Raw genomic sequence first — 113,224 nt, forward strand, 5'->3', positions numbered from 1 at the left:
AACAGATTCCAATTGTAAACTTGACTTCTTAAACAAGCAATTGGGCTTGGTTAACCTTATAACAAGTACTCCAAAAAGTAATGCTAATTAAAATATCGAAATTCAACTGTAAATATGTTTACTAATTGAATAAAATGAAAGTACAAATGTTTGAATAAAGAATGCAGAATTTTAATCGTAAAGTTCTTTACTGATTGAAGAAAATTAGATTGCAAAGTTGTTTGAGTATTTTTTTGCCAGCAATAGCTCAAAAAAAAGGAGGGGGGGAATTGAGACTTAAAAACTTTTACAAAATATGTCAAGCTAATGAGATAGCTTCAGCCTGAGAGATATAAAATCTTCACAGGCTAATCAAATATGGATCTATTTGAGAGCGATATGAGATGGACTTGTGAAAACCTTTTTAACTGAATATAAAAACTGAGTGATTTAAAAGTTAAGTTTGCTTTTACTGAAAAACTCTTTCTGAAATTAGTTTTATTTAAAGCTAATAAAGCAGAAACTAAAGCATAAATCAGAACACCAGATTTTTATAGTGTTCGGCAACCCTGCCTACATTCACTCCTTAAGGATCCCCATCCTTAAGAATTCCACTCTTAGATCTCTATTACGGGCTAGAGATAAAGCCAATAAGAATACAACTCTAGTTCTACCCAGAAGCTAGTCTGTAACTTACAAGCTGATTTGATAGCTTCAGCAAACTAATACCCTTTAGAGAATAAATTTGATTCTGCCCAGAACCTACTCTATTCCTCACAAGCTGATTACAGAAAGGTGGTATGAACTAACACTCAAACTATTCCTAGTTATTTTGAGATGAATCACCGAGATTTGAAAGCTCTTGAAATTGTCGAAATTTGATCTTTTTCACTTGATTTCCCATACCCTTACAAATGGAGAAGATTGCCTTTTATAGACTCGAAGAATCTTCAAGAGAGTAGGGCTGAGTCATATCTGAATATTCCTTCAATTCTTATCCTCTATGCAAGGTGTACAAGGTGACAAGAGGAGGAGTCTATTCTAGGCTGATCTGGCCAATCAGGTTGAGCTCAGGTTTGTTTGATAGTGATGGCAGCCTGATTTGCAGTACAAGGTACAGTGCCTGTTGGTGCTGAGCTGGTACTCTCCAAACTAATTCCAAAAATACCCTCCATCTTTGTTGCTAGAAGAAAGATCAAGATGCTTCTAAAAATTGGGCCTTGCAATATTTAAATCAGCATTAGTAGACTTTAGTTATCATCAAAACAAGTGATAAAAAATAAGGGCCTATAGCCAACAGGTTGGTTTTTTGGATGATTGATCGGGGGTTTTCTCTTCCTGCTCCTCTCTTATTTATAACCTTTAGCATTTGGTAATTATTTGTCATCTTCAACTGCACACGTTCTGAAAGCCCATTCCCCACCTCCAAAAAACTGCAAATCGTGGTCTCTGAATGGTTGCTTCTCAAAAGCACGTGCTTTTTAGCTTACTCTTCTGACAATATTATTCTTGGACTTTTGGGCCATTTAAAACACAATTTAATGACCATCTTAAATATTGGCTTATTCTTTTGAAAATGGATCTGGACCTTCTGAATTTTCTAAGAAATTACTGGTCAACCTCTGGAGTCAATCTCTGAAGTCAACCTTTAGAGTCAACCTCTGACATCAACTTCTGGTGTCAACTTCTGACATAAACTTCCGGATTCAATCTCCAGAGTCAAACCAACTTCTAAACTTAAGTGGAGTCAACCTCTGGAGTCAACTTTTGAAATTAAGTGGAGTCTACCTCTGGAGTCAACTTCTGAAATTAGCTTATGGAGTCAACCTCTGGCCAATTAATCACACTAGCTTTTTCTATCTTTTGAGAAGAACATAGATTTTATGGCCTTTTGGCCATATTTTTAATTTTGGTGCAAACGCTAAGTTATATTTTTTTTTTGGCTTATATTTTGTGTTTTCTGATACTTTAGTCCTTTTTAAAAGAAATCATCAATTTTATTCCTTATTTTCTTTATTATAAATATTAACTAAATTTTCATTCAAAAAGCACTCTAATTGCTTTTGGAATTTTAATTTAAAGACCATATCATTTAATTGTGAATTAAAATATGTAAATAAAAATTATTATAAATATCAGAAATGTCAGAAATAATTTACTCGAAAATAAATAGATAGAAACAAAATTCTGAATAAAGACGATATAAAGATTTTTGTTACGACTTAAAAAAGTTATAATAGAACCATATAATTCTAATGAAGAGCAAAATGGATAACATTTAGGACTTGGAAAGAACCCCATATTTATAATTATTGGAAATTATAATGTATATATTATATACAACAAAAAAATGAATCATAAAATAAAAAGAGCCAAAAAAAATTCAAAACTATGATAACAAAAAGAAAAAGAATTGAGACATTATTATGTGTGCTAAAAACAACTACAACACTCATCTTCCATTAATCTTCAATCCTTGCAACAGATAATTTTCCAGAGGCAAGGAAAAGAAATGGCATTTTTCTCTAACAAAACTTTTAACTTGAATCCATGTCCCTGTCACCAGCTGCAACTTTACGGTGCCGCCTAGAGCCTGATTTTCTTCCCCGCCTTGTTTTCCGAACTGGAACATTCACACCCTTTTCAGCTGCAGATTCAAGCGCTGGTTTAGTCGGTGGTTCATACACCAAAGCGGGTGGGGGAGGAGGATGCGCCATGTGCTCTAAAACATCTCTATGATATTTCTGCAGATTGCAACAGAATGTTAGTGATTCCAACAAACACATCAATCATACGGAAAAATACAGCATCAATCGACTAGTGATTTGAAAACTTTCACGCAAAATTAACAAAGGTGCTAAGTCGGGAGGAAAACAAGCTGCACTACGTACGCAAAAAAAAAATTCCAATACAAGAGAGCTAAGTAGCATGAACACTTCATTCAATTAATGGTTTCCATTTTGGAAACCTGTTGGAATCTTGGTATTTCGGACACAAAACTTCATTTAACATAGGAACCTAAACATATCAGCATTTCTCCGTAACCAAATGTCCAGGTCCAGTTTCCCTGTATTCATATCCGTATCCGTGCTACATAGTAAGAGAGCAAGTAATGAATTATTTGGAATACTTCATCAGAAAATTTGATCCAACAGGATTGATTTTTATCGTTCTTTTAAATAACGATTGCAATTGCTACATGCCGAAACAACCTTGTTGCATGAAACTGTAGTATAAAAAAACACGACAAATCATTATATGATTACCTGAACAACAAAATTGCGCCTTTCGCAGTCCAAAAACATGTTGACCGTCCAATTTGTCTTTGCATGAACCTTATCTCTCACAGTGGAGAAACTGATTTGGTCCCTTGAAGTAAAGAGGTCAACTTCGTTGAACCAAAGACAAGTAAAAAGGTTGGTAATTGGAACATGCTCCCTTATTATTACACATCCTTCAGGTACATCTGCAAATCATCAACACAAATTTTAAGAATTGAAGAGTAACGGACCCGAAAAAGATTTTCAAAAAAAAGGCAAACAAGAAAGCAAGAATTTTCCACCCACCACTTGTAATAGGAAGCTTGGCCTCAGAGTATGGGGTCAAACCCTCCTTTCTATAGAAATCAATCTGAAAGTCGATGGACTCATTATCATACTTCCCAGCTACTTTATTAGCCTCGGCTTCCACAAACACATCAAAACGTTTGTAATGTCTAGAAATCGCAAAACTTGCATTTTTTCTCCATAAATGCCTGTGATTAGCACCAAACATAAATAAATGGAAAATTGTCAATTGTAATTAAGGAGCTCAAAGCTGACTTTAGTTTAGCCAGTCCAAAATAAAAAGGAAAAAAGTTAAAATAAACCACCGATAGAGGTTGCTTGACAATTAACATTTTCCATTATTGCTCATGACAGTTATTTTGAGCACAATTTGCATTGAGAATATAGGCAAACTTATAACTCTGAAAAAGTTCATTAAATAATTCACTTCTAGTGACTAATTATTCACAGCTGCTGGGCAGAAAAAATTATCTATGAAATGTCATACAGGAGTCTCAAAGGCGTAAAAAAAGGCTAATAACCGTACTATTACTATTAATAGGCAATTGATTAGTTAAGTTATTTCATCTCAACTCAACTAAGCCCTATTCCAAGTTAACTGAAATCGGCTATATGGATCCTATTTCTCCACTCTGAGGAATGAAATAAGCAATGAGGAATTTTAACAGCTTCAAAATCTAGCAATTCCATTAAATGTTTTTAAAGTATGCTACTTACAAACAAAAAAGTAATTTCCATACACTGACTTGTCGTAATACACTAGCCAAGGTAAAGTGACTTGGAAGCAATCACGAGACCATACAATATTCCACTTGGAGATAATAAAGCTACAGCTGATATGGACTGAAGCGAAATGAATATTATTCGACAAACTACCAAAGAGGATAATGTTAGAAATGGGACAAGAAATATTTCATAGCAAGTGACTGGGTGGCAGGATAAGTATTTGTCAATGAATAATTTGTTATTGAGGTCTCTTGAGTGTCCATGTAGCAATTTGAATAAATAAGAAAAGACACAACCTTGATATGATATATGTTCCATTTAAAAGAACATATACAGACTGCCATCACAGAAAAAAAAATGCAATTAAAATTCATCAAAAAACACTAAAAGGCAAACAACAAATATTCAGATTATGAGGACGCATAACTAAGAACATTCAATAGCCAAATAATAAAACCTGACTGATCAAATTAAAGAGCTAGTTAATTGTATTAGTAGAACGTCATAGGCTCATAGCAAATGTAAAATGAAAATCATTGGACAAGGGTCACAGGTGGATCCAGAATAAGAAAAAGAAAGGAAATAACAGACACCACACATTTAGCAGAAACTAAATTTACCTTTCCAAAATTTGATACGGATCTACCACAAGTTCAAGTTTCCCATCGATCCATAAAGAATAGCGGGCATTTGGAAACATCCTATGTGATAATAGCTTTGGAACCTGCCATGGGTATTTTGTGGGTCAAAGTCATATCAATGTAAAATCTTGAATCACTATTCTTTTCATGTTTCAAACATAAGAAATTGAATGCCACTTTATCCATGCAAACATACAAATTATAAGAAACGTAACAAAACATGCATGAATCTTCCTATCGTTTAAGGTGATAGAAAATTGATCCAAAAAGTAAAAGCTACTGCAGCACATAAAGAAACATAAGCTAAAGCTTGATCAGAACTTAAAAACAAAATCACTGACTACAGTTTTGAATGTTTACCTTTCCATTGCGTCTCCCATCCATGTAAGGAAGATTATGAACAACAATAATTCTCCAAATTCCAATCTTCCTACTGCTGTCAAGACCACCATGCTGCTTCAAATATGCTTCTGTTTCTTCATCCACAAACATGAAGAAGCAGACAGTCTGTTTGGAGTATTCACTGATATTACTCGGCTGTTGGACGTCATCAAAGGCTCCTGGGAGAAAAAAGAGATTTCAATAAGCTACCAGATGAAGCAAAGGAAATGATCAGTTGAACTTTCGTTATGCAGATACGATACCAAATATTGCAGAAGCAACAACCACCCCATCACACTGTTCCATCGCAGCCAAATCAGTTTCATCCATGTCAAATCCTGTATTGCGGCCAGGTTTTTCTCCTCTGACAAATCTATTAAATTCATATATGCGAAAAAATAATCAAGATGAATATCCAATAAAAGATAACTGTATTATTTGGTGATATACAAAAATATGTAAATTTGTAAACTAGATCATTTAATATTAGAAAGAAGACAACCTCCCCTAGTCATAGATATGTAAACGAGGAAATACGCATAGAAAGGGAGCATACCCACAATGCATACTAATTGAGTCTTTAATATCATAAGAGTCGTTTCTCTGCTTTAAAGTAGGATACCCACCAAAGTCTGAACCTCCAAATTCTCCATTTCTAATTGGTGGATCCTCATGAATATACGTAAGATTCTGAATTACTGGTGAAAATGATGGAAACTTTGGCATCAAGGCGATAGCTTCTTCCACTGGGAGGTAACACACGGGACATGCTGAAATGTAGAACATGACAGGATCTCAGCAAAATCAGTGATATCATATTATTTGTTTGCTAAATAATAACTATAGACTAAGTCAATATTCCTTCTCTCAAAAACATCAATTAATAGAAGTATTGCATTCAAACCAAGAAGAGAGAAATAAGCAAATAGTGAGGGAGAGCTTACGCCGCGGGCCAGTTCTTTTCTTATCGGATGGTGGAGGAGGCAAAGTAAAGCTATTACATGGATGTCCTTGAGGAAGAGTATAGCCCAGAAAATACGGAGGAGAAGGAGGAGGAGGAGGAGGAGCCGGCGGCAGTGGTTGTGGGGGTGGCTTCAATGATAAGTTCTGAAATGAAGATATCTCATTGTCTGTATTGCTAAAGGGTGATGTACTATTAAAGCTAATGTTTTGGACATGGTCGCTGTCCTGCGAATCCTCACCTGGAAACAACATATTAGCAAACATCACATCTCTTCTAACAGACACCAGACAAGTGAACATAAACCAATATTCAGAAAACTGAATGTTCCATGACTGCATATATATTTAACTCAATTAGACAAACTGAAAAAGTTATCTCCTCAAAAGTAGATTCCTAATTGCTCAATGTCCAAATTAAACAGCCAACCAAAAGCAACTTTAAAACTATGCAAGAGCTATATCACAAGCTTAAAAATCCGAAAATAATTAAACAAAAACAGCAGCAATCCAGTTCAATTCAAGAAACAAAACTGAGCATATAAAAAAAACACATAGAATCAGAATTCAAACCTTTTCCAACATACAAGACCCAAACAAAAACCGCAGCCGAGATGATACAAAGGAACAACATTCCAACCTTTTTACGTCCAACAAACTTAAAGATCCAAGGGACCATCCTCTCTTTCTCCTTAAGCATTTTACCTTGTTTCGGACGGCTCGCCGATTGAATAGGCAAAATAACCCCTCCACCACCACCACCACCACCAATACTACCAACAACACCAACACCGTTATGTTGTTGAAAATGCTTCTCCAATGATCCATAACTACTAGACCGAATCCCTAAACCCAATGACCCTCCAGTCATTATCTCTCCTTAAACTTCAGAACAACACTACATAACAACACTCTCATATCTCCTAATTATCATCAAACTAAACTAAACAAAAACAAACCCAATTTTTTCACATCAATTCACAAAATTATCTTCTTTATCTACCAATATCATACAATGTAATCAAAACTAGAGAAAAAAATTCAATACCCGGTTCTCCAAATTGGAGACAACCCAGTTGCTTTTGCCTTCAAATAGAACTACCCAAATAATAAATACTCAAAATTGACCTAAAATACTTCAGACCCACTTCATAGAACTGTCCCCAAAATCCTGGGGCTGATTGCCCTAATTTAAAAGCAGAAAGAAAAATGTCAATTTAGTGCAATAAAGAGTAAATAATGTGAATCTAATCTGAAATTAAACTCACAGATCACTTTACTAATTTGTTTTTTTTAAGAGAATAAATCTAGGGTTTCTGATTGGCGGACAGGGTTTTAAATCTTTGATTTTAGTCTATCAAATCTGGAATTTCCGTTTTGATGCAAGAAAAAATTAATTTTCCTCCGAATTTGAGGGTATTGCAAAAGGAAAATATAAAGTTAAAAAGGGAATTTAGAATCTTAATTTTAAATTTGAATAAAAAGATGTGAATATGAATGAAATATCTGATTCGACAGGCTAAGCTGTGCCATCTGGGCGATTTAAAAATAATCGGACGGTTGATGTGGAGGTCTGAGGAGTCCTAAACATGATTTTGATTTTTTGACATTTGTCAAATCCTAAAATAATATTTTTAACCATATCTAACTCAGCTAGTCAAATATAATTATTTGTAAATTGTGATAATCTTATTATAATATAATACTTAGAATAGATTTTTATATCATTTAAGAGATTATTTTCAAAATACCTCCTTTCCAAACATATCTATCTATCTATATCTTCTATAATATATATAAAAGCACGGAGAGGAGGAGGGGGGACAGGCAAATTTACCAAATAATCATTTTCAGTTTACTACTAAATAAATATTTTATAGCATTAACTAATTATTTATTTAATTAATCACTATTATAATTAAAGTTCTAATTAGAATAGGTAGTTAAATTATCTCCAATTTAGTTTTTAGTATGTAAAAAATAACTAAATTGTCTCCAAATTAGTAGGAATACTTATCTTTTAGTTTGATTGAACTACAAAATTAAAATACTGTATTTGGTCAATATAATATTATTTAAATTTATATCTGATTATTTTTAAAAATATTATTAATAAAATTAAGTCAATTATTTAATTATGGTTATTATAAAACCAAAAGAAGAATAAATTTAGTATGGAAAAAATTTAATAACCGAATAAGTTATATTTACTTTTACAAAAATTCTTAACTAATTTAATATTAATTATAAATAAAAAATTGATATAATTATAATAAATTTACTAATATGTTCATTGACGAGTTACGTTACGAGTCACGTGCATAGCACGTAATGCGAAACTAGTTACAATAAATTTGGCCATTTTTTTATAATTTCTATTGCTACACTTTTTGTTAACTTATTTACAAAAATTACACAACTAACGGACACGAAAAATGGTGTTAAATGACGTTTGATAAAACTGAAAATTAAGTGCTGAACTTTAAGTGTTGAAAATAATAATTGCTGATGTTATTAAATGATCATGAATTAAATAAATCTTTTTAATAATTGCAAGTATACAATTACTGAATATTATTAAAATTATTATATTTACATATGAAACCTTTAAAGATCAACTATTTTAAAAATAAATTACTAAATACAAATAATATTTAAAAATATTATGAATATTACACATATTATAAATAAAAATCATACATTTTATTTACATATGTTGATAATTAATCCTTAAAGATATAACTATTATCCCTTTAAATTTAAAAATTAGTGCTTAACACTACTAGAAAACAACGTTTTAGAGACAGATTTAATTTTCGTCACTAGTTTTTTGGTTAGCAACAGATTTAGCGACTGATCTAAAATTCGTCCCTAAACACCCATTTTAATTGGCGGGAGTGATCAATTAGCTTACAATATCAGAAAAATATATTTAGCTCAAACCAAAAGTGAGCAAAGGAAGGTAGAGTATCACAGTAGTTATTTTCACTGTATGAAAATCTAATGTGTAAACCTTAAAACAACACAATGTAAATCACTTTTTATTTTTATTATAGAATGAAACAGATTTCATCATTGACGATGAGATTACAATTGTGCTATCATTGACATACATTTGCTCCAGCTTCAATTAGCTCTTCAAACATCTAATTTTTCCAATCATTGCAGCCAAAAAAATAGAATCTAAACAATTCAAATTCAAACAAATCAAGATTATAATCAAGAAAACCACAAAACAAAATCTACCCAAAAACTAAAAAAATTAACCGTTTATGCCTTCTAACAACATAATCGTTCCAACAGAACAGAAATAATTTAAAAAACCAAAACAAAAAATCCATCTTTAGCATTCTTCAGAACCATTACATAAAAAATTCAATTAAACCCCCCATGAAAAAACTGTTCGTGAAAATCGTAAAACCGCAACTTCAGATCTGGCCATTGACAACAACAATATGAAGTGGAGACTGACGATCATAAGCAGTAGTTTGATGAACAATGGACGGGTCTCTCTTAATCACAATCTTTAAAATGGTAGAAGAAGTAAAAGATTATAACGATTATAAGCTGACACTAACCTTTGAGTGAGGGTAAAATAGTACTAAAATCATATTGAGGTATGCCATGAAAACAGATTTTAAAAAATGAGAGATTTTTGCAAAAAAAAAAATTCTTCAGTCACTAACGTAAAGTTTTTAAATTTTAGGTGATTTGGTGTAATTTTCTCAAAATTTTAAGTACCACAAGATGGGATACACCGCCTCCATATGATCTTCACTTAAATAGTTGCTAAACTAATTAATACTTTTTTTATAATTAGTTACAATTGAGATAATAAATTCATTTTCCATTAAAAATGAACGAAAAAAAATCATTGTTCAAATAAAACATTTACATTAAAAGTTAAGATACAATAGCACTTATATCTAGTCAAAATCTAAAACGTTGGCAAGATAATAACAGTACTTGCTGCAGAAACCAATTTAAAGATAAGTAGAATATGGAACAAGTTGATCCTGATGAACACATAGCTACAGCTCCATGTCTCATCTTCTTTGGTCCACAAACCAGTTCTCCCACACTTGATTCTTTACACTTAAATAGCATTCTTACACCCAAAATAAAATAGAGAGCACTAAATCCATGAGTGAACAGGGCAATAAATTAGTAGACCTCTTGATCCGTGGTTTATGAAATCTACAATAGCACGGAAACTGTATCACTAAAAAGAAATTAACCAGGTAGTTCATAAATGATGAACACGGTGCTTGACAATGATAAAGAAAGAACCTAACAGAGGTTGAATCTTGGTTGTCAAGGTGATGTCTCATGTATAGTATACACCTGTTTCGCAATCTCTTCGTCTAATTCTTGCACTTTCGCAGCTCAAGATTCTTTTACCGCAGTTTGTTTTTGAATAACGGCGTCACCTTTTTAAATCGAGCATAATCAGATTAAATGTTAAGCAACTTCAGGACTGTATGGATCAATTAAATGTCAATCTGGTACTACAGCTTTAACCTTCCTTTGCCTTGCTTCCAGATCATAAACTATTGTTGGAAGCATTATGGATTACAAAGATTTGGCAAAAACATTGCATAGAGCAAATCAAAAGCGAGATCAACATAAAGATCTATATGAATAATTACTTATGTTCACGTATAATGGAAACCTGAAACAACGCTAAAAAGGATAAGAAACATCATACCGCGCGATGGAATTTTACCTGCAAAAACTTCCCCAACACTGAAAGTTCCATAAGCTTCAGATAACAGAAAGAGTGAGCGTAAAAATGTTGTCGATATATGGCAGTAAACATCATAGAAAATGATCCAGTAACTTGTATAGAACCATTAACAAAAGAAATAGCAGCATATTATGACTAAAATACTAAAGAAAATGCTAATCTATAGACGTCAAGGAAACAATTAAGCATGATTCAACACCACTACTCCATTTGATAATCATAATTTGATTCCACCTAATCATAATAGTCCCTTCATTCAGCGTATAGCTCATCTTGGATCCTCAACAATTACAATGTAACATTTCAAAAACAAAATGAAAAATAGTAACTAATGATTGCATAAATAATGAAATCTGCTATGCAAAATCAAATTAAGAAAAGTAAATTAGCCAATCCATGATTCACTAGGAGACTTTAGGGAATTTTCATCATCTGCGGTGGAAAATGACTGGTCAATTAAGATTTGACTGAATTTGTAATTACAAATGACTGACATTAATATCAGAAAACAGCATTTAATATAACAGAGATGAATACAGAGCCAATTGTCTATTAAGTAAATGTTGCCGAAGGTTCTTTTTGACAGACATTCTTTCTTAATATCCCGATCTGCAAATACATGAGTTGAACACATCAGATTGAAAAAATTAAGAATGAATACATTGCTCATACTTAATCAACATCAAACAAGGCTTCTTAAACATATAAATGAATAATCCCACCGGATTTTGATATCACCCATCTCAATTTTCCGAACGCGTTTGTCGGGATAATAGGGATTTTGCTGAGATGTTTGATCCTCCTCCTCTTCCTTCTCCTCCTCCTTTCGTAGGTCACACTCCCATAACCGTGCTTGATGAACGTCCATTAAGAGCTTATCGCCAGTTTTTGAAAACCCTATTGGCTTAACGCATGCTCTAAGATAATCCCGCAAACGTAGGCTCGGTTTGCATGTGGAGAATATTCGAATCCATGATTCACTAATTCCGTATTCCTTCATCACCCAAATCTCAACTAAATGCTCATATTCGTCGTCCGTGCACATACTGAGACATCCTCCTACTTCCCCTAATTTTACAAGCAAATATCGCTCATGCTTTAATACGTCAGGAATCGGCACTGCACGACATCTTTCGTCTTCCAGATTGAAAGCAACGATATTCTGCGGATCTCCAGAAACAATCCAGTGCAAACAAGAACCGACAAGAGCAGCCAAATTTTCTACACGACTACAAATATAAGGATATCTCGAGAAATCGTCATAATAAGTATGAGAAAGAGGATGGTCAAATTCCACTGGCTGATCATCCGGAGAATCTAGATTCATCATATAGCTTTTTGTGTTCCACTTTTCCCGGAATTTAAACGAATCAAAATCAGTTTGAGCAATGATGAGGCTACGGTTGGTGTTTGTATTTTTGGATTGAGAGAGATGAAGGTCTACGAAATCGCGGCTGTCAATTAAAGAACAATGTGCTTTCGATAAGCATCTGAAGCGAAGAAGAGATTTAACAGGTAAGTGCTTTAGTATGTCAGCCGTGATATCAAATGGTAAGTCTGACATTGAATGTCAACGCAGTTAGGTTTAGGGTTTTATTTGGTGAGATATATATATAGTTCTCACCATAGTATAGTGGTCTTTGTTTGGAGATAAAGATTGTTTCTTTTCGTGCACTCCATTCAAATAATTTTACTAATTTGATTTTGTTTTATTTTTCTGCCAATTGTCTAGTTTGTTAGCGATTGAAATTCTTTTTAGGAAGCCATTGAGTGATAAGGAATCTGAGTTAAAAGTTTTTATCAGGAAGTTTCGGAGAAATTATTAGGTTGATTTATTTTGCCCAAACATCTTAAAAAGGCCAAATTTTTTATAAAAGTTTCACAAATGTCCTGACCTTTCAATTTTGTCGATTTTGGCCAAAAACAAATTATTTGGTTTCAGTTGTGGCCAACTCTCGGATTGATTTCAATTTGCCTATGTGGCGCCTATGTGACGCCTATGTGGCATGCTAAATATTGAAAGGTCAGAACTTTTGTGAAATCAAATAATCCATTTTTGGCCAAAATCGACAAAATTAAAAAGTCAGAACTTTTGTGAAACCAAATAATCAATTTTTGGCCAAAATCGACAAAATTAAAAGGTCAGGACTTTTGTGAAACTTTTGTGAAAGGTTTGGCCTTTTTACAACATTTGGCCATTTATTTTACCACTTTATTTATGAACTGAGTTAATCACATTATAATATATCATTACAGTAATGACTTTTGGTAATACCATTATTAAAAAGTATAAACAAATAATAAACAAAATTACAATAATATCATTTTAATAACGTGTCATAATGTTATTTGTTCACTCCATATATGATGTGATAAATTCAGTATATGTAATAATTTTTTTTTTCCGCATTACGTGCTACGTACGTAACTCGCTTAGTGGTGGATCCCTCATTATTCTGTCGGTAATTTAGCGACAAAGTAGTGAGATAAAAATGCACGGAGCCAAAGCTTAAGATATTTGCTTAGACCTAAGAATGTGTTATTTCCCTAATTTCAGGGGTTTACCGTTTAGGGTATAGAATTTCGATAAAGCCTTAATTTTAGGATTTATGGTTCTAAGTTTTAGGGTTATTATGCTATTGAAATTCTATATAGAAACCTTTAAATGATTGAGTGATCAAAAATATGAATTAAATTTAAATTAGGAGAAATATTTTGCTTTTTAAAATTTTGAAATAAAATCTCCTAATAAAAATTCTTTAGTATTTATTATTATGTAACTAGTCGTATGCCGGTACAATTGTACATGGTCAATATAATGTTAATTTTTTAAAAAAAATTAATAATTTCTCATAAGGATAATTATAAAATAAATAACCCCACTAATATTTTAAGCGATGCACATCATCCAATCTACCATATTTACAACCCATTGAACTAGCCGCGATTTCCGGCCGACCTGGTTGAAGAGGCTGATCTAGTGCATTTTTCATTTTCTTTATCATATTACAACTGAAAACATAAATTTTTCGCGCTTTTAAAATAATTTAATCTCAAAATCATAAAACGGTCTATGGCTAGCGCATATAGGAATGACAATTCTTATTTTCATGTAATAAACGTATTGTATATTCATTTAAATATGGATAAAAAATTTCAGTACGAACATGACTTTTTTAACTAGATGTGTCAAAATTTCAAATTCAAACACTACACGTTTATTAAACGGGTTAATATAAATGTCCAACTATCTAACCTATTTACTTTTTTTTTTGAAATCATTAAATCTCATTAAATCGAATATGAAACAGTTACATTTATAATAAATTCGGAATAATTCGAAAACTAAATCCGATGACCTGATATGGAACAGACAACATGCTGCCTGATTCGCTGATCTTACTTATACGAAAATAAAAATAAATTATTAACTATTTCGCTGAGTAAGTGCAGTCTTCGATAACTTTTCGATCAAACTTTTCCAATCACCCACAAACTCACAACATTCCATTCTCACCACTCGATAACTTCTTCATAAAATAAAGACAACAAACTCCTTCATAACAAAGAGACAGCAAATCTTTGACAGAGAAAGGACAAACAAACCTTTCATAAAGAAAGGACAACATAAAACATTCAGAATAAAGACAAACAATGAAAAACAAATAAAACTAATATAACTTATAAATAATTGCATTTGTTGTTGAAAGATTTTCAATCTATCTTCACTTTTTGGTAAATGAATTATGTTTATTTGATAGATTTTAATACATCAAGAAAAAATAAAAAAGAGTCGTCATTTATTATATTCTATGAAAATTAAATAACATAAGTAAATGGAGGGCTACCGTCAACAAAGAAAATCAAATCATTGACGACAGTCGGAGAAAAAATAAGAAGAAATTTCCTGACGGCTAGGGTTTGTTTAAAGAAAAAAGAGAGATTTTTGTCATATCCTTATTTAATATATGATCTACGGATTGGGATTCCCTCAAGTTCAAATAAACTTGAGGGGATCATGTTCACGATCTACACCGTTCATTATAAAATGAACGGTATAGACAAAAAAGCACAATTTAATCAAATTAATCTACACCGTTCATTTATAATAAACGGTATAGATCGTGAACATGACCCTCTCAAATTCAAAATGAACTTGAGGGAATCCCAATCCATGATCTACTTGTAATTTACTTTCAATTTTAACCTATTTACTTAAACAGCCATAATAAATCATATATATGTTTAACCTCCTTAACATGTTCAAAATAATAGTATACTCAATCCCTTTATGTGGGATAAATTGTCATAACAAGTTTGCAAATATACTAACTTACACCATTTTTATGAAAGATTTGTCCGTTGATGGAAAGAATTAATCAATGATTGCACATTATTAGCAAAATAATCAATGATTTGTTTTTTATTTTCAAAGATATATATATATATATATATATATGTGTGTGTGTGTGTGAATTAGATGGTGTATCTTAACTTTAATTACTCTAAAAATCAGAACTCTTAACAGCACAAAACGAAAATAATTCATATCTCGAATTTAATTTAAATTTTTATATATATTTTATAAATGTAACTGTTTTATATTTGATTCAATAAAATTTGATAAATATTAAAATGATTTATATAAAATTAATTAGATACGATTTTTTTTTTTTTTTTTTTGATAAAGAAAGACATCTGACTTTAGGATTTTTCGTAGGTGTGGATTAACAATTGACTTTAGGTTTTTTTTTTGTAGGTTTGGATTAACAACTGACAATGAACGAAATCCGTACAAAGGGATAAAATCTTGGCACTTACTGTAGCTTCGTTTACTTTTTCTACAAAACAATTTAGAGTCATTATTTATTTCTTAAATAATTATATTGGTATATATTTATTCTGAATTTTCCTTCAGTAGCCGGCAATCTCTAACTTTTCTTTCTGGCATTTTTGTCCTCTTCATTTAGATTTTGTTTTTGACATTTCTAATCAATTTCGTGTTGAATTTTTAAATCTTCATGCATCATATGAACCTTCTTTGACATTTCTAAACTTTAATTCAATTCATATTTGGGTAATATAATTCATTTTAAAAAGTCAAATTGCAAATTCTTTAAATTATACTACTAACACTTTTCTTAATTTTATTAAAACTAACTTATCTTTTTGATGTGATGACATTTCCTTTTCCATACAGCTTGACAAAACAGCTATATAAATGTTAAAATATTACTTTTTCTTTTTAGTGGGTTGGAGAAAAATGATTTTTCTATAATGTTACGTTTTTCTTAATTCTCAAGTTTAATAATTATAGCCATGATGATTATATAATTCATTTGTTAATTTGATGGATATGAAAAGTTAACATATAAAAATAAATGATCATGGCATAACATGTGTAAAACACAAGTGATGATGATGAATGATATAGATTTGTTGGATTTAAATTACAATTAACTAATGAAACATACAAATGAACAAATGAGTGTTATAAGAATCAAACCGGATTGGTCGGACCAATTAGTTACAAAAAAAAATTATTGAAAGTAAATTCAATTTGATTCTTTTAAAAATTAAAAATATGTTCAATCTCTTTAAATAAGAAAATATCTGCATGAACAAAAAATTATTCAACTTAACAAACAGTAAGATTATTCATTCTTTATTTATCAAATATATTGTGATCTATTTATTAATTTATAATTCCTTAACCATTTAATAATTTATAATTCTTTTATTAGATAAAAAAATTGACAAATGTGCTTAAAATTCTTTTTTTATTGTTAAAGAGATGTTTTTAAATTTTTAAATATATCAAACTAGAGTTTTTATCCGGTATTCAGTCGTTAATATTGCTAAAAAACTAAACTAAATTTTATTTTATTTACATGTTTGCATCATATCAACAAAATAATAACTGATATTCAAAAAAGTCGATTATCATCTTTGACAAAAAAAACAAAAAAATAATGACTGGATATGCAATAATACATGTGTGTATATGAAATTAAAATGGCAAATCAAACCAGCATTTTAATTTTTCAAAAAGCCTAATTAATAGTATGCTGATCAAAAATAAACTTTTTTTGAATCAAAAGATTTCACTAAGCCAAAAGAAAATAAGTATTAGAATGAATTTATGCTATAGAACGAGATGTCTGAGTAAGAAATACACATCGTTGTTTATAGATCTAGGGTGAGCATTGGGTCGGTTGGTTAAAACCGAACCGACACTTTTTTAACCGTTTGACCGAATAGTCAAAATCAAACCGACACCTATTAACCATTCGATCGGATAACAAATTTTAACCGAAAATCAAACCGATCGAATACGATAGGAAAAAAATTCAAAACCGAACCGAACGAATAGATGGGTTAGTTCGGTTGGTTCGGTTAAAGCCGACAAAATTATGAGGAAACATTTAAAAAAATCAAAATTTTAGTTAATTCGGTCGATTCGGTTAATTTGAATAGTTTAAAATTCAAACCAAACTGATAATGGAATAACCAAAAACAATTATTCAAAAATCAAATAGATGAATTAACCATTTTAGCTAAATTAAACCGACCAAAATTTATTGGTTCGATCAGTTGATTTTGGTAGGGCGGGTTCTCACCTAGATCACCTAAAAGTTGAGACACTAATTTGAAAGAAATAAAAGTCTAGAAACTAAAATAGCACATTATAAAAAAAATTCTACATCGTTATTGTAACTTTCCCAAGCTTTAATCAGACTACGTACGGCGAAACAAACAATTGGCCAGTAAAACAACTGTACCATGTCATAGTAACATTCAAAGTATCTAATCCATTCTTTTCCAAATTTCAAAACCACAAATTGTTTGACTACTCTAAAGCAACATGTCGGCTAGCTAACATAATCTTTTTCTAATTACCTATCAAATAAATCCCCTGAATTTTCTTGTTCTTGCTCTGTTTCATCATCTTCCTCAACCAGACATGAAAAATCTCAAGAACCCATATTTTTTCGTAGTTTTTATTGTAATTTCTTGTTTTCAAGAACCCATTTTCGCCACAGAATTTGTTTTTAATGGGTTCAATTCAACTAATCTCCTTAACTACGGATACGCAACAATCGAGTCTAAAATTCTTTCACTTACTAACAACACTCCGTTCATCATCGGCCGTTCTTTATACCAATCAAGAATCCAAACCAAAGATCCAAACTCCTCCCATGTCTTACCTTTTTCAACTTCTTTCATATTCTCTATGGCCCCGTACAAGAATGTTCTCCCGGGCCACGGCTTAGTCTTCATTTTCACACCTAACACCGGCATACAAGGCACAACCGCCGCTCAGAATTTAGGCTTATTTAACCGGACAAACGACGGCCATCCGAGTAACCATGTGTTCGGAGTCGAGTTTGATGTTTTTGCTAACCAAGAATTCAATGATATGAATGATAATCATGTGGGGGTTAATGTGAATTCTTTGACTTCAAGATTTGCAGCTGATGCAGGCTATTGGGTTGATGGTGACTTGAGTTTCAAGAAACTGAAGCTGAATAACGGTGAGAATTATCAGGTTTGGATTGATTATAAAGATTCTTTGATTAATATAACCATGGCTCCGGCCGGTTTGAGAAGGCCTCGTAAGCCTTTGTTGAATGTTTCTGTTGATCTTACTGATGTTTTTGTGGAGAATATGTATGTGGGGTTTACTTCAGCAACTGGGAGGCTTGTTCAAAGTCATAAGATTTTAGGTTGGAGTTTTAGTAATACAAATTCTTCAATTGGTGAGAGGTTAATTGCAGTTGGCTTACCATCGTTTGTTCTTCCAAAAGCTTCTGTTTTTGAGTCTAAAGGGTTTATTGCAGGGGTTACAGTTGGGAGTTTTGTCTGTGTTGTGTTGATTGTTTTGATTATATTGTTTTTTGTTAGAAGGAAGATGAAGAGGGATAGAGAAAAAGCTGACATGGAGGAGTGGGAGTTGGAGTATTGGCCACATAGGATTACATATCAGGAGATTGAGACAGCAACTAAGGGATTTAGTGAAGAGAATGTGATTGGAATTGGAGGAAATGGTAAGGTTTATAAGGGTGTTTTGCCTGGTGGAAGTGAGGTGGCAGTGAAGAGAATTTCTCATGAGAATGATGGAATGAGAGAGTTTCTTGCAGAGATTTCAAGTCTTGGAAGATTGAAGCACAGGAATTTAGTCGGATTGAGAGGTTGGTGTAAGAGAGACAAAGGAAATTTCATGTTAGTTTATGATTATTTAGAGAATGGAAGTTTAGATAAAAGGTTATTTGATTGTGATGAAACTAAAACCTTAAATTATCAAGAAAGATTGAGAATTTTGAAGGATGTAGCTTCAGGAGTGTTGTATCTACATGAGGGATGGGAATCTAAAGTGCTGCACAGAGACATTAAGTCCAGCAATGTGTTACTCGACAAGGATATGACCGCGAAATTAGGCGATTTCGGGTTAGCTAGAATGCATAGCCATGGTCAGGTGGCTAGCACCACAAGGGTGGTTGGAACCGTAGGGTACTTAGCGCCTGAGGTGGTCCGAACTGGCAGAGCATCGGCGCAAACGGACGTGTTCGGATTCGGAGTCTTGATTTTAGAAGTAATGTGTGGGAGGAGACCTATAGAAGAAGGAAAACAGCCTTTGGTTGAGTTTATATGGCAGAAAATGATGCAAGAGCAATTACTGACAGTTCTTGATCCGCGGTTAAACGGAGAATTAGAGCTTGATAAGGAAGAAGTAGAGAGAGTGTTACATTTAGGACTATTATGTGCATATCCTGATGCTAGTGTGAGACCAACAATGAGACAAGTTGTGAAGATTTTGGAAGGTAAAAATGAGAATGAAAACAATGAAAATGAAGATATTGATGCTTATTTGCTAGAGAATATGAATTCTAAAGAAATGTGGTTGAATTATTCAGATTGTTTAGGATATTCATCACATCCAACATTTGAAGCTCTCAGACAAACACAATCATCATCAGCAATCTCACTTTCTTGGAGTGATAATAGTGGTATAGTTGAGGGTAGGTGAATCTTGCAATCTTTTGCAATGTTTCAGCAGTAGAATTAGCATTTGTTGGTTATGCTGATTTTGATATGTTTACCAGATTTTCGGAGATCGACACGGTTAGCGAGACGGATGGAGATGTTGGGACAAATGAGATTCAAGACAATGTAAATTTGAGATTGATGGTGAGAAATTAGATTTGGAGCTTGTGTATTTTTTTGAGTGATATGTTGATTCATTTTGTCTGTACTTAGTGTGTGTGTGTGTGTGTGTGTGTGTGTGTGTGTGTGTGTGTGTGTGTGTGTGTGTGTGTGTGTGTGTGTGTGTGTGTGTGTGTGTGTGTGTGTGTATATAGAAGTTTTAGATTATGATATTAGAGAATTAGTTTTGATTTTTGTTCAAAATCACAGGTTTGAACATTTTTTGTATCAAGTTGAAGGGGTTGAAATGAAACTTTGTCGAATTTTTTTATTATTTGTTCAACTGTTAAAAAAGCTTAACAGAGGCTCATTAGAAGCAAGCACAACATCTTGGTTATTAATCATCTTAGATATTTGACCAATGATGAACATGTTGCGGGGATAGCTCAGTTGGGAGAGCGTCAGACTGAAGATCTGAAGGTCACGTGTTCGATCCACGTTCACCGCATTTTTAAAATTTTAATTTTATTGCTCTGGTCCGAAATGAGTCCATGATCCGTTGGCCCAATGTGATTGAATAGCCAACTGAAGACTGTTCTTTCCACATCCCGAATTCACTTGGGCCCTTATCTTGTTGTTTGCAGCCCATTCATCTCAGTTTGTATGGGGACACATAAAATTTAACCAAAAAAACAGTTATTTATTTAAATTTTTCACTAATTTTAAATAAAATTAATTTATTCTCTAATCATTTTAATATGTTTTTTCCTTTTTCTAAAAAATGAAAACCTTATTTTTAGAAGAAAAAAAAGTAAATGATTTTCAAATTAGAATCTCACTAATTGGATATAATTAAAAAGTAAATGATTTTTTTATCATATCAAATTTAGAGAATTAATATACTAAAAGTATAGATGATGGTAAAATGTATTATATACCAAAAAAAAAAAGAATGACTAGTATAATATGTCAAATTCTAAGGAACATATTATTTTTCCTAATTAGAAAGTCGCTAGACAGCATTCTGCTAGGTCGTGAGATTGATTACTCCCATAAACATTCCTTCTCCTTAAATTATCAAAAAAAAAAAAAAACTAAAAATCTAATGGAAGAATGTTTTAATATAATTACACAAAACTAAAGGTTGTTTTGGTCTAGTTTTTAATATCATGGTCTATCTAGCTAAGTGTAGTGTAATACATATCTTTCTTTTTTTTTGAAAATGAACTCATCACATTGATTAGGATAAAATAATATGTCAAACGTCCAGTTAACAGTAATTTCCTCATAATCTTTTTGCTTTTACTTTTTTAATATCCATCTCTCAATTGAGAATTTAAATATTTGGAACAATAGTAGTATATATGGTTTAAAATATACTCCCTCCGTTACAATAGAGTTGTCCATTTAGAGAATTTTTTTTGTCCCAAAACTCTTGTCCACTTTTAAAAAATAACTAACTTTACATTTAATTTTCCTACATTACCCCTATTTAAAGTCCACTAATAAAAGTAAATTGCAAGTGAACCCTACATTAAATATGGGTATGACAAGAAAAGTAAGAAAAATTTTACAAAAATTATAAATAATGATTGCTTTTCTTAAATTATGTGATAAAGGCAAAGTGGACAACTCTATTGGGACGGAGAGAGTAGTTGTGGTTGAGTTTTTCCATATCCACAATTCTTATGTTGCAGCTTTCAGTTAAGCACGAAATGAATAGACAGCAGAGATACAGATCATGGATAGTAAAAAAACATGCAAAATTTAGTAGCTTCCCAGTCGCCACGTTCAACTACATTTTCATATGCATATGCTTCACCATCAACAAATTCCAAAATACAACTTATCCGATCCATAGCCACTTGGCACCATCTTATGAACTCACAGCATTATGTTGCCATCAGCTTAGGGCCAGCAACTCCATACTGGACCCCAACCATTAACAAGTATTTCATTTTAATGATATTGGGATATTAATGTACTCCAAAAATTTAATTATATTTAGTGTTTCATAATGCATAATGTGAAGTTTTTAGTTATTTTATTGTAGGTGTAAATTGATAATTTATAGCAATAGAAGTTCGGATTTAATAAATAGAGTTATATGCTTAAAAGGTCTAACCGAATTAAGAATCAAAGTTCAAGTGTAATCAAATAATATCAGAATCATGTGTTTTAAAATTTTAAGAAATGATCAAGTTTGAACTAGCTCAAGATTGATTTTCGAAATAAAATTTGTTCTAACCAGATCAGGTCAGTCTTATTAATTCAAAATAGAAAAAAGCATGAAATAAACCCTGCACCGATGTCACGCCGCCCCAAAGTATTAGGACCGATGTCAGGTCGTTCTATAGGCCTGAAAAATTGATATTTTTAGCCGAGGCTCTCACTTATGAGGTCGATTCAAGGTCATCGTGAAGCTAACGTACGAATGGCTATTTTTTCAAGACCCAAAAATTTAATTGAAAAAGCGGGTTTTTCTTAACGTTAGGCCTAAAAAAATTAGAACATGTAGATTTAATCTTGAATGTACTGAATATAGTATTTGCTATAAATTCATTATATACACTTACAAAATTTATCGATTAGTTTAGCTAGTTTAATTGGCAACTAACAAATTTTAACATCATTAAGATGGATGTTTATGGCTATGGACAAGGAGTTGAAGTGGATTCATGGACAAGGCACATGTTACAAGATAAGCATTTCATTCGAGTCCAGCTCCGCATTGTTCTTGAGAGTGAGTGCTTATACGCCACAAAAAAACTTCTGTGCTTCCATTTGCTTCTGTTAGAATTCTGCTGACAGATGACAACATTAATTCTTGATAAACATAAACCCTCAGCCTTATCTTCTTCCATGATTCATTGCTTTGCCAACAAAGCACTATCCATGCACACATGTCTCATTTATACACATAGTAGTAATGATTTTTTACATCAATATTATCACTTTTATATTAATTTAAATTAAAAAAAACTAATTTAAAAAAAGTTTATGTTACCATCTAGCAAAAAAAATCGCGTTTTTTCGATTTAAACACAAACAACAGTTTGTCGCATTCATTAACACAGCCTATACAAACTACTCCCTCCGTCCCGTAAAGATAATAAAAGTACCCATTTTACTAGAATTAAGAAAGTAGTTATTTATAGGTAATTTGTGATAATTTGTCTAAATTACCCTTTGTACTTTATTAGTTATGTACATTTCCCAAAACCACTCTACTAATTATAGCACTTACAACTCATTTGTTTATCTTTTCAAAATATGCATTTAATGTTTTATGATAAGCATATAGGGGTATTTTGATAATTTTCAACTTAACTAACTCTATGATAATTTTCAACTTAACTAACTCTACTTTTTCTATTTTTATGGGATAAAAAAAGATGGTACTTTTTCTATCTTTATGGGACGGAGGGAGTATATATTTTATAGCTTGATATGCACTTTTTGTTTATTTTTTGTAAAAATAATGTTGTTTTTGACTGTGTAGACGTTGTTTTATATATTTATATTAAATATATCACATAGTGAAAGATTGTAATATTAGTTGAGATATCTTATAATTGTGTTTAAATTAAAAAAAAAAGGTGAAAAACTATATCATATGATAACACTAACCTTAAAAAAACTACTATATGCTATTGATCACTTCATTTGAATTGCCATCTTGATGTTGGACTTTAATGTTGAACATCCATCTGTATTTGTTTTTTGTTTCATACTTTTATCGATGTATATTCGGTAATTTAAAGGAATTTAGCTTAATTACATTTTTTTCTCTTTTATTAGATCATGGTGAATTTATTCAGAACAGATGTCAACACTGTATATTTTATTAGACTAAAATGAAAAGTTAAATTCAAATCATAAAAGCATTTTATATAGAATCTGTTTTTTTTATCTATGATTATTATATAAATGTTTGTTGTGCAACATAAGCTCTATCCTATAAGATTTTTTATGTATATATTGCTCTTTGTTTATTTAATGTAATCTTGTGCTATGTTATTACAACCAATGGACTATAATTTAAAATTTTGAACAATTTCTTTAAAAAAATTAAATATAATTAAAAACAATTAATCGTGATTAAGAAAATAAAAGATTAAATTTAAAAAATTATCAGGCCTAATAAAAATTATTATATTTTTTTTAAAATGTAGTAAATCAAAGGGACTCTAAAAGTATATATTTATTTTAAAAACATATCTATAATTATTTTCTTAATTAACAAATCTTAAGAGGTTTAATCATTAATGTGAGATGGCTAATTAAATATAATTGGAGCCACGCTGTCATTTGATCTGGATCTAAGTCTATAAATCTCAATTTTGAATTGGTCAAACCTACGTTAATTTTCTAAGGGAGAATCAGATCAAATCACGATTGGGATAAACTCAATATATATGCTGAATAAGATAAAGAGATCGGGTGATAAATTATATGTTAATATTAGCTTGAATTAGGTTAGAAATTTTTATTATTTTTTTTAGAGAAAGGTTAGAAAATGTTAAATCGGACAAAACATGCATGTTAGAAATGGACCACATTTAGTGTTATTCATGAATCAACCACCAAGTTGTTCTTTTTTCAAAAAAATTAAAAATATAATATGACCATCAAAGTACGTAGTAAATCACCTGCTACAAAATATCTAATATGAAAAAAACAGATAATTTTATCAAAATAAAACAAGCGAATAGAATTAAAATAAAATTTTAACCACAAAATAATTCAGAAAATTTAAATATGGAGAAGTCTTGAGCACTATTTACATTCTAATACTTCTATTTTTAGCCTGTTTTATTTCAAATAGGAGTGAGCACGATTCGGAAAAATTCGGAGATTGACAAATATCTGAAACCAAACCAAAAATTGGGGATATTAAAAACTGGATCTCCGGATCCGTACCAATAATCGATTCGGTTCATAAATTTTATTTTTGCGATACAGTTCGGTATAAAAATTCGGTACTAATGGTTCCATACGGTTTGGTGCGAATATTACTAGAATCACAGATTGTGTTATTAAAAATATGATATCTACTATATTCCAATATATTATTTTGACTTTTAAAATTAGTTAGCTACTCATTCATTCATTTTTTTTTATATTTTCAACTATCACAAATAAATAATCATCGATAAAATGAAAAGGCACATCATGTATGTTATCGTTCGATTCAATATCAAATTTTTTATTATTTAATAAGGGTACTTTTATCTATTCTCAACTCTAAAACTATATCATTTTTGTTAAAATTATGTAATTTGGTCAATGATAGAAAATAATGAATACGTAAATTGTTCTTATCAATTTTTAAAAGATATTTTTAATAATTATTATATATTTGACAAATTCATATAATTTTCATTGAGATATATAAATAATTTTGTCTTTATGTAAGTTGATAATTTATAAATATATAGACTAATATTTTTAATATATATTATTTAATTTTATAAAATAATTTTAGTGTTTAGTAATTCAAATTTAATATGAATATAATAATCAAATTAAAAATAGAATAATATATATATATATATTCGGTTCTGCGGGTATAAGATAGGTACTTTGGTTTGGTACGATTCGGTTCGGTTCGGTTCTTGGTGTGGTTATTTATAAAAGATCCAGAACCGTACGGTTCGGGAAAAGTCAATGGCCAACAGATATTTTTTGGTCCTGGATATTTTCGATCCGGTTTTTGATCTGATGTTGGAGATATCCAGGATCCGTGCACACCCCTAATTTCAAATATGATCTCAATTTATTTGAAGCTAGGAGTCAAATAAACATTTTAATCAAACTGGCTTAGACAAAACTAACGAAGATTATTAAAATACCCTCCAGAATACATAAAAAAAGTAACGACTTTCCCAAACGGACAATTTATTGAAATAATAAATCTAGACAAAATAGAAAAATTTAGACAGTAAAGTGATAAAACAACAAGTTTTCTTAAGACCGGATTTACTACTTTACCACCTCTAAAATAAAATAAAAACGATATTTAATCCAACAAAATTAATCTATCTTATTATACTGTCTGACGTGACATTTTTTTATTTGTTCAATTCCTTTTTAAAAGAATATGTCTTAAATTCTCTCTTTATATATATCCATTTATTTGTTAACACGTCAGGCAGTACAATGAAATTGATTAATTTTGGCGGTTTAAATAGCATTGCACCTAAATTAGAGCTTTAAATAAAATTTAAGAAGCTTTTAGAGGGAAAAGTTTTAGGGAAAGAGAGGAGCACCGGGTCACCGCCAACAACCAAGTTGTTGATGTTAAGACCAAACATGTCATAATCATAAACTTGTACTACATTAAATACTGTCGATTAATAACATAATATTCTTTGACATTTAAATTGTTTTGTTTAAATTATTCCTAATGTTTAAATTGCTCGTATATATAGTAGGTGGCACCAACTCAATATTATTATTTTTTGATTGCCTATCAGTTTTTAAGGCTTAGTGACTAATCCGGATCTAGCCCGCGTTGCACACCTGATATAGTGGATGAGTCTGTTAATAGGGATTTTCTGCATTCAAATGCTTCGAAACCGAAATCTTATTTAAGTGATATCAAGCCCTTAAACCAACTCCATTGATCCACCAACTCGATATAATATTAATATAATATGTTATGTTTGTCAAAATTACTAAGATGATCATCATTTGCTTCAAGTCGGCAATGTTCAACATATAAAAGAACCAAAAATTACATGTTTGTAGACAAATAACCTTAAACATGTCAAAAATAATTTAGTAATAAGTTGATAAAAACGTGTATTCTTTGAGTGAGTAAGTCCGAAATTGATGATTGCATTCCAATTATGTTTTATTTAATTATGGACGAAAATGAAGATGTTTTTTTTGTATTAAATATATACTAAAATAAATTTGAGTAAAACATAATGAAATATAATAATTAAAAAAAAACATGGCAGTTTAAAAAATATCCTTAATAAATCTCGGCCTTGGGTTGAAAATTCACGGTTTCTTTACCCTTTCGTTTTTATATATAAATATATATTTGTGTTTTTATATACTAATTCTCTTTCACGGAAATTAACCGTCGTTTGATGCATTTTTTTCATAAATTTGTTACAAAGCTTTCCCGTTTCTATCAAAATTTTATTATTTTTGCCAATCTATTGAATCAATTTTAGTTAAAGAGTGGAGTACAATTTCATATAGAAAATTTAACCAAAATGACATGATATTAATCTTGAATACACAGCTTTGGAGTTTTATAATTTAATACTAACATTGAACCATTCAAAAAAGATTGCCCTAATAATAAAATGACAAAAACATCGTCATTACACTCCAGAAAATTCATAAGCATATTATTGTCTTTTACGGCAGATTGCTCAAAACCATTGGCAAGACGCCGCGTTTTGTCGACATTTTTTTAAATTTTATTTTGCGATAAATTAACAGAATCTGACCGAGCCACTCCGTATGATTAAAATTGATAGCGATTAGTGGCCAGCAACAAGGTCCCACTAATTTGGATAAAACTCATCCTAATCGATCTAGATCAAACCATTATGCACTCGATCAATACTCAATCAATCATAATCATAACAAGTTTATGGTCCTACACTCCCACTCAAGATCAGGATAGCGAATAAAAAAATTTAAATAATTAATCTATTATAATGAAAATTTAAAATAATTTTTTTAATAGCCATAGAACATTCAAGAGTTGAAAATTCATCAACACCATTTATATCTTTACCATTTTCATTATTTTTAGTTTTTTGTTTCAATTGTACTTGAATAATTTGAATATATATCTTTAACTCGTTGAGAAATTTAAATTTAAAATTCGAACAAATACTGAATAGTTTAACCAAAAATTAGCATATAAATTTATAATTTACACTTAAACATACTAAAATTATACAAAAATCTCCATCATAGGATAATTTTATTTTAAAACAAAGAAAACTTATAAATATACGGATAGAAAGACTACAATTTTCAAGTAGAAATTGAAGATTGCCATTTCTCGTCCTTTCTTTAGCCAAAAATTAATATATTAATAAAAAGTGAAATACATCATTGTGGATCAAAAGTTACAAATAAAAACGTCAAAATTAGACTTAACATTTGATTCACGGGACTAAAAATGAAATAAATAATATAAAAATTACGAGAAAAAATTTTAACGGTACAAAATAAGCCGAAAACATACCTCGAGCACTCATCCTTAAAGACAAAAACAATGAAATTTTCTTTGTCTGTGAGTATTTCTATTTCTTGAAGAGTGGGCACCGTTTTTTAGTCCTATCATTCACTTGTTCACCTTGTTATAGGTAAAAAACATTAAATAAGAAAGATACAAACTTATGTGAATATTAGCTACAAAAAATAACTATAGTGAGAGATATGAAATGTTGAAGGACTTTATCTGTAAATTACCCATGAATATTCGAGTATATCCAGATTAGTCAGTAGGTCAAAATAATTGAAGCTGACTGACGTGGATCCTCGCTGTCTGAATACAACTCCCAATTATAAACTTGCCACATAGGCTAACATAATTAACCCACATGTGCGCCGCGACCCGTTGGTTCATATTTAGATAATGGGCCCCATGTCAGTCCAAATCTAAGTATAAATATCAAATTTTTTATAACAAAATTATCATTTAACACATTTTCCTCTAATTTCTTGCTTATTTGTTTATTTTCTTCAAGAACAAGCCATGCCTAGTGCAAGGTTTAGACTTCCAATTTATCAACAGAATATTACAGGTCGTGATCTTCAGTTCGACGACCCGATAGAGGGGAGTTTCTCCGATATGGTTTTCGGGTTTCTTGATGATAATGGCCGGCAACCATTTTCTCCGGCAAGTTCTAGCAGTGAGGATAGTTATCATGAAAATGAAGAAGATGAAGAGAAAATTAATGAGGATTTTGAAGAAGAAAAAAACTTCTGGGACAATCAACACCAGCTTCTTCAAGTAAGTAATTTAGACCTAAAACTAAAACTCATGGGCGAGCCCGTGCGCCTGTCTGACCTGATCAAAAATTTCTTTCGATTCTAAACTCCGTCCTGGCCGATAAATTATAATTTTTTTCTCTAATAATTCTCCCGTTATGTAAATTTTCTGGCTCCGTCGCTGATTTAATATTAAAAATGTCAAATTTGATAATTTTTATGTTTTTAGATCAAATTTTCATGTTTTATGATTTATTTTTTCAGGCAACTCTATGCAGAACAAGTTCATTAGAATCATCAATCAGGAACATCACCAAAGAAACAATAAAAGAAATTCAAATGAGAACCACAATCTGCAGCTGTGGAAGATCACCAACAACAAGCGGCTGCCGGAATTGTCTAATGACAGAACTCTCCGGCCGCCTTCACACTGCCGGATATAACAGCGCCATTTGCAAATCAAAATGGAGAAGCTCTCCCGATATTCCATCAGGAGAACACAAATTCTTGGACGTAATCGACAATTCAAATCCTAAAAAGGGAGAAATCAGAGTCATAATCGAATTAAATTTCCGTGGCGAATTCGAGTTGGCGAAAGCTAGCGACGAATATAATAAATTAGTCGAAAGACTGCCGGAAATATTCGTCGGCAAAGTGGAAAGACTGAACGGTGTAATAAAAATATTATGTTCGGCTGCTAAAAAGTGCATGAGACGAAAGAAAATGCATTTAGGACCGTGGCGAAAACAACGGTACATGCAAGCGAAATGGCTCGGGAACTGTGAACGGAGCTTCGCGTCGATGCCGAGCTTTTCGATGAGATATTCCGGTAGGGTTTCGAAGCCGAAGGCATCGATGTTAACGGTTGATTTGCGAGATATGTTGCCTAATATGCATTGTACAGCTCTTGAGGTTTTATGACTGTAAATATTTCATCAGATTTTGTTTTTTTTTGTTTTTTTTAATAGTGTTACGTATGGAGCCATGTAAATTATGGAAGTTTTTGTGCACTTTTTAGCTTTGTCTTTACTCCATTTTTAGATAATTTGTTCTCATATTATTAAATTTTGAGCAAAAGGTCAAACACGTTATTTAACTCATGATTCAAAAACAACCAAAATGATATAATTTATTTTTAATTAATCTAAAAAAAAAACTCATAATTGATATGAAAATTAAGAATTTTATATTTAATGGATTAAAATGTTTGAGTGAGTTATTTGATTTGAATACACGTTCATAAACTATATTAGTCTTTTATAATTTAGTAGCGAATGCAGAAAATTTGTCAAGGTGTCTAAAATTGTACTGAAAATTTATAAAATAGGCAAAATTGATCAATATAAATTAGGTGGGCAATGGTATAATTTTAAAGCAAAAAAATTATACTCCCTCCGTCCCACAAAGATAGGCCGTTTGGACAAATACGGAAATTAAGAAAAAAGTAGTTAGATTAGTTAAAATTAGTTTATTTGTGTATTTTCTATTTTTAGCCTTTAATATTTTTTTAAATAAAAAAATAATGTATTGATGACTAATTTTTGTATTGGTGGATTTTGCATTAGTGTTAAAAAATGACATTTATTCCATATTGGAACATGGAACAATTAATTAAGTTGAAGATAACAATGTACATTTATTAGGGGTAAGTAAGACTTTTAGGTTTAAAATTATTAATTAAAAATAGAAGGTGGCCTATAATTTGGGACGCCCAAAATAGAAAGGTGACCTATCTTTAAGGGACGGAGAGAGTACCATTAAACTAGATATTCACAATTTTTTTTTATAGACTCAATATTATAATATGGTCAACTGCTTACCATGAGCTCTTTAAGTCCATCCCTGTATTTGTCATTAAATTTTTATTATGAATATATTATTTTAAATTTATTTATACGATAATAACACATGGTTAACAAAATTTGCGGTTATTATATTGCACATAATTTTTACATGAAAATAATATATTTTATGGCTATAAAAATGATAATTTAACTATTTAATGTAACAAATAAAACAATGATAAATTTTCTATAAAATTCATATAATTAAGTAACCGCACTAAACTTTATTTTTAATAATGCATGATTTCAGTATATAAAAGAAAATTTTCCAATAGAATAACCATCAATACTGAAGTGGACATCAATACCCACCCACCCCACCATAAAGCCCACTCAGAAGTTCCTACTCAAGTGTTCTGTTCCTAATGATTCGAAATTTCATTCCCATAAAGTAGGAGGACGAGAAATTTTGTTTATTATTGTAGGAAAATCGAATTCATTTTAATTAATATTTGTTTCAACAAAGAGAGACTATTATATATTTTAACTTTTAAAAATATTGTGAAATATTTTTTTTTGTAAGATAGATGTAGCGAAATAGCTGATAAATATATACTTTTCTTTTTTATATATATAATTGGAGGGGGAGCGTTTATTAAGAAAATTAAACTCACAATTTAGTAGGATATTATCCAACACTTATACCGTTTGAGTTATAGTTTATTGGTCGTTAAATATATACTTTGAAATACAAAACTTACAAAAGTAAATATCAAAAAAAATTATAAAAGTACTCCTTCTGTCCCATTCTAATTGAGAAAATTCTCATTGCACATTGTTTAAATTTTTTTAGTAACTTTACTTATATATCCTCATATTACATTAAATGCATCACCATTTTTTAAAAATATGCATTTAAAATGTATTAATTTAAGAGGGTAAAAAAAGAAAAGTAATGTGAAAAATATTCTATAAATAGAATTTGTCAAATAGAGTGAGACACCCAAAATAGAAAATGTGTTCAATTAGAATGGGACGGAGGGAGTATTTGATAATGAACTTAGTTAAATAAGATATATTTATAGGCTTTAGACAGTAAATCTAATAAAAATAGAAAAAAAATTGAATCCAACATTAAAAAGGAAAATTTAAATTTAATAACACAAATCTTTCACGGTCGAAATTATATTTTAAACGATAAATTTCAAAATTGACATTTATCATGCTATGAATACATCACACAATTTATTTACATCTACCATTGAATTTTGATTTCTTTTCTGTTAACTAGCGTTATTATTTCTAAAAAAAATATCATTTTTTGATAACATAGCTTTATTTATATAGAGGAAAATACTATTAAATATATTAAATTTCATTGCGTAGTTTTTCATGGGAGGCGATTATTTTTTTCTAAAAGAAACATCATATAATTTTTTAAACAATATCTTATGAGTCATCTAATTACACATTTATCTAACAAAACCTCATTAACAAGTAGCAATATATATGAAATTATCGACTTTAGTTTTTGAATTTATACATATAATAATTTTGAATTAGATCTAATAAAATTTTATCAATTCAAAAAAAAAAGTATGAGTTTATCATGTGAGGCTGGAATTGTTGCTACTTTAGATCCATTGTCTCAAATTCCATTTATTAGAGGTCCTTCAAATTATGGGCCTTTTGTGTCCCATATGTTTCTCAAAGATATCCATGGACCAAATTATAGGACTATCCCCTACTAAGTAAAGAAAATTACATAAGTCTTATAAATGATTTGAAATGTAATTAGCAATTTTAACTTTAATCTTCCTCGTTTATAATTGTGAATACTGAGAATACTATAACAGTGTTTATATTTACAATTCTTAATTATTAAACTTAGATAGCAACGCATCAAGCGGGGATAGCTCAGTTGGGAGAGCGTCAGACTGAAGATCTGAAGGTCACGTGTTCGATCCACGTTCACCGCATTTTAACCAAATTTTCTACTGGTCGTTATCATTTTTGTGCTTAATGTGTTGCCATTATTAATTTGCATGGCCTCTTTTTTATTGTGCAACTCACTTTTAATTAAAGGCTGACCAAAGTAAAAAAAGTATTCCCATATTTTTATACTCGTCACTTTTTATGTGTCGTTTTTTTTAATAAAAAAATGTTGTTTTTGTATAAAATTAATAACGTGTTTGACTATAAGATAAAATAAGGGATATAAAAATACATATGTAACATTTAATGTAAGTTTAATATAGTATAAAAGTGAAAAAGTGACAAATAAAGTTGGACGATTGAGTATTTCGTATCAATAAAATAAAATAGTGTTATTATTAATACTATACTAAATATTTTATTTATTTTTTTGATTATTTGACATATTTAATCAATTATATATTTTACAATTCTTTTTTAAAGCATATTTATAATTATGTGGGCTTAATACATCTGCATGTCCCTGTATTTTTCTCTTTTTGCATATAAGGTCCCTGCACTAAAATACCCCATCATTAAATCCCCGCACTTTAACTTCCCTCATCTTGAGGTTCCTCTGTTAACCTTCTGTTAGCGCCTATAGCACACGCGCCGTTAATGAGACTAGAATTTATTTTTGTAGTTTGATATATACAAATAAGGTCCCTGCACTTTTAATTTTAGATTCCTACATTTTTAATTTATACAAATAAGGTCCCTACACTTTGATTTTATAGAAACAAAGTCCCTATAATTGTTTTCATAAAATAAAAAAATTATTTTAATATATATATATATTAAAAATTATATAATTTTTTTAATTAATAATATAAGATGTTGATGCAATTTAATTAACTTTTATAATATTTAAATTAACAATAAAAATGTAAATTAAATTAATAAAAATATTATAATTTTTTTATTTTTTTATTTTTAATTAGATTATATTAACGATCACTTTATCAAAATAAATATGATTTAAATATTTGAGTACGTTTCATGAATGAGGTCCTTACTCAAGAAATATTCAAAATTAGTTTAAAAAAAAATTAAAGGTGCATAAAAAATTATTAAAAGATTAGAAATCCACTCAGACTTCCGCTTGATATGTCTCCTCTATAAATGGAAGTAGACAGCTCGAACTTGTAAGCTTATATAACATACTCAACTTCGAAGTTGATATATATCAAAATGAACGTCCGTTTACACCTATAAGTGCAATGTTGTTATATTATTTTAAAAAAATAAAAATTTATCGGGATAGAATATTATTTTAATTATTTAATAATAAATATTAAAATTAGTTTTATTTCTCTAAGTTAATGTTTACTTTTTAAAATAAAAATTAAATTCACTTTTATTTTTCAACATAATGAGAAAAATAAATAAATTATATTTTTTTATTTATAGATGAATAATAATAAATTAAATATTTAGTAAGAATAATAAATATTCAATAAAATAATAGTTAAAAGATAGAAATTTTGATATTATTATTATTTAAATATGTTAAATTCATACCCATTAAAAACATTTAAGTTTTAATACTTTATACTTAATTTTAGCTTTATTAAACTAAAAATTAATGTATATTTATGCACTCTCTACATTTAAAAGTGCAGGGACATAACATTAAAAAATTAAAAGTGCAGGGATCTAAAGTTAAAAAAATTGAAAGTGCGTAAGCGGCGTCAACACTTGCCTTAACAGAGGGATTTCGGGATGATGGAAGTTAAAGTGCAGGGATTTAATGATGGGATATTTTAGTACAGGGACCTTATATGCAGAAAGAAAAAAGTGCAGGGACACGCAAATATATTAAGCCTAATTATGTGATTATAAGTTTATTTTTATATAATAATGAACATTCTATTAACAAATTTATTAATGTAATGGATGGAATAAGATATTTTTTGATAAAAAGATGATTTTTTATATAGTTTTTATTATATTGGTGTATTTATTGAAAAATAATAATTAAATAGATCAAAATTGCAAAAATAAAAAAAGTGGTAGAACAAAGTTAAAAAAAGAGTAAAAAACAATATTTTAAATAAATGTAAAAAGATTATGAAAAAATTATAATTAAACAATATATAACTAAATGTCAATTTTTAGTATATGATATAGCTGGTGTCCAATTTGATCTAAAATATAGTATATGTCAAATTTAATATTAATTATACCATTATATTAAATTATAATTATAATTTTTAAATATTAAATTATACTCCTTATTTTAAGACTTAAATGCAAAAAAAAATTACCAACTTTCGCGTGTTTTTGGTATTTCACATAAGTTTTTAATGTTGGCATATTTAACAAGAACTTTTTAATTATTTACAATTAAAACCACGTGTGTTTACCTTTGAAAAATAGTATCATTATACATCGAAAACGGCGTCATTTTAATATAAAATGGCGCCGTTTTACATCTAAAACGTATGTGTTTTAATAGTAAAATTTTAAAAGTTCATGCACTCTTTTTCCAAAATTAAAAGATTATGTTAAATAATACAAACACGCGAAAGTTGGTGATTTTTGGTGAATTTAATTAATATTTAATATAGCTGGTGTCCAATTTGATCTAAACTATATTATATATCAAATTTAATAACAACTATAACATTATATTAAATTATAATTATAATTTTTAAACATTAAATACTCCTTATTTTAACATCTTATTTTAGGATTGTATTGATAATCTTTTTATGGATGTTTTTAAAAATATTGTTTTAGTCGTGTCATTAATAATCCATATACATATGATTATATATTGATTAGCAAATTGCCAACTTTCAGCATGTTATTGGCGACAATTAATTGTTGTTTTTGTATATTGTCCATATAAGCAAACGCACAAACTTTTTGCAACAAACACACAAAATTTACATTGACTTACTTCGTTATATATAAAGTCAAGTCACATTGATTTCTAATTCATGCACTTAGTTTAAATATTTTATACATATATTCCCTTTATTCAAATATATTTTTTCCGTTCAAATCAAAAAAACAATAAATACATTTGTAAACCACTGTTTAAAATGATTTATATAACGAATTCTGTTAAATATATACAGTTAGAATAATTACTAAAAATGCTTTGTCTATAACAAATAAATCAAATCTCTCCTTATATATAAAAATCAATTATGTTTTGTTTGATGTTTGATTAAATTAATACCAATAGACCTTAACAACTCATTCTAAAGGTCAATCTCATAAAAGAAAATATAGGTCAATTTAAAAGGAATAGTCTTTCTTAAAATTTTGAAAAGTAATTTAAGTTAATACTGTTCATTGATTTGGTTAAACAGTTGCTTTTTCAAAAGACTGCATTTCAGTTTAATATATATATATTCACAGAATGTTTTAAAATTGTATCAATATGAAAGGTGTTTCTGCAAATATGTACACCATGGTCAGAAGCTACCGGAGAAGAAAAAATTACGAAAGAATAAATAATAATGCTGGCAGACGGCGGATGAACACTATAAAGCTTGGTGGCACAACCACTATAACTACACTGAGGATAAAATTTCAAAGAGTAATAATAAAAATCGAGCCAAAGCTTAAAATCTTAAAAATATCATCTCCAGAAAAGTTTTTTGAGTTGTTACGTGATGCATATGTTAAAATGATGCTTGCATTTGCTAATTCTAATGTCATCGGCCATAACTACGACGACGGCGACGGATTTGTTAATAATTTTTATAAGGATTCAATGGAGGAGTACGATGAGAAGATGATTATGGATATTTCTATGACCATGTACAATTCATGGTATCGACAATTAATAGATTAGCTATTACAGTCTTTATATTCTATATATTTTACAAACTAAACATAATTTAAGTCTTGTTTATGGGGGATATAGAGCGAGCCATTTGGTTCACCGTTCGTGACCAAGCCATACTATAATTGAGAAATTTGAATTTTTTTTTAATATATTTTATTGTATAATTTAAATCATACAAATAAGATTTATTTTTAATATACATTAGTTATTTTATTTTTACAGTATACCAAATTATAAAATTTTGGCATATTTCATTAAAATGGCTTTGTCTTTTGTTTTTTTCGATTCTAATAATATTTTAAATTTCGTAAACTATGTCTTATTTTGATAAGAATCTTTTAAATACAGTCGACTCTCTAGTATTTAATATTCAATAAATTAATAATTTTAATAATCAATAAAATTTCATGGTATCAATTTCAATATTACGTCTTATGTAATTGTCATAACTTGCTACTTAGGATTAACTTCGGTGTTACTAGGCAGTGTATCTTGAGCGCGATTTGCCACCAAAACTGCAATTTGAAATTTTTTATTCTTCAAACCTTTAATAGAAGCTTATTGATTTTAAAGAAAAGAATCGGTCTTTTGCATATATATGTGACAAACATATCCTCCAAGCTCGGCTTTTGTGGTTATTGTGGTTGAAATTCGGGTGGAGGTCTCACCGCATGAGAATTTTTCGGATTGAGGGCATCAACAGCCTGATAAAAAAATATTAAATCAATTTTCATATCGACAAAATTTTGTTTGTTGCGGGTGTCTAAGATAACACTTTTAATGAGATTCGTAATTTTGATTCTGCTCCTCACAGTTATTGACTTTTTCTATATCTTTTTATATTTGGGTATTGGTAAAATAAATTTCAATGTTTCACTTTTTTAGCGATTTAATTCCAACGTTTAAAACGTTACAAAATAAATTCCCACTTTTTAATTTTTGAAATAGCCCCAGTCATTTTTCCGGCAGTTTTGTCTATTTGTTTAGACTACAACATTTCAAAACGCGAAAGGTTAGAATTTTATTTGAATTTTTTTTAAATGGTGGGATTTAATATGCCAATACATGTATCTAATATGGTCAGCACGTATGCATAAAGTTGCCGGAGAACGGTTTAGGCTATAAATTGCAACAATAAGTAAAATTGGGATTTGTTTCGTAATGTTTTGAATATTAACATTAACTCGTCGCTATAAAAGTGAAACGTTGAAATTTGTTTTACAAATACCTGCTTATATTTAGGCTTAAATGCATAAAAAATCACCAATTTTCGGGTGTTTTGGGTATTTAATATAATCTTTTAATTATGACATATTTAACATGAACTTCTAAAACACCGATTCCGTGTTTGATGTAAAACGGCACCGTTTTGAATATAAAATGAGACCATTTTTCAAAGGAAATCACACGTGGTCTTAATTGCAATTTTTTTTTGAAAGTTCATGTTAAATATGTCAAAATTAAAAAATTATGTATCAAAAACACGCAAAATTTGATGATTTTTGATACATTTAAAACCTTATATCTATATGTTGTTTTAGAATTTAAAAAATTATAGCTTAGAATCTTGTTATATGACTTTTATAGTTTGTATTTTAAAAAATTTCAATAAATTCTTACTTTAAAAGAAAAGTAATATTTTAAAAACAGTAAAGTAAAAGAAATTGATATTTTAATTTTAGTTTAATGTAAAGTAAAATTCAATTTTTTTTAGTAAAACTAATTCTACACAATGAGATCACACACTAAAATGGTCTAAAGTGATAAAACACTTGTCAATTCAAGTATTTTGCTAGAGTTATAGAAATAACGAACTCCATCTTCTCCTCTATCGTGCAACTTAAAATATCAAGAATGGAGATGCCATTCGAAACATTCCAATAAACACAAAGCCAAAACTAAACTAAATTCCAAACACACTAACAAATCTACTTTAAGAATTAAAACTAACCACACACGTAGCATATGTTACATACTCGACCCAACATTATAAACTAATTAAACAAACCAACAATTAATTCTTAAAACAATCCCACCACTTTGTGTGTGCAATATTTAGATATAACCTAATTAATTCAACCGAATCAAATTACATATTTAATTTGATTTAGTTTGATTACATATTTGTAAACTTTCTTTTTGGTTAGTTTAGTGTGATATTCAATTTAAGTTTTCTAGATTAATCGAACCATCTAAACTAATAGAAATTTTGCATTATTTTCAAGTTGCTGCCTATGTTGTTCCTGTTGTTTTTTTGTGTGTAAGTTATAAGTTATTTTTTAATCTTATGTTCTAAATTGATAGACCATTTTATTTTTTTGACGTTTCAAATTATAAATTATTTTTTTATTTTTGGTCAATAATTAAAAGAAGAACACATATTTTATTTATCTGTCATATAGCTATCTCAAAATATAAATTTTAGTATAAAATCAAAATTATTTTGTATCAATACAAAATAAATTGTACTAGTCAATTTTTTGATACAAAATACTCTAACAAAGAAATTAATTATTACTACATTTAAAAATTATAAAAGAATAAAGGAATAAAAATAAAAAGTAGGTAAAATAATTAATTTTAATTAAATTAATTCTACTTTTTTTATTCACTAATTTGTCCAAATAATTTATCATTTAAAGACTGAGGATACATACTTATTTTCTTAATCATTACGACACTTAATCAATAATGGAATTAAAATTTCATTGGTCTCTTTTATATTCAAGCAGTTTGAACTTAATCTCAATATGTACTTAAATTTAATATAAATTCCACTTTATATTTTTAAAAAAGTCCGACAACAATTTAAATTAGAATTAAATTTCAACTTGTATGCAGATGAGCTATTGTATTTAATGTAATTTTTATTGTAGAGAAGGTAATTATTGGCATAAATTTAAAGCCAAATATATTATTTTAATTCGATTAATTAATACATATATATATATATATTAATCATGACTATCTTAAAAAAAATCAAAAAAATCAAATTCTCTTAATTTTGATTTAATTTGATAATGAACTAATTGTTGCAAACCCAATCCAATCCAGCAAAAACTTCTTAAATGAATCTCATCCACCACATAAATAATGTGCCACGTGGCATAATTATAATAAATAATGTGCCACGTGACATAATTATAATAAATAATTTTTATTAACACATCATTGCAATTAATGAGCTTTTAAATTTATTTCTAAATGAATAAATGTTCGATTATTTATTATAATTATGTCACATGGCACATCATTTGTAGATAATTTATAATATTACATGATGAACCTAAAAATTTCTCTAATCCAACACCACCGCCGCCCGCTCCCCCACTCCACCACCTCCATCCCTCCACCACCCACCAAACAGGATCAAACCCTAACCCTATCCGTGCGAACCGTACCACACCATACCAAACTACACTACAAACCCATACCACCTTCTTAAATAAATTTAATTCTCTTTAGATAGTGACACTTGCATCCTTTTTAATTTAATTTTAAAACCAAAGGACACTTCTCTCCTACCGTATTTTCTTGACTTTTATATCCTTACAGCCAAATACTTCTCTTCCAATATTTAGCTGGGCCCCCACCCACCACCTCAAAGGGCCCCATTACTCGTCGCCAAAAATGTCGGGTCTACCGTCGCCGTATATAATACGTATACAAAATTAAAAATTCCATCCAACTCACATACAGAATATTCTATTCTCTCATCTCCTCAAAAAGTAAAATTAAATTAAAGATTTCGAAATTAAATGATTCTCTCGCATGCACACAAACACGGGAACCCTTTAATAAGAAAAATTAAATAAAATTCATGGATTTTTCTAGGAGAATAACGTCACTATCTTAATGGTAAAAGCACTCGCCTTTTTTTTTATTAAATTCTTTGTTTTTTAAGATTCTAATTTGTGGGTATTTTTCTTGAGGTCATTTTAGTATCTGGGTTATATTTGTTTTTTGTTTTTAATTAATTCTTCTTTGTAAAATTGTATTTGAAATGATTGTTTTTGAGATAATGATTGGTTTTCTTAATAATAATTGAGTTTATTTTTTTTATTTATTTAAGCTTTGAATATAAAATGATTTTTTAATTGTATTTGTTTAGTGGCAACTGGTGGGTACCTATGTGGGATTTTCCAGGCTTCTAAGGAAGGTGTTCTTTTGACTTTGAAGGTAATAAAAATTGGGTCTTGGGTTTGGTTTGATCAATTTTTTTGATGGTGTGTGGGATTATTTTTGTGTGTTAATGGAGAAAATATTGAAGTTTATTGTGGTTTATTATTTGATTTGTCTGCTTGAGCTTGAGTGGTTTGTTGATTGTAGTTGACCTTGAAGTTTGAATCTTTAGAGGTTATTTGTTGATGGGATTGGAGAGATTTGGCAAATTAGTTGCTTGATATCAAGTTGGTTTGTTTTTAATCAGCTTAAAAGGTTTGTTTTAGGGTTTGAATTCTTGAATTATTGGTGGAATTGAGATAAGTTCAAATGGAGGAGGAGAGTGGTTCTTGGATTAGGAGAGCAAAGTATTCACATACAGTTTGTCATCGTTTTGATTCTTCAAGATTGGGATCTTTTCATGTTCAGGGAGAGAGGGATTCAGGTTTGAAATCCAGGCCTGGAATGTCAATTTCTGATCAGAAATTTGATTCCTTTACCCATCAGAAGTCTGCTTCATTTGCCAACCATAAACCCTCTGTTGCTGCTGATTCTCAGATTCAGCTACATCATCCTATGGCTAATAAACAGCGATCTTTATCTCCTACGCCGCAGATGAACCTGTCGGATACTTTTAAGGAAGCGAGGTCTGAGAGGAAGCGGTTTTCAACCCCGCATCCTCGTAGAAAGGATCAAGATAAGGCAGCAAGGTCTGTAGAAACCAAATCATCAAAACGTCATACAAGTCCACTTCGGTACTTGACTTCAATGAAGGGTAATGATAAGTCGAAGTCTAAAAAGGACTCGGCTTGGACGAAGTATTTTGACCATGCTGGAGGAAAGGTTAATGCTGTAGAAGCTGCTGATGAATTTAGTGTTGATATGTCCCAGCTGTTTCTTGGTCTTAGATTTGCACATGGAGCACATAGCAGGCTTTACCATGGTGTATACAAGGATGAGCCTGTTGCTGTTAAAATTATCCGGGCACCTGATGATGACGATAATGTAACATTAGCAGTTAGATTAAAGAATCAATATGACAGGGAAGTTACCCTTTTATCTCGACTTCTCCATCCAAATGTTATTAAGGTAATGGAATTCATCCTTTCTTATATATTATGTTAGTTTTCGTTGTTCTTTCGTATATGTTATTGTGCATATGCTAATGTTAAACTTTCGTATGTGCTAATGTTGCTCCCTTGCATTGCACCCAATAGAGTTCTCGTGTGATTTGGAACACCATCATAATATTAGTCAGTTACTGGATTACCTAATTGATGAACAATACATGTGGAAGTTTAACTGTGGCTGAAATTATTGTAATTCAAATACTGCTCCGTGCATCTCTTTCCTAATTGTGTAATCTATTATCTAATGCAGTTTGTAGCAGCGTGCAAGACACCGCCAGTTTATTGTGTTATAACAGAATATTTATCTGAAGGTTCCTTGAGAGGATACCTTCATAAGTTGGAGCACAAGTCTCTTCCGCTAGAGAAATTAATCTCAATAGCTCTGGGCATTGCTCGTGGAATGGAATACATTCACTCCAAAGGTGTTATTCATCGAGATCTTAAACCTGAGAATATACTTATTGATCAAGAGTTTCAGATGAAGATTGCTGATTTTGGTATAGCTTGTGAGGAGGCATACTGTGACTTATTGGCTGATGACCCAGGGACGTATAGATGGATGGCGCCTGAGATGATAAAAAAGAAATCTTACGGAAAAGGGGTAGATGTGTACAGCTTTGGGCTAATTTTGTGGGAGATGGTGGCCGGAACAATCCCCTATGAAGATATGAATCCCATACAAGCTGCTTTTGCCGTAGTGAATAAGGTATTTCTTTACTCGTTATCCCTGTCCGTCGCTTTTTGGATTTACAACTTGTTGCTTTTCAAACATCTTAAATTGCATAACATAATTTTTTTGTCGGAAGTATTATTGTTTTTGGTGAAAGATAGTTGTATTGAGGATGGCTATCATGTCATTTTCGGCACCCATACGGAAAATTTGTCTTTAAGACGAGTTTCTTTTCTTTATTTTTGGCATGAAGACGGAAGGGCATGTGAATCTAGTTTGATGAGAAGTATTTGTTTCTTCACCAATGTAGTATTTAAGAAATTCCTGTAAGGGTTGATTATAAAAAGGTTCCAAAAAACTAACTCACAGATAATAGCTAATAGTGCTATTGGTCGTAAATGAGATTGCATTATTTCTGAAACCTGAGAAGAGCTAGCAGAATTTGTGTTTAGTATCGGAGATTCTTGCCGGTGAAGTTGATTTAGGAATGATTTGAACTGAGGTTGATAATAGCATGAGATGATCACAATGCTTACTTCTAATGTAGCACTGTTATTGGATCTAAATTAGAGTTGCGGGTGATTGCTATATGTATTCTATTTATATCAATCTTTTCATTAACGTATTTTTGTTCTGACCCACATTATTTGCCATGTCTTTGTAGAATTTGAGACCCGTTATCCCACGAAGTTGCCCTGCTGCAATGAAAGCCTTAATCGAGCAATGCTGGTCCCTGCAACCGGATAAAAGGCCTGAGTTTTGGCAGATTGTGAAGGTATTAGAGCAATTCGAGTCATCACTCAGCTGTGACGGGACGCTGAATTTGGTAATAAACACAACTTGCCAAGATCATAAGAAAGGTCTTCTCCATTGGATTCAAAAGCTTGGTCCTGTTCATCATCCTAGTAGCTCTCCCATGCCTAAACCTAAATTCACATGAATCTCTCTTGTTATCTGACCCGGCTTTTGTAGGTCACCGGGTTACTTGTATTTAAGAAAAAAGGTTTGTTTTCTGATTAAGCCTCTTTATTTGTACTTTTATATATATATTTGTCACATTCATGTGAGTGAATTTATAGATTGGTAGGCATCCATTGATGTGAAATATTTTTTCTTCATATTTATATATATACACGGCAAATATCACGTTTTAGGGTGTTATGAACATTTGCCGATGAAAATGAATAGATTTTGCTGTTCTTTTTTCTTTCTTTTAAGCTATGAACATTTGAATTATGTTTGAATCGAACTAAATTTACAAGGATGTAAAAATTTCCAAACCGAACTGAATCAATCGGTTTAGTTGATTTTTTTGCTTGGTTTGGTTTTCGGCTCTTTTTACATTAAAAGTTAACTGAATTCTGTTATGTTTAAAACCGAACCAAACTAAAAAAGTTAGAAATTATTTATCGTGTCAAACCAAACCGAGCTGAATTTATCGGTTTAGTTTGATTTGATTTTTAGCACACCCTATTTGTTCACCACTTTTGAACACATTCAGTGCATGATTGTTTCCTTAAATATAATTTCATACGTAGCATGTTGTATAAAAATCATATACTCTGTTTAAGTTAAGAATCCCGTGAGTGAACGGCTGCTACATTGTATGTTATGTTATATATTGGTGATTATGTGATGATCTTTGCACTTGTGACTCTATAATAATAGCATGTTTTAATGGAAATTCAAATTGCTAGCAAGTCATGTACATTTATTGTGAATAAAGGTTCATTTCACCTCATCAACATGACAACTAAGATTAAAAATGTTCAAACCGGTGGGTTTTCGACAAATATTATTAAGAGTACAATAATTTAATTTTACTAAAAAAAATATGGCTCGACTTTTTTGACTTTCTTTTTCGTTTATATTTTAATTTTTTAAAATTGTCAATTGTACCAATTTTCAGATTCGATTGTGCCTATCGTCGTAGAAAAATGCTATACCACACTAAGTGGTTATAACACGAAACACACTAATCTATCGAAAAACTGATGCTAATGAATGCTAATGGGATAAACTCTTATTATCTATGTTTAGGGTGTATATGTCAGCACATGAGAATATACATTCCACTTTTTTTATCCTTTTATTATTTGTTAAAATCATTTTTTCTATCTTAATTTTCCTTATTTGTTATATGTTACTTTTTAATTTACTGCAGATTTTTTCTTTAGATTAATGTCAAGAGAGATTTGTAAAATATACTATCTCTAACTGAACCTGATTATGATATTATTATTCTTTTTAAAAAAACTAATTAATATTTTCTTTAATTTTCAAAAATAATAATTTTAAAATTCAATGATGATTTGACTGATTAAAATATTTCTTTAACAAAAACTCAACAATACCTTTTTAAAAAAACAGCAATTCTCATAAACAAAAAAAAATTCAACTATAATAAAATCAAAATAAATTACCATACTAAAAATGACAAATTTACGCATTTTGTATTCTACCAATTAGCAAATAAATGAGCAATTGTGGCTATATAAATTGCCATACAACAATCAAACCAAAAATACAAATTGCATTCCATCAATTAGCAAATATATGAGTAACTGTGCCTCAAAAATTTAGTAATTAAATATGAATTGTCATATAACAATCAAACCAAAACACGATTTGCATTCTACTAATTAGCAAATATACGAGTAATTGTGCCTAAAAAATACAGTAACCAAATATCCATTGACAACTTATTAAATGAGCAAATTCCATTGGTAAAAACTTCTAATTGTACCTGCAAACATATTCAATAATAATAACTCAATGAACTGACCATAAAAAATAGATTTTAGCTAAAAAAATACAATTACCTTTATAATGGATAGTTCAGATCAATACAATAGCCACCTGATGAATTTTTCCCCTGCATTATGTATTGTTGTTTAGAATATCTTTCATGTAATGCAAAAACATAAATTTAACTATTATTAAATTTTGGAATCAAATTATATAAACTGGTAACATACCTCTGGACTCTTTTGAACATTGAGTTCACTTGCTTGTGGTATATTGCTTTGATTCGGCTAATAATCACCCATGGCACCTCAACTTTGGGGGTGCGGGCGCTAAACCCCCTGAAGTTTAAAAACGGGCAGTAAACTCCCTGAACTTTGAGGCGGCGCTCACTAAACCCCTTTTGGACGAAATATGACCAAAATACCCCTGGCGCCGTTTTTTTGGTCAACTTACTTTTTTTCAAAAAAAATCTGACATTGTCACATCAGCTGCCACGTCAGTAAAATACCTTAAAAATTTCAAACACCCAAAATACCCCTAATTTGATTTAGAAAAAGACAAAAAAAACAAATCAACCCAATCTAAATCAAAAGATTAACTCAACACCCGACCGGACCACCTCCACCCGACCGGACCACACCGGAAAATTTTTCCGATCATCTTCTCCGTTGAAGATGACCGGAAAAATTTTCCGGTCATCTTCCGGATCTGTTCCTCAAGAGGAACAGATCCGGCGATCTGTTCCTCAAGAGGAACAGATCCCTCGTCGTCTGTTCCTCAGTGAGGAACAGACGACGGTCTGTTCCTCAGTGAGGAACAGACGATCTGTTCCTCACTTGAGGAACAGACCACGATCTGTTCCTCAGTGAGGAACGGATCTGATCTGTTCCTCAGTGAGGAACGGATCTGATCTGTTCCTCAGTGAGGAACGGATCTGATCTGTTCCTCACTGAGGAATAGATCCAGATCTGTTCCTCACTGAGGAATAGATCCAGATCTGTTCCTCAGTGAGGAACGGATCCCGGCGGCGGTGGTGGTTATGGTGGCGGCGGCAGTTGTGGTGGCGGTGGTGGTGGTTGTGATGGCGGTTCGGGTGAAAGTGGTTTGGTTGAATTCATTGGGTTGATTTGATTGGGTTGGGTGTTTTAGGGGTATTTTAGGTGTTTTAATTTTTTAGGGTAGTTTGGTGACGTGGCAGCTGACGTGGCGCCACTATTTATTTATTTTTTTTTTTTGAAAAAAAAGTCAGTTGACCAAAAAAACGGCGCCAGGGGTATTTTGGTCATATTTCGTCCAAAAGGGGTTTAGTGAGCGCCGCCTCAAAGTTCAGGGGGTTTACTGCCCGTTTTTAAACTTCAGGGGGTTTAGCGCCCGCACCCCCAAAGTTGAGGTGCCATGGGTGATTATTAGCCCTTTGATTCCTTGCATTTTCATATTTCTTACAAGTCTAAATAAAAGAAGATGTGGAAATATAAATTAAAAAAAGGATTTTTTTTAAATAAGTTGTAAAGAGTTATAACGGTAAGATCTATCTTTCGCTTTTTTGGTACATATGAGGTATTATGACTTTGCTCATTTTTCAGTATATTGTAGATTCAAAACACACAAATAAAATAGTTAAATTACTAAATAATGCAACTCTAGCATAAAAATAAATTAATGATATGAAATTACATTTTTTTATGTTTCTTCACTATTTGCTCTACTTTCGATTCTTTTCTCTTTGATGGAGGACGACTTTTAATCCTTGCTTTTAAAGGACTAAGTATCTCATCACCTAAATTTTCATTTGGTTCCTCATTACCTCTCGTCTCCTTTGATATTGTCTTTTTAGAGTCATCCATAAGTTTTTTTTATTCCTTCATCAATGTGATTCATCAAAAATTCACACTTTTTGTCGGAATTCATGGCAAGCTCCGCAGTCTTAAAAAAATAAGAGCATAAATTATTGTATCGAATTTTGTCCCCATGTTTTCCCTCATCATCATAACAGTTTTTGACATAGGCATGTATATGTTTTACATCTTTTCTCCATCGCCTCAAAATATAATCAGATGGAATTTTCTTCATATTTTTTTCAATGAGAATCTTTGCAGTATGTCTACAGTAATATAAGAATTCACTTCATTAACAATGACACTCTAGCTAGGTCAAACCATACTGATTCAATTGTAATTTAGATGCCCTGAATGACAATTAATTTATCGACTAAAATATGGACACCTTCGTGATTTTTTTTAAGTGTTTATATCTTGGAACACTAAAACAACTTTGTCCATGAATTTTAATCCGTTTAAAATGTAAAAGAACAGAACATGAGAAAGATGTCTGAAAGAAATGTACAAAATATATAACAGGACACAAGCCACTTGGTAGATTGCGGATTTCCAGACATAAAAATGTGGCTTTGATTCAATGTTATACAGTATGTTCTTGTCGATGTTCATGCAGAGTAGCTTCTCAAGAACCAACTAAATGACCAAAAGAAAATCAGTTGAATGCATCTCACTCAAACGCCACCGTTTCAGTCTCAATCTGAAATGAACGACACCGTTTCAGTCTCAATCTGAAATATGTAAGAATCTCAAAGTAATTTGATCTATGCTTGATATTGGACCACTAAAAAGACGACGCAGCAGCATCAGAGTTTACGACAATGGAGTCTAATCTGTGTGCATCATTAGGTCTTCCAGCACCAGATCCACATTCTATTGTACAAACTGACTTTACCAATCTCTTCAATCACTTTAACAACGCTCAAAACCCCCGCAAAAGAACCATCATCAAAACCCTTCCATTTGCTTCAAATTCTCTATCTGAATCCGCACCCAAATGGATCAAACCCGCTTCCAGAAACACCCCAAAGGTTCAAACCCTAATGAAAAACCTCTCCGTTTTCGAGAGAGCACTCATCGGCGCCGGAGGCGGTGCCATAGCCGGCGCATTTACGTACGTCTGTTTACACCCGCTTGACACTATCAAGACAAAGATGCAGACAAAAGGGGCTTCTCAGATTTACAGCAGTACAGTCGATGCCATTGTTAAAACATTTCAACAAAAGGGTATTTTAGGGTTTTACAGTGGCGTATCAGCTGTGATCGTTGGTTCCACGGCTTCTTCAGCTTTGTATTTTGGTACTTGTGAATTTGGGAAGTCTATTTTATCCAAATTTGAAAACTACCCGTCTTTGCTTATTCCTCCTACTGCTGGTGCCATGGGTAACATTGTGTCATCAGCTATTATGGTGCCTAAAGAATTGATCACTCAAAGAATGCAGGCTGGCGCTCAAGGAAGATCATGGCAAGTTTTGCTGAAAATCTTGGAAAAAGATGGTGTTTTGGGTCTTTATGCTGGTTATTCTGCTACTTTGTTGAGAAATTTACCTGCTGGTGTGCTCAGTTATTCTTCATTTGAGTATCTGAAAGCTGCTGTTATGGCCAAGACTGATAAGAATTATTTGCAGCCAATTGAGAGTATGTGTTGTGGTGCGTTGGCCGGGGCGATTTCGGCTTCTATAACTACGCCACTTGATGTGGTTAAAACTAGATTGATGACACAGGTGAATAAGGAGGTTTTGGATAAGGTATCAGCTGCGATGTATACTGGGGTTTCGTCAACTGTGAAGCAGATTTTGAAGGAGGAGGGTTGGGTTGGGTTTACTAGAGGAATGGGACCTAGAGTGATTCATAGTGCTTGTTTTTCTGCATTGGGTTACTTTGCTTTTGAGACTGCTAGGCTTACTCTTTTGCATCAGTATTTGAAGCAGAAGGAGTTGCGCGAATTGGAAGTTGCTTCTTCTTGATTCTTGACTTCTAATGGAGGATCGGGCGCCTAATCATTTTTATCCTTTATTATCTGGCTTTTTTTTTTTTAATGAGTTACTGGTAATTTTTGTTAATTTGTATACATTCTAGAGAAATAAACTCCCAAGTTGTTGTGTTAGAAGTTTATTATTTGTATGAAATAATTAATTTGTTGAACAAAAATGACACTTCTTTCTTAGGTTGTGAAATTTTGATGTTTTATTCCACATGTATCTGCTTTGATAAAGTCATAGCAATAGCTTTTCGATCCCAATGTTCATTGATTCACTGGTGGTATTTGCTTCGGCGCCTAACAATTATGTTACTGCAGCAGACTAGCAGTTGTAACAGTAAATCAAATTTTTTGATGGTGTGGGATTTTTTTTGTGTGTTAATGGAGAAAATATTGAAGTTTATTGTGGTTTATTATTTGATTTGTCTGCTTGAGCTTGAATGGTTTGTTGATTGTAGTTGACCTTAAATTTTGAATCTTTAGTGCTCATTTGTTGATGGGATTGGAGAGATTTGGCAAATTAGTTGCTTGATTTCAAGTTGGTTTGTTTTTTAATTCAGCTTAAAAGGTTTGTTTTAGGGTTTGAATTCTTGAATTATTGGTGGAATTGAGATAAGTTTAAATGGAGGAGGAGAGTGGTTCTTGGATTAGGAGAGCAAAGTATTCACATACAGTTTGCCATCGTTTTGATTCTTCAAGATTGGGATCTTTTCATGTTCAGGGAGAGAGGGATTCAGGTTTGAAATCCAGGCCTGGAATGTCAATTTCTGATCAGAAATTTGATTCCTTTACCCATCAGAAGTCCGCTTCATTTGCCAACCATAAACCCTCTGTTGCTGCTGATTCTCAGATTCAGCTACATCATCCTATGGCTAATAAACAGCAATCTTTATCTCCTTCGCCGCAGATGAACCTGTCGGATACTTTTAAGGAAGCGAGGTCTGAGAGGAAGCGGTTTTCAACCCCGCATCCTCGTAGAAAAGATCAAGATAAGAAAACAAGGGCTATGCAAACCAAATCATCGAAACGTCATACAAGTCCACTTCGGTACTTGACTTCAATGAAGGGTAATGATAAGTCTTGGACGAAGTATTTTGACCATGCTGGAGGAAAGGTTAATGCTGTAGAAGCTGCTGATGAATTTAGTGTTGATATGTCCCAGCTGTTTCTTGGTCTTAGATTTGCTCATGGGGAACATAGCAGGCTTTACCATGGTGTATGCAAGGATGAGCCTGTTGCTGTTAAAATTATCCGGGCACCTGATGATGACGATAATGTAACGTTGGCTGTTAGATTAAAGAATCAATATGACAGGGTAGTTACCCTTTTATCTCGACTTCTCCATCCAAATGTTATAAAGGTAACAGAATTCATCCTTTCTCGTATATCATGTTAGTTCTCGTTGTTTGTTCGTATATGTTTTTGTGCATATGCTAATTCTGTTCCCTGGTATTGCACCCAATAGAGTTATCATGTGATTTGGAATATCATCATACTATTAGTCGGTTACTGAATTACCTAATTGATGAACAATACATGTGGAAGTTTAACTGTGTACTGAAATTATTGTTATTGAAATACTGCTTTGCGAATCTCTTTCTTAATTACGTAATCTATTATCTAATGCAGTTTGTAGCAAGACGCCGCCAGTTTATTGTGTTATAACAGAATATTTATCGGAAGGTTCCTTGAGAGGATACCTGCATAAGTTGGAGCACAAGTCTCTTCCGCTAGAGAAATTAATCTCAGTAGCTCTGGGCATTGCTCGTGGAATGGAATACATTCACTCCAAAGGTGTTATTCATCGAGATCTTATACCTGAGAATATACTTATTGATCAAGAATTTCAAATGAAGATTGCTGATTTTGGTATACCTTGTGAGGAGGCGTACTGTGATTTATTGGCTGATGACCCAGGAACTCATAGATGGATGGCGCCTGAGATGATAAAAAAAGAAATCTTACGGAAAAGGGGTAGATGTGTACAGCTTTGGGCTAATTTTGTGGGAGATGGTGACCGGAACAATTCCCTATGAAGTTATGAATCCCATACAAGCTGCTTTTGCCGTAGTGAATAAGGTAATTTCTTTACTCGTTATCCCTATCTGTCGCTTTATGTATTTTGTAACTTCTTTCTTTTCAAACATCTTAAATTGCATGACATAATTTTTTTGTCGGACATATCAGTGTTTTTAGTTGTACCGAGGATTGCTGTCATAGTATCATGTCATTTTCAGCACCCTGGTATAGCAGATAATTATACGGAAAATTTGTCTTTAAGACGAGTTTCTTCTCTTTATTTTTCTGCATGAAGACTGAAGGGCATGTGAATCTAGTTTGATGAGAAATATTTGTTTCTTCATCAATTTGGTAATTAAGAAATTCCTGTAAGGGTTGATTATAAAAAGGTTCCAAAAAAAAAAGCTAACAGATAATAGCTAATAGTGCTATTGGTCGTAAATGAGATTGCATTATTTCTGAAACCTGAGAAGAGCTAGCAGAATTTGTGTTTAGTATCGGAGATTCTTGCCAACATGTCGGGTCTACCGTCGCCGTATATAATACGTATACGAAGTTAAAAATTCCATCCAACTCTTTAACAACACATACAGAATATTCTATTCTCCCATCTTCACAAAAAGTAAAATTAAATTAAAGATTTCGAAATTAAATTATTCTCTTGCATGCACATAAAACAGGAACCCTTTAATAAGAAAAATAAAATAAAATTCATGGATTTTTCTAGGAGAATAACGTCACTATCTTAATGGTAAAAGCACTCGCCTTTTTTTATTTAATTCTTTGTTTTTGAGATTCTAATTTGTGGGTATTTTTTCTTGAGGTCATTTTAGTATCTGGGTTATATTTGTTTTTTCTTTAATTAATTCGTATTTGTGAAATTGTATTTGAAATGATTGTTTTTGAGATAATGATTGGTTTTCTTAATAATAATTGAGTTTATTTTTTTTATTTAAGCTTTGAATATAAAATGATTTTTTAATTGTATTTGTTTAGTGGCAAGTGGTGGGTACCTATGTGGCATTTTCCAGGCTTATAAGGAAGGTGTTCATTTGACTTTGAAGGTAATAAAAATTGGGTCTTGGGTTTGGTTTGGTGGTGGTGATCAATTTTTTTGATGGTGTGTGAGATTATTTTTGTGTGTTAATGGAGAAAATATTGAAGTTTATTGTGGTTTATTATTTGATTTGTCTGCTTGAGCTTGAGTGGTTTGTTGATTGTAGTTGACCTTGAAGTTTGAATCTTTAGAGGTTACTTGTTGATGGGATTGGAGAGATTTGGCAATTTAGTTGCTTGATTTCAAGTTGGTTTGTTTTTAATTCATCTTAAAAAGTTTGTTTTAGGGTTTGAATTCTTGAATTATTGGTGGAATTGAGATAAGTTTAAATGGAGGAGGAGAGTGGTTCTTGGATTAGGAGAGCAAAGTATTCACATACAGTTTGTCATCGTTTTGATTCTTCAAGATTGGGATCTTTTCATGTTCAGGGAGAGGGTGATTTAGATTTGAAATCTAGGCCTGGAATGTCAATTTCTGATCAGAAATTTGATTCCTTTACCCATCAGAAGTCTGCTTCATTTGCCAATCATAAACCCTCTGTTGCTGCTGATTCTCAGATTCAGCTTCATCATCCTATGGCTAACAAACAGCGATCTTTATCTCCTTCGCCGCAGATAAACCTGTCGGATACTTTTAAGGAAGCGAGGTCTGAGAGGAAGCGGTTTTCAACCCCGCAACCTAGTAGAAAAGATCAAGATAAAGCAGCAAGTTCTGTAGAAACCAAATCATCAAAACGTCATACAAGTCCACTTCGGTACTTGACTTCATTGAAGGGTAATGATAAGTCGAAGTCTAAAAAGGACTCGGCTTGGACGAAGTATTTTGACCATGTTGGAGGACAGGTTAATGCTGTAGAAGCTGCTGATGAATTTAGTGTTGATATGTCCCAGCTGTTTCTTGGTCTTAGATTTGCTCATGGAGCACATAGCAGGCTTTACCATGGTGTATACAAGGATAAGCCTGTTGCTGTTAAAATTATCCGGGCACCTGATGATGACGATAATGTAACATTAGCAGTTAGATTAAAGAATCAATATGACCGGGAAGTTGCCCTTTTATCTCGACTTCTCCATCCAAATGTTATTAAGGTAATGGAATTCATCCTTTCCTGTACATTATATTAGTTTTCGTTGTTCTTTCATGTATGTTATTGTTCGTATGCTAATGTTAAAACTTTTGAATATGCTAATGTTGTTCCCTTGCCTTGCACCCAATAGAGTCATCATACTATTAGTCGGTTACTGGATTACCTAATTGATGAACAATACATGTGGAAGTTTAACTGTGTACTGAAATTATTGTTATTGGAAGTTTAACTGTGTACGTAATCTATTATCTGATGCAGTTTGTAGCAGCATGCAAGACGCCGCCAGTTTATTGTGTTATAACAGAATATTTATCTGAAGGTTCCTTGAGAGGATACCTTCATAAGTTGGAGCACAAGTCTCTTCCGCTAGAGAAATTAATCTCAGTAGCTCTGGGAATTGCTCGTGGAATGGAATACATTCACTCCGAAGGTGTTATTCATCGAGATCTTAAACCTGAGAATATACTTATTGATCAAGAGTTTCAGATGAAGATTGCTGATTTTGGTATAGCTTGTGAGGAGGCATACTGTGACTTATTGGCTGATGACCCAGGGACGTATAGGTGGATGGCGCCTGAGATGATAAAAAAGAAATCTTACGGAAAAGGGGTAGATGTGTACAGCTTTGGGCTAATTTTGTGGGAGATGGTGGCCGGAACAATCCCCTATGAAGATATGAATCCCATACAAGCTGCTTTTGCCGTAGTGAATAAGGTATTTCTTTACTCGTTATCCCTGTCCATCGCTTTTTGGATTTACAACTTGTTGCTTTTCAAACATCTTAAATTGCATAACATAATTTTGTTGTTGGAAGTATTAGTGTTTTTGGTGAAAGATAGTTCTATCGAGGATGGCTATCATGTCATTTTCGGCACCCATACGAAAAATTTGTCTTTAAGACGAGTTTCTTTTCTTTATTTTTGGCATGAATACTGAAGGGCATGTGAATCTAGTTTGATGAGAAGCATTTGTTTCTTCATCAATGTAGTAATTAAGAAATTCCTGTAAGGGGTTGATTATAAAAAGGTTCCAAAAAAAAAAAACTAACAGATAATAGCTAATAGTGCTATTGGTCGTAAATGAGATTGCATTATTTCTGAAACCTGAGAAGAGCTAGCAGAATTTGTGTTTAGTATCGGAGATTCTTGCCGGTGAAGTTGATTTAGGAATGATTTGAACTGAGGTTGATAATAGCATGAGATGATCACAATGCTTACTTCTAATGTAGCACTATTATTGGATCTAAATTAGAGTTGCGGGTGATTGCTATATGTACTCTATTTAAATCAATCTTTTCATTAACGTATTTTTGTTCTGACCCACATTATTTGCCATGTCTTTGTAGAATTTGAGACCCGTTATCCCACGAAGTTGCCCTGCTGCTATGAAAGCCTTAATCGAGCAATGCTGGTCCCTGCAACCGGATAAAAGGCCTGAGTTTTGGCAGATTGTGAAGGTATTAGAGCATTTCGAGTCATCACTCAGCTGTGACGGGACGCTGAATTTGGTAATAAACACAACTTGCCAAGATCATAAGAAAGGTCTTCTCCATTGGATTCAAAAGCTTGGTCCTGTTCATCATCCTAGTAATGCCTAAACCTAAATTCACATGAATCTTTCTTGTTATATGACCCGGCTTTTGTAGGACACCGGGTTACTTGTATTTAAGAAAAAAAGGTTTGTTTCTGATTAAGCCTCTTTATTTGTACTTTTATATATATATTTGTCACATTCATGTGAGTGAATTTATAGATTGGTAGGCATCCATTGACGGCAAGTATCACATTTTAGGGTGTTATGAACATTTGCCGATGAAAATGAATAGACTTTGCTTTTCTTTTTTCTTTCTTTTAAGCTATGAACATTTGCATTATGTTTGAATCGAACTAAATTTACAAGGATGTAAAATTTCCAAACTGAACTGACTCAGTCGGTTTAGCTGATTTTTTTGCTTGGTTTGGTTTTTCGGTTCTTTTTACATTAAAACTTAACTGAATTCTGTTATGTTTAAAACCGAACCAAACTAAAAAAGTTAGGAATTGTTTATTATGTCAAACCAAACCGAGCTGAATTTATCGGTTTAGTTTGATTTGATTTTTAGCACACCCTATGTGTTAGAGTGTGGTGACTTTTGAACACATTCACTGCATGATTTATTCCTTAAATATAATTTCATACGTAGCATGTTGTATAATAATTATATACTCTGTTTAAGTTAAGAATCCGTGAGTGAACGGCTGCTACATTGTATTTTATGTTATACATTGGTGATTATGTGATGATCTTTGCACTTGTGACTATAATAATAGCATGTTTTAATGGAAATTCAAATTGCTATCAAGTCATATACATTTATTGTGAATAAAGGTTCATTTCACCTCATCAACTTGACAACTAAGATTAAAAATGTTCAAACCGGTGGGTTTTGGACAAATATTATTAAGAGTACAATAATTTAATTTTACTAAAAAAAAATACGGCTTGACTTTTTTTTCGTTTATATTTTAATTTTTTAAAATTGTCAATTTTACTAATTTTCAGTTTAGATTATGCCTATCTTTTTGAAGTGAAGTTTGTCTATTTGTAAAAAGATTCAAATGTTCTCCATATTTGACAAATAGTCTCATTCTTTAGTGCTTTTTGATATATTTAAAGATTATTTAGACCAAAAATGCCCAATATAAAATACGCATTTGAACTTTTTCCAGAATTTCAACTAAAAAAAATGGATACAATTAAAATTGAAAAGTCCTGACTAACTATTTTCAAACGAGCCAAAAAATTATCAGTTGGGATATTTTTAATCGTTTATGTTAAGTTGGACGGTGAATTCCGTAACTATAATATAATATCTTTATCAAAAGAGAGAAGGAAAATGTTCTATTTTGGCAATTGGTCACGTTAGCAGGGAATGGCTTTTTTTTTTTTTAAGTTAGTAGTCAGTTCTTGTTATTTATTTTGATGAAAGCCATACTTATACAGGCAAAAATATCTCAGCATTAATTGAATTTGCAATTGTTTTTTTGGTAGAGATAATTCTATAAGTCACATTCTCCATGCTGTGGAATCCTGTATAGAAGCAGTGTACTTTCATGTGCAATGGAAGCTATTAAAACATTATCTATTAAAACATTTAGATTATAATTCAAAGTGTGGTCCAAATTATTAATTGGATCGTGTCATGCTCGACCATTTCATTTTGTGTTGGAACTTGGGATGAGCCCAACATTAGCCTAATACTAGATTGGGCTTTATTTGTAATTTTTGCATGGCGTATTAGCTCCTGAAACTTATATGGCGTTTGATAAAATTAAAAATCAAATGTCAAAAATTAAATGCTGAAAATAATAATTGTTGATTTTTTTTAAACGCTGAATTAGATGGGTTTTTTTACTAACTGTAATTACTGAAAATTACAGAAACTATCAAAATTTATATATTAAACCTTTGAACATTAACTATTTTAAAAATAATTATTAAATACAAAATATATATTATTTAAAATTTTAAAATATAGATTAATAAAATTTGAAAAATATTATGAATATTTCATATATCATAAATAAAAATCATAAATTTTAGTTGCATATATCGATAATTAATTGTTAAAGATTATAATGATGCTCTTCTTTAACTTGAAAATTAGTTCTTAAAATAAAATATTAGTTTTTAAAACTCGAAAAAACCGTTTAAGACTGATAATCAATATTGTGTATTAAAAACAGAAGTCCAAATAATATCAAAGAGTGGAAATATTATATATAACATATAAACTATATAAAAAAGTAAAGATAGGTCGTGGTTCAAATTCTTCCACAAGCGCTCTCCCCCTTCCTAATTATAAAAAAGATGGAAAAATTATTTATAATAAAAAATATAATAATTTGCAATTTTAAGTGTTGATCTAAGTGTAATACGTTCATTGTGCTATTAAAAAAATAAAAAAATTAATGTACGTGAGATAAAATATTTTAATTCGTGAATAATAGTTGGAAATAATAAGGATATAAAAATTATTTTATGATAAAATTAATATTTTATAATTTAATTTTTTCAGTAAAAAAAATAAATTAAATTTTTGGTTTTATTGTTTAGAGCGGTGCTTAACTTAACTGGATAAGTTAAGTTGAACATTTTTAAAATTATCAAATCAATTTAAAACAATTAAGTGTTTAATATATTAATTTCAATAATAAATTTAATTATTAAATACCCTCTTATTCTTGCATTGTTTTTAAATTATTTAAATAAATGTTTTAAAAATCAAATGTATGGTCAAATAGGTACAATTATTGGTTCAGAGCTAAATAAATTTAGATTCCAACTGGTTCAATTATCAATTCAGCCAATTTCATTGATTTGATCTATTCAACCAATTAAATAAAAAAATTAAATAATTTTAATAAGAGCCACTTTAATAAGAGCCACCAATGAAAAGAAGGAAGAGATTTTTATATGAAATACTGTTTTTTTTTTCACCATTACTTTATCAATACCACTTTTAAATCTTTACATTTCATACCAACTTTTTTTTTCCTTTACTTTCTGAAAAAACTTTACTTTTTTTATCATTATTTAGTCTCAATTTAATTTAATTTAATTTTTTAGTTTATTAAATATTATCTTATTTGTCAATGTTAAAATAAAAAAAATCAGTTGATATCAAAATAAAGTCAACATAAAATCAACAACATTGTAACAATACAATAATTAAGAAATCAATCATCATCAACAAATCGTTCTGCAGAATACAAAAATGGATAAATACACAAAAACACAAAAAAATGCAGAAATAACAGAGTTTTATTCCATAAAATAATAAAATCACTCTACATAACATGAAATGAGTATTAGATTCTTTAAAAATACTCTTTATACATGTTTAATGGTGAAAAAACATTAAAACATAAACAAATTACAGATCTGAAAATAAATAAAAAATTCAGATTTAAAATCAAAAAGATAAAAGAAAGATGGGGGCGAGACGAAGGCGGAACGGCGAAGGCGAAAGCGGAACAACTATTTGAGAATTGTGTGAAAGGTGACTTGAGAGAAAAAAAGAGAAATCTGAAGAGAGAGAAAATAATTGTAATTATGAAAGTTTGCGTTATTAGAGCTTTATTTATATGAATGGTATAAAAATAATAGTAATTTTTTTTTATATGGTAATTTTAAAATGTCAAATATAAATCAGTATAAAAGTAAATTAAAGCCGAAATTGATTATTAGAGTGAAAACCCCAAAAAAGAAAAAAATGAGGGTTATTGGAGACAATTAAATCAAAAAGATGGGAATGAATTGGAATATTGGATATTCACAAAGACTGATTAAAACAAGTTCAGCCACAGGTAGTGAAATTTTCTTTGTTAGAAAAAGTGAAATTTTGTTAGTTTCCTTACCGACAAGATAATGTTCACAATTCCAATTATGAACAACAATGTTTTCACACAATAATTGGGTCCCATTTCTATACACACCACATGCGAACATAATTCGCCATTTCACATACTCCCTTCAAATCAAAATGGTTTACAATTGCTACGGATTTTAATTGAACTTTTCTCATCGATATTCAATTTGTAAATTAAGAGTGTTTATGTTATTGATAATCTTACATAATTCACTAAGAAAAATACATTTAACTGATCTCGTTCAAGAACTGGGGAGGATCAACAATGCTAGCATTATTTAAATTTATAGTCCGTCAAGGTTTGATTCTCAATAAGTATAAGAAAACGTTCAAGGATATAATAGCTCTATTATTGATTAAAGAATGTGACATTTCACTTGTTAACTCGAATTGCTAATTTTAGGTCTGATCTTGATGTTTGGGGTTCGATTGTTTCAAATTTCCTAAACATGTGCTAAGAAGTTGGATATTTTTAATTTATAAAGTTCAGTATTTCCTTTCCAAATACTAGTAATAAAAATAAATGAAGTTAAAATATTATAAAATTTAATGGGATTTTTATATATTAATTAACTATAAAAATTTAAATTTAAATTATAAATAACTAAAAACGAATTAAAAATAAATAGATCAAACTTATGAAAATTATTAAAGAAGAATCATAAAGAGGATAATCTTATGAAAAGAAGAGTACTACTTCAAGTAACATTTAAAATGGAAGGACACTTTGATAATTACTGAAAAATTTAGTGCAAATGTGTTATGGTATTTTTCAACAAAAACAAACATTTGCTTTCATGACTCTACTACCTAATGGATGTTGTTGTGATATTTGTAAGTATATAGGATTTATTTTAAATATATGTTGATTGTTTAAATCAATGTTTTAAGCACCAATCCGATGTGACCATCGTTCCAAATTCAACACCAGTTGAATAAAATATAATGACTTAAAATTCATTTGATTTTTTTTGTTAGTTGGACTGGTCAACTGCCCGATTTTTGGTTCTTTAATCACCCGTTTAAATAAAAAAAGTAAAAGAATTATCAACAAATGAAATATATTCTTGTAAACTGACGCAACACATCTTTTATATGAGATAATTACTCGAGTTAAGAAAATTGAATTTGAGAAGAAAAATATATAAGTGATATAATAAAACACTAAAGGTTTATTTATCCCCTTCAATTTGGTACAAATTTTAAATAATGCAAAACTCGTGACTTTTTGCTAGAATATTTTTAAAATTGACATTTTGAACAAAAATATCCTTAAATTCAACGTTCTAACTCGTTTTACCCCTTAAATTCTATATTGTCCAATAGACTTTTACCATCTCAATTTCAATTTATATATAATGTACCAATTATTTTCTAACCAACAAAGGTTCAATATACCCCCCTAAACTTGGCATAAAAGATCAATTAAGACCAAATGAATAGTTTTGAAAAAAAATCATGAATTTGGCAGTTTCGCTCCTTCCCCCCCCCCCCCCCCCCCCCCCCCCCCCCGCAGATGAGTTGTCAGATAATGGTTGGTGCATTAAATACAAATCGGAGATGATGTGTTAAAATATTATTGGACAATTTGATGTTAAAGGCATTAAACGAGTCAAAATGTCAAGTTCATGGTGTTTTTTTAAACATAAATTTGAATTTAATTGATTTTTTGTGCCAAGTTCGAGGGGTAAAATGAATATTTGTTAATTTTTTAACACTTTAATTTAAGAGGTAAAATAATAAATTGGCCAATTTATGAGTATTTTTATCTAAAATTCTGAACTTATTTTTAATTGATATTTTATGCCAAATTCAGAGGGGATAATGAACTTTTGTTGTATAATCAAACCATGGCATGTGAAGGTAAATCTGAAATGAGCATTATGACCTTTTTTTTTTGATATAAGCTTTTGTCGGAGCGAGAATGGCAAGACAAGGACTAATGATCTTTTGGATACTCATTTATAGGTCAAGCTTTATTAAAGTAGAACTCATCCATACCATCTTTATTATGAACTAAACGACTAAAATCCATCATAAATTACTTATCTTAACTATTTGAAGTTTGAACGCATAAAAAGATACTCACCCTGTCCTACTTTAGAAGTCCCATTTGACTTTACACACAGATTAAAAAAACATTAATTATTCTTATCTTTTCATATTTTTTCATGTTTTGTCCCTATTAATGATAATGAAATTTTCCATAGAACTCTTTTAAGATAACTAAAATAAGGGTAAAATAGGGTTTTCAATGGAAAAATATTCTAAAAATAGTAATGAGACTTTTTAAATGGGACTTTTAAATGGGACATTCTAAAATGGAATATAGGACTTCTTAAACGGGATGGAGGGAGTATTTTTTATTAGAAAATAATATTTTTTTAGAAAAACATATTATATATTTTTTATCGGAAGATGTAGAAACTTTCATTAATAGAAAATAATTTATCAAATTCTCGAATGTAAACATACCAACTGTGCTAGTGGATTGTTAAAAAAGTTATTATCTATAAGGGTTATTGAGCTATTAAGAGCCATTCAACAAACTTAACAAATATTAAATTTATTATCTAGCCAAATACGAGTATAAAATTATAAATTTAAATGATTGCAACAAAAAATTATAGATCTAATAATCTAAAATTTGTTACAAACATGTAAATTTGTATATATAATCTTCCAAACTTGCCAGAATATACCAGAGTTGTCGAGGAGGATGGAGACATTTATTTAAATCTATAAGTAATTTATATTTTACAGTAATATTATCATATGAACCAACTATTTTTTTTTTATTTGATTTTTTTGTCGGTTCAATTTGGAGGAAAAGTTTCTAGAATAACTTTTTTAAAAACATAATTATCTTAGCATGTCATATTTTTTTTATCTGAGATATCTGTTCAGAGTTTTAATCTTTTTTTTTTTACATTTTATGCCTTTCTTTTATGAATTTATTTTTGTATTTTCTGGTGGTGTTTTTTTATAGTATTTTTATAGTGTATTTTATGGGTTTTTAGTGTAAATACACTATAAAAACACCATAAAATATCATAAAAACATAAGTCAATTTGTTGTACACAATCAGTAGCAAAAACGTCAAAAAACTCCGTAGATATACTAAGAAAATAGCATAAATACATTAAAACATAGAGACACCATAAAAGCACTGCAATATATACCATAAATTAATCTGTTGTTTACAGAATCAGTAACATCAAAATAAAAAAAAAAATCTATGAATAAGAGAAAGATAAAATAATTATGTGAACAACTGAATCTATTTTGAGGTCCCTAAATTATACATTTGTGGTTCATTAGATCCTTTAACTTCTATTTGACTTCTTCAGGTCCTTAAACTTTCATTTTTTGGTTCATCAGGTCCTTCAATTTTTATTTGCCTTTCTCAAATTCCTAATTGTTTATTTTTCGGTTCTTTGGGTCTTTAAATGGATGTTCATTTAAGAATCTAATGAACTAAAAAACAAAAATTTAAGGACATGACAAATTCACATAGAAGTTGAAGGACCTGATGAACCAAAAAATGAAAGTTTAAGGATTTGAGAAAGCCAAATAAAATTTGAAGGACTTGATGAACCAAAAAATGAAAGTTTAAAGACCTCAAAATAGGTTTCGCCTTTTCTAAACAAAAAAATAATAGATATACAATAATTTATTTACAAAAAATCTAAATTATCAAAAAAACAATCTAAAACCGATGTCGAAAAATCTATCGAAAAAACGCAGCGAAAAATAATCAGCGAAAGAAACACGACGACGATGAAACAATTGAAAAAAGACGGCGATGATGAAACGACAATGAAGCAACCGGCAGAAAGACGGGGATAGCGATATTATAGTCGCATATCTAAAAAAATGAAAAAGAATTCGCATACAAGAGAAAAAAATTTAAAAGAGAGGAAGAGAGAGGGAATCCAGCGCTTTAGGGTGAATTGGCATTCGCCCCCGCAAACTTTTAAAAAGGGTTATTTAATTTTTAGTACTTCAATTTTTTTAAATATAGTTATTATAAATTTTAGGGTTAAAATCATAAAAATTAAAGAACTTTTCACGTTTCCTCATTTTAATCACGCAGTTTCAATTTTCTCATTTTCATTCACGAACTACTACTTTTTCTCAAATTCATTCACGGTGATGAAGTATCACGGTTCCATTAGTGTAATTTTCTGAGGTGGATGTCAATTTACACCAATGAATGAGTAGTGCCACCTCAGCACCGTGTATGAATTTGAGAAAAAGTGGTAGTTCGTGTATAAAAATGAGAAAATTTAAACTACGTGATTAAAATGAGAAAACGTGTAAAGTTCGTGAGTTTTTTTGACATTAACCCTAAATTTTACCAATATTCTAACTATTTACTTGAGTATATATATGTATGGTTTGATATACATTATTTTTATATATTTTTTTATTTATGTTATAATTAGTTATATTTTTTACTATAATATTTTTTCTGCCTTTTCATTTTAAATTGTCTAGTTCCGCCCTCTGAAAAGAGATAAAAATGTGAGATTTCTATATTGGAAAGAAAAAGAGAGAATGAGTGTTAAGAAATAAAATTCTAGTTAATAGGAGTTATTTTTGAATTTAATTTAAAAAAATAAAATATCAAGTCAATATATAAAAAATTAGTCAAATTGTTGTAATCAAATTGCAAAAATAGGGTATTATATAATACCCTCCTAATGCATGTATTTTGTTCCTTTTTATTACTACATGTCTTATAGCATTCCGACCAAACCAACATTTGAACACTCACCAAATTAACTCAAATATCTTATTATTACATGTTAGAACACGGTTAAAGCCGAAATTGAAATAGTGAAACAGATTGATTTTTCTCAAATATTCAGTGGTCTGAAAAATCCCACGTAGCCATCCAATGAACAATGGCAAACAAAGTCAGAGAAGTAGAGAACCCCACCATCTTCTCAAATCATCGAACCCTTTTTTTTCTTTCAATAGCATCCAATATATATCATATAATTTCTTTTAGATTTAATCACTCAAAAATACCTTATTTTTGATTTTTTTTATTTATAACCTCACCTAACGAAATTTTTAAATTTAACATTTTTTTTAATTTTCACTTTCAATTACTCTTTATCCAAATTAGAGTGGAAAAAAAATTTAAGTATTTTTTTTTATTATTTCATATTATTCCAATTTATATTTTTATCATAATAAATTTTAAAAATGAAGTAATATGAAAAGTTTATTTAAACCTTTTTGAACCTCAATTTGGACAAATGACTACAATTGAAAGTGAAAATTGAAAATTTTGAATGGTGAAACTATAAACGAAAAAAATCGAAAAGATGAGGTATTTTTGAGTGATTAGGCCTTTTTTTTTTGGTAAGCCCATCTGGTTTCCAAAGTTTCGCCCTGACTAATCCGGATCCGACCCGCGTCGCGCACCTAGCATGGTGGGTGAGTCTGCCAGTGGGAATTTTCTGCATTCGCAAGGACTCGAACCCGAGATCTTGGTTAAGCGATACCAAACCGCTTACCGCTTGGATCAACCCCCATTGATTGATTAGGCCTTTCTTTAATTACATATATATATATATATATATATATATATATATATATATATATATATATATATATATATATGTTTTTTCTTCTTTCAACAGGATTAATGAGAAAAGCCTTAAATGAGTGTATGACTCTCTCATTTTCCTTAATTATAAAAAAGAACTTCTTAACTTATTTGCTAGGCACAAGCTGCTATATTAATGGAGATAAACCCTAGTTCTTCTTCAAGAACTGACAGGAAAACTATAGAGAGAAACAGAAGAAATCAAATGAAGGATCTTTACTCCAAGCTCAACTCTCTTGTGCCCCATCACAGCTCTAGGGTTTTTCTTTCATCTTTTTTCTCTCAACATATATGAATATTTGTATATATGTTACATTATAACTTTTTGCATTTAACTAATCATATTATTGTTACACAATGGTTGTCAATTTTATTACATTTTAATAACCTAACATTCATTTTCCAAATAACGGAAGGTTATTCGATCAATTCATATCAAAATTTGCCTATGTGAAATCTCTCGGTCACATAGACAAATCTAACCTAAATTGATCGGATAATATACTGTTTTTTTGGAAAATGTACATTTGGTTATTAAAATGTAACAAATTGAATATTGTAACCGTTTTATAGTTGGATAACCGTAAAAATATTCATAATTTCTTCTTCTTTTTTCGGATTGTTGGGTTTGCAGGAACCGCTACCTATTACTGATCAGCTAGATAAAGCTGCAAACTATATAAAAAAGTTGCAGATAAAATTGGAGAGAATGAAAGAAAAAAAAGACAGTTTGATGAGCATTGAAAGGCCAAATAACGCAAGTGTAAGCAGTAATATTACTGAGACACCAATGCAGCTAAAAGATCCGATAATTGAGGTTCATGAGATCGGTTCGGCTTTGGAAGTTGTTCTGATAACTGGTTTGGATGGTCAGTTAATGTTCAATGAGACCATTCGTGTTCTTCATGAAGAAGGAGCTGAGATTGTTCATGCCAGCTTTTCTGTTTTAAATGATACTGTTTATCACTCAATCCATTCCAAGGTAGATTTTTTTTTTTTAAGAATACAAAGGTAGAGATTTATCGGTTTAAATTTTTTACGGTTACCAAACTATGACGGTTTTCTGAAAATGATCTAAATTATAAAAAGCAAAAAAATAGATATAGAATTATATATTTTTTTTAAAACAGTTTCCGAATTATAAAAAATTACAAAATGTTTATCGAACTATACATTTTTATAAAACGGTTATCGGCTTGCTGATGTGCACGAGACAAGAATGCAGAGTCATGAAGCAAACCGATAATCATTTTATAAAAAGTTATAATCTTATAAATCATTTATATAAACAAACTATAATTTGATGACAAATTGTAATTTTTAAGAGTTTAATTGGTAACCGTTTTTTAAAAAGGCGTAATGTTTTAAAAAACTGCGACCTTTTATCTCCTTTTCAATCATACCCTGACGTTGAAAATCAGTCAATTTTACCCTATTTTGCATTTTTTTTCATTTTCATTGTACACTAAAACATAAAATTGATTTTTTTTATTTGAAAAAAATTCAAAAAAATCTCTATTTTGCATTAAATTAACTTTTTATATTAAATTGACTATTTTTTAAGAACGTTTTTAAACTTTTGTCAAATAAATAAAGGCCAATTTTATACTTCAGGATATAATTGAAATAAAAAAATACAAAATAAGATAAAATTAACAAATTTTCAACATTGGTATAGAATTGAAAAGTGGATGAAAGGTCTTTTTTAAAAGATATCGTCTCCTATGCCTATAATAACATTTTATAATTCGTTTTATAAAAAAAAATTGATAACAGTAAAAGTATTTTACCAAGACTTATTATTATTAGTTTTTGTTCTTAATTAGTGACCATTAATAAGTAGCGTGTGACTAATTGGTGATTTAAATTTCGTCAGGTTGAAAATTCTGTGACTGGTAATGGATCAGCTGCAAGGATTTCTGAGAGGTTAAAGAACTTTATTCAAGAATCAAAGTCATATACTGATGAATAGCAGCTTTGAAGAATAATTAATGTTTTACTTAGGGTTAAATATTTTTGAGGTCATCGAATTATAGTGCTTTTACAAGTTTACTGAATTATGAAACATTACAAAATAGTTATTAAACTATAGTTTTTTTATAAAACGGTTACCGAACTATAAAATTTACAAAATAATTACCAAACTGTTACTTTTTTTTATGAAAAGGTTACCATTTTAATGCTGTGAATAAGAAAAAAAATTATTGTAAAATAACTTTTTTTATTAAAAAAATAATAGAGTGGTAACTATTTTTTTAACTTTTTATATTTCAATAACCGTTTTATAAGAAAGGTGTAGTTTGATAACCGTTTTATAATATTATTTTAAGCGGTAACTTTTTTTTAAAAATGCTATATGATCTCAAAAATATTTGACCCATTTTACTTAACTGTTCATGTAACATTTTAAAAAAATTGCTTGTGAATTAATTTGCTTGCAACAGTTGCTTTTCTGATTTGACTCTGTCTCACTCATCCTCCATACAAATATTATTGTGATATCTAAAAAGCACGGAAATTTTGTCGAAATTGCTTGTCATGTTTCGAAAACCGGAAACTCCGGAAAATATAAGGAAATGTTTCGGGACGTTTCCGCAAATAAAAAAAATAAAAAAATCTCAACAAATCTCAACAAATAATTTTTGGAATCAATTACCCATAATTTTTATTGTTCACGTTATCTAAAATAAAACTTATCTTTTTATTTTTGTTGAATTCAGTTATGTTTGATTTGTACTAATCGGCCACATAAATGTATAAATAAATTTAATATATATAGTATTTTATATAATTTCTAATTTTATAAATTGCATCCTTATATTTTTGTTATTTACATGTTTTTTCCACGTTTCATTTTCTTCATTTTAGAAAAATGTCATTCCCGCGTGTCCGCTTTGTGTCATTTTCATTTTCGGTTTCTGTTTCCGTGTTATGCAGGTGATAATCAATTAAACTGCTATGCACATTAGAACTAATCATGTTTACTGCGCCCAGAAAATGTTATGATTTCATTTTATTCTATTACGATAAAAAAATATCAAATAATAAATTCAAGCTCTCTATATAGTTTGCTTTTTCTTCAACTATAATTGAGCTCATTCGTGACACTGGATGTAGTACTAAAGAAAGAAGATCACATTGTTGACATAAATTTATGCAAATAATACATTTAATTTATAATGTCATGTTAATTAATTGGGGTTTCGCCCATAGGAAGCTAATAGAATGGCTCATGAGATTGCTGCTATGGCTTCAAGTGGAGACCGTCGATTCTGGGCTGAAGAGCATCTTGAGTCCTTGGATGAAATAGCTGAGCAAGATAAGTTAGAAAGGAGAGTTAGTTAGTTGTTAGTTGCTTTGTAGTGTATTCGTCTAAAAAATATATATAACATCATGTTTAAATCTTCCTGAGAATCCGTAAAGTTCTTTAACATATTTATTTGAAAAGATAAGGGTTAATCTCATTATATTTATATATATTTTTAATTTAATTAAATCTTCTAAAAATTGTCATATTTGGACACCAATTTTTATCTTTTTTCCAAATTCATAAACATAGATTTGTACTTTTCTTCCTTGTTAGATAAGTGGATCCGCTCGTTCTCGAGGCACCACATACCATTTAGAACCTAGAGGACATTGGTATAGAGGGTGGGGGTAATCTCACGGCCACCCAAAACTTGATCATGAGAGAAGCATGGCTTAGTCCAGCATTAGGGAGGATAAAACAAATCCTATCAACAACGTTGTCCCGATTGATGAATATGGACTTAGGAACATCCTTCCTAGGATATTACTTGGGAGTTGATGATGAATCCGGAAGTAAGGTAGCTAGACGTTTCCAAAAATCTGGCGCCTGAATATTGACTGCCAAAAGAGGAAGCAACGTAGAAGAGATGGCCAACGAATCATGTAACAAGGAAACAAAGGTGATAGAGACGGCCACCAAATCGGTAGCTATAAAGAAAAACTTGCTAACAGCTAAACTAGTGGGCAATGTAGCAGGAAGGGAAGTAAGGGAAGATGAAGCGATGGAAGAGGGATACTTGCCGACACCCTGAGGGCTAGTATCCTCACTGTCCAAAATAAGGGACGCGAAAGAGGTGGAAGGATAGTCCATCATGGATAAAGTCATGACTCAAACATCTTTGTCACTAAGCAAATTGTTGGAACAGTTGCACACTTAAATCAATACAAACCATCATGCATATCGTTGAGATATTCTTTACCATTTTAGTGAAAGAAAATCTAGGTAAAGAAAGATTATAAAAAGGAGAGAAGGTGAAGGTTAGAGTTAGATCTCGAAAACGAAAGAAAAAAAAGTTAAGAGAGATAGATAGAAGAAAGAAATGATGTGATGATAAAAATATCTATTTATAAGAAATATGAGAGCGAATGAGTCGAGAAATTCAAAACATTATCATTAATTGCAGCACGTCATAAAAACCCCCTAGAAAATGAAGCGACGCAAGTAATAAACTGTCAAAAATATGCAGGCAGCAACGGCAGGTGCACGACACCTGAGGAGCACTGAACAAACCAAAACGAAAACAACTATACAAAACTACTAATGAAGTATAAATACCACCACAAAAAAATATTGAAAGAGATATAAACAAAACATCAAAGAAGAGTAAAGAGAAAGGACAAGAATAACCATTCTCTTTGATCTTTGAAGTGACTTTCGAATTCGAGCAAAGTCTAAATTTGGAATCGCTTCGAAGATCAAAAGGATCATTGTCAAACAACGGGTACCAAGAGAATATGAAAAAGTATAGGTTTCATGTTGGAAATTGACATTCGGGTTTAAGAACTCACCTAAACCCGTAAGTACTTGCAAAGTTCGAAAAACATACGAGATCATAATCGAGAGCAATATGTCTACCTCATCTCACCATACCGTAAAAATCTTTGAATTTTAGACGTGATCTCTAGGTTTAAAGATTCGCCTAAACCCGCATATGCGCCTAAAGTTCGGATAATCTACTAATTCAAGGCAAAGAGTACTACATCCACCCTACCGAATTGTGTCGAGCCAAAGCCTAGACATGAATATCTTGTCGACACAAACACCCTAAAAGGGGGATTAATGACAGAACATTACTATAAAATCTCACATCGCTAAAGAAAGAAAGACAACACCAAAAAGGCTATAAAAGAGGTAACGATATCACTTCTCGTTTTTTTCAGTATGATTCATTTATCACTTGCTTAAAATACCACAACTACTTTTATTGAATTAAGCATCCGGGTGAACTCGGGGCCCAAAGCCCAAGTTCCCCTATTTTCGCTCTAGATAGCACATGCACTTCATTCATTAATTAACTTGTCCCGTTTTAAAAACTTTTCAAATACTTGACGTTTCAGATATAAAATTTTATTTCTCATAATCTTTTTTTAAATAATACCGTTTCATTGTGTCTAAGTCTAAATGTCATGTTTCTCGACGTTTATATTTATGCTACCTCGTCCCACTTGACTTAAAAATTCTGATTATGCACCTGGTAGTATGGTTGTCTAGTGCTACTAACAATATTCTTGGATAATGTTTACAATGGTTTCACAACTTCTTTATTATATATCTTCACAGATAAATAAATTGTATTTTATTTATTAAATTTACGATAAATAGTCTTTTACATTTGAATTTTTTTGGCAATTGTCTTATATTGTGAATCACTCAAAGAAGAATATGTCCCACCTTATGGTGGGATGCATCCAGATTCCATCCCACCATAAGGTGAGATGTTTTTTTTTGGAATTTTGATATTTGTTTTTCGACGAATTAAAATCGTAATTAATTATTACAGTTTTGGGATTGGAATGAGGTTAAGAGAAAAAATTTATTATATTCTGGTTAAAATAGTAAGGAGGTTATTTAGAGGTTGTACCTAATAAATAGTTTGGTATATAGTAAAATCCTTCTTATATTGTTCATAATTTAGTGTATAATAAACAAGAAAATTACCTCTAACAAATATAATCAAGGCTAATATTATATGAGCCCATAACATGGCCCAACGTAAAACAGAGTAATTTAACTATAGATTAGACCAATCATGAAATCCAATAAAGGCCCATACGAGGTGTAAAAGGTAAATCCACACACTTCTTTAGCAATCTGTAACCAGCTAGGGTTTCTTAGACTATATTCAGTCTCCCCAAACCCTAATTTTACCACACTTCAATTTTTCAGATCCAACAACAATGGTAGGATTTGAAGTAGGCTTTGTACCGTTCAATCCAGACGGATGGGGTCCGCCAGATGCCGCGTCAGCAACGACCACCACTACCACCACCGCCTCCACGCTCCCTCTCAACGTTCCATTCGCTCCGTTTTCCCGCTCCGACAAAATCGGCCGGATTGCTGACTGGACCCGGAATATCAACCCGAACGCCGGCCGTCCTAATTCTAAACAAAACGCCGCAGACTCCGTTTTCGACTTCACCGCCGATGATTCCTTCCCTGGAGGCGCCGGTACCGGTGAAGACGACGCAACCTTCCGCCTCGTTGACGGTAAACCACCTCCGCGGCCGAAATTTGGGCCGAAATGGCGGTTTAATCAGCACCGTCCTCAGCTACCTCAGCGGCGCGATGAGGAGGTCGAAGCTAAAAAACGAGAAGCTGAAAAGGAACGGGCTCGGCGTGACCGGTTGTATAATCTCAACCGGTCCAATCAGAATCAGCCACGTCGTGAAGCGGCTGCGTTTAAATCGTCGGTTGATATTCAGCCGGAGTGGAATATGCTTGATCAGATTCCTTTCTCGACGTTTTCGAAGCTGTCGTTTTCCGTTCCGGAGCCGGAAGATTTGCTACTCTGCGGCGGGTTGGAATTCTATGACAGGTCGTTTGATCGAACGACTCCGAAGAATGAGCGTCGTTTGGAAAGGTTTAAGAATCGTAATTTCTTTAAAGTTACTACTACTGATGACCCTGTTATTAGGAGACTTGCTAATGAGGATAAAGCTACTGTTTTTGCTACTGATACTATTTTAGCTACGCTTATGTGTGCGCCACGGTCTGTTTATTCGTGGGATATTGTGATTCAGCGAGTCGGAAATAAGTTGTTTTTCGATAAGAGAGATGGTTCTCAGCTTGATTTGCTGTCAGTTCACGAAACTTCGCAAGAGCCTTTGCCTGAAGCTAAGGATGATATGAATTCGGCTTATTCATTGAGTGTCGAAGCTGCTTATATTAATCAGAATTTCTCGCAGCAGGTTTTGGTTCGGGATGGCAATAAAGTTACCTTTGATGAGCCTAACCCGTTTGCGACTGAGGGTGAGGAAGTTGCTTCTGTGGCTTATAGGTACAGAAGGTGGAAGCTTGATGATGACATGTTTCTTGTTGCTAGGTGTGAGGTGCAGAGTGTTGTTGAGGTTAATAAACAGAGGTCGTTTTTGACGTTGAATGCGCTAAATGAGTTTGATTCGAAGTATTCGGGTGTTGATTGGAGGCAGAAATTGGAGACTCAAAGAGGTGCTGTTTTAGCTACTGAATTGAAGAACAATGCTAATAAGTTGGCTAAGTGGACTTCTCAAGCTTTGTTGGCGAGTGCTGATTTGATGAAGCTGGGTTATGTTTCGAGAGTTCATCCTAGGGATCACTATAACCATGTGATATTGGCTGTAGTTGGGTATAAGCCTAAGGATTTTGCTTCTCAGATTAATCTGAATACATCTAACATGTGGGGGATTGTGAAGAGTATTGTTGACTTGTGTATGAAGTTGAATGAGGGTAAATATGTGTTGGTAAAAGATCCATCTAAGCCTCAAGTGAGAATTTATGAGGTTCCTGCTGATGCATTTGAGAATTATTATGTGGAGGAACCTTTACCTGAGGAAGAGCAGGTTCAGCCACCTGGCCAGGAGACCGAGCATGCTGAGGCCGATGGAGCTACCAATGACGTTGAAGATAAAGATATCGACGTTCCGGGATTAAGGTATTCCATTTTTAATTTTTAACTTGCCAAGAGATAAAATTTTAGCTGTCAATTTATTATGTGAAATCTATGATTTGATTGTGAAAGTGAATATGTTATATAGATGACTTAAATTTATGAGGGATCAGTTGATTTTTTAGGTGAGATTGGCTTGGTGAGCATTTGAGGCGTACTTTTGAATTTGAAGACAATTTCAAAATGTTTTATGTTTCTTTCATTTGGTACAAATGACTATCTCCCGGTGAGATAAACAAATGGCTATTTCTCTTTTACTAAAGAAGCATTTTGTCTTAGGGTTTTAAACATGTGTTTCCACTTAAGCATGGTAATTAGCATTTGCTGTGTATTTATGAATTTGTTTATTGTTGGTGCGTGGTAATTAGGCCAGTTGCCCATTTTGGTTGACCAAGATATCTTATCATGCCATATTGGTGGTATTGCAATGGAAGTAAGCTAATTTGATGAAAATATGGCTAGCATATTATATTGTAGTTAATTTATTAGTGTTCTTTGTCGAGTCTGTTTACAGTTATAAGCTGGTTGCAGCTTTCATATTATTGTGCACATGTAATTTAATTTTCTTTCTAATGAAACAAAGAAAAAAGAAATTTGCTAATTTTGGTATATTGATGTAAGTTAATGACTTATTCTCTCTTAATCAAAAAAATTTAGCTTGTTGGTTTTGCATTATCGACTATATTTAACTAGAGATCTTTTACCATAGGACAGATAGGGAAAACAAACGTATATTGCTCCTAACAGACCCAAAGTCATCAAAATAATATACTTCATTCCATTGGTTTGGAAATGTCTACTAACCAAGCAAATTAGTTTTTGTTGATGCTGCGCTTGGTCTTTGTTTAGTGAGTCCAATGTTATTACGACGTTTTTTCTTCTATATTTAGCTGCCATAACTTGGACCAATGCTCGTTTTACAACTATGTAGTTCTTTTGCTGATTGGTTTTTTGTTTGATTGTGCTGTGCAGATTGCCAGAAATTTTGGTATGAGGATGAACTCTGGTTGTGATAATGCCTGTGATTGTAGCATTTCACAGCTCCAACTTTGCGTCTAAATAACGCTCCTCCCCTGTTCCACCAACTTCTATACGAACTCGTTTTGCTTGCATCTGATGTGGCAATAAGTGGAAGAGTTTTGTTAGGTGCTTGCTTGTTTTTGATACTCAGTAGATACTGTTAGTATTCATGTGTTGGCGTATTTATTTGTTGGTCTTGAGTTGAAATTTACATAACATTATCATCATGCCTTGCAATTTGAAATGAGAAAGTTAAAACTTGAATGTGTTTTTGACTGTTTGTAACTTCTATCAATTACTACTATTTTTGTTTTGTTTACTTTTGCAAATTGCAATTACTTGTTATGCAACTTATAGAAAATTATTTGCAAAGCAAAAATAAAAGGTGATTTCTGAGTGGAGATTATTCATGAATGGAGTCAATTGACAGAGAAATTTTGATAAAAGTAAGGCAACATTTATAGTCAGTTTTACTGCATGAAATGTTTTTTGCTAAGGAAGCAGAGCGAGTCCATGATGGAAGTATTGAGATGGTTGAAAGAGGACTTAAATATTATTATTGAATGGCATGCTTTGAAAGTTATTATGTATAGTCGACTCGCGACGAGTTTAGTAATTTGTCCTTTTATTTTATAAGACGATATGCAAACAATGTTGTGCACTCACTAGCATGAAATTTTGTTTAGCTTTGCAGGGATGAAATTTAACATTTTTATATTCTTTACGAATGTAAATTCATTGAATTTCCATTCCTCTCATTTAAATACTTTATATTTTAATGATATGTACACATACCAAGTTCGACGTTACTCACTAGAAAGAATGTCTAGTGGCGGGATCTGACGGTGATGAAGGTTACAGACTTTTGGTGGACGCGAAGCCTACAAGTTCATTTAAACATCATAATGATTTTTGAAACTTTTTCTTTTACACGTTTTTCTTTTTTTGAAATATTTGAACACAATGTACTATATAATACTATTAAGTTAGAAACAATAACAAAAGTAGATCAAGGATAAAACAAACGGTACTCTCTAATTTCCATTTAGAAAGTTCATTTATTATTTTTGAGCAAATTATTTTAAGGCTCTAAGCCCTCCCATATATGTCATAATTAACAGTTTGGTACCTCTTGTTTGAAAATCAAACGATTTGTTGCCTCACTTTCAATTGCGCTAACAGATAGGGGCTTCTGTTAGTTTCGTTAATAATTTGGTATTCACTTTTAAACGATTTGATACCTCATTTTTAAACGATTTGGTACCTCACTTTTAATTTCGTTAATGATTTGGTACCCAAATTTAACAGAAGGTTATAATAGCTTGTAAAATTGAAAGTGAGGTACCAAATCGTTTGATTTTCAAACAAAAGCCACCAAACTGTTGATTATGACATATATGGGAGATTTTAGAGTAATTTGCTTTTATTTTTTTTATTTTCATTTAAAAAGTTTCATTTATACCTTTATGATATCTATTTTTTTAAAATTGTTAACAATTTTTAAAAAAATAATTATAATATATGTAATTTCAAAGTAAAAAGTACACGATTATAGTTTTTTTATTGGTTTTTATTATATATCATGTTATTATTACGAAATGAAATGAAAAGTAGTGAAAATTATCATTATAAAATTAATAAGGATATAATATATGAATGGTATCTTTTAAATGTGTGTATAACTAACAGAAATGTTTTCTAAATGAGACGATAACATATACTCCTTCCGTCTTATTTAATAAGTCATATTCCATTTTAAAATGTCCCATTTAAAAAGTCTCATTTCCATTTTTAAAATATTTTTCCAATAAATATCATATTTTACCCTTCATTTAGTCATCTTAAAGGGATTCTGTGGAAAATTCCACTATCATTAATAGGGAAAAAACATGAATAGATAAAAATAATAAATATTTTCTTAATCTGTGTGTAAAAGTAAATGAGACTTTTTAAATATGACGGAGGGATTAATTTTTTTTAAATTATGTGTAAACTAAAATGAAACTGTTTAAAGAGTATAATCAATATTTTAAGTTTCCATCACTATAAGACAAATAAAGGAAATATGGGTCATATAACCAATACTTTAATGTTTTTTTAAAAATATACTTTAATAATTTTTAAAAGTGCAATTAATCTTACAATAGTTTTTTGATAATTGGGGAGGAGGGATTAATACTAAAGACAATTAACGAAGTGAAATGATTGGTTTTTTTTTCTTCTTTATACTCCCTCCTCGACTCATTTTATTTGTTACTATACTCTTTAAACCTTTTAATATCACAAAACACATATTTTTTCCGTTTTTTATTTGCCCATTTAACCAAAATTTTACATATCAAGAAAGCGTATTTTTTATGTCTTTAATGATAAATATAAGTACTAATATAGTCTTATTAGTTAAAATATGATTCGTAAATTAAATTATATAGTCGTTTATTATAAATGGATAAATTTAAAAACAATAATTAAAATCATCGTGAAAATTTAAATGGACAAATAATTATAAACAAGTGTATTTGATTAAATGAACAAATAATAAAAACCAGAGAGAATGTTATTCTTTTTGTTTATCTATATTGAAGAGTTTGATATAGATTAATGTGTAAAGTTACTAAAATATTTAATTATATCATATTTTCAACATAAAAGTTGAGGATATAAAAAGAAATATATTTAATCCAATTAGAGATAATCACTATTATCTCCGTAAATTTACATCTGAATTACTGTTTTTCCTCTTAAGTTTAAAAAATTACTATTTTTATTTATTTTTTATTTTTTATACAACTGAAGCCCCCTTATATAACGAGGCTTTGGTTAGAGAAAACCAAAAAATGAAGGGGGTTATATTTTAAAATTCATGAGAAAGAATAATTTGGTCATAAACACATGCATATAATAGTAATTAACTTTTTTAATTATTATATTGCCAATTTACCCATTGATATAAATGATTTTACGATTTAATTTACAAAACATTTACTAATTAATTGGATTTTGTTAGTATTTACACTTACAATTTAAGACAAAAAAGACTCTTTCTTGATATGTATAATTTTAGCTATATGGATGAGTAATAAAAAAAAATGGAGATAGTAAATGAAAAACAATTAGCAAACGATAAAAGAGAAAAATAATCAAACGAATATAAAATAAACGTGGTTGGACAATTGTCTGCGTCCATAAGTAAAGATATGAGTAGTTTACTTATAGCATAACAAGATATCAAGACAATAATTAGTGACCATTTTAACGTTTAAAACTCAATCACCACGAACACTGATTATTCACTCAAAATAAGAGATAACTCAAAAATGCTAATGATATTTGTTTTGCCTTGCACATTTTTAAAATTCTAAAAAATACAAGTATGAGTATTTTGTAAATATATAAAATATGTTTTAAAAAATACATATCGTAAATCATGACAGACTAAATTACGATCATAGTGTTGTTAGTAGTGTCACCAAGGCTTCCACCATTGCCATGATCATTGACGGAATAAGATAAAATCTCACATAACCACTTTATACCAAAGTCTCACATTGCTAGTTTACAAGAAAGCCAACTCAATAAGTCTTTATATAAGGATAATCAACATATTATTATAGTAAGTTAAATTTTATTATCTTTTTTATATAGTACTTTTCTATATGGAAATTTGTTACTAACTTAAGCTTTAGAGTGGAATTTGGATGAAAAGTCCGAAGGCCTTTCTAACCTTATATGTCTTGTATGATATAACTCAGAATTCATTATATATAAAATTTATTATAGAGCGATCCAAAAGAAGACGAACTTGGATCGAGACATGACAGTCTTTTACTAGATCCATCGTTAGGCGTCGTTTGTGGAAACGACTAATTTTCCTATAAATAAATTTTTGATGTATGAATTCATTCAGAGATATACATCTTTCGGAAAACTTCAATAAGTGGCAAGAGATTAGTAAATTTATTCAACTACTTCCTTAAGTAAATGTGCTTATAGTAACATGATTAGGAGATATGGCCAGCGCATTAGATAGTTAAATTAGAAAATTCTGTTTAACATATGTATCCATATATATTAAATGTTAGATTCAAATATAGAAGTATAAATGTGAGTTCATATGAGACTAGTGATACATTCGGATTGTATGAAGTTATTCACCTATATTTTTATATCTGTTTATGGAAGATCTTGTATGGGTATGGATACGCCCTCAACGATATGAAAAACATAAATGCTTTGTAGAAATTATATGTTATTCTTTTTTTGAAATTACGTATCAGGATAGTCATTTTGAGCACCACAAATTTATGGTTTATGTTATGCTATTAGTTGTTTTACACTGGCTCTCTTATAAAGCACAGGTCAACCAATCATGTTTCATATCACTTATTAAACCAAATTCAAAATAATATCAGTTACCAACGGGCAACCTCCCGACACAAACAACACTCGATAAAGAAAAAAAGCATATGCCACAAACGGGAGACATTCTGAACTCAAGCGACAATAGATAAAAAAAAATGATACAAACTGGCAACGTCCCGTACACAAGCGACACTCGATGAAGAAAAAAAAAATGCTACAAACGGGCAACGTCCCGTACACAAGCGACATTCGATGAAGAAAAAGGAAAATACTATAAATGGACCACGTCCCGTAAACAAGAGATATTCAATGAAGAAAAGGAAAATTCTACAACAGGCAACAACCAAAATTTATTGAGAAATATTTCTCAAAAGGCAATAACCAAAATTTATTGGGAAATATTTTTCAAAAGTAACAGCCAAACTTATTGAGAAACATTTCTCAAAAGAAAAATATAACAAACATGCCACGTCCCGAATACAAGCGATACTCGATGAAAAAAGGCATATGCCACAAACGGGCAATGTCCCGAACTCGAGCAATAATAGATCAAGAAAAAGGCATTTACCACAAACGTATAACGTCCCGAACTCAAGCGAAAATCGATCAAGAAAAATACATTTACCACAAACAGGTGACGTCTCGAACTCAAGCGACACTAGATAAAGAAGAAAGTCATGCCACAAACAAGCAACATCCCAAACTCAAGCGACAATCGATCAAGAAAAAGACATTTCCACAAACGGACCATATCTCGAACTCAAGCAACATTAGATAAATAAGAAAGGCATTTACCACAAACGAAAAATGCCCCGAATGCAAAAGAGACCCCTATAAAATAAAATCAAAAAAACAAAAGAAAAAGAAAAACAAAAAAGAAGAAACAATATCAAAAATCACATATGGGCACTGTTCAGACACAAAAGAAAACTCTAACAATAACAAGGAACAAAAACAATGCCACAATAGGCATATTCCACAAACAGGTAACTTCCCCAACTTAAACGACAATCGATCAAGAGAAAGGCATTTGCTATAAAGGGCAACTTTCCAAACTCAAGCGACATTAGATAAACAAGAAAGGTATTTGCCATAAATGTGCAACGCCTCAAATCCAAGAGAGCCCTATAAATTAAAAAAAAAGAAAAAAAAGAAGGAAAAACAGAAAAGAAGAAATAAAAACAAAAGCCACGTATGGGTATTGCCTAAATGCAAGAGGAAACTCTAACAATAACAAGGAGCAAAAACATGCCACAAATGATCAATGGATATGTTAAAAGATCGTCACGTCTTTCAGGTCGCTCCAAATTCATCTGCTTTTGGATCGCTCCATAATAAACTTTATATATAATGAATTCTGATTTATGTCCTACAAGGTAAATAAGGTTAGATAGGAATTCAAACTTTTTATTCGAAATCTACTCCGAATCTTAAGTTAATATCAAATATCCATATAGAAAAATAAAGTGGTACTAAAATTTACCTTAATATAATGATTAGGTTGGCTTGTCTTATATAAAGACTTGGTTGTGTTGACTTCATTGTAAACTAATAATATGGAATTTTGATATAAAATAATCATGTGAGATTTATTTTATTCCATCAATAATCTAAACATAATTTAATATAATTATTACACGAAAATAGAAATTAAATTAATTTAAAGAAATATAAAAAAAAAGAAAACACTTACAATTGATTCTTATGGCTGATCTGCCCTCAATTATTTAAAAAACTTAATTTTCTTTTATTTTTAATTTTTTTCACTGCCATGATTCTTTTTTCTACTTCCGCTTTTTTATTTTTATTTGAGATTATTTTCCAAATCTGTTTTTAGCAAAGTATTTACACCATTTTGACCTTTTTTTTTATTTTCCAACACCACCTAATTCGCTAACTTATACCAAAAATACCCACTATGTAAAGAAGGCTTATCTCATTTTAGGTTAAACGTTTACATAACCACTCTTTTTTCTCTCTCTTCTCTCTCAAAGTTCTCTCTTCTTTTCTTTTTATTTTCGTTTGATTTTCAGTTTGTCTTCTCTGGTTATTTTTCCGTTCGTCTTTTCCATTCATTTTTCTGTTTGCGTTTCCGTTCGTCTACTTCCGATGGATTTCTGGTCGTTTTTTCGTTCGCGCTAGTCCGTTCGTCTCTTCCGTTCGCGCTATGTATTTCTCGACTCGTTTTTAGATTTGTGTAATTTTTTAGATTTTTTGTAATGATTTAAATATTTTATAAATATATTATTGTAGATCTATAATTTTTTATTTATAAAATTGTTCTATTATTCATATAATTATTTATTTTGTCTTTCTCTTATTCATAAATTTGTTTATTGCTACTGATTTGTAAAAGACAAATTGATTTGTGGTGCATTTACAGTAATTTTATAATATCTTTACGTTTTAGTGTATTTATAGTGCATTTCTGCCGTTTCTTAGTATTATCTATGATGCATTTACAGTGTTTATGGTGTATTTGCAGTATTTCATGGTATAGACCACAAAAAACACTACAAAATGCCATAAATACACTATATATACACTATATATACACTAATCTTACACTATAAAAACACCATAAAAACACTATATATACACCATTATTACATTATAAAAAAATAAAAAAAAAATTAGGAAAAAAATCTATTAAAAAGAGATAAATTATTAAAACTGAAGGGTTTTGCAATCAGTCGGTTTGGTCGACCGAACTGAAAAAATCGAAAATCAAAATTGTAAACCGAAAAAGGTATTTGTGAAATTAAAAAAGGTAGTTTTTGTAAATAAAAAAAGTCAGAAAAGAAAATCAAAACTTGACAAGTGTAAATAAATTATCAAAACATGTATTTCAGAAAATTACCACTTCTTATTTTCATCCTTTTTCATCCCAACTAATACATAATCTGCAAAATAAATCTCAGAATATAAATTTAAGTGGTGCTCTTTTTTTTTTAGGTTGTCCATCTTTGATTCTTAATTTTGATGGGGGAGATACGGTGGTCTCCGGTTTAACCGGATGATTATCGTTTCTTCGCCCACCTGTCTATATTTTAATAGTTTTTTTTCAATAAAATACTCATGTTTTGAATGTTTAGTGTGGTTTTGATGTGTTCACTTGTTTTGTTGTTCATATGTTGAACGTATCTTGGTGTTGTTGTTTTACGGATTCGATCAAGATCTTATAGTTCTGGGCGAACACCTGTTTTGTGATGAATCATGTTTTTTCTGTTTTCTTGATTTATTCAAGTTTCTTGTTATGTTTTTAGCTTGTTTTGTTGCAGATTTGTGTTGATTTCAGCTGTTTTACGACGATTTAAGTTTACTGGATACAGATTTCTTGAAGAATCAAGCTTGTATTCAACTCCAGTGCAATTATTTGTTCCATTTTATAGATTTGTAAGACAGATCTAGGGGTGTAACCGAGTCGAGCTGAGTCGAGTACTGAGAAGATTGAGATTGACTCGTTTAATTTCGAGTCGAGTTTCAAGTTAATTTATCGAGTATTTATCGAGTTTATCGAAAGCTCGCGAGCTTAACGAGTTTAATCGAGTCTTATTATTATTTAATAAATTTCAATAAAAAATAAAAAATTAATAAAAATTTAAATACTATATTTCTTTTTATATATAAATAAATTTAGATTACCTATTTTATGCATATTTCTTAACGAAAGATATATGAATTAGATATTTAAGGTTCAAAATTAAAATGATATCATAGTAAATTAGCATAAAAATATATAAACGAGCTTACTCGCGAGTTTTCGAGTCGAGTATCACTGAGATTGAGATTGACTCGTTTATTAAACGAGCCTTGAAAATTCGAGTTCGAGTCAGCTTTATCGAGTCGGGTTTCGAGTAGCTCGCGAGCGAGATTGACTCAGTTACACCCTAGGCAGATCTGCGACTAAGTCGCTTATGTCTGTAACATAGGCCACTTTTTCTTTGTCAGGTCTACAGGTTTACCCTAAATCTTACATTGTAACTGCTTTTGTTCCGAGTTAATACAAAGATCCATATATTGATTTCAAAAAAAAACCTCAGAATATAGTGGCAATGACTTTGAAATATTTTTGATTTTAATACTTAATTACTTTATATAATAGAATAAACGTACTTGAAAATATTTATTATAGAATAAAATTTATTTGTATTGATTTAATTTTATATAATTTCTAATTTTTAATAAAATTAATTTAAAACTAAAGTGAGACTGATCGATTTTTGTGTTTTGTATTTTGAAATGGAATAATTATACAACGCAACGGTTGCGCCACGTCATTCGTGCAACAAACGAATGAGACGTTAGCCATGTGCAAATATTTAATGATAAAAAAATAAGCAATAAATAAAAATTTCTTATTACAAATAATTATTGGCTTATTGTAAAAATGAAATGGCACATTCATTGTGTGGGATAAACAACTGTTCTGGCATATAGATCGACTTCAGAACTTTATTGATAGTATATGATTAATAATGAGTTGTCATTTATCATTAATAATGAGTTGTCATGAATAATTAGCCCTAGTCATTAATTACGTTTTATCATATAATGAGTTGTAACTAATAATTAGCCCTAGTCATTAATTACGTTTTATCATATTTTAATTTTGGGGGTAAAATGTGATTATCGGAAACTTCTCGTTTTGACTTGCAGTGTGTGCATGGAATTCTTCGCATGTGGAATCTCTGTAGCACTTGTCTACCACATCATAATATCATGCAATGATGCAAGAAATTATCAACCCCCTCCGCTTATTTTTCAAGTACATATTATAAAAATATAAATATAACATTTTATTTGTAATTGGCCTATAAACTCGAATTACATATTAATAATTTATCTTAGAATAAATTATTAAAAATAAAATATAAATAGAACATTTTTAAAATATCCGTCTACGACTGATAAAATTAACGACTTATGCATATTAATAAATTTAACTTTTTATTTAAAATTTTACTAACTATCTATGATCTTCTTATTATATAATTAATTTATTAACTATTTTATGTAATAATGCAAAATAACTCATGATGCATATACAATTATTTTTATTTAAGATTATAAAATTTGTAAAATTGTTCTTGTTATTAAATTATGCAAGGAATTTTTAACTCTTTCGACGTCATTTTTTTAAAAAATTATTTACTTCTTCTCTCTCATTTCTTTTTATCATTTTTTTGTTTTTATACGTATTAATTGTATATACAGTTTACTTTATATTTCTTATTTTTATCTTATAAATATAATTAGTCAACTATCTCCTTAATTTTATTTGTTAATTTTTTTTTGAAGTCATCAAATTTCATTAGATCGAATCTAAAATAGTTATATTTGTGAATAATTCGAGAGATTTTGGAGATTAAACTCGATGACCTAATAAGAAACAGACATTTCACGCTAACACGCGTTGCCTAATTTGCGATCTACTTAATTACGTAAATAAAAAACAATTATCAATTGTCTCGCTAATTAAGTACAATTTTCGATCAAATTTCTTCAGCACCCGCAAACTGATTCTTGATACCATAAAATACAATGACGACATCTAATTCAACTTTCAACCCACCACTTGACAAATTTTTTAGAAAAAAGGGGGTAATCAATCTTTCGTAAAGAAAGGATAAAAAAATCTTTTAAAAAAAAATTAACAAATAATAAAATATAATTTGAAAAGAAAAACTGTATAGCCTATAAACAATTCTATCTTATCATTAAAAGATGTCCAAGCTATCTTCGATTCTTGATGCGCGGTAAATTGTGAATCTGATATATGCTTATCAATAAATTTTAATCCTTCTAGAATAAAATTAAAAAAAAATTGGTTGTTTATTATATTTTATAAAATTAAAATAACAAAAAAAAAATGATTACCTTCATAAGCCATTAAAAATGTTCAATTAAACAAAATACCTATAAGTGGCTAGGTTATTTTGAATGATAAAAAAGATAAATTTCTTTCCTTCAGGATTATACTCATCAGATACCACATAATTTAATTTTTTTTATCAAATTATAAACAATGAACAATTTGCATATAAATTAATTTTCTGGACAAATCAATATTGAAATTGGTGGTTATAATCAGTTAACCTCATTTTTACAAATTAATTTATAAATTAAAGGAGTAAATTGCACGAATAGAGTTAATTGGCCATAACTACTAACTTTAAAACCGATTCTCTCACAAAGTCAATTTATGTACTAGTTGTCTATTGTTTAAAAGTCGAGGAGGCAAATTGCTACTTGAGTCTCAAACGCATTAATCGAATAGATGAAAAAGAAAAATATGTATTATTAGTGTAGGAACATATTATTTTTAGACCCTCAACATTTGATAATTAACAGTTTGGTACCTCTTATTTGAAAATCAAACGATTTGGTATCTCAGTTTTAATTTTGCACACACTTACAACCTTCTGTTAAATATAGGTATCAAATCATTAACGAAATTAAAAATGAGGTACCAAATCATTTAAAAATAAAACGAGGTACCAAATCGTTAATATAATTGAAAGTTGAGGTACCAAATCTTTAACATAATGGAAAGTTGAAGTACCAAATTGTTAACATAATTAAAAAAGCAGGGGCGGAATCAGCCCTTTGACTAAAATAGTTCCCCTGCAAATTTTATCCTTTTGCAAAATTACTCCTTCAAGTTTTTTTTTTTTTTTTTTAAAATATGATTATTTAATTTTAATTTTTATACAATTAGCCCACTCAAATTTTATTTAGTACAAATTAGCCATCCCATAATAGAATTTTTAGTTCCGTCCTTATTAAAAGTGAGGTACCAAATTATTTAATAATGAATATCAAATATTATTAGCAAAACTAACAAAAGACCTTAATTATTGGCGGAATTAAAACCGAGGTATCAAATTGTTGATTTTCAAACAAGAGGTATCAGACTATGAATTATGCAAATAAAATTTTAGAGTAATTTGCTTTTAATATAAATACGACATTTATTGGACCATTAAAAATTAAAAAAAATGACAAACAAAATAAAATAAAAATGTATATAAAATATAAACTTAATATTTTATTTGTAATGATTCTATAATGACGCTAGAAGAAATAAAAAAACAACACAGAACACAGAGAATAAACAAAGGCATGATTGGTTATTTCGATTAAGAAACAGCTATTAATATTGGACACGCCATTTAACACCTACATGTACATGACACACAATTTTTTAAGCATTTAGCAATCTGGCCCTTCACAATTTATATAACCTCTAGTTTTGAACTGTTGATAAAAAAAATGAACTAAATTAAATAATTACAACAAAATAATCTGTTTGAATTGAATTACATTATTTTATTTTATTTTATTTTTTATACTACAATTTGTTACTGACGTTTTGTGATTGTAGTGAAAACCGTAACAATAAGTGTGTGTGAGTGCGGGCGTGCCAGGAACGGATTCCAAATGTAAACTTAACTTCTTAAACAAGCAATTGAGACTTGGTCTTAAACAAATACTCCAAAAAATAATGTTAAAATATCTAAATTCAATTGTAAATGTGTTTGCTAATTGAATAAAATAAAAGTACAGGTGTTTGAGTAGAAAATACGGAAGTTCAATCGTAAAATTTTTTACTGATTGAAGAAAATTGAAATTGCTGAGATTGAGTGTTTTTTGCCTTTGGGCTGGTTTTTGTGGAAATTGATCCGGGGCTTCAAATTGACTGCTCTTCTCTTAATTATAGCCTTTGTCATTTGAAAACTGTTGCTTCATCTTTCAACTGCACACGTTCTTCCTCACCTTCAAGAACTGCAAATCGTGTTTGTTGCTTCTGCACGTGCTTTTTAACTAGTATTCTTCTAAAAATAACTTTCTTGGGCTTATGAGCCATTTAAAACATAATTTAATGGCCACTTTAAATATGGGCTTAATCTTCTAAGAATGGACTTGGGTCTTCTGAATCTTCCGAAAATTATTTAGTCAACATCTGGAGTCAACCTCTGAAATCAAGTTCTAGAATTCAAGTGGAGTGAACCTCTGGAATTAACTTCTGGAGCCAACCTCTGAAATCAACTTCTGAAAATTAACTTCTGGAGCAAAATGGGGTCAACCTCTGGAAATTAACTTCAGTTAATTTAGCCAATCTCTAGAGTCAACCTCTAAAAATTAACCTATGGAGTCAACCTCTAGTCAACTTCTGAAAATTAACTTAGGCCAATTATTCACAGTAATTTGAAAAAGAATATGGGCTTTATCGCCTTTTAGCCATATTTTTAATTTTGGTGCAAACAATGCCCCCTATATAATTGTTTTTTTTTTTTAAAAAAAAAAGCCATTTATATATATTCTTTTAGCCAAAATTACATTTTTTAGCTTTCACAATGGTTAGACCTAAGGTTTTATTTTCTGAAGTCAACTTCTCGGTCAAGCAGGTTCTGAGCGAGAGCATTTCTGCATCACAGACTCTCAGAAGGAGGAGCTCCTCTCTTCTCTCCACCTACTACGCCTTGTTCCTTATTCTGTCACTACTAATGAGGTGGAGGCAGAGATTCTAGAGTCCTTGAACTTATGGAAGTCTAGTGTGAAGACTGAGTCCAATGACCTCTTGAAGTTAGATTCTTCTAAGGCGGACAATACTTTATACTTGTCCTTGGGGTCCGAAAAGCGGAAAGTAGGACAGAAGATTAGAGATGTTGAGGCTAGAGGTCAGAAGCTAGAGGATGCCATTCAGACTTTGAAGACCCAGCAGCTGGAACTCCTTCAGGAAAACAAACCTCTGACTGCAAGATCAGGAGATCATCTCTCAGTTCCAACCTCTGCACTCAGCTATTCAGACCAATGTAATACCCCAAAATATTTTAAGGTAATTATGTCGTGCCACGTGTCGAGATTTCCGATAAATTAAATTAAGGAGAATTTAATTTAATTGTATCGGGAATTCAGAATAAATTTTAATAAGTCAATTAGCGGGATTTGAGGATATAACTTTGAAAATTAATATAAAATAAATTATAAATCCCGTAATGGATTTTATTTCGCCAAAGTCCGCGAAATAATTTATAGTATTGGTGGTAAAAGTTTCGAATCGATCGGAGATCGTTTAAAATTTGAACGCGGATAGGTTTTGGACTAAATTGAAACTTTTAAAAAGTTTCAAGGTCCAAAGTGAAAATTAGCCAGGTTATATATTATTTCCTTCAGATGAAGGAATCACCAGAACCTTCTTCATTTCTTTCCTTCTTCGTTCCAAAAAACGGCGATAACGTACGGTTCGTCGCGCGGTTTCCGTTTCTCGTCCATTTTCGACGTTTTATAACTCCAAACGATCGTATTTCGACGGGTAATCACGGTAAGCTTGACATTTTATCGTTTAAACAAATATATTTTGAGTTATATCGATTCAAAGTTTTAGGCCACGAAACGGTTTTATCGTTTATTCGATTATAGGATCGTATTTGGGTGTTTTGAAGTTAGAAATAGCGTTTTGGATACGTTTTGAGCGTTTTGGCACGTTGGAGCACGTCGAAAATCGAGTTCCGGGCAAAAGCCCGTGGCTGTGCGTCGCACAGCTGAACTGTGCGAACGTACAGCAGGACTGTGCGAACGCACAGTCTGCCAGGACTGTGCGAACGCACAGTCACACTGTGCGGACGCACAGTCCCCTGTGCAATCGCACAGGCAGACGCGCGTACGCACAGTGTTTTCGTCAATCGACCTAGTTTGTCGAGAAAATTATATATGCGCATATCGAGATTTGAAATGGACTAGTAATCGACTAATTTGAGACGTTAACCTAATGAGGTTAAAAGAGGATTGAGTTAAAAGTGATATTTTATCCATAAACGAGTTAGATACGTTTATCGGAATGTACGTAAGAAGCACGACGGTTAATAAAAAATTCAGTGTGTCGAGTCGCGAGACTAGAGTCTAGAGTCTAGAGTCAATCTTAGAATAGGATTCTAATATAAGTCAAATGTTTTAAAATTTGTTTTAGATCCGGCGAGGCAAGAAGCAGCTGGACCAGTAGTTCGGGAAGCTTGACGTTCTAAAGCCCCGACGTATTTTTGGATAAGCGTTTTCTGTGAGTTTATACGATTTGCTTTTAAAGTATTTATTTAAGTAAATATTTTATATTGCTTTATGTTGTTTTGCATAATTGTGATGCGAATTATGTTTATGAATTGCATATGCTTGATTTGAAACCAGTATTGATCCGATGGAACGTGCTACCTATTGGGCGACAATAGGACTGTGTGATCACCAGTTTTGATATGACTCAGCTGGGAGCTGATGATGATTATGATATTTACGATTGGGTATATGATTTGATACGAGTGAGCACTCGGCTACTGTGTAGTCTGGAGTCCCCGTATCTAGTGGCTGGGCCACCTGCGAGTTGGACTCGCAATTGATATTTACGATTGGGTTGCTCGATTGATTATTAGTATGTTTGAGGATTAAGGTTTCAGACGGATCCTGTACTTGGCTGCATATGATGGAATTTCATTTTATGTTTTTATTGAATACTTATTAGTAAATGTATGAACTCACTCAGTATATCCCAATATACTGACCCCTCACAGATTTCCTTTCAGGTTAAAGACGCTTTGAAGTAACGGACTTCTATCCTACTTCCAGAAGTCTGTATTTTTGAGTATGTAAAGAAACAGTACTTTACTCTTAGAGCTGCAGTAGATAAGTGTTTTGTAAGTCAGCTTGTATGTATAGTTTTCTGTAAATATAACTTTAACGTTTTAAAGTTTTAAACGTTTACGCTTGCTGCGTTATTTATATTATGACTGCTAGAGGATATGTGTGTCTGGCATGTGTGCTTCTGCATGACACGTGTTTATGTATGTCATGCATAATGTTTATGTTTTGCGAAAAATTATTTTACGTTTTTAGGCTTGCTACGGGTTTCGGAGCAACCACTTCCACTCCCTAGCGCCGGTCTCGGCCCTGAGATTGGGTCGTGACAACCAAGAAGCAGGATATGACTACATGGGTGAATAATTGTGCCAAGACTTGTCAGGACAAAGCGGTTTGCCAATCGAGGTGGAGCAAGTTGCGACGCCTTTTCTCCGATCCTTCTTCTACTCCAGGGTATCCTTCCTCTTCATCCACCACGACCACAGCTCTCTGATGATTTTCTTTCATTTTATGTATGAACTGTGTTATGTAGTTTGGCTTTAGAGTTTGCCACTTTTGTTGACCAAAAGACTTTGCTTTTGGCTTTTGGATTTTATATAGCGGGAACTGTTTACTTAGAAGGCCTTTTGGCTAGTACTTGCTTTGTGACACGTACTGTCACGACCCAAATTATTGAGCCGCAACCGGCGCTAGGGAACAGGAGTGGTAGCTCTGGAAGCCGTAGCAAGTCTCAAACCATTAATAATTTTTCGCAAATAATAAACAATTAACATCAAACAACGGAAGCAAATATACGTATATAACACATAAGCAAATATTTACACTAACTGTTCAGAAACCTCGCGGGCTCTAGTTACCGTACCCTGTACGAACTGGCCTCGCGAAACTATATACAAAAGTTAGTGTAATAAAATATATCACCGGCATCTGGGGCCGTGAACAAAACATATTATCTGCATAGCCTATCAAAAAGATATAAACAAGACAGCAAGTAATATGTACAATCAAAATGTACTGATGTCTAGGCTAATACTATGTCGACTCTGGACTACTACTGCAGCATTCACGGAAGTCATAGTACTAAATATACACAGCTGACTTTCGGACTTCAAAACTGGCTTCTACCTAAGTCCATACACTAAGTACCTGAAAGACATCAAAAGTGAGGGGTCAGTATTTCGGAAAATACTGAGTGAGCTTGCATCTTTACTAACAGTATTATTAGATAACATAGCATCGCATTTCAAATCAACATTAATACGAAAATACATATGAACAAGTACTCGATCCTTTCGAAACTAAAATCCTGAAACATAACATAATTCACTATTATTCTCAAATCATACCGATTCAAATGGTCCGACCTGGGAGTGTTCACACTCTACCTCGTCGATCGCAACCTATCTCTTGATCCTAAAGTGTGAGTCCAACTCACTAGATACGGGGCTCAGGTTACACCGTAACTGAGTTCTCGCTCGTATCAAATTCATATCTCAGCTTTCATAATCGTATCGTGCATGAATATCAAACCATATCTCATAGTCAGACACGCTAGACTGACTCAATTGCTGGTGATCACACAGCCTATTGACACCCAATAGGTAGCTAGTTTCGTTGGATCGTATACTAGGCTCTTGTATATAAAATTCAATCCAAACATATAACATATCAGCAATTCATATATATGATGTGATGCGTATAAATAGTTTATATATGATATCAAAATAACTTTAATCGATAATACACGAAAGTAAAGTGCAACTCACAGTGACCGCTATCCAAGTAATAATGTGGTCGATCTGATAATATGCTCTCGCTAGTCCACGTCTACTGACCTAACTACTCGCTGACACGTCTGATAAATCGTTTAATAGTTAGACGTGAATCTCGTGCTTTTACACGTATAATACTTTAAATTCTAGGGTCTGTTTCATATTTATTCATTTCCTTTTAAAACGATCGTACCCCGTCAAGCGCTAACCAACATCCATATACATTTAACATCCTTCGAGGTACCTTACTAATTGACTATTCTTTGATTAAAGCATTAATTTGAAACCATAATCCAAATAGTTAAGTTTGACGTTTACTTCATACGTTTTTGAAGTCTACGGAGCGTTTCCGGGTCGAGATAGGTCGTGTTGGACCTCGACACGACAAATAGAGCTCGGCGGCGGCTAGGCACATGTTTTCGGCCTCCTCCGTCGATTTCTCAAACTGCAATCCGTCCAACACAGTCCCGACATGCTTCTATACAATTATACATCAAAACCCTATTCTGAAACGCTCAAAACAACGATTATAACGTGTTTTACGTAAGTTCGATCCAAACCGTAAAAGCACGACATCAAACAGCCATCATTTATCCATTTTCACCATAAAAACGTTGAGTTTACCTTGGTTTGAGGCTTGGGGAAGGTAGAGGACTTAATTCCGGAGAGATCGGCGCAAAAATTGCTTGAAACGGATTTCGAACGGCGAAACGGCGAGATGTCGAAGTTGATCGTCGAAATGATATGATGAATTCTAGATTCTTCTCTCCCTCTCCATCTGATTCCTTCATTCATAAACAAAACCTTATATAGTTTGGCTAAAGTGCCACTTAGATCCTTGTTTTCTTTATTTGTTACAAATAAATCTTTGAACTTTTCTTTTGTTCAAATTAATCCATAACTAGGTTAATTAATACTTTAATCATAACGTATACGTATTATTTATATCTAATGAATAATACGACACGAGAATTTATATTTTCCCGTCAAAACTTATAAATTTCCATTCTTGAGACATAGTGGCTAAATTATCACTTTAGTCCCTGAACTTTATTCTGGGACTTCACTTGACATTTTTCCTTTTAATTCCAATTCCAACTTTAGAATTAAAATATAACATTGATTTCCGCCTCATTACTTTTTCGAAGCCAACTTATTAAAACTTTATTTATTTTAATTTTCTCGGGAAACTTTCCGATATCGCCACTCAGGCGACTCAAAACTGGACACGTGGTCCAATTAGATAACTAAATATTTTGGGGTATTACACATACACTTGCACATATTCACTTGTTCATGCATTGCATTATACGGACGCCATACATGTATTTTCTAAACTCCAAATGTCCTGGTGTGAAGATGGCTCTCCAGCAATTTGTTTGTTTTATGTGCTCCACACCAAGATTCACGTGCAGGTACATCCATGCATTGCATTTCACTATGTATTTATGTTCCAGGTATGAAGATGACTTTTGCTATATACTTGTGTAGTGTTGTGATGTCCATACCAGGACTTGTTTCACGAACAAAGCACATGTGTCACTTACAGCCATGCATTTGCATTTATGTGGCCGTTTTTGTTTGTTGTTGAATATTATTTTTCACTTTTAGTTTAGGTATCCAAACAGTAGTTAAGCCATAATGTTACTGGCGTTTTGCGATTGTAGTAAGTGCGGTCGTGCCAGGAACGGATTCCAATTGTAAACTTAACTTCTTAAACAAGCAATTGGGGTTTGGTTAATCTTATAACAAGTACTCCAAAAAGTAATGCTAAAATATCGAAATTCAACTGTAAATGTGTTTACTAATTGAATAAAATGAAAGTACGGGTGTGTGAGTAGAAAATGCAAAACTTCAATTGTAAAGTTCTTTATTGATCGAAAAAAATTGAAATTGCTGAGATTGAATGTTTTTTTGCCTTTGGGCTGGTTTTAGTGGAAATTGATAGGGGGATTCAAATTGGCTGCTCTTCTCTTATTTATAGCTTTTGTCATATGAAAACTGTTGCTTCAAAAGTGCACACGTTCTTCCCCACCTTCAAGAACTACAAATTGTGTCTATTGCTTCTGCACATGCTTTTTAACTTCTATTCTTCTGAAAGTAACTTTATTGGGCTTATGACCCATTTAAAATATAATTTAATGGCCATTTTAAATATTGGCTTATATTTTAAATGGCCACTTTAAATATGGGCTTAATCTTCTAAGAATGGACTTGGGTCTTCTGAATTTTCTGATAATTATTTAGTCAACTTCTGGAGTCAACCTCTAAAATCAAGTTATGAAATTCAAGTGAAGTCAACCTCTGGAATTAACTTCTGGAGCCAAATGGGGTCAACCTCTGGAAATTAACTTCAGCCAATTTAGCCAATCTCTGGAGTCAACCTCTAAAAATTAACTTCTGGAGTCAACCCCTGAAAATGAACTTAGGCCAATTATTCAAAGTAGTTTTTCTATCTTAAAAAAAAAAATAGGCTTTATTGTCTTTTAGTCATATTTTTAGTTTTAGTGCAAACACATATATTTTAATTTTATTTTGTTAGGATAATTTTATGTTAAATAATTGTACAGTTTAAACGTTGAATATATAATTATGCGATTATATATCTTTTAAAATAATATTATAAATATAGTCCGAATTTTATAATTTGGCATGATTTCCGATTCACTAATTAAATATTTGAATCTAGATTCAAATCTAGATTTGACAACTATAAAGCTACCCCACAAATCACAATTACTCTCTAGGTAATGGGCAACCGGAAATATTGCTGCATAAATTATAAGTGTTCCTAGCCTTTTGAAGTTTGGCAGGGTCTTGAGGCGAATTGGTTAGGTTGCAGGTTGGTCATCTGGTTGATTTTGGCAACTGGACAAGTTATTCATGGGTTTGCAGCTAGTGTTCCAAGTTTGATAGATATTAACTTGTCTTGGTTTGGTTTCTAATTAGCACATAGTTTCTTTTTAGGATTTGTGTTAATTTTGTTGGTTTCTAGTTTTTTGTATTCAGACCATATATTTTTATTTTTAATTTTATTGATGATAGCGAGGAAAATGATGTATACGCTAAGAGGGTGTCAACCTAGTTGAGATGCTCGGGTGCGTTTCCTGATTTCTCGACTCCAAATTTTACGGAAAAAAAATGGGCAACCGGAAATATTAAAGAAAAAACCACATGAAACATGTTATATCATAGTCAAACCAATAAAAAAAACCACAGGTTTAAAGTCCTATAAAAACCTTAAGTTTTGTAATCTTATAATTTCATAATCCACTTCCCTGCTTTAGCTAGGGTTTCTTCAAAATAATGGGTTTTGCTCTGCTAAAACTACTTGTCCTTCTTCACCTTTCACTGCTATGTTTCACTGTGTTCAGCGATGAAGAAATAAATTCAGTTTCTTCTGTACCAGAAGCTGCACCAACCTTTCACCATCACCACCACCGCCGGCGCCACCACCGCCATGCTCATCTACTCAGAGTTGCACCCTCCACCCGCCACCTTGCTTATCCACCCAGCGCTGCTCCAATTCAGTCTCCGCTCCAGGCACCAGTCCACGCACCGATCCACTCACCTCTCCATGCACCGCTTCAGACACCGCTCCACGCACCGGCCCACGCACCACTAAAGGCACCGCTCCAGCCACCAGTCCACGCACCTCCCCATTACGCACCGCTCCAGCCACCAGTCCACGCACCTCTCCATTACGCACCGCTCCAGCCACCAGTCCACGCACCTCTCCATTACGCACCGCTCCAGCCACCAGTCCACGCACCTCTCCATTACGCACCGGTCCACGCACCTCTCCAGGCACCGCTTCATGCACCGGTCCACGCACCGCTCCAGGCGCCGGTCCACCCACCGCTCCAGGCGCCGGTCCACGCACCGCTCCATGCACCGGTACTATCCCCAGCGGCTAAGTCTTCGAGTTCCAGCGAGCCGTCTTTGATTCTGCTGAACGAATCGTCAAACATTCCCCTTTTAATGGCTTAGCTCCTAAATATACTCTTAATAATCAAAATGTTATGGAATAAGCCAAACAATGTCAACGATATCACCATTTTCTTGAGTTTTTCATTTTCCTGTTCATGGAATGGTTGTGAAATTAGCAGAAAAATATATAAACTGCTAATATTTTATTTTTAAAACTTAATAAATTAATATAAATATATTATAATACTGGATTTTTTACATTGCTACACTTTCACTAATTAATATTATTGAAAGATAATGCAGCAAATTTATGTTTTTGAATTTCATTTATCTTTGAGCAACTTTATGTTCAATTTGATTTCTCAAATCGTATGACTTAGGATGTAATTTTGGATCGCTGAATGAATTTTGTGAATCTCTCTAACATTTGTTGTTTTTTTATAAAATCAATTCAAGAAAAAAAAAATAATACAAATAAAATATCGATAGCAAAACAAGTGTATTAAGATTACTTCCGTTTATATATTTTTATCATATACTATTATGGCATAATTTTAAATAGAATATAATTTAATTATTCCATATATAAAATTTAAAATTTAAAAGTAATATTCGTATTTTAAAATATTGAGTTTTAGAAAAAAATTACAATAAAAATAATAGATAATTGAAAAGTTTTGAATTATAATCTTTTTTCTTATTATGTGAAAATAATTGTATGTTGCGAAATATATTTAAAATTTTATTTACAATTAAAATGACTTTTATCTAATATTGATTTTAAATACAAAAGAAATATGTGGTAACTTTCTTATATCTTTAAGTATGAATTTTATAAGATGAGATCGTATTGAGAATTTATAAATAAAAGGCATGCAAAGAGTATGCAGTAATGCAGAAATACTTGTGTGAACGGGCTTAATATGAACAACCAATCATTGACCTATTAATTTGAGGGCTTGATGTACATGGAAACCCCTCAATCTAATCCATTGCTATTTAAAATACCCCTATATAAAAGTCTTTTTTAATTTAGCGCCCCCCCCCCAACTAGCTGTATCTGTCCCCGGCTGCAGGGTTTGGACTTACAATAACTTATGGATTTGGGTTTTTAATTAGGTTTTAAATATAATTTTAATTATAATTAATTAAGGTTAACTATGATTATTTAGGTGTTCTATTTTTTTGTGTGCAGAGTGGTGGTGAACTTGATGCGAAAACTCCAAGGCTTGCATTTTTTAATCGATTTCGTTAAAAGTGACTTTTTATATATTCTGTCAAGTTGAAGGAATGAATCGATCTAATTAGCACCAAATAAACAATTTCAACCAATATATACAACTAGTATTATATGGGAATATATCACTTCCAACACTCTCACGTATAGTATGATCACCGCACCGAGTAATCGATTTCCTCCTCACGCGTCGTGTGGACCGAATCTTTAAATTTTAAATTGTTTAAATGGACAAAACACTAGCACTATGTTGAATTTCACTTTAAACTTAATAGTGAGAATTACTAAAATTATCGTAAAATAAAACTATCATCGACAATAAATGAGTCTTTCGAGTAAAGAAAAATCAAGTTACATCCACCAAATTACAATACAAAATATGGTTGGATGTTAAGGAGTTTCATCAACTCTTTGATATTGACTATCATGAAACAAATAGTCCAATTCCTTTTTGCTACAGTTCGATTACTGAAGTAACCTGTTGTCTCCAATTGGTTAGTAAATTTGATGTTTCAAATGTTTTTCTTTACAATGATCGTAAAGAAGATGTCTTCATGTTGCAACCTTGAGGCTTTGTAAATTGCGATCACCCCACATCTATCAGTAAATCGTGCAGGTTTTTATACAATATCAAACAAGCACCACCGCATCGATGGTATTATAAACTATACTCACTACCGATTAATTTTGGCTTTCAATCATCCAAAAATGGATTGCTCTTTATACTATAGCTCTCGCAATTTATAAGTTCTATTTTTTTATATATGTGGATGATATCATCGTCACTGAAAATGATGAAGTGTATATTTAATCGGTCATTGATTCCTTAAACAAGAAATTTACTTTCAAGGGTTTTAGTGTCTTAAGCTATTTCCTTGGTATAGAGCAGTGGCGGAACCAGGAGGGTAAATTAGGGAGGTCGGAATTTCACATTAAAATATAAAAATATATTAAATAAAAAATTTAATTAAACAAATGTTAAATGTTGAGTTGATAATAATAAATAACATGAAAAAATTAAAAAAACACTAAGAATCAGAAAGGGCAAGAGGTGGAAGTTGAATTCGCCGGTTTTCATTGTTTTGAAAATGCTGTAAAATATCTTCATTATCGATGGTAGCAAATAGCGTCCTCTCAATGAAGCATATCATCAAATCATTCAATCACTCATCTGCCATGTCGTTCCGTAAATCTGATTTGATGTGGTTCATTGCAAAAAAAACTCTCTCAACAGATGTTGTAGCTACCGGTAAGATCAAAGCCAACTCAATTAAACGATAAACCAATGGGAACACTAAATGTCTACCAGTTTGAACCATCTTAATTGCAAGGATAGAAAAGTCTTCACAACTAGTAAAATCAGAACTTTGTCTTACTTCAGAAATGTAATCTAGATCATTTCTCAAAAATTACAAGTCAATAGCAGAGAAATCATCAGAATAGAGTTCAGCAAGGCAAATCAAACTATTTACCTTAATTTCTTGGGAACCTCCCTGATGCCGTCACTACATCAACTCAAATCTTGACATGTGGTCCAATTAAATAATTTAATCATATGGGGTATTACAATCAATGAATAAGAACCATATGTATTAAAAAATAACTAGTCAATGAAAAATATTTTATTCTAACTAAAATATCAACAATTGATAATGTTTAGGCCCATTGATAGAAAAACTACTCATTTTTTAGCCCCCTTTCAATTTCATCCCGACGTTACAATTTCGTCAAATGCACCCAAATCCACATCTTTAGCCTCAAATACTAAATTGATCTCTTTTTCATTCGAAAAAATTTCAAATAAGTCATTAATTTTTTATATTTTGAATGAAAAACATTTCAAATAAATACTTTATAAGGGTTTTGATGAATTTTTTTTAGTGAAAAAGAGTCCAATTTGATTTTGAAGGTGAAATTAATGTCCAAAGGTGAATTTGATTGGAAATAAGATGAAAATGAAATTACAGCGTTATGGTGAAATTGAAAAGTGACCTGAAGATGGTTTTTTAGTCATTAGGCTTAATATTTATTAATTAATCAATTTTATTTAACAATAATATATACCACCTAATTAATGTAAGTATTTCTGATTTAGGCGCTTAAACAATTAAAAATTTGACATGAAATGTAATGAGAAAATTTGAAAAAGTGTGGACCTGTTTAGAGAGCAAAATAACGTTAATGGTCAGACTAAAAAATTTGTAACCATACAGATGTCGTTTTCTGTATGCCGTAAGAGGAGTGTCATTTAGACCAATCAATATATAGATGCAATTAAACAGAGCAATGTGTTTAAAACTAGTAAAATCCACTAACGTAACTTTAAATTTCAAGAAGAAAACAAATGGAAATTTGCATGTAAAACCCTGCTTTTTCTTTGCTCTAGTATTATTGGATTACCCAAAGATATATAAAAATTAAAATTAGTGATAATATATCTGAAAAAAGCAGCATTTTATTAACTAGTAATACCATATTAAATTAGTAACTACTATAATTAAACCATTGGAAACTTCTCCTTTTGTCTTGTTATGTGTGCATGGAAATTTTTCCCATGTGAACCTCTGTAGCACTTGTCTACCAAAGCATATAAGGTAAAATCATGCAAGAAATTATCAACTCCCTCTATTTTATATTTAAAAAAAATATTATAAAAACATAAATATAATTTTATATGTAATAATCTTGTAAATTTTATATAAAAATCAATAATAAGTATTAATAACAAAACTTAAATAGGACATTTAAAAAATAGTACTCTATCATATAGTTATAAAAATTAAACAACCTACGCTTATTAAAAAGTTGTTTAGTTAAAATTATATTTTATTACATACTTATAAAATTTTATTAAATAATTTATTTATTTACTATTTCAATATGCTTTTAATAAACAATGATCTAAAATAACTCGTAACATGCATATAAAACGCTTTGTAATATTAAAATTATAATTAATGTTAATATTAAAATTATACTCCAATAAAAGACATTTTAGATATATAGTATTTAATTAATTATTTTTTTTAAATACAAATAGTTTATAGTTTATAATATTTAAAATAAAAACCGGTTTCTCATTTCCGTTGTACAGTATTTTTTTGGCACTAATCATTAATTACGTTTTATCATTTTCAAATTTTGGTTAGTCCAAGATTTAAATTAAATTTCAGACCGTTATTTGAGGGTTACATAGACATTAGAGTTTAGACCACTCCTCTCTCTACTAAGGCTACCCCACAACGAGTATTATGTAGGTAATGGGCAACCCCTACCCCACTAATATTAAAGAAAAAACAAATTTTACAACAAAAACCGCAGGTTTAAAGTCCTATAAAACCCTTAGTTTTGTTATCTATTTTCATTATCCATTTCCCTTCTTTATTTCTTGCTTTATCACTCTCTTCTCTCTCTTCGGCTAGGGTTTCTTCAAAACATGGGGTTTGCTGTTCTAAAACTACTCGTCGTTCTTCAACTTTCACTGCTATGTTTCACTGTGTTCGGTAATGAAGAAATAGATTCAGTTTCTTCTATCCCAGAAATTGCACCAGCTCTTCCACCAACCCACCATCACCATCACCATCACCACCATGCTCATCCACCCACCCTTGCTCCCTCCCACCACCACCATCACCACAACCATGCTCCGGTTTATGCTCCCATGCAGTCTCCGGCCCATGCACCGATGAAACCCTCTCATCCACCGGCTCACTCTCCACTACCAAACCCCCCGGCTAAGTCTCCTAGCTACCCCTTCCCAAGAAGCTTTGTCGCCGTACAAGGCGTCGTTTATTGCAAATCTTGCAAATACTCCGGTGTTGATACCCTCTTGGGAGCTACGCCAGTTCTTGGTTTGTTCATAACTCCTCAGACTTTCATTGTTTTCTGTTTTTTTTTCAAAGAAAAAATCTAACTAAACTGGTAGTATTTCATTAAATTGTGGGTAGTGTCCATTTGCATGCAAAATGTATATTTTAAAAGAATAATTATTCTTTTGTCACATTATATGTATAATTAGAACAATAAAAAAATGTCCTTTTTATTATTTTTAGAAAAATATTACTACATTAAATGTTAGTTAAAAATAAATTACTACTAAAATATTTTTATAATTTAATTATATGAACATCGAATATAGTAATTTTATAATAATCTTTTGAAAGAAATTTAAAAGATATTGTTAGAATATTTTAATCATCTAGTATTATCATATTTTTTTGAGTACTATTTTTATTTTTATATTGGATTGTTGTAATGTGGATGTAATAAGTATTTTATTATTTTAAACCTCCAAAAGAAAGTTTTCATTATTCTATAAAAAATTTCATCTTGGGAAATTCATAAATGCATTGGGTTTTTAAATTATTTTTAGAAAACTAGCTTTAACTCGTTTTTCTAGGTACAACGCCCAATTACTTGCCATTGTAAGGAACCCTATGCTTGAATTAAGCATCTTTTGTTTTTATCCCAATGCATGACTTTTTTTCAAACAAACATCAATTCAATCTGAAGAATTTTATGTCTCTAAAAACAGAACAAGAAAAGGGTAAAAGTAAAAGTGCAAAAAAGAAAAAAAAACATGTGATTACTGATTATTTTTTGACTAGTGACCGTTGTTTTTTACTGAGTAATGTCTGAAACATATTTTGAAAATATTTGCAGGTGCGACAGTAAAACTACAGTGCAATAACACAAAGTATCCACAAGAAACCAAAGCTACAACGGACAAAAATGGTTACTTCTATATCCAAGCTCCTAAAACCATCACCAACTACGGGGTCCACAAATGCAAAGTGTCGTTAGTGTCAGCACCAAACACTGCATGCAGCAAGATTACTGATCTTCACGGTGGTTTGACCGGCGGAGTGTTGAAGCCGGAGAAGAAATTTGTTGTTAATAAGCTTCCGTTTGTTATGTTTAACGTTGGTCCCTTTGCATTTGAGTCCAAGTGCCCGCGTTAAACTTGTAATGGTGTGAATTTAAACTGTGTTTGTGCTGTGGTTGCACCAGTTTATTTATGATAATGTTTTTTTTTTGAGTTTTTAGGTTTAGTTTTTTAGCATTTGAATTTCTCCGGGCGGTGTGTTTCGATCTGTACTTTGTGATGGCGCTATGTTTACCGTTAAGCATTGTGAAGTTAATTTGAATGGGAAATTAAAGATATTTTAGAATTTAATCATTCATGGTCAAGACTCACGACAGCTAATCATTTTATGCATGGATGGAATTTTCTATTATTTAGAGTCCTTTAATTCAAAATTTGCTCTAAATGGTATTATATGCACTTAATCTAAGAGTAGAAACATGTTTAAACCTTTTCTAAAAGATACTATTGTTTAATGATTAGAAATAATCCAATAGAATAAGTTTGAACTTTAGTATTTCCAATAATTAATAAGTAAACCTTCATCATTAGCATTAGCACATTAAAGATTAAACAAAACAAAAAAAATTGCTCAAAAAAAATCTTTAAGGGGTTAAAAATGAAATACTTCTTCTGTTTTTATTTATTTATTTAGAATTTCAAGATGATTTAAACTATTTTTTAAAATATAAAAGTTCAAACTTTCATCCTCTAAATCTGATATATAGTTAGACTAAATTAAAGGATAAAATGGGGCTAGTCAAGTTAGTCTAATTAATTTCTTTATCCAGGCCTATATGAAATCAAATTCATACCTGAGACTGTAAGAGTTCGATAATACATAGTCGCTCGGTAGTGCCACCGGTCGCTACCTTCCGAGTCCAAAAGGCATAGCTAGATTAAACGCCGGTTGGTTGGCTCCTTGTTATTACTCTCTAATAAACAATTGTATGATTTAATTGATAATTTATTTATTAACTAATAATTTAATTAAAAGGATAATATTAGACCTTTACCCTTTTAGTATAAGATACAACTGACACTATATTAATATATACTACTACTTTAGTTAAATGGAATGTTAAAATAAAGAGGAACAATAAAACAATGTGACTTGTCTTAGTTTGTTTTTGTTTAGATGTGAAATTATTTCTTTATTTTTTTATATATAAAATGGATTCAACTTCTGGTAGCTAGCTAGCTTGGTTAAATCTTGCATGCAGCATATTAATAGGAATATGCTTATTATAGAGGATAAAAAAAGGTGATAGCAATGAAAAATGATGATGAATGATGAATTATACAATAATGTAGTATGCAATGTGGCAGACAATTTTTTTTCTTTTTGAATATCAACTTTGAATGTGGATTTTGTAATCAATTAACAGATTCCGCTTTTAATAAAATACCTCCAAATGCTAAATTTAAGATTACTTTCAGTTTATAACATGATTTTATTAATTAAATAATGTTCTTCATATATGGTCCAATAATTATTAACAATTATACATGTTACATAAATTTACAATATGACCACTTGCTTTCGGAAAAATAAATTAATTCTAAGCTAATTATGTTATCAAAGCTAGTTTTGCACTCTGAACGTCTAAATTAGAACGTATAATTAATTGAAAAAAATGTATTTGGATTTTTCAACTTAAAAAAAAAACTAAAATAATCATGAATTTAAAAGAAAAATCAATTTATTAATTTTGGGTTAGTTACTTTTTAATATGACATCAATCTCAGTGGTTAAAGGGATAATTGATTCAAAATTGACAATTAAAGAGTTTTTTCTTTTTTTTAAAGTCACAAATTCGGACTCTTTTTATTTTTTTTATTAAAGTTGAATGCAAAATGAACCTTTGCTGATTAATAAAAACTAACTCGAAAACTATTTTAGTTTGTAATTATGCATTATAAGCTGAAAATTGAATTGGAAAGCATAATTATCCAAATAATTGATATTTAACAATACTGATTTTGAGCGGATGTGTTGATTGAAGTTTGTGTAGAATTATCGAAGTAATTTTTAATTTTTTTTATAGGACGATTTGCGAATCAGACAGTGCATGATTTAGCGTAATATATATATTTTATATCAGGTCATCTGGAATGATTTTCAAACTATTTTAATTTTTTTTTTAATATCAGTAATTGCTTTAGATTTGAATTAATATCATTGATGGTAAAAAAAAAAAAAAGAATTACTGATTTTGAGCTATATTTAATTTGGCCCAGATCATAAGTTTGATGTGGTGACATCCAATGGGCTTGCTTGAAGTTCACAACTGAACATTGCATTGCTAAACCCTTAAGCTTTACACTATCGATCAAAAAGCCTTTAAAATTGGAAATTGCACGGTGGGCTTAGTTAGAGAGGAGGTGGACCACTGCTCATGGAATTACAACATAACTACTGGACATGTAAGCAAGTCGAACCGAGTCGAGTATTTTTACACTCGAGCTGAAGCTTGGGTCTTAATCGAATTTAAGCTCAAATCGAGCTTTAAACAAATCAAACTCAAAAAAACTCTGTGAATTTATCGAGTTTTAAAAGAATTCGAGTTGAATTCAAGCGTACTCGAAATTAAACAAAAAAAATATCAAAGTTAATTTTTTAATAACAAAGTAAATAAGGGTGTATATGAAATAAATTAAACAAAGTTTACCTATGCAATAAATTAATAATAAGCATAAAACTGTAAAATTAAATAAGCTCGGTTAAGTTCATGAGCTTATCAAGTGAATTATTTCAGAGCTCAAACTCGACTCAACAGAATATTTGAAGAGTTCAAATTCGAACTCCACTGAAATAATATCGAATTAATATAGAAAATTATTTCTTTTGTATTGAGTGATTGTATAGTGTATATAATTAGCTTTTTTATAATATAATTAATATCATGTCTAAGAATATAAATGCTCTGAAACATATTTTATACTTTTTACAATTTATTCTATACAAATTTAATAAATTAATAATTTTAATAATTAATAAAATTTTAATCCATCATGTACATTAATTATTAAAGAGTCTAATAAATTAGCATCAGTTGAACTTAAAACGCCAAGCAAATTTTACCATAAACAAAATTTCAAACAACAGAAAGAGAAAGAAAAAGAAAAGGTATCATCAACAACTACCTTCATGTGACAGTTTCTTGTTTAAATTAATGATATTTAATTGGACAATGAGATGTGAGAGTTAATTATGAAAAGAAAAATTAGTTGTTAGAACTTTAAAATCTTTGAACAATAGCAATCTTGATGGGTCCAATTGCTAATATAACACCTCCTTGTTAGTTTTGTTGCCCAATTTGACCAATTTCTCATGTGGCTAAATCATATACTTAAAATCCTATCTTGATGTTCAAGATTTGTTCAAACATCATAATCAAATTTTCATCTGAATTTTCTAACTGAAATCATCCATCTATTGCTATGGACTATGTAGGCAAAACCACCCATGTTTATGCAAGACAATCCATATTATTTTGAAAATAATTGTCTATCTATATTTGTGTTTGTAACGTAGCTCGATCACCGATTAAGAATGTGGTCTGATGAAAAAGTATAAGCACTCAATGATTGTGATTCTTCGTCTTGAAATAGTCTATCAATTGTGTCAGATGCGGTAAGATGAATATATAAACTTATAAAAAGGTACAAGATACATCTTATAGTTCTTACGGAAAAGCGCCTTGAATTTTACATCATAATTCTGCCGACATGAGAATATTTTTTTGATAAAAGAGCAATTGCATTAACAAATTTAGTTACAATATTCAATTAAGAGTTTTGTTGCCCTTCAATTAAGAGTAATTTTACTTTGGAGGTTCACTAAGCAGGAGATCGATGGCATCAAAAAAAGGTATTTTGATAACCTATTTTCTGAAACTCAGTTTGATCCTATTGAATTGTTTGATGGTGCTGCTTGTGTATCTGATGTTGAAAATGAATATTTGATGAGCTCTATTTCTGATTGTGAGGTAAAGAATGCAGTATTTAGTATGCATAATGACAAATCACCGGAGCCAGATGACTTTAATCCTGCATTTTTTAAGAAGTATTGGGCCGTGGTGGGTAAGGATGTGACTGCTTTGTGTAGGGATTTTTTTGTTAACGGACATTTTAGAGATGGCTTGAATGATACAGATCTTGTCTTAATCCCGAAAGTTACTAGTCCGGAATCTATGTCTGACCTTAGACCTATTGCACTTTGTAATGTGTCTTACAAAATTATTTCGAAAGTCATGGCTAATAGAATGAAAAAAATTATGCCTAATATAATTTCGGAGAATCAGAGTGCTTTCGTTGAGAACATCCTTATCACTGACAATTTCTTAATTGCTTTTGAGATAGGTCACTACCTGAGATGTAAGAGGAGGGGGAAATTAGGTTTGTCTGCGCTTAAAATTGATATGAGCAAAGCCTATGATAGAGTTAGATGGGAATTTGTTGAGTTCATGCTTAGAAAGATGGGATTTTGTGATAAATGGGTTAATTTGGTGATGTTCTGTTTGTCTTCGGTCAAGTATACTAGTATTGGTGATTGTGAACTGACTGAGCCTATTGTTCCTAGCAGAGGGTTGAGACAGGGAGATCCTCTATCGCCGTATTTATTTATTATATGCGCAGAGGGGCTTAGTTTACTGCTTGAGCATGAAGAGAAGGCGGGATATTTGCATGGAGTTTCGGTTTGTAGGGGTGCCCCTCCGGTTAGTCATCTTTTTTTTTGCAGATGATTGTTTCTTATTCTTCCGAGCTTCCGGGGAAGAGGGGAGGGTGGTGAAAGAGGTGTTGGATAGGTATGAAAGATTATCGGGTCAAAAGATAAATTTTCAGAAATCTAATGTCATTTTCAGTGCTAATACGACGGTGGAGGATAAGAATAGCATTATATTGGAGTTGGGAGTGGTTGAGGCGAGTGACAGTGGAAAGTATTTGGGCCTTCCGTCTTTGGTAGGAAAGAATAAACACGCTATTTTTGGTTTCCTAAAGGAGAGGGTATGGAATAAGGTGAAAGGGTGGAATTCTAAATTTCTATCTCGAGGAGGGAAAGAAGTTTTGATAAAGACGGTTGCACAATCCATGCCCAACTATGTAATGAACGTTTTTCTAATTCCGCTTCGTCTTTGTGAGGAACTAGAAATAATGCTTAATTCCTTTTGGTGGGGTAGAGATCAAGTTAAGCGGAAAGGTATTAATTGGGCGAGTTGGATAGACTTTGTGTTCCGAAGAAGTTTGGTGGGATGGGTTTTAAGAAAATTCGCGAGTTTAATATCGCTATGTTGGCTCGCCAAGCTTGGCGTCTTATTAACATGGAAAGTAATTTAATGGTGAGGATCTTCAAAGCCAAGTATTTTCCTAATTCCTCATTTTTAGAAGCGAAACTTGGATCAAATCCGAGTTATGTTTGGAGGAGTATTTTTGAGTCGCAATCGGTTATGTTGAAAGGAGCGAGAGTGAGAATTGGAAATGGAAGGGGTACTCGTATTTGGGGCAGCCCCTGGTTGCTTAGTGAAGGTAATGGCTATTTGACAACTCCTATGCCAGAAACCTTATCTGAAGCAACAGTAAGTAGCCTTATGGTGATGGATGGGAACGGCTGGGATCTGGGATTAGTGCAAGACGTTTTTACCCCTGGCGATGCTGAGAAAATTCTATCTGTTCCAGTAAGTACTCGTAATATCGATGACGGATGGATGTGGCGGTTTGATCCGAAAGGTAAATTTTCAGTCCGAAGTTGCTATAGAGAAGTGTTTGGCAGTGTTGATGGTGAGCCAAAGGTGTTGTGGAATTTGATCTGGAAACTTGATATTCCCCTACATATTCGAAATTATTTATGGAGAGTCTGCAGGGGTTTCTTACCTACGGCTGATTCGCTAGCTCGCCGGAAGGTTTTTGTCTTTGACCAATGTTCAGTTTGTAACTCGGGCAGGGAGAACGCGTTGCACCTGCTGGTTGAATGTCCGGTGGCCGTTCAAGTTTGGCATGTCACTAAAGGTACCCGTTTTGTTGAAGGTGAAAGCATTGAAGATTGGTTCACTCGGTGGCTAACTGAGCTCAAGATGGAGGAGAAGAGTCTGGTGGCTTTTGCGTGTTGGAATCTCTGGCTTAACAGGAACAATGCAGTTTGGAATAATAAATGTGGATCTGCTGATTTTATTATTTCATCTGCTTGTTCTCAATCTACTGCATGGAGCATTGCTCACATTTCAGCTCCCCAAATGCGAACTGCCGGCATGGTTGAAGGAGATGGAAGTGCTCGGTGGATTCCTCCAAAAGTAGGGTGGCTCAAAGCCAATGTGGACGCAACGGTTTATTCAGGAGGTCAGGGTATTGGTATTGGTATTGTGGTTAGGGACTGCAAGGGTGTGATGGTTCGGGCTCGTCATGTTCATTTGATGGGAGGCCTGAATCCAAGAATGGCGGAGTTGCTGGGGATTAGGGAAGTTTTAAGCTGGCTCAAGGACTGCCCGTTCCTTATTATTGAGTCAGACGCTTTGGGAGTGGTGCTTGAGCTGAGAAATCCGAGTCTTAGTGACGTGGATGTAGTTGTTGGCGATTGTTTAGACTTAGTAAAGCAGTATAGTAATGTTGTTTTTGTGTTCGTGAGGCGATCTGCGAATCAGGCTGCGCACGTGTTAGCACAAAATGCCTGTTGCATTTCAGGTCATCAGGAGTGGTATTCTCACTTTCCTGAATATCTCACAAATGTAGCTGCTTTCGATTATTAATAAAGTCTTTTTTGATTCTCAAAAAAATAAACTATGAACGTCACAAGTGTGGGAGCAGTCGATTAGGAAACGCTAAAACCGTGTCTCGCATATGTATAACAAAAAGGCGGATTTTTAAAATAAAGTTTAAAATAATTATGGTTTTCTATTTTCATATCACCAAAATCTTTCGCGGAATCGACATGCTCATTATTTAAATTTAAAAATTTCTTGATTTGAAATTCAAATAAGTGGAATCTAAATCCAATATTTGATATAAATGGGGTGAGAATAGATGCATCTACCACTTTCAAATGCATAAATGGAGTTTCCATAACTTCATTAAAATATAGGAAAACAAGTTTTGGCATTTTTAAATAGAAGTGGTCCCTTTTATTTTAACAATTTTTTTCAGTGTTATTAAATATATGAGAATTGGATTCACTTCTTCTACTTCTTCTTTCTTTTCCTTTAATTCAGTTGACATATTAGATGCAGTTATATGAGAAGTGAGTATCAACACTTAAATATGAACATCTAATAATCCTGACCTGACATAAAGCATATATATATAATAATTATTACTATCATAAGCATTAATTTAAATATTCTATGGAGAATATAATTAAATTTTCTTAAATCTAAGACATAAATTTCTTAAATATTAATATTATATATATAGTCCCGACGATGAAAATGCTTTTATTAAATTGATTATTACGCTGGTGGTATGCAATTCTTTTAACAAGTTCATCGAATTTTGATTATTTTTCTCTATTCTATGAGAATTACGGATTTTCACTCTTATTTTCGTGATGACTCAAGCTCAGAACCTATTGGCTTTAGGTGGGGCGGTTTTACCACTTAAAGATCAATTGAACTTTGATTCAAATTATTAGAATAGTATTAATTTGTTGATCTTTGATTATGTCGTATGTCTTTTTTTTTTGTTTCTTTGAACAAGTATTTTGTTACTTTGTTTGATTGTTAATTAATTCTTAAAATCATCTGAAATTCTGAATAACACATGTGACCTAAAATTAAATCAAAAAGAAATTGTTACGCTTAGATTATGAAGAAAACGATATATGGATTTTTTTTTAGTATTGTTGGAATATGCCTAGAATTCTAATTCCTATTTGTATTAGGACTCTATTAATGAAGTGTTTGGGAGAAGGATAACTTTGTTATCATTGGCTAACTAGGAAGTATAAATCCAATTAGGATTAATATTCCTAATGCCATATAGATTATTTACTCACTATATATAGCCTACCTTATTCACCTTTTAGAAAACACCAATAACCGAACACACAATGTAGACATTGATGTGAATAAGGAGAAAAGGGGGTGTGTGTGATGTGAGGAATATAAGTTAATTCTTACCCTTTTGGGTACTTTTTGTAGAGAGAGAAACACTTTGTGGGTTTTTTTTCTAAAAACATATTTACTAGAGATGTTCTCTATTTGGTGATTTTCCACCAATTTTGTACTCCTTTTGATGATTAGTGGATGACTCGAATCTTTCGCCCGTGGATGTACGCTTTAAAGCAGAACCACGTAAATCTCTTGTTTTATTTAGTATTTTGCTATATTGTTATTTGTTGATCAAATCCATTATTAAATACCTACCGAATGGTTTCGATTCCGCTGCGCATACCAATCCGGTCAAGAACAGATCACGACAATTGGTACCAAAGATTCAACAATCGGTATCAATGTTACAACAGTTATGATTATAATCAAATTGAATTTTTAATATAGTATACAGTTTTGAAATCTTGTGCTCAGCTGTTGCTAATGCAACTAGAAGAAAAGGTGAAAATGGAAAATGGCATGATAAGGAAAATGATGAATTATCATCTCATATATAGGAATCACAGATGTTGGCCAGAACCTAAGATATTAAGGAATCATCTAATTATAAATCCAACATAATAACCAATGAGCTGTAGCTCAAATAGTATAAGCGCTGGACATCAAACTATCAAGATCGTGGGTTCGATTTCTCACACAAACGCTTCCCCTCCCCAATTATCAAAAAAATAATCCAACATAATAGAAAAACTCGAAATTTATATACCATATATCATATAATTTATATATTATGGTTACTGGTTAAATACACGAGAGCTTCAAGACATAGTCTAATTTTAATAATATTATATAAGCTTAATTATCAAAAAATGCCAAACCTATACGTTTTGTGTCAATTATAGCCAAACCTTTAAAAATCACCAGATTTAGCCAAATCTTATATGTTCTATTTCTTTTTTAGCCATTTTTGAATCGAACCGGTTTTTATGACACCGTGTCATCCACGTCACCGCCAACTAAGCAATTGGCTGGCATGACAGCTGAAATATTTAAATAAAATTTGGCTATAACTGACACAAAAGAAATAGGTTTGGTATTTTGAGGTGAATAAACCAAATTTTAAAATTCAAACCAATTTTTAAATTTAATAATTAGTAAATTAATTATATCATTTATAAAATTTATTTATATTTAAAAATAATTAATATTTCCTATTTAATACTAATTAAAATTAATTTTAATTTTTTATTAAACCTAATTAAATCTAATAAATTTATATAATAATATATTTTAATGAATATGTAACTAAATAAATGAATTAATATATTACTTAGTAACTAATGTTGAATTAAATTTGGTGAAAGTGTTTAATGTTTATGATAATTTTGAACTTGATTTATTATTTTTAATGTTTTGTTATGATTGGATTTAGGTAATAAATAAAATAGTTATGCGTAAATTAAGGTAAGTTTTTTGCTATGCCGAGTAAAATAACATATGCATTTATGCTTATAAACATCATGAGATATATATTGATTACACCACAATGCGCTTCACTTTTAATAAAAAATGAGAAAAAAATTACACTCGTCCTTTAAATAAGCAGTCTATTCAGTGATTATTTTTATGTTTATGTGTGTATAATTGAATTATGAACACTGTCGTATGTTTGTTTTGTATATTACTCTTAGATTGTTCGTCGGAAGACGAGCAATTGAGTTTCAAACGGCGGCAGTGTCAACGAACCGACGACGGAATTTTTTTTTAAAAAATTACAATGAATATGATATTTTTTGTTTTTAATAGAATTTAAATTAATTATATATCCATCAAATATGTAAAAAAATTATTATAATTAATTAAATTTATTAAAAAAATAGATTAATTTTAATTAGCGTTAAATAAAAATATTATTTTTTAAATGTATATGAATTTTATTATAATATAATTAATCATTTGATTATTTAATTTTAAAATTAGTTTTATCCACCAAAAAATACCAAAACTATGCATTTTGTGTCAGTTATAGCCAAACCTTATTTAAATATTTCAGCTGTCATGCCAACCAATTGCTTAGTTGCCGGTGACGTGGATGACACGGTGTCAGAAAAACCGGTTCGATTCAAAAATGGCTAAAAAAGAAACAGAACATATAAGGTTTGGCTAAATCTGATGATTTTTAAAGATTTGGCTATAATTGACACAAGACGTATAAGTTTGGCATTTTTTTGGTGATTAAGCCTATTATATATATAATAAATTTAGTTTAATAAAAAGTTTTAATTTTAAATTTTAAAAATAATATTTTATAAAACATCACGTCACACATTTTAATAATAAATGTGATAATCATTCAGTAATTATTACACTAATTGATCATATTTTAATTATAGTTATTGTGAAATTTAATGATTGGTTGTCTTATTATTGACACGTGTCACATGATAAATATATGGTTCATAATTCTATATGACGAATTTAGTTTATACAAAAATATGGCTGGATACTCAATAATATTTTTTAACATCAAAAATAGATCATATTAAGATAAAATTAAAGTACATCAGAATAAATTAAATATTAAAAAATTTAAAACAAATTAATTCTAACATTTAATCTATTGAGAAATATAAATATTGCAGAAGAAAAGTTTTAGTTTGTTTCATTCGTGAATATATTTCAATTGAAGTTCAAAACCTTGAATTTTCATAAAATTTGTATAAAGCTCAAACAATTGCTAGAAAATTCTGAACAATTTAATGATTTCTATACATACAAAATTTAAAATTTCATAAAAAAAACTCACCGAAAAACACATAAAGTTCAAGAATCAAATTATTTTATTCAAAAAATTATAAAACATTAACAAATATAAACAGATCGATGAACAAACTGCAACTTTCAACATACGAATAAACAATATCAGCATTTACACCAAAAAGTTAAAAATTTGATTATTTTTTTTAAAAAAATAGTATTTTACTAGGAAAAGAAATATAAACTTTAATAGTTTTGAAAAATAAAATAAGCACAATTGATTCTCTTGAACTAAAATTTCATTTTTCTTATAATAATAAGTTGAAGTTAAAACAATTTCTCCTAGGCCGATTCCAACAATATTATTAAAACTAAATTCATATGTATTTTTTTTATACTCACATAAAAAATATCAGAGGCGCGATAATTTAGTAGCAATAATCACTTAATGAGGTTTATTATCTAGATCGATTTATATTTTTTATTCATGAATATGTTCTTAAAAAAATAAAAAGAACATATCTAATTTTTTTAATATTTAATAGTCGGATCTATAAATAACATAACATGTAAGAATTCTTTTATTAAATATTTCTAAAAATATATTTAATTTTTTCTTCTTTTTAATATTTTTCATTATCAAAATTTCAATTTAGTCACGACCGATCATTTTATTTATCAGTGTCATTTTATTTTCAATTATTTAACGTTAAATTTATTTTAGTTTAATAAACACAAATATTATATATATTGTACTCTCTTTAAATCCTTTTTAATGGATGTTATATTTTTTTAATATTATTCCTCTATAAATTTTGTTTTTTTAAGAAATAAATTAGTGGAGGAGATCTGAACTGTTTTCGAAGATAATTGAAATTTTATGTTCTCTCAGCCAAACTCATTCAAAAACTAAATAATTCATTTGTAGTTTGAAATGATAATTAAGTGGAGATAATGTATAACTAAATTTTATATTTAAAAAGGGAGATCTGAACTGTTTTCGAAAATAATTTAAATTTCATATTCTCTCCGCCAAACTCATTAAAAGATTAAATAATTTATTTATAGTTTGAAATGATAATTAAGTGGAGCGAATGTATAACTAAATTTTATATTTCAAAGGTCATATCAATCTGGTTTTAAAATATAAATATAATTTTGTATTATTTAATGAAAGTCTTTTTTTTATTATTTGGGTTTATTTTTCATTTAATTTTGATTAAGTCATATTTTTATTTTTTGATTAACAAAATATCAGTATCTACTAGTTTGAGTTATTTTCCATGAATGAGAAATAAAGAATTGTAGCTAAAAATAAATAAAAAAAATGCATAGTCAATGATGAAGATTTGAAAAATGAGAATAAATCAAATGATAAGTTAAGAAATGAGTATTAAGTTAGGGCGAAGTCAATGAAAAATGTTGAACTCTTTTTTGACGATTTCTCTCTCGCAGAGGTCACACAGCCTGGCCCACTTTTTTTGTCTGAAATTCCACACACCACCAATCGCATGTTCTCACTCTCTTTACCCTTTCCCATCTTCTTCCTCAGCGCGTCCCTTCACCTCCCATCCATTAATCCTAATACTGTATTAATCATACAAAATAATAGTACTCCGCTAATATCATTTGAGTTATAGTTCATTGATATAGTTTTATTTACACTACTAGTTATATCGAATATAAACCAAATAAATTTTGTATCATATTCAATTATTAATTTATACTATATATAAAATTATCAGGTTTATTTTCATTATTAAGTTTAAATAATATTGCAACAATAAAATATCCCTCTTTCTTATAATGATACATTAATTCTAATAATTATTTATATTATAATATTTATAACTAAATTTAATTCCATTTTTTTAAAATATTTACTGGATGAATAAAAAGTTACTCATAACTCAAGTTATGAAATTAAAATTATTATAATAAATAGGCTTAATAGCATAGAAAATCACAAACTTTAGCGTGTTTTGTAAATTTAAAATAAACTTTCAATCTTGACAAATTAATACACAAATTTTTAATTTTTTGCAATTTTAGCACCGATTAATTTTCCGTAAAAAATGCTGATGTGGACGCCGGAACATTGGTTATTCCGATGTACATATTAGCATTTTTCTCTATTTTTTTAAGTAAAATTGATCGGTGCTAAAATTGCAAAAAATCAAAAGTTTGTGTATTAATTTATCAAAATTGAAAGTTTATATTAAATTTGCAAAACAAGATAAAATTTGTGATTTTTTACG

The 113,224-nt window shown here is 30.9% G+C and overlaps 11 protein-coding genes and 2 non-coding genes across 17 annotated transcripts; 12 read left to right on the plus strand and 1 right to left on the minus strand.

Moving 5' to 3' along the window:
• Window positions 1-2,264: 2,264 nt before the first annotated feature.
• LOC126664245 (probable hexosyltransferase MUCI70) lies at window positions 2,265-7,745 on the minus strand. The gene is made up of 9 exons (XM_050356539.2): window positions 6,827-7,745; window positions 6,238-6,495; window positions 5,850-6,063; window positions 5,557-5,666; window positions 5,273-5,472; window positions 4,892-4,995; window positions 3,546-3,733; window positions 3,246-3,445; window positions 2,265-2,723 (listed from the first exon to the last, which is right to left on the minus strand). Exons 1-9 carry the CDS (start codon window positions 7,122-7,124, stop codon window positions 2,517-2,519), a joined length of 1,779 nt encoding a protein of 592 aa, XP_050212496.1. The 5' UTR covers window positions 7,125-7,745; the 3' UTR covers window positions 2,265-2,516.
• A 10,033-nt stretch (window positions 7,746-17,778) lies between these two features.
• On the plus strand, window positions 17,779-20,478 carry LOC126664907 (L-type lectin-domain containing receptor kinase VII.1). Of its 3 annotated transcripts, XM_050357526.2 has the most exons (3): window positions 17,780-19,822; window positions 19,916-20,020; window positions 20,105-20,478. In XM_050357526.2, the coding sequence occupies exons 1-3, from the start codon at window positions 17,965-17,967 to the stop codon at window positions 20,173-20,175; spliced, it is 2,034 nt and encodes a 677-aa protein (XP_050213483.1). In that variant the 5' UTR covers window positions 17,780-17,964; the 3' UTR covers window positions 20,176-20,478. The 3 variants fall into 3 exon arrangements, with proteins under 3 accessions (XP_050213484.1, XP_050213483.1, XP_050213482.1); XM_050357527.2 differs by having other exon boundaries at window positions 17,779-20,024; XM_050357525.2 differs by having other exon boundaries at window positions 17,782-20,020.
• A 101-nt stretch (window positions 20,479-20,579) lies between these two features.
• On the plus strand, window positions 20,580-20,652 carry TRNAF-GAA (transfer RNA phenylalanine (anticodon GAA)). The gene has a single exon. It is a non-coding gene; the product is annotated as a tRNA-Phe (tRNA).
• Window positions 20,653-28,815: 8,163 nt separating this feature from the next.
• LOC126664734 (uncharacterized) lies at window positions 28,816-30,151 on the plus strand. Its single transcript, XM_050357264.2, has 2 exons — window positions 28,816-29,139; window positions 29,382-30,151. The coding sequence occupies exons 1-2, from the start codon at window positions 28,882-28,884 to the stop codon at window positions 30,036-30,038; spliced, it is 915 nt and encodes a 304-aa protein (XP_050213221.1). The 5' UTR covers window positions 28,816-28,881; the 3' UTR covers window positions 30,039-30,151.
• A 2,656-nt stretch (window positions 30,152-32,807) lies between these two features.
• TRNAF-GAA (transfer RNA phenylalanine (anticodon GAA)) lies at window positions 32,808-32,880 on the plus strand. The gene has a single exon. It is a non-coding gene; the product is annotated as a tRNA-Phe (tRNA).
• A 7,510-nt stretch (window positions 32,881-40,390) lies between these two features.
• LOC126665174 (serine/threonine/tyrosine-protein kinase HT1-like) lies at window positions 40,391-43,746 on the plus strand. Its single transcript, XM_050357890.2, has 4 exons — window positions 40,391-40,538; window positions 40,792-41,930; window positions 42,222-42,677; window positions 43,306-43,746. The coding sequence occupies exons 2-4, from the start codon at window positions 41,172-41,174 to the stop codon at window positions 43,579-43,581; spliced, it is 1,491 nt and encodes a 496-aa protein (XP_050213847.1). The 5' UTR covers window positions 40,391-40,538; window positions 40,792-41,171; the 3' UTR covers window positions 43,582-43,746.
• A 4,053-nt stretch (window positions 43,747-47,799) lies between these two features.
• On the plus strand, window positions 47,800-49,401 carry LOC126665176 (protein MITOFERRINLIKE 1, chloroplastic-like). The gene has a single exon (XM_050357896.2). The coding sequence runs from the start codon at window positions 48,046-48,048 to the stop codon at window positions 49,189-49,191; it is 1,146 nt and encodes a 381-aa protein (XP_050213853.1). The 5' UTR covers window positions 47,800-48,045; the 3' UTR covers window positions 49,192-49,401.
• A 179-nt stretch (window positions 49,402-49,580) lies between these two features.
• On the plus strand, window positions 49,581-50,966 carry LOC126662810 (uncharacterized). Its single transcript, XM_050356376.2, has 2 exons — window positions 49,581-50,565; window positions 50,835-50,966. The coding sequence occupies exons 1-2, from the start codon at window positions 49,828-49,830 to the stop codon at window positions 50,868-50,870; spliced, it is 774 nt and encodes a 257-aa protein (XP_050212333.1). The 5' UTR covers window positions 49,581-49,827; the 3' UTR covers window positions 50,871-50,966.
• An 83-nt stretch (window positions 50,967-51,049) lies between these two features.
• Window positions 51,050-55,204, plus strand: LOC126665175 (serine/threonine/tyrosine-protein kinase HT1-like). Of its 3 annotated transcripts, none has more exons than XM_056105450.1 (4): window positions 51,050-51,284; window positions 52,221-53,369; window positions 53,627-54,082; window positions 54,714-55,204. In XM_056105450.1, exons 2-4 carry the CDS (start codon window positions 52,611-52,613, stop codon window positions 54,963-54,965), a joined length of 1,467 nt encoding a protein of 488 aa, XP_055961425.1. In that variant the 5' UTR covers window positions 51,050-51,284; window positions 52,221-52,610; the 3' UTR covers window positions 54,966-55,204. The 3 variants fall into 3 exon arrangements, with proteins under 3 accessions (XP_055961425.1, XP_050213851.1, XP_050213850.1); XM_050357894.2 differs by having other exon boundaries at window positions 52,896-53,369; XM_050357893.2 differs by lacking the exon at window positions 51,050-51,284 and having other exon boundaries at window positions 52,123-53,369.
• A 9,241-nt stretch (window positions 55,205-64,445) lies between these two features.
• LOC126664696 (transcription factor bHLH162) lies at window positions 64,446-66,487 on the plus strand. The gene is made up of 3 exons (XM_050357206.2): window positions 64,446-64,660; window positions 65,036-65,383; window positions 66,278-66,487. The coding sequence occupies exons 1-3, from the start codon at window positions 64,538-64,540 to the stop codon at window positions 66,371-66,373; spliced, it is 567 nt and encodes a 188-aa protein (XP_050213163.1). The 5' UTR covers window positions 64,446-64,537; the 3' UTR covers window positions 66,374-66,487.
• A 4,035-nt stretch (window positions 66,488-70,522) lies between these two features.
• LOC126661386 (eukaryotic translation initiation factor 3 subunit D-like) lies at window positions 70,523-73,640 on the plus strand. Its single transcript, XM_050355224.2, has 2 exons — window positions 70,523-72,341; window positions 73,329-73,640. The coding sequence occupies exons 1-2, from the start codon at window positions 70,609-70,611 to the stop codon at window positions 73,348-73,350; spliced, it is 1,755 nt and encodes a 584-aa protein (XP_050211181.1). The 5' UTR covers window positions 70,523-70,608; the 3' UTR covers window positions 73,351-73,640.
• A 19,746-nt stretch (window positions 73,641-93,386) lies between these two features.
• LOC126666067 (non-classical arabinogalactan protein 31-like) lies at window positions 93,387-94,327 on the plus strand. Its single transcript, XM_056105454.1, has one exon. The coding sequence runs from the start codon at window positions 93,446-93,448 to the stop codon at window positions 94,127-94,129; it is 684 nt and encodes a 227-aa protein (XP_055961429.1). The 5' UTR covers window positions 93,387-93,445; the 3' UTR covers window positions 94,130-94,327.
• A 4,331-nt stretch (window positions 94,328-98,658) lies between these two features.
• Window positions 98,659-100,482, plus strand: LOC126666066 (non-classical arabinogalactan protein 31-like). The gene is made up of 2 exons (XM_050359020.2): window positions 98,659-99,157; window positions 99,969-100,482. The coding sequence occupies exons 1-2, from the start codon at window positions 98,743-98,745 to the stop codon at window positions 100,265-100,267; spliced, it is 714 nt and encodes a 237-aa protein (XP_050214977.1). The 5' UTR covers window positions 98,659-98,742; the 3' UTR covers window positions 100,268-100,482.
• Window positions 100,483-113,224: the final 12,742 nt, after the last annotated feature.

The sequence above is a fragment of the Mercurialis annua genome, linkage group LG1-X (assembly GCF_937616625.2).
Source record: "Mercurialis annua linkage group LG1-X, ddMerAnnu1.2, whole genome shotgun sequence".
Lineage (NCBI taxonomy): Eukaryota > Viridiplantae > Streptophyta > Magnoliopsida > Malpighiales > Euphorbiaceae > Mercurialis > Mercurialis annua.

Bases quoted from the DNA above. Each gene is read 5' to 3' on its own strand.
- LOC126665175 (XM_056105450.1), top strand. From the start codon at position 52,611: ATGGAGGAGGAGAGTGGTTCTTGGATTAGGAGAGCAAAGTATTCACAT. The intron at 53,370-53,626 runs GTAATGGAATTC...TATCTGATGCAG, and splicing joins TCCATCCAAATGTTATTAAG to TTTGTAGCAGCATGCAAGAC. The intron at 54,083-54,713 runs GTATTTCTTTAC...ATGTCTTTGTAG, and splicing joins CTTTTGCCGTAGTGAATAAG to AATTTGAGACCCGTTATCCC.
- LOC126664696 (XM_050357206.2), top strand. From the start codon at position 64,538: ATGGAGATAAACCCTAGTTCTTCTTCAAGAACTGACAGGAAAACTATA. The intron at 64,661-65,035 runs GTTTTTCTTTCA...TTGGGTTTGCAG, and splicing joins TGCCCCATCACAGCTCTAGG to GAACCGCTACCTATTACTGA. The intron at 65,384-66,277 runs GTAGATTTTTTT...AAATTTCGTCAG, and splicing joins ATCACTCAATCCATTCCAAG to GTTGAAAATTCTGTGACTGG.
- LOC126661386 (XM_050355224.2), top strand. From the start codon at position 70,609: ATGGTAGGATTTGAAGTAGGCTTTGTACCGTTCAATCCAGACGGATGG. The intron at 72,342-73,328 runs GTATTCCATTTT...TGTGCTGTGCAG, and splicing joins ATCGACGTTCCGGGATTAAG to ATTGCCAGAAATTTTGGTAT.
- LOC126666066 (XM_050359020.2), top strand. From the start codon at position 98,743: ATGGGGTTTGCTGTTCTAAAACTACTCGTCGTTCTTCAACTTTCACTG. The intron at 99,158-99,968 runs GTTTGTTCATAA...AAATATTTGCAG, and splicing joins GGGAGCTACGCCAGTTCTTG to GTGCGACAGTAAAACTACAG.
- LOC126664907 (XM_050357527.2), top strand. From the start codon at position 17,965: ATGAAAAATCTCAAGAACCCATATTTTTTCGTAGTTTTTATTGTAATT. The intron at 20,025-20,104 runs GTGAATCTTGCA...TATGTTTACCAG, and splicing joins AGTGGTATAGTTGAGGGTAG to ATTTTCGGAGATCGACACGG.
- LOC126666067 (XM_056105454.1), top strand. From the start codon at position 93,446: ATGGGTTTTGCTCTGCTAAAACTACTTGTCCTTCTTCACCTTTCACTG.
- LOC126664734 (XM_050357264.2), top strand. From the start codon at position 28,882: ATGCCTAGTGCAAGGTTTAGACTTCCAATTTATCAACAGAATATTACA. The intron at 29,140-29,381 runs GTAAGTAATTTA...TTATTTTTTCAG, and splicing joins ATCAACACCAGCTTCTTCAA to GCAACTCTATGCAGAACAAG.
- LOC126665176 (XM_050357896.2), top strand. From the start codon at position 48,046: ATGGAGTCTAATCTGTGTGCATCATTAGGTCTTCCAGCACCAGATCCA.
- LOC126664245 (XM_050356539.2), bottom strand. From the start codon at position 7,124: ATGACTGGAGGGTCATTGGGTTTAGGGATTCGGTCTAGTAGTTATGGA. The intron at 6,064-6,237 runs GTAAGCTCTCCC...TCTACATTTCAG, and splicing joins GAAAAGAACTGGCCCGCGGC to CATGTCCCGTGTGTTACCTC. The intron at 2,724-3,245 runs GTAATCATATAA...TGCAATCTGCAG, and splicing joins GGCGCAATTTTGTTGTTCAG to AAATATCATAGAGATGTTTT.
- LOC126665174 (XM_050357890.2), top strand. From the start codon at position 41,172: ATGGAGGAGGAGAGTGGTTCTTGGATTAGGAGAGCAAAGTATTCACAT. The intron at 41,931-42,221 runs GTAATGGAATTC...TATCTAATGCAG, and splicing joins TCCATCCAAATGTTATTAAG to TTTGTAGCAGCGTGCAAGAC. The intron at 42,678-43,305 runs GTATTTCTTTAC...ATGTCTTTGTAG, and splicing joins CTTTTGCCGTAGTGAATAAG to AATTTGAGACCCGTTATCCC.
- LOC126662810 (XM_050356376.2), top strand. From the start codon at position 49,828: ATGGAGGAGGAGAGTGGTTCTTGGATTAGGAGAGCAAAGTATTCACAT. The intron at 50,566-50,834 runs GTAACAGAATTC...TATCTAATGCAG, and splicing joins TCCATCCAAATGTTATAAAG to TTTGTAGCAAGACGCCGCCA.